Below are 144,179 nucleotides of genomic sequence, written 5' to 3' on the forward strand. Positions count from 1 at the left end.
TATGCGTTTCCAGATATGGCGGATTATGTAATTCCTTTACATTAAATCAAGGGTTTGATAGATTAGGAAGCGGATTGCGTCTTGCCCCGCCTAGACGGAATTGGTCGAGGCAGGGGATCTGTGGGGCCCACCGTGATGTATGGGTTTTATCCACGCGGTTCATTCATTTTTTTTCATATGGAAACTTGTTGGGGCCAAAACAAGTTTTGGATCAAGCTGAGATTTTTGTTTTCATTTCATTCATGTTTTTTGACCTTATGAACGGGTTGGAAGGGAAATAAACATCATGGTCACTTCCTATGGTGTGGTCCACTTGAGTCTAGGATCTGCCTATTTTTGGGCTCACATCCTAAAATGATAGGAAAAAATGGATGAACGGAGCAGATAAAACTAATACATCACGCTGGTCCCACAGAGCCCGTGCCTGGACCAATTTCCCTCCAGGCAGGGTGGGACGCAATCCACTTCCGATAGAGTATGGGTCTGCATTACCGTATCATGCAAATCCAACCATTGGATGGCGCACATGTGCGAGGTCTGATACACAAGGTGAGCATTACACACACACACAATTAATTGGACCATTCAAATTGATTCAACCTTGCTTTGCATTAAATTTCAAGAATATTTTTTTTTATTTATAATGCCCACTCATGAGAGAGTATGTGACATAGTCTTATATGGGTACAACAAAAATATGTGCTAAAGATCAACACCGTTCATCAAATATGATATACTAATTAAATTTTATTTACAAAAAATTAGTAAATAAATCTTATAATTGAATACATACATGAAAATTGAATTTGAACCGCTAGAATGAATTTTTAACAACTTACTTTTCTAGTATAAATATATCATACTATTGATTACAAAAATAATATCTTATGTCATTCACATGCTTACAAAGAACCTTACCTAATTAATGGACTAGATGTTTTACATATGTGGTGCATTAATCAAATACATCACACATGTACTGCTCGTCCCTTCATCCAATTTTCTACTGGAAAAAGTCTATTCCTCTTCTCCAGTTCTCTTCATTTAATGTTATCTCTTCTCTTAATGTCATTTCTACCCCTATACCAGAGGAAGCCAGCCCACTATGACGTTTGTGATAAATCTGTCCCATCCATCAGTTTTTCTAGATAATGATAGGACGTGAGCTCGAAAAGGATCCATATCAAAGGATCAAGTGGACCACACCACATGAGTAGTAGGGATTTATAGTCTACCGTTGAAAACCTGTTGAGGGCCACCAAAGTTTTAGATCAAGCTGATATTTATGTTTTCCCTTCTTACAGGTCTATGTGACCTTGTGAACAGGTTGGATGGCAAATAAACATCGCGGTGGGTCTTAGGAAGTTTTCAACAGTGAGTTCAATTCCCACTACTTCATGTGATGTGGTCCAATTGAGCATCCAACCTACTTTTTTTTTTTCTTTCTTTTGGATCATGGGATAAAATGATCTGTCAAAATAGATGAACGGTGTTGATAAAATATATAGAACACGTTAGGCCCAGAGAGCCTCTGACATGACCATCCGTCTTAGAAAGGTCCGGTGGGGTGAAACCCCATCCGCACCCACTTTTACGCTTCTTTCCAAATGAGAGTGGGCCGTAAAGTTTTAGATAAAGTTGATCTTTTTATTTCTCCTTCATCGAAGTCTATATGACCTTATCAAAAGGTTAGATGGAAAATAAACATTGCAGTGGGCCATAGGTGGTACCTAAGTAGTTTTCTATGGTGAGCATTAAATAAACACAGTTTCTAATGATGTGGTCCACGGACATGCTTAAGTGCCGAGAACAAGTCCTAAAATGACCAATAAAAATTGATGGACAGGGTGGATGTATAACACGTTCATCAAGGTGGGCCCCATGGTCAAGGTAACATCTAATCCACCCCCCTTTGAAAACACTCTTGAAGAGTACCAATGCACCGGACACTCTGCCAAATATTATACCAGATCATGGTAGGACCGGCCACAAAAGTTTTGGAACAGGCTAATATTTTTGTATTTTCAATTAAATCTGCAGTTTTTCCCATTGTGTGGCTACCAGAGTTTTGGATTTGTCTTATTTTTGACCCATGTTGTAACACAATCCAGAAAAACTGATGGAAGGAACAGATTTATCACAAATATCATAGTTGGCCCACTAGCTTCCTATGGCCGGAAGTGGCGGAAGGTAAGAGGCCATTTACGTCCGCCAGCGGCACAGAGGGAGAGAGAGCATTAAATGTGGAGAGAGGAAGGAGGAACATGTTTGTTTTCCAAAAAAAAAAAAAAAAAGAAGAAGAAGAAGATGAGATAACCATGGAAGTTGGGGTGCACACGGTTCGGTTTGATTCGGTTCTGGGTGAGACTAGAGCCGAACCGTTCCTAATGGTTTTAGAAAATTTGGAACTGGAACTGGACCATTGGCACCTTAGAACTGAACCGGAACCGGACCGTTAAAACCGGTTCGGTTCCACGGTTCTGAGCTTTTTATAATCCAGCCCAATTGCAAGCCCATATCCATCCATGTTGTGGTCCATTTGATGAATGGTTTAGATATTGTATAAGGTGTGTAAAAATACATTTACGAAAATAATTGTTCTAGAGAAAATAATTATAAGGTGTGTAAAAATACATCGGTTCGGTTCCACGGTTCGATTCCACTGTTCGGTTCTACGGATCGGATCCACGGTTTGGTTCTACAGATCGGTTCACGGTTCGGTTCAGTTCTACATACCCCCAAACCGAGAACCGAACCGATGTCACCGGTTCTTTGATTTTTGGAACCGGAACCGGTGCACTCTAAAAACGGACCAAACCGAACCGTTTGGTCGGTTCCGGTTCGGTTCCACGGTTCTACCAGTTAAATGTGCACCCCTACATGGAAGGTGTGCATGTGTGATGGGTTTGGATAACGTATCAGATGGGTAAGAAATCCAATCCATTAATCAAATAGAGTTCATGTACACGTATGAAAGGTATAAAATATATATATTTCTTATCAATAGTGCATAATAATTTTATACAAGAAAAGTGGGCAGTTAAAAACCCATTCCAATAATTTAGTTTCAACTTACATGTGTGGATTCAACTATAAAGTTCTTTATAAATTTTTGGCAGATAAAATTTAATTGGTAGGCTATGTTTAATAACCGAGCTAGATCTTTGACACGTATTCCCAACATACCCATGTAACACTTGATGTCGCGTGGCCGTTCATAATTAGGCATTACATATAGATAAAAAGAGATATTTATGTAATTTAACGAACTGCTAGTGACCAATCTGAATGGTCCAACCAGTTGTGTGTGAGCATCTCTCTCTCTCTCTCTCTCTCTCTCTCTATATATATATACACACACACACACACACACACACACACACACACACACACACACACACATGTAAAGGCGTTAGGGGATGGGCGCTCGTTTTTCATTTGACCTAACCATAAAATTTGGCTCATTCTAATTTTTGAAAATTTCTCATCGACTCTTGATAACCAACTCTTCTCGATCAGACGAGTCGCCTCGCCCATCCGCCTTGCCTCTTGCCTTTTGCTCTCTCTCTCTCTCTCTCTCTCTCTCTCTCTCTCTCTCACCCGTTCGGCGTCTCACCTAGTCGCCTCCCCACCTCACCTGTTGCCTCTGGCCTCTCTCTCTCTCTCTCTCTCTCTCTCTCTCTCAATCTCTCTCTTACTCCCGCCCGGTCTGCCTCTGCTAACTATCTGCCTCACATGTCGCCTCTGGCCCTCTGCTCTCAAGTCTTGACTCTCTCAATATCTCTCTCTCAGTCTCTCTTTCTCTCTCTCAATCACTCCCTCTTACTCTCGCCCGTTCGCCTTTGGCCCCCTGCTCAACCTTACGCCTTTGCATATTAGTTGCAACTATCCAGTCCGCCACTGTTTGATCACCTTTTTCAAGCAAAACACGGTAACCCTCTGGTCTACCACTATCCGGTCATTTTAATGAATTAATTAGTATATTTGTGAATTGATTAATGAATTGATTTCAGCTATCTACCTCTAATTTCATACTTGGTCATCCACCTCTGCACATACTTGACCCCCACTGTCTGGTTACCTTTTTCCAAGCAAAACATGGTAAAGCCCACCATTGTCTGATCACCACAATGAATTGATTATTATATTTGTGAATTTATCACTGAGTTGATTAATATATTTGTAAATTTGTGGATTTTATGTACAAGGTCGAAAACTCGAGCTTGAAGTAGGCTCAAAATCTTGAGCTCAAACTCGGCTCGAGCTTGCTAAATCTGTGACCAAACTGAGTCGAACTTAAGCTCAGGTAGTCTATTGGTTAAGCTGAGCCGAGTTGTGTCAAGCTTAATTTGGTTTGGCTTGGTATCTAGCTTTAAGTGGGAATATGAGTGTCAATAGGCCAGGCTTGGGCATGCAAAATCAGAAATTTAATATAGCCTGACCTAACGACCCAGCTTGAAACAGTTCAAAATCCGAGCCAAGACCTACCCCAGGCTCGACCCATTGACAACCCTGGTGGGAAGCCACGTGGGGCCCACAGAGATGCCCAATAAATGATCACGACTTTGATGGATTCCCGGATCCATAGAGTTCATTGGATCCCTAACTTTGGGGTCCATCGTGATGTGTGCGTGCCTTACATTCACGTCGTCTATTCATTTTGACAGCTCATTTTAGGATATGACTCCAAAAATAAAGCATATCCAAGACTAAAGTGGACCATAATGGCACATCCACGATCACGATGGATGTTGGTTAGGATTTTGGGAATCTTGCTGATTGTACATACCATAGATAGTCACTGTACTACATTGTACTACGTAGTACTACACTACCAATTATAGGCTAGTGCACATGTATTTATATTAGACATTTTCAATGGAATAGATATGCGAGTTTGCAATCTATCATGGTATCAAAGCCATAGAGGGATACGACTCCCTTTCCTAATCCTGGGATTAGGATCCGATGCCCTTTCTTTTCCCAAAGATCATATTCTCTCTCTCTTTTGGAAACGTGTGTCCAGCATATCCGCACGAATCGATCGGCGTTGTCCACCTTGATTCTTCTCAAATCCCGGTCACACCAAGAGGACTCTCCTTCTATCTCAACAACCACTGTACACACCAACTCTCTGTGTTGATGTTGCTCATTGTCCTCAGTCCTTCTCCATGGTTGTTTCGTCTACCTTCCCAAATATTGCTTAGTTAGTGAGCATCAAACTAGATTCTGACAATTACCTCCTCTGAAAATCTCAATTTCTTCCTATTCTTAAAAGTAACGGTCTATTCGGCCTTGTTGATGGCTCAGATCCATGTCCTCCTGAGTATATCCTCTCTTCCAAGGATGATTTTACCTCTACCAAAGTACTCAATGCAGATTATATTACTTGGTTCAAGCGAGATCAAGCACTACTCAGTTGGATCAATGTTACATTAACAGAAGGCATCCTAGCTCAAGTTATTGGTTTATCTTCCTCTCAGTCAGTTTAAACCATGCTCGAACAACTTTTCTTGTCTCAGTCTCATGCTTAGGTCATGCACTTTCGTCGGCAACTGCAAACGACAAAAAAAGGCTCTACTCCCACCATCAAATATCTACAAAAATTTAAGACAATTGCAGACAAACTTGCGGTAATAGGTAAACCAGTCGACAACTTTGAACTCATCACCTACATTTTAGAAGGCCTTGGCCCCAAGTATGGGTCATTTGTTACTTCTGTCTCGCATCAGAAACCCCCCATCACCATGATGGAGCTTTATGGCGCTCTCATCACAAAGGAGCTTCGCTTATCAGCCTCTAACACTGACACACCCACAACCTTCGTCGCTACCCGTACCAACAATAAGCCTTCATGCGGCTTTTCCTCTGTTAGAGGAACATTTTCTTGAGGACGCTTTCGTGGGAGAGGACGCCATGCCCAAGGCAGTCCTCCTCGAGGACACTTTCACCCCTCGTCCGCCGACGGTCGTCCGACATGCCAGATTGGCACTAGAGTTGGTCATACTGCTTTGGACTGTTATCATTGTATGAATCATGCCTACCAAGAAAGGGACCCTCCTCACTCTCTCAATGCCCTTCATGCTTATATTTCTGCCCCAACTGATGATGTATGGTACCCGGATACTGGTGCAAACCAACATTTCACCCATGATCTCTCCAATCTCACTACACTGGCCCTGATCGTGTTGTCGTAGGTCATGGTGTTGCCCTCCCCATCTCACATCAAGGTTCTTCCCTTCTTTCTACCCCTACTAACACCTTTCTTCTACGTAATGTTCTTCATGTCCCTGAAATTTCAAAAAATCTTCTCTCTGTCCATCAATTTAACGCTGATCACAATTGTTTTTTTGAATTTCATCCTGATTTCTTCTATGTCAAGGACATGCGCACGGGGAAGATCTTATTTCAAGGCTGGAGTAAAAATGGTCTCTACACCATCCCAATAAATTGGAGTCCCTCTCTCGTCTCATCTCTTCAAGCATTCGTTAGTGAACGTGTCACTCCTACATACTGGCATGCTCGCTTGAGTCATCCCGCCAAACGTACGTTGCAACATCTCCTCTCTGCCAAAGCCCTTCCCTTCAAAGGCTCCTCTTGGCATAATTCGGTCTGCAACTCGTGCCAACTTGGAAAGAGTTCACGTCTGCCCTTCTCTTTATCCCCTTCTTTTTCATCTTTTCCTTAGAACTCTTACACTGTGATGTCTGGGGACCATCCCCGATTGTCTCTAATAATGGATTTTGATACTATCTCTCTATTGTTGATGATTACAGTAAATTCTGCTAGTTTTTTTTCCCCTGTATCTTAAATCCCAGGTATTTGATTCCTTTCTTCATTTCAAACGGCATGTTGAAAATCATCTCAATACTAAGATTAAAGCCATTCAGACCGACGGCGGGGGTGAATTTACAAGTTCTCAATTTATAACCTTGCTATCTCTGCATGACATTTCCCACAGGTTGACGTGTCCTCACACCCTCGAACAAAATGGGGTAGTTGAGCGTAAGCACCAACACATTGTTGAAATGGGTCTTTCTCTGCTTGCTCATGCTCATCTACCACTTACCTTTTGGGATGAGGCATTTCAAACAGCGGTGTTTCTAATTAATCTTCTTCCCCTACGTGTCCTTACTCATATCTTTCCGTAGCAAAAGCTCTTTCATCAGAAGCCTGACTACACCATCCTTCGTACTTTTGGTTGTGCCTGCTACCCTTACTTGCGACCATACAATAAACACAAATTAGAATTTTGCACATCCCAATGCGTCTTCATTGGTTATAGTCAGCAACACAAAGGGTATAAATGCCTTCATATACCCACTGGTCACACTTATATTTCAAGGCATGTTGTCTTTGATGAATCCCTTTTTTCATACAATTCTTACATCCCGCAACCACCATCACCAAATCCGGTTGTTCTTTCTCCATTAACACCATCTCCTCCATCATCTAGCACCTTACATATGCCTACACATGCATCTACCCCCCCACCCACCTTACCACCAACACCCTCATCTCATCTGTCTCATCCCATGGTTACTTGTCTCAAAGCCGGCACCCGCAAAACCAACCCTAAATATGCCCTCATTACTACCACTCTCCCCATTGAATCTTCATCCTTTACTCATGCTTCAAAGGTAGCAGAATGGCGTAATGCAATGGATAGAGAGATTGATGCCTTCATACAAACTAGAACTTGGTCCTTGGTTTCCCCAACAACTGGACAAATTATTGTTGGGTGTCGTTGGGTGCACAAAAGCAAGCAAAAATCCGACGGTTCTATCGAGCGTTATAAAGCTCGCCTCGTCGCAAACGGCTATCATCAGCAACCTGGAATTGATTACACAGACACTTTTAGCCTAGTGGTCAAACCAACTACCATTTGTCTTGTTCTCTCATTGGCAGTTTTATTCCAATGGCATATCCAGCAACTCGATGTCCAAAATGCGTTTCTACATGGGCACCTGCAGGAGGAGGTTTACATGACTCAGCCTCCCAACTTTGTGGATCCTCAACATCCTCACTACGTTTGTCGTTTACATAAAGCCCTCTATGGACTCAAACAAGCGCCACGGGCCTGGTTTCATCGCCTGACGCAATTTTTGACAGACGCTCACTTTGTGTCCTCGTCCGCGGACACCTCTTTATTTATCCGCAAGTGGAATGGTTCCATTACTTTAGTGTTCATTTACGTCGATGACATGATTATCACGGAGAACTGCCCCAAGGACATCTCTAGTCTTATCTCCCAAATGAGCACTCATTTCACTATGAAGGATCTCGGACCCTTGTCCTACTTGGATATTCAAGTCTCCCACTCACAAAATTTCATGGCTCTATGTCAAACCAAGTACATCACCGACCTACTTGTTTGCTCTAACATGCATGAAGCAAAACCAGTGAAAACGCCCATTGCCATTGGTTCCAAACCCTCTAGACATGAGGGTGACCCTTTACCAGACGGCACAGAATTTCGGAGTATTGTTGGTAGCCTACAATATCTTTCCATGACTCGCCCAGATATTGCTTTCTCTGTTAATCAGGTGGCCCAATTTATGCATTCTCCCACCACTGCTCACTAGATGGCCGTCAAAAGGATCCTCAGATATCTGAAAGGCACTTTTCATCATGGCCTTACATTCACTCGGGCCTCCTCCCAAATTAGCCTCCATGCCTACTGTGATGCTAACTGGGCAGGAAATCCCGACGACCACCGCTTTATGATAGGGTATTGTCTATTTATAGGTCCTAATGTTATTTACTGGTCCGCAAAAAAACAACCTACTATTGCACACTCCTCTACGGAGGCAGAGTATAGAGCCCTTACTCACACAACTGCAGAAATCTTATCGGTCCAATCAATTCTTGGGGACATACATGTTTTTTTGGCGACTTCTCCAATTCTGTACTGTGACAACCTTGGTGCACTTTCTCTCGCAGCCAAACCGGTCTTTCATGCTTGCACTCAACACATTGAAGTCGACTATCATTTCATTTGAGAGAAAGTCTTGCGGAATCTTTTTTGGGTTCATTATGTCTCCACCGTCGATAACCCCGTAGACCTATTCACCAAGGGACTATCCTCCAGTCGCTTTCATCTTCTTCTTGCCAAGCTCACCGTTTGTTCCCGCTCGGTCCGCTTGAGGGGGCGTAATGACACATCCACAATCACGATGGATGTTGGTTAGGATTTTGGGAATCATGGTACATACCATAGATAGTCACTTTACTATATTGTACTACATTGTACTACACTATCAATTATAGGCTAGTGTATATGTATTTGTACCAGACATTTTCAATGGAACAGATATGGGAGTTTGCAATCCATCAGGCCATACCACATAAACAATAGTGATTGACCATTAAAAACTTTTTGTGGGTCATAAAAGTTTTAGATCAAGCTGATATTTGTGTGGTCCCCTCATCCAGTTCCTAAGTTGGATGGCAAATAAATCTTTCCGCGGCTCCCAGGAAGTTTTTAACGATGGTTATTCAATCACCATTGTTTCCGGTGTAGTCCACTTGATATATGAATCTGGTTCTTCTTTTGGATCACTCCTTGAAAAGAGCTGTCAAAACGGACCTATGGCGTGGATGTAAGGCACATGCATCACAGTGGGCCCCACAATGAAGGATCCACAGAAGCTGCCTGTCATGTCAATGGACCGCGCTTGGGCCTGAAAAATAAGAATTTTGAATAAGCTCGGCCTGAAGCAGTTCAAATCCGGGGCGAGACCTACCCCAGGCAGCGCCCGTTTACGGCCCTAAATTCTTCACGAGCCTAAGACCAGATACAAAAGTCAGGTGGTCCCAGAGTGAGAAGGGAAACCTCCACCGTTGAAACCATCTAGGAGCCGACCATGATGTTTGTAAGCCATCCAAACTGCTCATAAGGTTATTATCAGCCACATATAACATCCTGATCCAGAACTTATGCGGCCCCATGAAGTTACCAATGGTGAGCGTTCAATACCTGCTGTTTCGTGTGACGTGGTCCATTTGAATATTGGAACTGCAGGATTTTTTTATGGTAATCTTGAGAAGATGATCAACGGACTGGATTTATAATGGTAATCTATGTGGCGCCCACATAGCTTTCAACCACAGGAACTTCCGGTGAGCCCGCACAGGCAACTCGCGTCCGCTGAAAATCAGCTCGTCCACAACCACAACGGCCGCCTTTTTATTTATTTATTTATTAATTTTTTTAATTTTTATAATACCGAAAGTTGGAAAAGCAAGTCATTCTGTCCATGACATGGTGACAAAGGCTTCCACCTGATTAACGGTCCGGATCTTCTACAACCAGGCCTGGCTTACGCATCTGCCGCGAATTGTCCCCCATCAATATCTCCCCGATCCTCAGGCCAGTTGATTATTCGGAGAAAAAGAATAAAATAAAATAAAATCAGGGAATCCGTAGGCTTGTTTGCCTGTTTGAAGCAGAAGGAGAAAACCTGTTTGAAGTAGGAGAAAACCACAGGAGAGAGAGAGAGAGAGAGAGAGAGAGAGAGAGAGAGAGAGAGATGGGAGGAGGGGAGAAGAGCATAGACTCCTCTTCTTCTTCGTCTTGGTTCTCCAGATTCTTATCGTCTGCTCTCAGGTCCAAAACCCTAACCGGTCCTTCCGATTCCCAAACCCGGTCCGCTCCCGGAGAAGGCCTCGTCCGCCGGCTTGGCCAATTCGATCTCATTCTCCTCGGAATCGGCGCTTCCATCGGTGCCGGGATCTTCGTCGTCACCGGAACAGTCGCCCGCGACGCCGGACCTGGTATGCTCCCCCTTCTAAGTGTTCAATCACTTTTCCGTACACAATTCAAAGAGGACCAGTTCGGTACTCCGCCATACCACCCGAAAGCAAAGTCCTCGGCCCCCCTCTCCGTTCGAGTTACTCCCACTCTCCGAATACGAATTGTCATTGTTTTCATTTTTAAGTGCCTGTTTCCTACCATACTGAGACGGAACACATTTTCCTCGTCGACTGGATCTTTGTGCCATGGGCCATCCGTGGAGGGTCCAACAGGATGTTGGGCAACTGAGGGTGGGGCCCCATGTATAGCTGAGGGCCTGCTAACTGCAGTCTAGGGTGGTCTTATGGACTATCGATCTTTTCCTTTTCCTAATTTGTGATTATCTTTGCTTGATTTTTAATGGCAATTTCATTCTCTATCAGGTTTAGTTGGCAAGTTCAAGTTAATGTAATGTTAGTAATTTATAGAGGATTTACATGACAATAATGATGATGAGATCGTACTTTAGAGAATTGTTTAGATGACGATTGTTTCATCATCAAAGACTTGTCCCAACTAGTTGGGGTTGGCTACACGAATCATGTTCTGCCATTCCACTCTATAAGGACTATATTCTCGCTTATTCACTTAAAATATAGGCCATCAAATCTTTTCTTACTGCCTCCCCCATGTCCTTTTGGGCCTTGTGCTTTCCCCTTTAGAGCCTTCAACTTGAACCAACTCACTCCTAACCAGCGCAATTCTTGGTCTGTGTTGCACATTGCCAATCCATCTAAGTCCGGGTTCCCTCATCTTATTACCCATTCTTGCTACTCCTGAGATTACTTGAATGCATTCATTTCCAAGTCTATACTTCCTTGTCTTGCTACTCGTCCATCTCAACATCCTCATTTCAGCTATGCTCATCTTATGAACATGTTGTTCTTTAACTGCCCAACATTCTGCCCCATAAAGCATGGCTGGTTTTATAGCTATCTTATAAAATTTCCCCTTCAATATAATCGTCACGCGGCAATCACATGAAACTCTAGAGGGTCTTCTCTAGTTCTTCCACCTAGCTTGAATTCTACGAGCAACATCCTTCTCAATCTTTCCACTGTCATGAAATCCTGACCAAGATATAAAAATGGTCATTTTTGGGTACTTATTTTGTATAGCCTTAGAATCATAATTTTAGTTTGAATTAATGCCACTATTTATTTAGTCATGCCATATTGCTATGCAGAGATTTTCAACCATTACTTCCGCTTTTCCTTTAATGGGAAGTTCGACTCTTTGAAATGCGTTTTACTTTTCTTTTTCTGTTTTTGGTTACCCTCAAATTTCATGATTTTTTTTTCCAAGAAGTTATCAATTGTTTTAGTGATGTCATTTGTTTGCAATTGCTTCTTATTGAATATAGCCTAGTTCACAATATACCATTGAATAAGAGGGTTCATTGTGTCAAAGTTCTAATTTTTATTTATTTTATTTTTTTATAAATTCTATTTTCAATGTTTGTGGCTGCTGCTGTTTTGGGGTAAACTGTATGATTGTTTTAGGATTTAATGATATTTTGGCCATTTCTAATGTTTTATTGAAATAGATGGTTAAGATTAGGAATAATGAATGGTTAGGATTATATTAAGGTTTTATTTTTGTTTTGACAATAAGCATATAAGCATGTAAAGACTCTTCTCTGGATAGTTGTGATGGTTATTCAAATACCAAAGTTATTTTTCTTGGGTTATAAGGGTGAGTGGTCAATTCCTTCATCATCTCTTAGGAGATGCAGTAAAAGATATTCAGTAAGGAGAGCAAATGGGATTAGATGCCCTAGTGGTCCAGGCCATAAACGATAGATGCTAGACATTGCGCATATCAACTCCATGCAATGTGTAGCTTTAGGTATCCTACCTGGGGAGTATGTTTGCAAGATCACCAATTTCTTCTAGTTGTCGTTAGTATTTCACTTGTTGAAGTTGATCTGAAATCGCCATCACTTGTGGTTGGGAGAACAAATGGGATTAGATACTCCAATAGTTTTGGTCATAAAAGATGGATACTAGACGTTGTGCATATTGACCCATGCAATATTGTAACTAAAGCGCTAGGTACCCCACCTGGGAGTATTCACATGATTGCCAATTTCTTTGGTAGTTGTTGTCGTTATTTTTCCACCCATAGAAGTTGATCTTCAAGAGAGAAGGTATGTTTTTGAATCAAGATTCTCCCTTTTTGTTTTGATTTCATTGCATCATTTTTTCTCTTTTAGATTCCCACTGTTGGACATACAGTGGTTGAGTTTGGATTTGTTTGATGGGTTCATGATTTATGTTTCTCAATATATCATCTGCTTCATTGCAGGTGTAACAATTAGTTTTATTCTTGCCGGAGCTGCATGTGTTCTCAATGGCTTGTGCTATGCCGAGCTTTCGTCACGTTTTCCTGCTGTTGTTGGTGGAGCATACCTGTATTCATATGCTGCATTTAATGAGCTCACTGCCTTTCTTGTTTTCACACAACTGATGCTCGACTACCATATTGGAGCTGCCAGCATTGCACGGAGCTTAGCAAGCTATGTAGTGACAATATTGCAGCTATTTCCCTTCTTCAGGGAAAACATTCCAAGCTGGATAGGACAAGGTGGCCTAGAGCTCTTTGGAGGAGTTGTATCCATCAACATTTTAGCTCCTATTCTCCTGGCATTGTTAACAATAATCCTATGCTGGGGTGTTGGGGAATCGTCCATGGTCAACTCGATTATGACTGCAACAAAGGTGGTGCTTTATAACTTATATTGCTCCTCATGTGCTTCTCTTGTACTAGCTAGTATACCATTTTAAGTTATTTGGTTTTGAGCTACACACACGCACATTGATGGATAATGAAAAGTTCTATTAAAAGAGTAACAAAAGGCCAACCGCCCAAAGAAAAGAGAATACATTAAGTTACGAGGCCAACAATCAACTGTACAAAGGGTCTCAAACTCTTTCCTACACAAGCAAATCTGCAAGATCCCTCTATACCAACAGGATTAAATAGATATTTAAAGTAGAAGCGAGTTCCTTAATTTCATGAAAGCATCTAACCTCAGATTAATTAGAGACCAGATTTATGAGAGTCTTCAAGTCCCCTTCAAGGATATATCCTCACATTGAGAATCCCAGAGAGGCTTTGGAAGCCCTCCCTAAATGCTTTTGCCTTCATTCAATTCAAGTCCTTCCATCATCCAGCTTGTCCATAGAAAACTTTGTTTTTTTTTTTTTTAATGAATGTGCAAATGTATTTCAAAACCCTGTGCAATTCCTTAAGAAAAATGTTCAACTGTATGTGCACATGCCAAAAAAAGAAAAAGAAAAGAAAAAAAATGCATTTGTGTATCTTATGTTCACATCTTTACATTTGTGTATGTTCACGTGTGCATTGACATGATAATGATGATGTTGTGGATCTGTGACGAATTGGCTGTGTAGCATTCGTAATTGCAATCCTCATTTGAGATGAACCTGATCAAGAAACCGATTTATTGCTGGCGGGCTGCAGCTTGATCTTGTTTATTGCTCTTTATGCTAGTTCAGACACCAGCTGTTCTTCCCTTGATACTCCAGTTTTGCCACGACATTACAACCCAGCATTTTGGACCTCATCCTTGACATTTATGAATTTCCAAATTTGTCCATCTTTTTGTCATATATTAAGTCCCTTTAGCTTCTGTTTCATCACAGATTTTTTTTTTTTTTTTTGAATTGTGTTTGTTGCAATCACAGAATTGATGAGTTTTGACGAAGATCTGATTTGTCTGACAGTTTCTTTGCTAAAGCCAGCTTATATTGTTCCACTTGCACCGCAGGTGGTGATTGTCCTTATTGTCATTATCGCTGGTGCTTTTGAAGTTGATGTGTCAAATTGGTCTCCTTTTGCCCCAAACGGTTTTAAAGCGATTGTTACTGGGGCAACTGTAGTATTTTTTGCCTATGTTGGATTTGATGCGGTGGCTAATTCGGCTGAAGAATCTAAAAGACCACAGGTATGTTGATTGGGTTCATGCATTCAGTTTATTCATGTGTTTTAAGTTTGGTCATGTGTTGCTACCACTCACCAGTTGTTGTTATAGCATGCTAATGTGCTATTTCTTTGCATTTTGCATTGTACTCCAAATGATATTACCATTGGATGCTTCTAATCACTTTCTTTATAACTTTTTCAGAGGGATTTACCTATAGGAATCCTGGGGAGCCTTCTTGTTTGCGTGATTCTATATATTGGTGTATGCTTGGTGCTTACCGGAATGGTGCCATATACGTTACTTGGTGAAGATGCTCCTTTGGCTGAAGCTTTTATTGCAAAGGGGATGAAATATGTTTCTATTTTGATCAGCGTAGGTGCTGTCGCAGGCCTTACTACAACTCTACTGGTTGGCCTGTATGTTCAGGTGAATTACCTCATACTTAAACCTCGTTGACAATCCTTGGCATGAGATGTGTGTTTCATACTTAAATGGGGTTGTTTGGTGAGCAGTCACGGTTATATCTTGGTCTTGGAAGGGATGGTTTACTACCTTCGGTATTTGCAAAAGTACACTACACACGTCACACTCCTATCCACTCTCAGATTTGGGTTGGTTTAGTCGCTGGTGTTATGGCAGGACTGCTCAATGTGCATGTACTCTCACACATTCTTTCAGTTGGCTCACTGGTATGGTTTCTCACCTCTCCCCTTACTGCATGTGAATCCTTTCTTTTATGCTTTTTTTTCCTGGTTATACTTGACATTTAGGTAGTTAAATCTTTCTCACTTAGATATGTTGGTTTGGTGGCTGCAGACTGGCTATTCTGTTGTTTCAGCCTGCGTTGTAACCCTTCGCTGGAAGGATAAGGCAGCAAGTCAAGTCTCCGGTAGGTGGATTTCAACATGGCGCGAAGGTGTCATCTGCCTTGTTGGAATTGCCTGTTGTGGATTTGGTGCTGGACTGTGCTATCGTTTCAATGCTTCATTTATCTTTTCACTGGTAGCTTTGTTGATAGCAGTCCTCGCCACTGCTGCTCTTCATTATCGCCAAGTAAGTTCTGTTTTCTGCTGTTCATGTGGACTGAAAATGTGTATTCAATCCCATGAGTTTCTTATCCATTCTCATTCGAACACGGTGGGGGAGCAAGTCAAAATAGAAAAAACTTACATCGGGTTTAGGGATAATCGGGCTCGAACTTTATAACTACAGTGGTTTTATTCTGACCTCACAAAAGAGCTACTTGACAGTTGGAAATTTACTACTGCAACTTTCTCTTTAGAAAAGCTGCATTGTTTACATAACAACTGTGTTCGAAATCAGTCTGATCAGCAGTTGCTATACCTAATGGAAGTTTTTTTTTTTTTCTTTTTCTTTTTCTGTGTGCGCTTGCGCATATGTTTCTTTCTTTTTTTGTCAGCTTGTTAGTACAAACCACTGTCAGTTGACACTTCACTGTTAGCCACCCCCACTAGGGATCGATATTCGATACCAAGACCTCAGCGTTGAAACGAGGTATCTTTCACTCAGTCTACCACTTGAGCTATGGATCAAGGTGTGCGCGTGTGTTTCTTTGAATGGCTTTAGCTGAAGGTTATCTCATTGAGTTCTTTTAAGAATTCCAAAAAGAAAAAGGAAAATGTGTGCATGTGTTTGTGCGTGCTGTGCGTGCATGCATGTGTGTGAGTGCGCTTTTAAGAATTGGAAAAAGAAAACGAAAATAGCTTGCGTGTAAGCTAATGCCTTAAAACGAAGTTATCTGGTCCTGCACCTCTGGACATGTGGTGTCCTAAGGCTTTAAGTACATACAAATGGGGTTCTTGGTCCAGTGATCGATACTGTTGATCTGATTTGCCCCACCCCAAAAATTTTCTAGATTGGAAGGTCCTAACCCTACGATCAGTGGCCTACAAATGGACTGTAAAGGGAAAAAAATACAGCAGTGACCCATGTGCAATGGAAAGATTTTATATATATATATATATATATAGTGAAATGTTCAGCTGGCAACCGGTTCTCATGAGAAATCGTGAGAACGCCCAAAATCTGAACCATCCACGTGATGCAGCATCCCATGAAACCCCCCATGGCCCAACTTTTACCCTGATCCAAAACTTTGGGGGGCCATGGCAAAAGGAAACAGTTTCCTCCCTTGATTTGCAGCTCTCTTTGCTATGGCTCACCAGAGCTTTGGATCATGTTGAAAATTGGGCCCTAGGGATTTCATGGGGTGCCACATCATATGGACCGTTTGGATTTTAGGCCCATGACACGTGTGCGCAGCTGAGCATTCCTCTCTCTCTCTCTCTCTCTCTCTCTCTCTCTCTCTCTCTCTCTCTCTATATATATATATATATATATATATATATATATAATCTTTCCTTTGCACTGGATCACTACTAGAAAGATAAAAACGAAAAAAAAATTTATGGCTAGGATCTTCCAATCTGGAATATTGTTAAGTTTTCCTGTCCATGTTGAGGCCCATCAGAGATCAAGGGTATGGATCATCAACCCTTCTGCCCCACGTGTACATGCTTGGGTGCATTTGGTCCTCAGGGCAATGTAAATGTCCCAAAAAATTTTAGGGGATGCCCCAAAAACTTTTTAGATTGGAAACCCTGACCCCTTGATCAGTGAACTACGGATAGACAGTTAAGAAAGAAATACAGCCGCAATCCATATTCAATGAAAGACCAAATATTGGATGGCTAGGATGCTCCCACTTTGGTGGCTATCTTTTGGGTATTCCTTGATTCCCATCAGGTCAAGGGTCTGGATGATTGATGCATGGGTCCCATGTGTGCAGACTGGATCACTGTAGGTCCCTGGTAAACACTTGGTCACTTCCCCTCTTAAACCTTGCTGCTAAGCTGTAAGAAAGGCAAAAGTTTTTTCAGTGAACTTTGAGCATCAAATGCTTAGTCCCATCTCAATAATCACAGAAGCTATTCCAAGGACTTCCTTGTGAAGGTAATAATTGCATGTCGGTCTGCCCTCTCTGGTTGTTGGGGATTCTTTACCTCTGTGTTTGTGTGTGTGTGTGTGTGTGTGTGTGTGTGTGTATTACTTTGCTTTTTGTGCTTTCTTTCATAAAATTTACTATTAAAAAAAAGGGAAGAAAAAAAAAATCCATTTTCATCTACACTTTCCACATGGATTAGCACTCTGCAGATGAACTGGTGGTTGAACAATGCATAAATTTCATATGTTCTATTTCTTACCTGAATGTTTTACTCCCATCATTCTTTCTTTTTGCAGGTCTATGCAGATCCACCTGGCTTTTCTTGTCCTGGAGTTCCCCTTTTACCGGCTATCTCCATATTTGTCAACATTTTCTTGTTTGCACAGGTTAGCTTCTCAAGGAACCCTGAGACAATAACCTTAACAAAATTCCACAATTAATTGTTGGCTTGGCATGTAGAGAAAAGTAGGAAAGAAATTCATGAAACTTATAGTCTGTTCAAAAAATGTATCAGCAGCTGCCGGATGATTAAAGTGAAATATTGTTATTCACAAGCAAGGTGAGATCACCTATAGCATTTGCATTAGCTGACATGATGCCTCCAATAACTTGGTGGCGATTGTGGATGCATGCGGCCCAAGTAGAACTTGTAGAAATGATTGGTTAGTCTGCATCTTACAATAAAACACAGTCATCATCATCTCAATAGTAACTCAAAAGCCACCTTGGTATGCACATTCTTGCTACTTGGAGTCCTCTTGTGATGTTGTGGCTGCAAGTATGAGGCCCCGTCTTTTAGGGCCCATTTGGGGAGTCTTTTCAAAGAGGAAATTGATTTTCTGCTTTTTTCAAAACCATTTGGTGGATCAGGAAACAAGAATCACGTTATGTGAGTTACTGTCTCCCAGCCTTTTCCACTCAAAAAAATTACATCCATACTGTTGCAAATTTGGGAATGGGCCTACTGTGCATAAAAACCCATAGGAAGGTTATTCATTTTATTACATAAAAAAACTTAAAATGAAGGTCAGTGGAGTGTGCATGTGATTCATGGGTCCACACATGGGGCCTACACATGATCATGAGGGGTCCATTTTGATCCTTTTGTTTATACACTCCTGAGTAAGACCAGCTTGCATCACCTGGATCAGGCTTTGTTTGGCAAGCCTTGGTGAATATACCCTGAGAATTGACAGCCTCAATCCAAATATTTATTCCTCTTAGTCTTGCGTGGGAGGTCCACAAAACTATATGGAGCATGGTTCTAAAACTTGAGTTGACTCAGAAGTCTGTCAAGTCAAATTGAGCAAGTCCGGCAAGTTTTCGAGCCTTGAACACTAGGACTCGGAAATATTACTATTTAAAATTTTATAAATATCTTGGAATGTGGGCACGTTTTTTCAGGTTCTATTGTGTTCTTTTGATTTATTTTTTCTCGTAGCTGGCCGAGTCATTCAAGTCTTGAACAAGTCATGACCTAACAGAGTGTTTTCTGATTACTGATGAAATCCAATTGAGGTAGTTGAGCTGATTCGATGAGTGTCTTTTTGAGTTTACATGCAGAGGTATGGATTGCCTATTTCGGAGCCTGTCAATTCTCCGTTCTCCAGGTGTATTTTACCATGGTTTAAAAGCGGAGCCTAGATTTATTTAGATTTACATCTGTTGCAGCATATTGAACCATCAGCTTCATTTTATATGGAAAATATCCTGTTGACATGTGCGAGTTTGAGATATGCTGCTGAATCGCTGATTGCAGAAATCATGGTTTAACGTCCTGTTAACTTGGGTGAGTTTGAGATTTGCCGCTGATTGCAGAAATCATGGTTTTCTTTTTTGCAGTTGCATGAAGAAGCATGGATGAGATTTGTTGCCCTCAGCGTCATCTCAATTGGAGTTTATGCTTTTTATGGGCAGTATCATGCCGATCCAGAGAATCAACATCAGACTATAATCTATCACAGGACGCCAACGGAAGAAATCCAATAGGTGAGTCCAAATCACATTATAATCTACCATGGGGCGCCAGCTATAGAAATTCAGCACTACAGTATGCTGTTTCGTATTCAAGGTTTGATCTTATTGTCTGACACTGGGGGGTGATACGTGCCAGTGTCGGCCATGAATAATAGGGCTGCATCAGCCCAGTGCAGACCGAGATACATGGGAAATATGAGGCAATACGACTGCGTGTGGGTGGTGAATGATTTGATACGCAGGATCCCATTTGCAAACCATACGATTTTTCAAGTTATGTATGTATCACTAGTACTGTTTGGGCTGGTTATAGCCCCATCAAGTTATGTTGTACTCTCAATTGTAAAAGATCCTATTCCTGTGATACATTTGCAAAGGCGGGCTAACTTGTTGCTGAAATTTGAATTTTATTTGGCAAAACAACCCAAAAGTTCAATCCAGTTACAAGGTGAAGGGGAGATTCCAGATTATGGATTTTATGAGGATTTTTTTTTTTTTTTTAAATTTTTTATTTTTATAATAACAAGCAACTCCAAGCTCCAAACTCTTCTTGAATTAGTCTTATGTGCACCCTCAGACCCGAGTTTCAGTTCGTAACTTGTACACAAAGTGTACAAATTTAATTCATTAATCAGTTTAATCAGAGATGATAATTATATTCAATATAAGATCGATCATAATCTCAATCACACATGCATAATACTTAGCACCAATCAACTAAACATATATAAATCTTGACGACTTTTAAAATAAAATAAACCTTAAAATCATTCATTTATTATACCATTATAATATAATGATATTTATTCCATGCTAACATTATTACAAAGAAATAAATCCAAATAATTGCTTAAAGTTTCAAAATAAATGTCAGTATGCATTATTCGTTAATTAAACTGTGCTAACAAAATAAAACATATAATTAAAAATTTTCTAATGCCGCCACTTCATCCTTGGATATGTATGGCCATGTTTCAGGCAGGTCGTGCAGTAGATCCTTCCGGTTCTTACGTCACATCATCTGCTAATGGCTCCTCTGTACGGTTTTTTCATCAATAAAAATGTAAGCTGGCCAGGCTTAGTGATATAACCCAGCATGGTTCATAATCATAGCAATTAAAATAATACATAAATACATGTACAATGATATGAATGTAAAATGATATATGAATGCATCAGATGGGATGATCGTCCATCTGCTTGGGTTGGAGGTCGTCAACCCGCATCCACCCGTTGGGTAGGCTTCTACCTTTCGGTAGGCTTGGGCATAGCCCGCATCTGGTAACGCTTCACCAGGATCAACATTTCTTCCAGGGAGGGCCCCTAGGATCGACCATGCATTATGCAATGCAATGAATGAGGGATGATATGTAAATGCATATTTTTCATATTTGGCATAGTTGTCTCGATTAAAATATTCACATATAAATTTATCGTATAATTATCATATCAAAATATTCAAACCAGTAAATCAATCAAACAATCACAATGATTTATTTTAATTTTAATGAATTATGAGACAAGTTGGGTTACTCACCTGAGTCTGGTAGTGTAGAATCCAATGTAATTAGGTTGATTTGAATTCCAGGGTCCTATCAATTATATCAACAAATTATTATTCATTTATTTGTATTACATGGTGGGGTCCACCTTTGATTAACATTCTAAGTGGCCAAATCTAAAATAATCAAATAATTAAAATTATATGTTTATGAAAATTTAATTATCAAAATTTAGATTTTCTTTTTAAGATCCTGAAATTGAATGTCAAATAATTAATCGAGGCGGCTCACCGGATGATTGGATCATCCAGATTCTTGAGATATTATCATGTTTTGCCTGTACGTATTAGATGGATGGTGTGGATCTAACCACACATACACCGGTGGCCCATCTCGACCTTCTACGCCAAGTGATACCAATACTTGTGCAAAAATCTAAGATTCATTTATTAAACACTTTTAGATCTAACTAATGTGGACTATCTGATTGTTAGATTGATCTAAAAATTATGGCCCTTATATATTTTGACCTTAAGGATTATATGATCCGTACATATCTATCTTAACACAATCAGATTCCATCCATTTAATTTATTCCTAAAATATTACTAATTAGACTAAAATCATAAAAACATCACTTTATTAAAATTAACTCTACACACCTATACAATGATGGTGTAGATGATCCACGCCATCCATTATATAGATCGAGAAGAAATTAACAACATAATAAAAAGTTTAAAAGATCTAACGATTGGAACTTACCTGATTGAGCCTTCTTAGAATTTTTTCTTCCTTTTACTTTAGGCTTCCTATTTTTAAAGAAAATTCTCATAAGATAGGATGAGCACATCCTCCCTTATCCTGAATTTGAATTTTTTGTGATATTTAATAAAAAAATTATTATTCAATCCAGTTACAAGGTGAAGGGGGAATTCCAGATTATGGATTTTATGAGGATTTTATTTAAAAAAATTTTTTTTTTTTTTAAATTTTTTATTTTTATAATAACAAGCAACTCCAAGCTCCAAACTCTTCTTGAATTAGTCTTATGGGGATTTTGGCATGAGAAGAGGTGATTCAGAGCACACTTTCCTCTGTGGCACACAAGTATGAGATCTAGGCCACTCATCCGCCGGGCTCATTGATGAATCCGCGCACTGGCACAAATCCGGCGGGTGCGCTCATTAGGTGAGCCACGTATCCATTATAGAAAAAGGACTGAAAAAAAGAAGAGAGACCATAATGCACTCGTGAACCACCTGATCCGAACTCTAGGTAAGCTACAGATCAGGCAGGGTCGGGGACTGCCTCCTATTAGTGTCAGGGGCCACACCACACCGTTGATGTGACCACCACCACACTGTTTGGATGATCTAAGCAGTTCGATCAATGGTATGGTCAGTGGTCTGAAGTCAACTAGCACGGTCTTAACACTTGGGAAATTCCGATCACTACTATTTGCGCTACGGCCCATCCATAGGAGGGCCCACAGTTTGGATATACGTGAGGGAAGTATGACACTTCATACGCAGGCACCCAGAAATTTTAAGGCATGCATTGACTTAAAACTAAACTGGCTTTCATGGTCTTTAACGGGTTTGGGTCCCCTTGTTTGGACACTGAAGAAATTGGGTTGGATTTGGTTCTCACATTCTGGACCGGTTTGAATATTGAGTCTGGGTTGGGCCCGTCAACTTGGACCTGATTAAACTTGGGTCCAGTTGGCTCCCAGTCTGGTCCAAACAAAAAGACTGCTTGCTGGCGCCCCCACACACATGCACACACATATAAAGTGAAATGTGTCTATAAGATGCACATTCAAACAACAAAATAGGTTTTCTGAGCTACACTCAAGTAAGAGAGCCCATTGACACACCATGCATGTATTGAAGTGATGATGCATGCGTGTGAGATCTAATCCATCCATCAGCTAGACCTAACCACATAAATGCTCTTATTTTTAAACTATTCAATTCAAAACCTATATCCAAGACCTGATGGGTACAGATGGTACCCAAAGCCCATCAGATCCATGCCTGAGTCTTTAAAAACAAGACTAAAAAAGGACCCGGCGTCCGAGTGCTCAGAAAACGAGACAAAAAAATGACAGGACTCAGCAAGACCCGATCCTGGTAAATGGTGTATGGGTACCATGTGAGCAAGCCCGTTGACAGCCCTACTGACTTGGGGAGCCCACTATCATGCTTACAACCCCAAAATTCAATTGGTTGAGCTCTCCTAAACTCTGATTCCTTTAACACTTCTGCCGTAATAAGACCATGGGATATTTTCCTATTTTAACTCCCCAATTAATGTCTAACCATCCTTGCCAGATAATCAAATAACCATATTTCCTTTTTTCTTTTTACTTTTTCATTATGCATCTAAATTGGGAATTACAAATTGCGCAGTTTAATTTTGAATTAATTATGTGCCACGTATTCAACTTCCATTTATTTCTAAGCGCCTGTGTATCATCCATCACACTCGGCCAGAGCATCAAAGTTTTTCTCATGCATGATAAAAAGCACGCCTTAAAGAGTAGGATTTTCATTTCATATGTCACAAGATATCCACAATGGCTCTTGAAATTCGCCTCTAAGCTTGTCTCCGACTCGAGTCCCCAGCCCCAACGACCCGATGTCAAGCTCCACGCTGCCCGGGTGCCACGCTGGCGTTCCATCCTCGTAAGCATTCCACGTCAGCCTCTTCAGCTCGCTACCGTCCAACCTGGCAACGAAAATCTCTCCATATGGCTGGAATTGATTAGGCATCGAAACCGGCTCTCCTGACACCCCACCCAAATTTGCGGTGAAGACCAGCCACGTGGAGTCAGGGCTGAAGCACACGTGGTTGATCCTCTCCCTATCCACGTCATCAGATCCCTCAGGCCCAGCCACGTAGACGCGGCGCAGCCCCGTCCCGTCCGGACGGATGAGATAGATGCTGAAGGCCTCGACGTTATCCGGGTTATGACGATTGGACGAGAAGGCTATGAATTCACCGTCTGGAGACCAGCTCGGCATCGTGTCGATCCACGGCCCGTCCGTCAGCTGACGGATCCCGCCGTTAAACTCTCCGTTAATGGCGTCAACCACGTAGAGGTTCTTGTGACCGGACCGTCCCGACCGGAAGACCAGAAACTTCCCGTCCGGTGAGCAGGACGGGAATGCGTTGTTGCCTGTATCTTCCCTTGTTAGAATCTTCACATCGGCTCTGATCTCCTCCCGATCGTCCAGATCCGTCGGATCGAAAGAGATGCGCGCGATCTGGACCGTCGATTTCACGGTCTGGAAGACGGGCCCCACGGACGTGTATATGACCCCCTTCTCCGTCGGGCTCCACGCCGTGTGAAACGCCGTCCGGTCTTTCAGAACCGTCCATCGCTTCGAACCGTCCGATCTCACGACCCGCACCCCCGACTTCGAGTCGAAGTCGTGGTTGAATGCGATCAGATCGCCGTTTGGAGAGAACGAAGGGAACCATCCGTTGAGACGGACCATCCTCAGCTCTTTTACCGGAGACGCCACGGGGTCGAGATGCGGAACCGTCGACTCGCCCGATTCCGACTCGCCTCGGAATCGGTGGTAACCCAAGATTCCCGATTCTGGAGAGAAGAAGGGATTGTAATGGTGGAAATTAGGGTTTATAGATTCCGTCACCTTGTAAAACCTCTCTGATTCGAGATCGAAGATTTCGACGTGCCGGAATTCCTTTCCCGGCCGCCGAGTTGCGACCGCGATCCGTTTTCCGTCGTGAGCCGCCGCCGGGGTAAAGGCGTGGAGCCCCGGCGGAGTAATCCGACGAGCTTCGCCAGACCCTTTAAAATTCTTCAGGTTTTCCGGCAGATCTGCCCGGAAAATGCTCCACCACCCGTCGACCGCTTTCCGGTGGAAGAAGATGGAGGAGTCGCCGGACCACGCCGGCCATCCGCCGCGGTTGCAAATGACCGTCCGATTCGCCGGATCGGATTCTGGAAAGACGACGATATCTGTCTGGAGCTCGTTGAAGTCGCCAGCCCATGGCCGGGAACCGTACGAAGCAACGGCGACGTATTTTCCGGTCCGCGAAATGGCCGGGCTGTAATCGACGGCTCCGTGCGGCGTGAGACGGACAACAGTCTTCGTTTGGTCGAGCCGGGTCGAGTACACGGCCAAGGAGCTTTTGAGCGGTTTATCGGCTGGTTCGTGGGCCGATACGAAGTAGAGAAGTCCGTTACGGACGGTCGGGCGATCGTGGAAGAGGCTTTCGGGAATCGAGGGGAGGTGCTCAGGTGTCGGAGTTTTCGTGCGGTTGAGGTAGAGACGAGCGGAGCCGGTACGTTCCGATACGTAGACGAGGGTTTCGTTTTCGTCGACGAATTGGCCGTTATAGTTGACGGATATACCGTCTGTTAAACGGCGTTCCGTGAGCTCCGTTAGGGCGTCGAGTTTTGACGGGAGAGTGACGGAGAATACGTCGAAGCCATAGTGCACGACGCCGACGGTCGTGAAGACGATTGTTCCCTTGGGAGGCATCTTCGTCGGTTCGGAGTGTGGAGGTGTTTGGTGTCTGGAAGCGTGCAGAAGGAGAGTGGACGTATTTATAGGAAACGTGCACGTATTTTGCAGTGTACGTGGGTTCTGTGTCTGATGAGTGGGGTCCACTGTTCTTAATTTGAGCCATTGATATGCTGCCTGCTATCGTGGATGGATTAATGCTTCATAATTCTCGTTGCCGATATTGAAAACACGGACGGTTGAGAAGAGTTGTTACAACCACTGTCCAATTTCAACTGCCAAATGTCCTGATCTTCGTTCATTGATTTTCTAAACTGAGAGATTTTTTCGGGCATGTTCCAGAAGAATCACTAGATCAATTGCTTGGATTTACAAGCTCATGGGACCAGTGGTTAGTCGGTTAGATATGAAATCCGTGTAAAATGCCACGAAGCGATCTTGCGCTATGTTGCTAGAGCGGAAATCGGTTTGGGCCCACCTTGAATGTACGTGGTCTATTCACGCCATCCATCCCATTTTACATCTAATTTAAGGGGTTGAGCTCAAAATTGAAGCATATCCAAAGATATGTAGATTATATTACTCGAAATGGTTAGGATAATGATTTCAACCGTTAAAACATTTATAAGACCTTTAACCTGTTCATTGGATCATTATGAATGAAGGGAAAACACAAATATAAGCTTGATACAAAACTTTTATGCCCCATGAGAATTTTTCAACAGATAAATTTAACTGTTTAACGTGGTGTGGTCTATTTAAATATCGTATATGGATGTTTGGGCTGAGGCCTATAATTTGGTAATCCGCTTCCGGTAGAGTATTTCTTCGCCAACACGACACGTGGCATCCTTATCCGTTGTATGAAAAAGCCAGGCGTCGTTATCCGTTATAAGAAAAAGCACGGCTTGGCTGCGACACAGCCGAAACCAGCGAATGGGTGGGACCTGACCATAGGGCCCACTACGATGTATTTATTGGATATCCACACCGCCCATATGTTTTTTCAGATTATTTTAAGGATACAATAAAGAAATGAAGCAAGTAAAAATTTTAGGTGAACCACATAACTGAAAATAGTGGTCATTGAACGGCCCTTTCGGGGGCGTTTTCCGCATGGGTTCAAATGGGATACGGTGGGAGTGGGTATGATATAATAATGAGAGTGGGTTTTAAGATCCCACGCATCACTGCGATGTCTGTTTGCGACTCAGATAAGGGATGGGCTGTGAAGCCCCGTCATGAAATCAGTGCTGGGGTAATATCTCTGCAATCCAACTTTGGGTTTTGTGCAATTAGTTATTACGTGGACTCTACCATGATGTATATGTCTTATCCATGCCGTCTATTTATTTTGATATATAATTTTAGGACTTAGATTCCAAAAATAGGTAATATAAATCTCAGGTAGACCATGCCATGGGAAAACAGCGGTGATTAAATTACACTATTAAAAACCTTCTAAGGACGATTGTGCAGTCCTCTTGAGATTTGGATCAAACTCATTTTTGGGCTCATACCATAAAATGACATGGAAAAATGGGTGGACAACATGGATGAAACACATACATTATGGTAGGGCCCACAAAGCATTGACTCGGTAGTGGCAAGATGAGTAGTCAATTCATTTCCTAAACATGAAGTGGGATGGCCTCCAAGCCATGGATTAGACCACAATTCCTGACACAGTGTAATCATTACATTTGGTAATTTCATCCCATTTAAGGCCCGTTTGGCCACCTGCATTAGGTAAGATTAAGCTAGATGGAATTGAAAAAGTAGCATTAAATGCATGTGTAAGGTATTGTCTTTGGATTGGGTGTATCCCATGCTTTTTAATGGCATGTTTGGAAGATATGGGAGTAACTTCTATCCAGTAAGACTGGAGCCAAATCCTATTTGAGAAAGAAAAATCATAGGATTGCAAATGTATAAATCATTTATATATATATATATATATATCACCATCGAGGTGGGCTCCATTTGGACAATCCAACCCGCTTACTAAGTAGGTCAGCTCGAGTGAGTCTTATGGATACTAACTTTGACTGGTTTGGATGATCAGGGTCCCCACAGAGAGCTTTGAAAGGTTTCAACAGTAGGAGTTCTTTTCCCTCTGTGTGGCCACTTGAAACTCGAATCTGCCTCATTTTTTAGCCCATGGCCTAAAATGATATACAGAAACCGGTGTACAATGTGGATATATCATATACATCAAGGCGGGGTCACGAGTGGGACACCCCAACCCACCCCACCTCGGCGAGCAATGACATGAGTGGGTCTTACCAACCCACCGTCACCTATAGTGTGGTCCACTGATAGTTGGATCAACTTGATTTTTGGTTCCAGTGATCAAAATAACCTAATTAAAGAGGTGGATGGTGTGGATCTAACAGCTACCTCATTATGGGTCCCACAAGTAGAAACCCACTATAAAATTCTATGTGTGTGAGTGTGAGGTAGGAGTTTTCCGGTCTCTGTGGCCCACCTAAGATGAGGATAGACTTCATTTTTAGGTTTTAAGGATAAAACAGAATGAAAAATTGGATGGACAGCTTGGATGAAACATACACATCAAGTTGGGACCCACAAGTGGAGGCCCCACACTTCCCTTACAACTCGTGGAGGTGGGATTTGGAGAATCAACGAGGGATGGCAAAATCCCACCCATAACCATGTGTTTGGGCACCAAACTCAAAATGATTTTAATCCTCCATTCTAAACATGTCAACGAGATGTATTAAATGAGATTATGAATATCATCCCATCTAATACCACCTAATGCAACTAGCCAAACAGGCCCTTAAACTCATCTAATCCCATGCTCCAAACATCTCCTTATGTTTATTGACCATCCAGCCTATTGATAAGGTCACATAGATGGAGGTTAAACACTGATATCAGCTTCATCCACCTAATACCTAAAATCAATGAGGATTGTGTCCTACCCCCAATGGGCAGTTCTGTGGGTGGGCCCACCATGATGTATCAATGCGGATTGCGTCCTACTCCCGAACGAGCAGTTCTCTGGGCGAGCCCACCATGATGTATCTGTTTATGCAAGTCGTCCATCCCTTTTCACGTATTATTCTCAGGCACGGAAAAAAAAAAAAAAAAAAAAAGACAGATCAATGGCTCAAGTGGACCACACCAAATAATAAGCTTGGTTGCATTAAATGCATAAAGCATTAAAGAAAAATTCCGTTAAATGCAAGAGTAGTCTTTGATGTTGTCCACTTTAGCATTGTATCTGCCTATATTTTTGTTCATGACGTAGAATGATCTGTGAAAAGAAATGGACGGCTTGGATAAACAGATACATCATGGTGGGACCGCCCACAAAATCCACGTCCACCTAAAATATTCAAATACTTGACCTTTTAAAATAAAAATAAAAATTCAGGAGTATCTCACCGAAAAAAGTATGTTAAAATATTATTATAAATTTAAGTATTTTTAAAATTTTAAAATATGGTTTAATGAGTTCACTTTTAACTTTAAGTGGAGGTTTTGCTCAGGGTATTAGATGGAATTAGGTGGGATAGAATTGCATTTGGTTTCATGGAAATTACATTCTGCATTTGGGGGAGGATGAGAAAGGTTAGGATTAGCCGGGATGAAATTGCATTCGGTCCCATACGAGATTTTTGTAGATTTTGAGATCCATTACACGTACGCCTCACATTGATACATGTGTTTATCCATGCTGTCCATACATACATACCACCGTTTGCACGTGACAGTCTGGTTACATATGTACAAGTGAACGACATCCCTTGTGAATGTAGTCCCTCGATTACAACTCCATGGTCCGCGTCAGATTTAGATCTGATTCATTTTCTGCATTACGCACAAAACGGATGGAAGGCATGGATGTACGGAACATACATCAAGGTGTACCCAATAGTCGGATCCACCGAAGGCGCGCCCGTTCAGCAGCAGGTTGGTTCACATCGACTATACGGACTCGGTAGTGACCCCTCCAGTACCTACCTCGTTACTGGTCGGTACTGAAAAAGTTGTGGGCCCCACCATGATGTATCCACGCCATCCATCCTAAAAAAAAAAAAGAAGAAGCTTATTCTAGGACATGAGCCCAAATACAAGGCAGATCAACATCTCAGGTGGACCACACCATATTCTACAATGGTAATTGAATGCTCACTGTTAAAAACTTCCTAGGCCACAAAAGTTTTGGATCAAGCAGATATCAACGAGTCTGTGTGACCTAATCAATAAGCGTCACAGTGGGGCTTAGAAAGTTTTTACAGCGGGATGTTTAATGACCATTGTTTCCTGTGATTTGGTCCACCTGAGATTATGATCGGCCTCATTTTTGGGGTCATGCCTAGAATGAGCTGGCAAAATGGATGGACGGTGGATAAAACACATACCACATGGTGAGTACTGAAGGGGTCACTACCCCATCGATGGATGATTATTTTTTGGGCACTTGTGCCTTCAATCCAAACAGTCGGTTTCTCCGAAGTGATAAGCAGATAATGTCAGTTTTTTTTTTTTTTTTTATAAAGAAAAATCTCAAATTCTAAACAATATAAGAATTATATGTACGTGTGTGTGAAATGTATGTAATGGTGGTGTTTGGGCCATTACAAATAAATACAACAAAAGTAGAGGAATGAGTATTTTTATTTAAACCATTAAAAGGTAAATGATCCATTTTAGATTTGGAGTTCATCACTAGATTGACATGGGTACTGGATTAACAGTGGATAGCCATGTCATTAGAGGAATTTGATCAAATATTGTGTACATGATTGACGCAGAATTGCAGACTTTTAATATAATAAAGTATATAAAAGACAGTTGTGCAATACTATAACTAGTGTATTTTTAAAATTCTAACTCCCTATAAATAAATCATATTTCATAAGAGTGGGCAACAATGAAAGAGCCTTGTATGTCCCCGCCTCCCGGGAGTCGCCTGCTCAGAGAGAGAGAGAGAGAGAGAGAGAGAGAGAGCTCCACCCATGATGTGCTTCATGGATGGGGTCTGCCTTGGATGGCTTTATGCATTGTGCCCTGGCCCTACTCCAGGGCCAGAGACCTCCTGTATTGGAGGATCTGCATTGATAGCTTCTCAGCAGCACTACTCTATGGTGATTTCGTTCTTTGAATTATATTTTTCCATTCTAAAAACTTGACAATATCTAAGCAGACATTCTCAGGGAAAAAATATGAAATCAAGGATTTTAAGAACCTTTTTTTTCCGTGGTCTTTTGAAATCCTAACAAAGACAACAAAATCTATAATTTATTTTTTATTTTTTATTTTTTGAAATGAACCCTTTGTAGTCTGGTCATATAGCCTGTAATAACCATGTCAGTCCCTAGTGGTGCTGATACAGGGCGTATCGGCCGATACAACTTGTTTTTTCATAGGAGACTGATTCACCATTATTTTGCATGAAGAAGTGACTATTTCTTCCGTCTAACGGCCGATATGGCTGTAACATAACCATTTTTTAATACCATGGTTTCTCCAAAAGATCAGCACCATAAATTAGATATAATGCAAAATTGCCAATATGTTTACAGTAGCCTCAATTGATTGCAGGGTATAATAAAGTAGCCACAGTAGCTTTTGCAGACTGTCAGCATTCAGCACCTGAATTCCTCTAACCAGAATACAGCTTCCTTTGATTTGAAAAATCAAATTTGCTTCCCTGTTGTTGGACTAGAAATTTAAAATTTTACAAAAATAATGTGCTCAAAGACAGCATTCAGACTCTAATCAAATGGGCAGAAAACTCGAATACCAGCGCAAAGGAAATTATCCAGATCATTCGCATACAACATCAGAATAAAATGCTATGGTCCTGCGTTGACAGTCCTTCACGTCAAGCAGTTCAACATCGAATACCTCAAATTGTTTTGAACTGAAAAATGTGGAGGGTCCAACCTGTAAAATAGCAGAATTCTTCATTGTCAATGTTTACTTGTCAATAATTACATCAGATCATTGGTCCCACAGTAGCAGATTGCAACTGTTTTTTTTTTTTTTTTTTTTTTTTTCTTTTACCCTACTAGAATGAGATGGCAACTGCATTTACCAGCATGCCATCTATCAAGTGACAAAACTGTCTTAGGCCTGTTCGAGTGCCGCTGGAACTTGCATTAAACTCACTTTTCAGCAAGCGGGGTGACTCTTTTTAACTATTAAAGCCTGTCAGTTGCAAATTGGACAGTCAGAATTATTACTCATCGTGGCCCACCTGAATATGGAATCAGGTTCATTTTGAAGGGCATAGATGTTTTAACCAAGTTTGCATCACTGGAATGGTTTAGATCTTCCAAACCAGTGCCTATTTGGCACATGTGAAGACAGCTGACATTACTTTATGCTGCAAACTGCATTGAAATAAAACATGGGCTACCCGCTGTTTTCCCCAGAAATGGCATAAGAGCTGCAGATTCAAATGAAAATGAAAACGACGTGGCATTCAAACAAGCCCCTAGTTGATGCATGAAAAACACAGGCAAACTGTCCATTGAAGTGGTGAGATTTTATCAATTTGACTTTTGGATAAAATAATAATTCCATCATCCAAGTTTGGAATTTAGCTTAGGGTGCACATGGATGTCCTACAAGAGGTCAGGAAGGTGGGATGGTTTTCCACCCAAATCAACATCTGCAACAGTGCATGTAGGACCAGAAACGTTCTGGATATTGACTTGGAGCGGAAAAGACCAGGGAATCGCATCCTGTGTACAGCAGTTCCAGTTTTCCACGCCACCCAAATGGAAAAAAGGGACGGATAGCCATCATTCCTGACAAAATCTCTTATCTGCTTGTGATTTTGAGTACATCCAAATGCATCATTTTTTAAAAGCAAAAGAAAAAGACAGCATGCGAAGCATCATCAGAAGATAAACATGTCTTACTGGGGGTCCAAGTTCTGGAGGAATGATTATTCTTCGTTTTCCCCCAGGCCTCATGTCTTGTATTCCTTCCTCAAATCCTGCATTCATGTAATATATTGCTTAGGTACTGATTGATAATGTGGAAAGAACAAAAGATGGTGAGATATTGGAACTACATTATCACCTGGAACCAACGCTTTCATTCCTACCCGGATCTTGGCTGGACGGCCTTGTAGGTATGTGCTATCAATACGACGGCCTGATTCATTGTAACCGATATAATGAAATGTCACCTACCATCCAAAAGCATCTGGATTCAGGAGTTGTATTTGATACAATCAGATAAATTCCAGGAATATATTTAAAATTATAATTTATTTAAAAAAAAAAAAAAACATGAATCTCTTTGACCATATGGAACAGCAAACGAAAACAGATACTGCATAGGCCATTAAACATCCAACCCTAATGTCATATTTGAATAGGAATGTTACACCTAACGTTTATAACATCAAGGTCGAAGAAGCACTCGCCCAACTGAAAAAAGGGATAATTGTAAACCTCCCCTCTGGTTTCTGACAATTGTAAACAATTCCTCCCTGGTTTAGATTATTGCAAGAATCTCTCTTTGGTTTATAGATCCGTTGCATATTCCCCCTCATGGTCTACTAGCACTGATATCTTTGAGAAAGTGACTGTTTTACCCCTATTTCATAGGTAACTAGTTGTAGACACATGGGCCTATCGTAGTGTGTGCATGTCATCCAACCCATTGAGTGTGGTCAGGCCATTCTTTTTTTTTTTTCAAAATGTAACACCAGGGATTGAACCCTGGATCACTCACTCACACTACTGTCTCCACCAGCTCATCCAACAAGCGGGAGACAGGTCAGGCCATTATGAAGACGGTAAGCCACAAAAATAGAGCTGCTCCAACAATCAAGTGGCCTACCACGTAAATTTGGATTTTTTTTTTTTTTGGTTGGGTGTGGCTAACCGATGATTGAATTAGCATGATTTGTGGGGGTCCAATATTTATAGTGGAGGGATCCTGCTGGACGGGTTGGATACCAGTTATACATAGTGTTGGGCCCCACACATGGGCAAAATTAACTCCTAAGACAAGGTTATTTTGTGGCATTTGGTGCAGATTCCTGTATCCTTGAATAATCCAAACCAGAGGGTCAGAAACCATAAGAGAGGAACTTTCTATTATATGTATAGCACCTAGAAACATTTGAAATGGTTTTGATTCATGAAAACAAAACCACTCTGACGCACTTGATAAAGGAAAGATCAACTCCCATTTAGTTTAATAATGTTATATTATGTATGAGATGCTGAAAATGCCGGTATGTGCTTATTCCCTTTGTGACATGATGTTCTATCCTCACTGCATATCTAACAGTCCACTACTGCAGTTGGGTTGCTTTCCGTCAGTTTCAATGAAATGGAACTGTAAGAACTCTATAAGGTGGGCCTTATTGATCAATGGTCTGGATTGTCCCATCAGTTGGACTATGTGATTGGGTAATCCAGTGGACCCCACTTCATTGTGATCTGCTGCGCAGTCTATCTGCGCAGGTGTGCATATTAGGGCTGGAATGCTATAGCTATGTTACGCAGACAGCTGTTTGAGTAGTACTAGGATTGTGAAAGTGTGGAGCCGGGTGACGAGAGTTGTGATGGGTTTCAAACTCTCTTCACCACAACTACTATATAACAGACCTGGGTCCCCGATCCTACACCACGGCAGAAATTCGAGTCCCATCTACTGTTTTGCAGAAAGGGTGTGACGGAGAGGAAGATCCTAGCTCTATTTTCTCTGGTGTTCTTATTATCTATCTATGGCGTCTCAGTTAGGTAAGCCATCTGAACCCTCGATCTCCATGTCCTATGCACAGTTCGACCTCAGGTATTTCCGCATCCAGATAATCTAACAGGAACTTCTATCATCGTGCAAAACCTAAGTATTACATCTTCACGCTAATTATCAGTAGAGAGGAAATCTGTTTCTACCAGGAAGACAGTGAAAGTCCCATAATTGTCAGTAAAAGAAAAGGTGGTTTTTAAAGACAATGCAAGAAAAAACCTGCTGACCAGCCTTTGGGCAATCACCTTGACCAACTTGTATATCCAGGTAAATAAGTCCTGAGTCGCACTTTACATACTTGTCAGATGCCACAACCTTGACCTGAAAACCTGATTTATATTCCATTGACTATCATTAATAAGATAATTCTATTGACTACCATTAATAAGATGAATTATGCATTAAGGTTCTGCATTCAAAATGATCAACTGAAGTTCAAAATAATCACAATTAAAAAAAAAAAAAAAAAAATAGCAGCAGGGAATGAAACCAAAGTTTTTAATCGGTGTACAACCCCATATTGCCACTGTATCGGGCTGTTTCGGGCCGATACAGCTGTACCATTCATGGGTGATGCTGGTACATATCGGGCAATATACACCAGTTTCATATAATGCTTTAAACCTTGAATGGAACATCATTTAAATATTGGTCCAAAAGTAAGTCGATTCAGACAAGTTGAGAAAGCATGTAGTTTTGGGTAGTAAAATAAACAAGATTGCAGGAAAAAAAAAATAAAAAAATTGAGAATGAAAAGTTGAGACAAGTGAGAAGTCATTCAAGGGCCACTGCTCATTACTATGTCTGCAAAACATACAATAACAACAACAGAAACAATAACATGATTTACCTTCTCTAATGAACTTTGGGAAGTCTTCAGGTGCATTATTTGCTTCTTGTATCCGCTTATTTTGTTCAAGCAAGCGTTTTTCATCATACGGGTTCTTACCCTTCACCTTTCCAGAGGCAGAGAATGTTGTGAATGAGACTGATGAGGCCAGCGAGAACAAAAAAAAACACCTGCGTCCTCTATTTCCTTCTGAATGCTGTACATATCTGTTCCATTCTTCGTACTTGCTGAAACCGATCGTAACAAAGTTATAATCTACGCAAAATCCATCTATATCTTAGCAATGGAGGACACCTTACTTTTCATCTTTGAAAATGCGACTTGAGCAGCCAACAGGAACTTGCTTCTTTTGAAAACATAGAGTCCCAAGTGTAATATGGAAGGATAGAGTTTTGCCTGTAAACGGAAAAGGGTGCTCAACAGATGTGTTGAATGTAAGCTTTGTAATGGAAATATATCAAGCCAAATAACCTTTGTGTATGTAACAGGTAGTCTGCTCAACTTCCATCCACAACAATTGTTTGAGTCATCCAAACAAGTGCTACTAAAATCTTATGATTCAATTTCCAATCAGAAGGAAATTGATTTGCAACCAGACTTCAATTGCAACTGAAACTAACAGAAAAGCAAGCATGAAATTTTACAAAGTACTAAAAAAATGGAAAGGCAGACAGTTTCATGATAGTCAAATTAACATTTGCCAGACACGCGCATGTACACACGGTTTTTCTCGTGTTTCCGCCTTCATGGGGCTGTTAGCAACGTCCCCAAAGCTTTTTAATGACACGTGGGATGCCCAATATCAACTGGGATGGTTCATTCAATAGTACCATTGGGAGCAAGCACTGTGCAAGAATCACAATGATTTGATGATCCTAACCCTATGAATGAGGCCAATTTGTTCCAACTGTCTATTTTTTACAAGCCATAGATCACATGATTGGAATCATCAAACCAAATTGCTGCTTGGGAATCATAAGCAATAGAAAGTGGGATCTATTGAATAGATGGTTCAAGATGATGATTGGACTCATTTTGTTGCTCCACTCAATCTTGATTGTCCATTTTCCATGCAATTGATAGGATGCTTAGGATCAGCCGATTGGCATGGTTTTCAGACCATGGCTTGTCCCTAATTGCATGAAAGAATGGACATATCAAATTGATGATTGGGCATCCTAAATATCAATTAAAAGCTTTGGGGATGTTAGAATGTAGTTGATTTGCCCCTTCTCCCCATACTATCATGCATTCGTTATTGAGTTTCATAAAATATTGTATAGAAGTTTAAAAAGCATTATCAAATTTCCAGATTTCAATATCTGATTTGGTTACAACTTACAAGCTTGATTATTCTCTAGTCCAAAAACCTGCCATCACATGAGTGTTGATGGGGACATCATGCGCACGCGCACGCCCCCCACCCTACGCACGTACTCAAGGAGGAGGAAGGCCCCATTATCGATCTGGATCGATGACGACATCTATGGAGGACCTCTTAGTTAGGAGGATAGAGCATTAGAGTGGACCCGATCATCATGTGGATTCCACCATTGGATCTCATGATCGTGACCCACTACTCTAGATGATCTAGAATTTTGAGTCTTGATTATTACTGCTATTAGAAACATTATGAACGGTTTTGATTGCGTTAATTAGTTGTTATTTTTGTTACTTCGTCTCTAAGTAATAGTGTGCGCACATGACGTGACTTTTGGGGTTTAGGGTTTTTCTTATAAATAAGCAACCCTATGTAGCTTTTTTTTCATTGAAGTTTATGAATAAAATTTTGCGTTTCTTCTCTATTCCTCGGAGTTGAAGAAGCTAATTGGGTGTGAAACCCTCCCTTCCTTGAAGGGCTAACTATCGTGGTGCGAAGCCACAACTATCTCAAATCATCATCACCTCCTACACCTCACATCCATCATCTCCCACAGCCTTCCTATCTTCAGATTTATCTTTTCTTTGCACCCAAGTTCTCCTCTACAGCAGATTTTCAAATTCTGGCCCATCAGGGGCCCGAAACTTCAGCGGAGCACCACGCGCACACCAGACCGCGGATCGACGTGAAACCTGGCATGAGTGTGGACCTCCCCTGGCTGACCAACCCCTAGCTGGCCGTTTCCAGTTTCGTGGGCCCCACACACGTGCGGACAGGAGCCCACGCACATGCGTCTGGGTTAGGCTGTTGTCCACATGTGTGGACTATCTCAGGTTATTCTCTCTCTCCTATTTCACTTCTCTCTCGCCTTAAATCCCTAACCCTAGCCCTAGATAATCTCAAATTTCAAGTTTTTTCATCTTTTGCAAACCCTAAACTTTCCCCAAATTGAAACATGGTGAATCTCTTGAATTGGGGAGCAATCTTTTGCAAGAGTGGATGAATCTTACACTCCATTGGGCATTGTTTAGTTTATAATTTTATTTGATCCGGCCCTAACCGTATGCAGGCTTGGAACCCCGTAGATTCCCCTTGTTGAATGTTTGATCGTATATGGGACGTGGAATTTTGTGATTGTTTAAAATTGGTATGATCTAAAGCTTGAAATCTTGCATGTCATATTTAATTTCATGTCCTGCATCAAGTGCACATGGCAAAGACCATGCCGTGCACTCAGCAAATGTACACATGGTGTATGTGTAACTCAAATTAAAACATCCAAACTGCGCGACCCACCATCTTTATATAGTTCTGTACACATGCCAAAGACCAGTGTTTTCAGTTATCTGTAAGTGACTCACAGGTGCAATGGTTGTCCCTCCCTCCCTTTTAAGTGACTTACAGCTTACATCCAAACAGGCAACATGTAATTGACTTTCCCCTGAAAGTGACTCTCTGGTGAAGTTCACTTATACAACTTAAAAACTTACAGGCAACCAAACGACCCCTAATTATGCAGTTGTGAAAATTCAATGGTTCCCATGCTTCGTCAACAGAACTATATGAGAATCCTGATGGGAAGTGCGGGTAATTACCAAACATGCCTGAAAACCAGGACGATCAAAACAAGTAATCAACACCACACTGATGTTTTCTCAATATTAACATAAATTTTTTTTTTAGTACCCATTTCGATTTCAACCGAGAATGTTAAAAGAAATTGAAAAATTGGGAAGACCCATCATCACCCAATAAATAAATGAATAAACAATATACAACGGCAATGGAAATTGAAGTAAGAAAAGGAGATGTAGGAAATCTAGAAAACGGGAGATGGATTTACACGGAAATGCAGGTATGAAGGAGGTCGAGATTATCTGCATGGCTTTTATATTGCTTTCCAAGCTTCTTCTAACATCTGGTAGAGTTCTTATTTTGAGTGAGATGATGCTGAAGAAGAGAAGCTGTTTTATCTTCAGCGAAGGGTTATGTGGACATATTTCTGAGTAACTCAGTACGGCAAGCGTACTGAGTAAACTCCGTGGGCCCCTGTGTCATTCATGCATTATATCCACTCCGTCCATCTCTTTTAACACATAATTTTACGGCTTTATCCCAAAAATGGAATATATCCAAACCTTAAATGGACCACACCACCAGAAACTGTGTGAATTGAACATCTACCATTGAAAAAATTCTTGGGGACAACAGACGTTTTAGATCAAGCTGATATTTGTGTTTTCCCTTCATCCATGACCTTCTGATCTTATAAACAGGTTGGATGACAAATAAACATCACTGGGGGCCTTAGAAAAGTTTCAACGGTTAAAATCAATAGTTCCACTTTTTCCAGTGGTATGGCCCACTTGAGCTTTGTATATGCATCAATTTTGGTTTGAACCCATTAAATGATCTGGAAAAACGAATGGACGGCGTGGATAAACCACATGCATTCGCGGTGGGCCCAACTGAGTTTACTCAGTACGATAAGAGCGTACTGAGTAACTCAGTACACAATCCGATTTCCATATTTCTACTTTCTGTTTCCTTTATTGACATATACATCCAATTGGAACTCTCGTGTAGATGTGTGCGGGCGTGGAACGCGTGTGGAGAATCATGTCCGTTGAACCGGTGGGTCCTTTGATGGACATATACCTTGACGGGAGCCCATACATCTGACATGGGCACAAAAGCACTCTTCCACTGGGCCAGACCATTGTTACATCTTACCTTCTGCAATAGCATATGGTGGTACTATCTGGCAACCCAATCCATCTGATTGGTGGCCATTAAGGTGACGGTGGAAAATAAAACCAGTTTAATGGTCAAATATGGAGTGAGATAAACGGTGGAGAAAGTAATGGGTGGGATGTTTTTTATGGATTTTATTTTTAAAACATAAGCCATCCATTTGGGTGTCCGTACAAGAGTGGACCCGATTAATACATCACCCTACCATATGAGTCCTATGGAGAGATCTCTGCCAAGATCACAGAACCCTCTATCTAAGAAGGTGCTGAGTATAAATATGTAATATACACTCAGATGTAGAATTAGCCGTAAAAAATAAAAAAATTTACTGCATTTATTGATGATTTTGCCCTTTTCACTGCAGGTTGAGAAAAAAAAAAAACCGCTGGCCCAATCATCTGGCCTGGTGGGCCACAAGAGAACTGAAAAGTCAAAAATAAAGAAGCGATCAACAGCCCATATTCACTGGGACACTCGATTTAAAATATTGGCAGGAAACTCGATTTTCCGATCTCCAACGTTGTAGAATATGCTTTTTTGACAGCACTGCGCACATCATGCTTGGGCCCATCATATGAAGAGGCCCAATTTGCACATCACACTGCGACATGTACCGCTTCTATCAATTCCGACCTACTCAAAGGAACGACTACTTTCTAGGGATTTTATTTTTTAATTTTCTTCTCATACTACACACATGCACACGAGTGTGTAGAAGCGTATGTAACCCATTTTTCGTCCATGTGTACGTACAAGCACCATTGCATGACCTGATCATGGTGTAGAAAGCCAACATTTTACTAATTGCGTGGGTTTTTTTTTTTTTTTTTTTTTGAATTGTCTATGGTCTGGACTCTAGAGCAATTTCCAGGCCGACCTTTTTATTTTTCCACAATGGTATAAACATACATCTAACGGTGGCCGATAACTCTGCTCCACCTCCTAGGTGGGTTGTTGGCCCCTGATGCTTAATGGATCTTAGTTTTATTTATTAAATTTAAAAATAAAATAAAATAAATAAATAAATAAGAAGGGAAATATTCCAACCAGATTATAAATTATAGCTGAATTTAAATGCTCAATGGGTTGTGTTATCATTTCGTTTACATCATTGATCTTAAGGGGTACAACATAGCGGAATTTTTGTATGCTAATTAGGCAATTTGGCGTCAAGCACCATTATTAAATTCTGCATCCTAGATTTAGAACAACCGGCCAATGCTCCATTCATACAATTCAACGGTACAGATCTTTTTTCTCGCATCAAGTTGGAAATCTATCTGCAAACAGTGATACAATTTGATCCATCATAATTCCTACACCAATGTTTTGGAACAGGCGCATGTGAATCCCAACCCAATTTCATCCTTTACAAAGCAACCGTAGCCCAGTCTGATACTGCCCCAACATGGACTAAGGGATTGCCGACAGATGTAAAAGTTCGGTTTTTCTGCATTTATCAAACTCAGATCTTTTGTAAGCTCACATGCAGCCACATGGATCAATCTAGGATGCGGCCACAGGCAAACATGGGACATCCAATCCATCACCATATAGATGGCCTTGGCCCATGTGACAGGGCGCTCGTAAAAAATATATAAAAAGAATAAATTAGATATTTTACCAGTTTAAAAGAAAATGTTGCCAACCAGCATACATATTTAGCCCACCCAAGAGTGGTCCATTCTATTCTTGGACTTGATCATCACACAGTGGGGCTCAGTCGTGCTTATAAAGATCGGACTTCATCAGAACATAGCAAGCAGATTCTTTCGAAAATTTGGGAATTTGGGAATTTGCAGACATTTCATCACCCCTGGCTGCAGCTACACTGCGACGGGGGCTGATTTCTGATTTTTCTGGCCGAACAAATTCTCAAACAGTTTTGGGGCCATAGGGGGAAGATTCATAGGCTCCGGAGCCATGAAATGCTCTATCTCTTTGTGCTTATGGTACCTGCAAAATCAATGAAAGACACCAACTAATAGCCCGAGAACTTGCAAACCCAGGCATTTTATAATTGCAACAACCCGCCAATGGGAAGGGAGTGTTACCTTATCTTGCGGCCCTTGGATGCACGCCGATCAACTACCTTCCGTTTCTTGGTTTGCACCTTTTTTAGTGCATAAAAAGCCATCTCTGTGAACAATCAAACACCAAAAGTTAGGCAATGTAGAGATTGGATTGGATACAAGCAGCAATGTAGAGATTGTGAATACAACTCAAAATGCAAAGTGTCTTATCCAACATGCTGATAGACAAGTGAAAGAACGTCTTCACCTTTAGGATTTTAGCAAACTGTCATTCAGATATAGTATGATACACAGGTGATCTCATAATAATATGCTAGGAAATTCAAACTGCAATTCGTAAGTGTACTGTATTTAAGAGCAATGGCCACCTATAACTCAGTACACGTGAATTTCACATGCAGAACAGCACGTGCCACATGTAGGACATCCAACCCATGCATCAGGTGGGGCCCAACTTCATGAAGCCAGTCCACTCATCAGGTGGACTACATGTGTAAGTTGAAGCAAGCAGTTAGCAGCTCCGATTTAAACCATCCATTGTTTTCATGCAGGGTGGTCCCCTGATGATTGATGTAGAAATAGGAAAAAGAAGAGAGAATATCTATTTTCTCCTTTAAAATCATTTACTTATAATCCCCTGATTGAAAAGATAATCTTCTGTTTATAAAGAAATAATTACCAAAACAAATTGAATAAGCAAAAGATATCTAAAAGATAAAGGATGATAACTGAGAGATATATATCAATATAGTGTTCATCAGGAACACGCAAGACCACATACACCATCAATATGGTGCTCTGCATGTACACACAGAGCAGTGTACTCTAACAATTGGCCAGAGATCTTCATGCTGGATACCACCTTATGTGCGACTTGATGTCCTAAACATGACATGGTTTGCTGGGTTGCATGACAACTTCACGTGCAATGGGGTTGTAGGTGATCACTCTTTATTTAAACATAATGGATACAGTATTGTGGGACACAGCCATAGGCAATACCCATGTCCAGTCACACCAGACAATGCAGTATCTGGGCATACAGGACAAATTTCCAGGTCACAATGACAGTTGCAGTGGGGAGGAAATTGCAGGAAACTTTACCAGATGATGTTGGATCACACGACTCGAAGAATTCCTTGAGAAGTTGCTGGTAGAACTCTGAGTCATCCAGAAGTTCAGGATCTCCATCCACAATCATATCCTACACAGGAGTTAAAAAGTTGAATAAACACATTATCACAAAATGAATAAATGTCTTGTCCATCAAAGAACACAAGATGATCTTAGATCTTCAACGTTTATCAGAGGATTACTGGGGCAAGCTCAAACATAGTAAAGCTGGAAATAAACTTGAAAACGAAGTAATGGTCCAAGTAGCACATAATTGCAATGTGTTATATGTATTACATCAACCAATCCAAAAGGTTGGCCCAGCCCAACCATAAAGATCTCCTAGTGCAAAATTCAGGCAGATTCCCTATCAGGTGGGCCACATATGTACTTTGTAGAAGTCTGCGTCAGTCTATTGTTTTCTATGCTGTGGTTCACATGATGAGTGGATCAGCCCAATTTTTTCATCAGGTTTTCTTCGTGAGGGAGACCAATTGTCCCACTAGTTGCTCCTAAGACCTCTTCACATATGTGGATATGGATGTTTGTATGTATGCTGTATGCACATGCGTACACATACATATGCATCTTAGCCTTCTCTGAGCAATTTGAGGTTGGCTTTTAAATGGTAGATTGGCAAGAGTTTCACACACAGCTACAAACCAGACATCAAACTTCCTCTTTTAATCAGGTTCTTGGAAGCAGCCATGGAAGAGGCTTGCAACAGCGCCACTCAGTGACATTCACATGCAACAAGGTCCCACCCAGTACTGATCCCCAGCCCAACTATTATTACATTCACACGCCAGAGGGCAAGCAGGCAAAGTAGGATCACAGAGGTGCAGTTGGAAATGACAATGCGCATGCCTGATCTGAAATTAGGATCTTTCATTCATCTCAACATGTCTTGGGGAATAGGGGTATTTCTGATACTCATTTCTAATTATATTCCTTTTCTTAATTAATATTCCTCATTGAACTAAAACCAGCTGTTCATTGCTCTACTACTATCTTCATTTCCTCAAATTCAAGTTTATTTCCAACTTTTAATGTTTTTATCCTTTAGTATCTTGGCTTTCCATTTCTAACAGAAATCATATGACATGGCCAAATGTGAGTCTCCCAAGTCATGTTAAGTAACAGTTTAATCAACTCAAATGGATGCCTTGATAGACAATTAGACAAAGGATCAACTGAAGACCTCTTCCTTTATGCTGCCAGCCACTGCAGGAACCTGAAAAGAATCCAAACAAGTACTTAGTACACCCAAAAGAAAATGTTGAGTTTTTTTTTTGGCACATATTCACATGTGATGAAACTTCTTCTCTTGCTCAAATACTGATTCTCAAGTGAAAATTAGTAAACTTACTTCCCCAAAAATACTAACAGTGGACCTCCTCAATTGCATCCTCTTAATCATTCTACTCGGGTCCCTCATATATTGAGCTACTTGTTCACTGATGTTCTGCACACAAATATGAAAAAGTAAAAAGATGTGACCGGAAACTCAAAGACTAACTTTTTACAGATAATGGATGTCATTCCAGGCATAGGTCCTTACCTGATTAAAAGCATGTAATTTGCCTTTGAGAGCAGCTGCACCCGTTGTCACTTGGGTCTTTCTTTGCCATTTATCTATTGAGCTGTCTCTGAATGGAGCTACTCTGCAAGTTACATATGAGCAGTAAGAAGCCAATTGAGCTCAAATGGACCCATGCCATGGAAACCTGAGCATGTCAACAAATACTATGGTATGCCTAGAATTAGAATCCTGCCAGAATTTTTTTAAATTTTTTGCAAGGTAAAAAGTTTATTTAGAAAAAAAAAACAACTACACGTCAATTAATTGTTTTGAAAGGAAAAAAAAAAAAAGAAAAAAAAAGAATAATGAGCACGGATTAACTGATCTGAAACCACAGAACTATGCAATGAGTGAAATTTCATCGGGGACAGTGAATTGTATCACAGACTAGTACAGAGCACTTCATCAAAGCGTAGAAATATAAAGATGAGAGCTGTCAATCCTGAAGCTAAACCATAATATGCATTTCATCATAGTCATCATCCTCATCTAAGCCTCATCCCAACTAATGGGGTAAACAGTAGGCTGAAATGCACAAACATGATGTACGTTTAATGCATGATGAATGTATTTTGTTGGAGGGTTGACGCCTTTTCTTTTCTTTTTTGAAAGATGACAAACTTCTATTTAAAAAACAAAAACAACAGCAACAAAGAGAAAACAAAAGCTACAACAAGAAGGAAGCGCAGAGGGAGTGACCAAACTACAACCCAAGGAAATCCAAATTACATCCCTTCAAACTTAGAAACAGAAGAGGCCCATTCTATGATCAACGATCCAGCCCTTTGGGAGATACCTTCCACCAACTTCATGGCATTCTTGAAACACCTAGCATTTCTTTCTTCCCAAACCACCCACCAGATAGTGAGCAAGGCCATTCTCCCAAGTACGACATTTGTTTCCCTAGGCCCACCCCATGCCAAGCAAACAAAAGACGATCTACTGATTCCAGAGTAGCCCACACCATATGAAAGCAACCCAAATCGGACCCAAAAAAGAGCAATGCACGAAAAGATGGTAAATTGTCTCCTCATCTTGCACGCACGTGATGCAGATATTTGGAATCACCATAGCTCTGTTCTGCAACTTATCGATGGTAAGAACCTTCTTCCTTCCAACCAACCATTTGAAGGCCAATATCTTGGGAGGGACGTTGCAGGACCAAATGAGCTTAGTGCAGCCTGCCTCTCTTTGATGATCACCACCGCACACGAGAGAGCAAAACAATTTAAACAAGAACAGACCCGACTTGTCGGCTTTCCACATCAACTTGTCTGATTCCAAAGAGACCAGGGCAAAGAGGTGGATACGCTCGAGGAGAGCCACATAATATTCAACTTACTCATCCCAAAGAAGACACCTACAAAGGGGCGCCTACACTACCGCTCCTATACGGGAGTGGCACTCCATCATAATGGAAGGATCGGGGGCCAAGCAGAAAAATAGAGGGAAGTTCATCTTTTAACGAAGAGGAGCCCACCCACACAAAGAGGAGGCTGACTCCTGAATTAGTAGGCTGAAATGCATAAACAGTAATATGCATTTCGGCCTACTAATACAGGAGTCAGCCCTCCAACATAAGTACATTCATCATGTTCAAAAAGTAAATCCACATTACATAATTGGGCACTGTATACATGTCCAGTAGGGGTGCACATTGAACTGGTAGAACCGTGGAACCGGACTGGAACCGACCAAACGGTCCAGTTTGATCCAATTCTAGAGTGCACCGGTTCCGATTCCAATTCCAAAAATCAAAGAACCGATTACATCAGTTCGGTTCTTGGTTTGGGGTATGTAGAACCGAACCGAACCGTGAACCGATCCGTAGATCCGAACTATTTAAAACACCAAAAAAAAATAAAAAATCTAAGTCCCTGCTCTCTCAATTGGGTTGGATTATAAAAGGCCCAAAACTGTAGAACCGATCCGATTTTAACAGTCTAGTTCCGGTTCAGTTCTACGGTGCTAACGGTCCGGTTCCAGTTCCGAAAATCATAGAACCGTTAAAAACGGTTCTGTTCCAGTTTCACCCTAGAACCGGACCGAACCGACCCGTGTGCACCCCTAATGTCCAAGATTAGATTTTGCTTGTAAATGCCATTGCCCATGACACATCCATGCCATGTCCATTGACATACCTATAAAAAGCCAAATTGAGGGGGGAAAACAAAAGCCACAGAATGAATCCACTGAACCATCTTCCATTGGTTAAGAAATGAATCAGTTAACCTTTGAGACTTGGTTTTATTTTCTATTAACTAATGGACCTCTTGAAGTTGAGCACTTTGTTTTACATCATTTCCATGGTTGCTAATGGTGTTGGTGCTATCACTCCAGCCAAAGAGGGGGCTCAAAGCGTCACGCATTGTATTGGGAACTTGTTCCAACTTTCAACGTAATTTTATTTTCTTTGCACAATAATTTCCATCCTCATATAAAAGAAATCACAGAATTAAGTTCCCAGTACAAAGGAAAGATCGAGAGCTCCACTCTCAGCTAGAAAGCTGCCAATGATCTGATGCCCTAAGAGAGATGGTAAAAATCCTAATAATATCAGTAGAGAGCCCTTCATCTAATGACTAATATATCAGTAGAGAGCCCTTCCTCTAATAATACTATTAAGTTAAAGAAAGGAATCCACTTCAAGAAAAGTTTAGAAGTCATGTAGTTAATAAAAATAAATTCCATGTGTCAAGGCCCATGCTGCTATTTCTGAAATGAAGCTCTAATCAAGTCAAAATGAAATATTTAATCTTCCAGCCTGCTGAGTCAAATGTGCTTCCCAAAAGTTAGAAGATTATAAAGCTTGATTATTGTTTAGACAAGCATACAAATAAATATGGGTACCATTTGCAATTGGTGTCTGATCAAGATACCTGCTGTGCATTCTGTGTATCTGTAACCATGCCTCATCACTCTCTCCATCGAAATTGTTGGATGCATCTTCACCCTTGTGAGATTCTGTATCAGTTCCTTAATAAGAGAAAGAATATGAGCATAAGCATGTAACATCAGTCACGATAGAAATCCATCCATCCATAGAGGCAGAAAGAAACATACGTTTTAATAATCGGGTGAACAGAGAGCCAATAAAATTTAGATAGTTCAAAAAAAGACTACTTTGTACAAAGGAGAAAGGGCCCAAAGGGATGTTACAGATTGTAATGACAATGATTACTGAGCGGTAATGAAAACTCCGTCTGCATTAGGAAAGGAACATAGTAACAAAGCAGAAGAGGAAAAGAAAGCACCAAAGCTGACAGATGAAAAATAACTGAGTAAATTTTAAAATAATTGAATTTAATTAACTACAGATTTACAACATTTTTTATCGATAACTAAGATTCACATCATGAAGTACTGATAGAAACATGTTTGATTTTTGAAACACTAGATTCTACCATAGCATTGCCAGGGCCAGGGCCAAAAACAATAAAATAGTAAGCTTAGTTGAAGATGGCAAAAGGATCGAAGGGAAGGAGCAGTGCAGCATAGTTGTAGTGAGATTCTTTAGGGACCTATCGCTGGAAGAGGATCCCCCGTCCCTTGCTCGACAACCTCCCCTTCAATCAGATTTGCCCCATGGAGTCGGACATGCTCGAGAAACCGATTCGATGAGGAGGAAATCAAAGCAGACTTGAATTCTTTAGGCTGAGATAAAGCGTCAGATCCAGAGGGATTCCCTATTGCTTTCTTTCAGTTCTTTTGGAGATGGGTGAAAAGGGATGTCGTTAACTTCATTTTTTAGTTCTTCAAGAGGGGGAGACTGTCTTTGGAATAGGGGGCATCATTTATTGGCCTCATTCCAAAAAATGAAGGAGAAACAAGTCTGAAGGATTTCAGGCCCATTAGCTTAATTGGGAAACCCCTACAGAATCTTGGCCAAAGTTCCAGCTACCAGGTTACATGCCCCTCTTTCTAGCGTCATCTCTGAAGGTCGAGGAGCATTCGTGGCGGACAAACAAATTTTGGCTAGTGCTCTTCTGGCCCATAAGTACTTCGATTCAAGGCACAAGGGAAGAAGGGTGTGGCGTGTAAGCTGGATATAGAAAAGGCTTACAATCACATTGATTGGAAGTTCCTTGATTACATGCTGCTGAGGTTGGGGTTTGGGAGGAAATGGCAAGCGTGGATGCAAGAATGCGTTCGGTCGGCATCTTTCTCCATGTTTGTCAACGGATCTCCCAAAGGCTTTTTCAAGGCATCTCATAGCCTTAGACATGGTGACCCCCCTCTCTGTTTTTTATTATTTGTGATAATTGAGGTTCTCAACAAGATGTTAACAAAGGTCAAGAGGTGGGCCTCTTCTAGGGCTTTAAGGTGGCAAACATGGGTGCTCAAATCTCCCACCTCCAATTCGCAGATGACACTGTCATCTTTTGCGATGCAGAAGTTGAGGCGGTGGATAAATTGCTCAAGATCGTTTGGTGCTTCAAAGTGGTCTCGGGCCTGAAGGTGAATGCATCCAAATGTGACATGTTTGTTATCCATTTGTCAGGGGATGAGAGATCTAATTTAGCCGACGTATTTAGGTGTAGAGCAATATCTTTCCCATGATCCCATCCCCTTATCTGAGCCTTCCTTTGTGCATGGGAAGACTGGCAGATCAGCTTTGGTATAAGGTGATAGAAAGGGTGGAGAAAAAGTTGTTAAGATGGAAGAGCTGCCACTTATCCTTGGATGGAAGAATCACTCTCATCAAAGCCGCACTCTCCAATTTGACCATCTACTTCATGTCTCTTTACCATTGTCCGAAATCTATCTTGAGAAGATTGGAGAAATTTTATCAGGATATTTTGTGGAATGGTGTGGATGAGAAGCATAAATTCCACCTGAACAAGGAAGAGGTTTGCACGCCTTTCTTAGAGGGAGGAGCGAGTATAAAAAGTCTTGATAGCATGAACCTAGCCCTTTTAGACAAGTGGGTGTGGAGGTTTGGGATGGAAGAAGGTAAGCCTTGGAGGGAGACAATCGCTAGAAAGTATAGGTTGCAAGAGGGAGGGTGTCACGCTTCTGGCCTATGGAAAGCGGTCTCTAAGGTGAGGCTAAAGGTCAAGGAAGGTGTCTCTTTCTTGTTGTTGGGTGACGGAAACCAAATTCGATTTTGGGAGGACACTTGGTGTGGCAACAAAACCCCTCTCAGAAGCATTTTTGCACTTGGCCCATCTCTCTCTGGATTCAAATATTGTAGCAGCTCACTGTAAGTCAGGAGGAGGTGACGAGGCGGTATGGACTCCTCTGAGCCGTAGGGCTCTAATGGATGGAGGATCTCATTAAACTTTCGGACATCTTGAAGCACTTCCATCCTGCTCCGGGATCTAAAGACTCGTTGTTGTGGCATGTTGAAAAGTCAGGCTGTTTTCTATTCGATCTCTTTTGAAGCTTCTAAACCCACTCCTACCATTTTTGGTTCTATGGTGCTCCCCCTAATAAGGCGGCTTTCGCTTGGCTAGTGGGAAGAATGATGCTAACCATCAACAACCTTCAAAAGCAGTATATGTTGCTCACAAATATATGCACGATGTGCATGCAAGATGCAGAATCAATTAACCATCTCTTCATCCACTGTGAATTGAAAAGTCAGGGCCGGTTTTCTATTCAATCTCTTTTGAAGCTTCTAAGCCCACTCCTACCATTTTTTGGTTCTATGGTGCTCCCCCCAAGAAGACAACTTTCACTTGTTTAGTGAGAAGAAAAATGGTGCTAACCATCGACAACCTTCAAAAGCAATATATGATGCTCACAAATATATGCATGATGTGCATGCAAGATGCAAAATCAATTAACCATCTCTTCATCCACTGAGTTTGCTCAAGAGGTGGACCAGCATTTTTTGCCGCTTCAACATCACTTGGGTTATGCCGGAATCCACCACTGACCTTCTCTTTGCTTGGCATGAGGGAGGGAGAGGAAAGAGGGGAGTTTGGCATAGAATTTAACTCTTTTGGCGGTGTTTTGGGCAATTTAGGGAGAAATAAACAACTGTTGCTTTTGCAATGGAAACATTCCAATCAATGTAATCATAAGGAAAGTTAAGGTTGATATTGTGAGTTGGACATATGCATAAAAAATGTAGATGCTAGCACCTTGCTAGCCTTGATCATGTTGTAATTTCCCACCCTAGCTCCTTGCTAGGCTGGTTTCGTCGTTTTTAATAAAAGCTTCATTATCTTTCAGAGAAAAAAAAAAAAATTTTAAAAATCATGAACATTAATTTTATTTTATTCTTTTTTTAAAGGAAAAGAAAGAAGAAAGAAAAGAATGACTGCAAAGAATCAAATGTTTAAGTCTGTTGTTATTGTTCTATTTTTGGTGGGTAAGCAAGGATTGAACAAATCAGACTGGTCACAAACACCACATGAAGAAAATAACTTTCAACATTTTCATGTCTGAAAGTGACAGAACTCATGATGTCAGTGACTTAAAACCCAGCACAGCCACTGGCATTTCCTACAAATATTTAAAAATTCTGCAGAGAGTAAAGTGCATCGACATCATTCTTAGTAGTGTGGACCTACTAGAGCAGTTCATCAGATATATCACATGATAAACAATTATCAACTTATTCATGGATTTTTTGCCATACCATTTCTGACTTGAGTTATGGAAGGGTTCTTCTCAAGCAAAGCCTGTCAAATAAAAACAGGATACAATGTAAATGCACCAAAGATGGGAACAACCTGACAATGAAATGGAAATAAGCACGGAGCATTGGATCAAGTACTTAGTGACTTAGAGAACCTATCCAAAGTTTCCATTAAACATACCTCCTGTAGTTCCAATAAGCAATTAAGTGTCTGCTCGGATGAGGTTATCAGGTCTGAATACACTTGACGAACTGCTTTGTCTGAGCTGCAGAATGAGGATTTCAATGGTTCCTGCAATCAATTCAGAATAAAAGGTCGAAGCAATTTCAACAATGACCATAGAAGATAATATAAATCAGAAACAACACATTTACTCAAAACTGAATCATTTCGGGGGCGAGGATAGTATCAGAAGTTTACCTGTGGTAATTTATTTGAACTTGAGAATGCTTTCTGCAGTAGGAACCTCAACTCAAGCGTCTTGTCCCAGAGAGCCTTCAGGAAACAACAGACAGAAAGCTTGTGAATGACACACGAGCATATATACTGCTCCTATTGTAACTACAAAACCTGACAATGAGAATGAAATATAAAAAAATGAAATGGTGCAAAAATAGTGCTCCTCAGGTAGCTAAATCAGCTTCAATAGGAAATATCTTTGAAGATCAAACCATCCACCTAGGTGTTCACCAGACACAGCTCAATGTCAGAGGACCTTCACAACAAACATGACTAGCCCCAAATGCATGTTCAATTATGTGTACACACTGTTCTATGAAAAAAAATCCATTCACAAAATTAAGAAGAGTAACCAAAACTAGTAGTAAGGGATAAACCTTTAAAAAATTAAGAGAAATGTTAACAGAAGGAAATGATCAAATGGTCTACATATTAATCACATCTACATCATTCTAGCTGGTAAAGTACATGTTAAATTGGTAGCCAACCGATGCTCCAGAAAATAACACCAACATAGGCTAAGACTCCTACGTTAGTTTTGCACCATCTAAAACATTGTGGTGACTCTTCAAATGTACATATGGCATAGTTATATGGGAATCTAGACTGTCCAAATCATTGACCCAACTGCAGATGGCGCAAAACAAAATTTTGCATCAAGAAGAAAATAATAACCGACCAATTTTTCCCATTGAATTTAGATCACTCACTATTTTACTTTTACCCATCCATTTGATAGCCATTAATTGGATGGTTAGGATTGCTTTATCAAAGTGATTTTAGATATATGCTCCATCCACAATAGAACCCACGATTTGGATGGTTAGGATATCAGTTAGGCGCCACACAGGCAGGGGTTGGGACATAAGGACCAGCAAATGGAATTGGAGGATCAGGAGCCTGCAATCTCCTTTGCACCAACTACCAGGGCTCAAATCTATTTCAATACTATTTACAACTCTTGGAAGTGGGAAATGTTTCCGCAAACCCTCAACTAATTCTTCCTCTTTTGTTTCTCTTTCCTGTGGATCAATCCCTTGCTGTACATCAGTGCCACTGTGAGGAGGATCAGCGACCACCATTTTTTAAATGGTGCAAAGCTAACATATGAGTCTAGCCCCAACAACATAGTATTGATTTCTACAATTTCATCTTATTACTTTACAAAATTCAAAGTTAGGGACAAGCATGCTATATGAGCTAATTAACATGTAGGCAACAAGGATATGGTATAAGTGTAAAAACATGAAGTGTTAAGAAAATCTCAATGTAAAACAATACATCAACCTTTTACTGTTTCAATATTTCAAATGCTGGCCCAAGAGCATCCATGCGAAATATATCCAAATAGCCAACTTGCCTAACTTGGGTATCCAACGTATTCATGCCAAAAGGTTGCAAGCTGCAGTTTTTTTTTTTTTTTTTTTTTTTGGGGGTGTCTTTTCTTTTCTTTTCTTTTTCCAATAAATAAAGTCATATGTTACTCTAGCATAAAGGAAAACACAGAGGAGGAACCCAGCAATCAATGGAAAAGCCCAGGACCAGACCAAGACTTAAAGATCAGACCAAGGCTTAAAGATCACCTGCATGCATGACTACCAGATAATCAGTTCTTGTGTATCAAACCTTTTGGTTCTTCACTGCTTGACCTTTTAGAATATCTTCATCCTTGTGTCTCTTCAAATTCTTTAAGAGATCCCTGAATTAGAAAAAAAAAAAATGGAGAGAGTAAAACAATATTAAATATAGAACTTATTCGACTACTGATGTGCTATGATATAGACATATTGGTATACCTTGGATGTCCCTGTCCCGCACCCCCAGTGTCCATGACCCATGAACTTGTCTCATTTGGATGAGTGAAATGATTATTCGAGAAGAACATGGAAAACATTTTTATTTGGATGCAAGGTAGGTTATCTCCCTACACTCTACTTGGGATTACCTTTATGTATTGGAAAACCCCCTCTAGTTTTGTGAGATAAAATTATAGAAAGAATGGAGAGGAAACTCTTCTTGGAAACTAAATGTGTTGTCCTTGGGGGTAGACTTAATCTGATCAAGGCTTCTCTTTCGAATCTGCCAATATACTATTTGTCTCTATTTCAATGCCCGAAATCTATTATTTCACAAATCAAAAATTTGCGAAGGAAGTTTTTATGGCAGGGGAGCAGGAAATTCCCCCTTTTAAATAGGAAGGAGGTATGCATCCCCTACAACAAAGGAGGAGCGGACATAAAGAACCTTGAAATTGTTAATAAAGCTCTCCTTGGTAAATGGATTTGGAGGTTTGGAATAGAGATGAACAACCTATGGTGCCAGATTATAGCTGCAAAATATGCCACTTCTCCCATGGGCTGGTGGACAAATGAGTCTTCCTTGTATCAAGCTTCTTTTATTTGGAAAGGCGTTGCTAAGGTAGCCCCAACCGTCCCCGACAAGGTGTCCTACTCCCTTGGGAATGGTCGCAGAATTAGGTTTTGGATGGATTTTCAGTGTGGTCCATCCACGCTGGCTGAATCCTTCCCGAGTCTCTTTGCTATTACCCTAAATCCTAATATTGTTGTGGGAGATTGTTTTGCAGAAATTGAAATTGGACAAATTCGGATCCCCCTTTCAAAACAAATTTGCCAAACTTTGAGATGCAGGAGCTTATTCTGCTTCTCTCTCGTTTGCAAGACTCCTCTCCTTCTCCTTTTCAGGAGGACTCTATACGTTCTTTGTTGTCTAGTTCGGGGTTCTTTTCAGTCAGATCCTTCTAAAGACACCTTGTTGCCTCGGTAAACTCAGCAGCTTGTTGCCACACAAGGGTGTTGTGGTTTTATGGAGTGCCCCTGAAAGTAGTGGCTTTCGGATGGCTCGTCGGAAGGAACGGAATTCTAACTATTGACAACTTGATAACTTCTAAAGACACCTTGTTGCCTCGGTAAACTCAGCAGCTTGTTGCCACACAAGGGTGTTGTGGTTTTATGGAGTGCCCCTGAAAGTAGTGGCTTTCGGATGGCTCATCGGAAGGAACGGAATTCTAACTATTGACAACTTGAGAAATAGAGGGATGGTCCTCCCAAATGTGTGCCTCGTATGTCTAAGGGTGGAGGAAATTGTGGACCACCTCTTCATCCATTGCCAATTCTCTTCAAATCTTTGGTGGAGTGTCCTTAGTTTGGTGGGACGGGAGTGTCGTGGACAATGCCAACCTCTATAGACCAACTCTTCTGTAACTGGCATGAGAGCTTGGAGCTCTTGGAAAGAGAAAATGGAGAATCCTGCCATTAGCTATCTTCTGGGTGGTGTGGGCGGAAAGAAATAATCAATATTGTAGGAATCAGAGCGTTTCCTCAGCTGTTGTGTTCTCAAGGGTACTAGATTTGTTCCAGGATTGAGCTCCTTAACTCGGACTTTGGAGGTTTATTGCTAGACTAGGGGCTGGCTGTTGTATATCTTTTTAGTTTTAGGCGTCTTCCCTGCATAGGTTTTCTTTCGTTTTTTTCCTTTTCTTTTTCTTTTCTTTTCTTCTTCTTTGTAGTGGCTGTTTCTGTGTTTTGTAGTTCCCTTTCTTTAATAATGTTCCCATCTTTCAAAAGACAAAATAAAATAACATAAGAGTAGCGACAGGTGCCTATTGCTCATCATGATGCAAATATGCAATAGCCTTTGCAGCAGGGCAATGTGACTGTAGCCACACCGTGATCAAATATATAAATCTCTTCTTCAGTAGTAAGGATTTCTATGTTGCCTACTCAAAGACCCTTCTTCAGAAAGGAAAACATTAAGCCAGTATGCATCAATGCCACCTTAAGTTACACGCGCACTGTTCCATACCAATGACGCCTAGTAATAGAAACTGTCAAGAGATGAGGATAACTTACTGCTCCTGGTGACGCAGATTTGAATACTCTTTCTCTAACTCTTCCAACTCGGCATCTTTCTGTCCCTCACTTTGGTCGACATCATTTTCTTCTGACTCCTACATCATGAGCTTTCATATAAGATATCACAGATACAAATGCAAAAAAAAAAAAAAAAAGATCTGTTTGATTTGGTAGTTGGTACCAAAACAAGTTCATAAATTAATTATTTCCTGAACCTTAAAAATGTGCAAGATCTTTCAATCTGGGCCAGTGAAGACCAGCATGCAATCTAACATAACATTACATGCTGTGGATTTCGGCAGTGGTGTATTCATACCGGCATGTGTAGTAAAATTTTAATCTTGAATAAGACCAGGAATATGGCGATAATTCACCGCCTTTTTTAAGTCGTGGAGTAGACATGGCATATGTGCACTTCAATCCAGACCATCCAAATTGCAATGTCCAATGTGGATGGAGGATATCTCCAAACAGCCAATCAGACTGATCTAATCACCATAACCATTCAATTGGTCACTATCAACTTGATGGTTAAAAGAATAAAATGGTCAGATGCTTAAATCCAATGAGCAAAATCAGATGATCAATGCTGCTCAAATCAGTGCAACTTTCGGGTCCCCAAGATTCGAACGGTCCGTGTAGTCCTAAATGCATGCCATGATGCATATGGTGGAGAAGACATCGGATAGCGCTTAATAGTTACCATTTCACTGTCTACATCGCTCCCATCTTCTGAAAAAGGGTCGCTGCTCTCCTCCAAAACAGAGTCGCTGTTGTCTGGTTGTCTCGATTGCTTCGAACCTGACCCCATTCTCCAACTTCGGAACTTAAAAACGAAACAAAAATAAATAAATAAATAAATAAATTGTAAAACTAAAAAGCAAAAAATTCCTTACTGAAAAAACTTGTAAAAAGAAGAAAATAGAAGAATTCAAATGAAAAATCATGAAAACTGGTGCAATCAAGCGTAACCTAAAAGTTACTACTTTTCCATAGTTAGGTGCGCAAGATGGGGATTTTTATGGAAAATGAACGTTTCATCGATTACCTTTCGCGAAATGAAACTGGGAGAGAGAGTCGATTACACAGCGATTTTCCGACTGGTCGAACTTTCCCGGGCAAACGGTTTTAGAGGGTGGGGCTTTTAGGGTATAGGATGTGGAAGAAAGACGGTTTTACCCTTTCGCTCTGGTGAATTGACCGTTTTATGCGGAGAGCTTTGCCGTGCATGCTGCCCGGACCCTTCTTTGCGCGCGTATTCCGTCTTGGGTACGTCGCGATTAAGCATTCGTAACATGTGTCGCCCCGTTGGGCCCACATGTGGAGTTTTTCCGGTGATTTTAGCCGTCTATTTTCTTAATGAAAACGCAAATGAGCTATGGTCCAATATTCAAGGATGAACCTGAGTTAGGATTTTTTGAATTGAATGATAGCCACTGAAATTTTTTCAAGCTGTGCATACATCTACGAGTTCCAAGTTCTAAGTTCTAAGTTTATTACGCGGCCAATAAAACGCCACATCCAGGATATGGACGGCTCCGATCATGACATTGCCCACGTGGCCTCAGAGGAGCAACACATACCGGAGAACCTAAGTAGCTACGTAAGTGAAACAAACTCGGGGAGCAAGACGAGGGACGCGGTTCCTGCGCAGGGATGCTGGGTGGAGCCCACGGAGATGTTTGTTATAAATCCACTCCGTTCATCTGCTTTGAGATCTCATTTTAGATATATTCCGAAAAATTATGTGTATTCAAAACTTAAATGAGACACACGAGAGGAAATAGTGGGGATTCAGTGTGAATCGTTAAAATATTCTTGGGGCTATAAAATTTGTGTCAGGTAATTTTTTTTTTGATATTTTCACTTCATCCCAGTAGTAATGACCTTATAAATGGTTTGGATGGCAGATAAACATCAAGTTCTCCAATTTTCCCTCTCATGTGACCCACACTCAAAACGGATGGACGGGGCTCCGTGCGCCCCACCCAGCATCCTTGGGCAGTGCGAGAGGCTTTGGCAGGAAATCAGCGTCCCAAAACGAGTTAGTCCTAAGGTGTGGGGGGACTCAATAGGACGGCTTGTGGCGAGGCCAAGCTCAAGCACTCTTCAACCTGCGTTCAAACCTACCCAAGCCCATAGCGAACAACAAAAAAAAATAAAATTGACCCGAGCCCTAGTGCTTGCACACAGCCCAGCCCAATCAAGCAACTCTAAAATATTATAAGAAACGAATGATCAATAACTAAGAAAACGTGAAAACATGTTTGGTGGCGAATGTAGAGTGGGCCGCGCTGCTGCCATGTAGGTTAGTCGGTTGGAGCACCGCGGGGAAGATACAGGAGGCGTGGGTTGGAAGTGAGAGAGGTGGGAGGAGATGAGCTGGGTTGGAACGTGCCTCTGACTATATTTCTTAACGAGAAGCTGGTCTATATGTGCGATAAAGGAGTTGTTTGCTTGGGTGGGTACCACCGTGAAAACCACCTTAGTCACCGGGTGCATCACCCCATTAGTACATAGCCTACAAATTAGGATAAATCATGATTCAAGTGGACCACTTGATCAAAATTATTGTACAGGGTGTTGGCTGAACTCAATCAGACATGAGGCCATGTGTGTAACCAATGGCCAGTATTTAGATTTTGTGTGCTGTTAAAATATGCGAGCCTTATGACTATGTTTGATTGAATGTTGGTGCCTGCATTGAGTCATGTTGATTAGAGTCTGGCCGTGGAATCCAACTATTCTCTCAACCATGAGTTGTAATCACCAATTAGGTGATTTATGAAAAGATAGGAGTTGGTCTTTTCTCATGTATTTTTTTTCGCTGTGTATGAGGACTTGTTATTTCACCAACAAAAATAATAAATTATTCAGAAGAATGGAGTTGAACAAATAAATAAACAAATAAGACCGAACAATATCAATTTCATTAGTTATACAATTTCATTAATTAAATATATAACGTATTACAATTGACTGACTCTTGAAAATAACACACACACACACACACACACACACACACATATCGAGAAATAAATATTCAATCTGTCTATAATAATAGATAATTTATTCGATCCGTCTATAAGAATAGATGATCGAGACAATGGTCAACAGGACGTGACTGAATAGGTGTTATCACTTGAGTAAGAACTCAAATGATCAGAATTTAGTAACTTAGAGTTGTTCATATTTAATCTAATCCTATGGTATTATAGTGGTAGATGTTAGACAGTGGCGATCTAGGCCGGTGTATGCTAGATAAGAGTGAGATAAATGAAAGATAAATTGTAAAAGCAAATTAGTGTGTTTGGCATGGGGCGTCAAGCTCTTCTTCACGTGCATCTTTTATACATTGTCAAGGTGGCTAAATACTCACTAAGATTCCTCACGTGCATTTTGAATATAGAGGTCTTTAGGTAGATTCGTAATTGCCGACTTTTTGGATTTCCTTCTCGTAGTTGATCCATTTATAGAAGATCTTCATTGCCCACTAATCAAGTTTGGGATCAATTGAAAGTACCGCTGATGATTTATAATGGTAAAGGGATTGAATGGATTGGATCTACTCGATATTGATATGTTATCAAACGAGTTGTATCAGATATTTCATCAAACTCTCTTATTCTTTTAATTTTGATCATTATACAACTCAGGACTCAACATGCCCAATGTTCCCTCTCTCCTTGTTTTAAGCTAGAATCCTCTACAACACTTATTTTACCCTGCACTTTAAAAGCTAAGCTCCGTAGGACTTGTTATATTATTGTTTATACCCATTTGTGTACAACCTCCTGAATCCATGAAATGCCACTATGTGTCGGTACTACATGCCAAATAATCACATAATCATATTTGTGTCTGAGGATATCTTTTGCCATTATTCGTCTACAACAATTATGGTGGCATGGAATCATACACACACCTATAGATAAAATGAAGTGATGAACAACATACAACAATAATCTATGTGGCACATGACAAAGGCAGCATTCTTAGTATGTTTATAAAAGACTTGCCAAGGCAAGGATCCTATCACACAGTTGGATATGCCCGATAAGTCATCTCTCATGATCATTCTAAAATAAGAGATTCCCAAAGATGTTTGTAGCTCTCAAGACAATTATGAAGATTCGAAGATCGAACCAATATTCGAGTGGATGGGGATTGATGGATTGAGTCTCGATCTGCATTTAGTGAGACTAGTTCCATTAGTGCTCCCACTAGTGCGACAGGTCTTCATGGTCATAATAAGGGGGTCTAAAGCAATTTGTAATTCAAATAGTATTTAGCGAGACCGAATCTTAAAGGCCCACGGATTTTTGCAACCACACCAGCAAAAGATCTGAAAACAATTTCAGATTTACGGATATCTTTTGCGAAAAGAGTATATAAAATGTTATGGCTATGAAAAATCCTAAACTAGCAAGGAAACGTAACAAAGGTTTTGCCACCTTTATAAGATATAAAAGGATAGTATGATGAAGAGCTTGAGGCCCCACACCAAACACAATACGTCTTTATAATATTTGTCTTTTATCTTAGCTCATCTTAACTTTATTCTCGTATACTTTTGTCCAGCTATACTATAGAACGTTTGAGGTTCAGATTAGATCGTTAATGTCCAATGCCACTATCGTGATACCATAGGGGTATGATAAATATCCATTACATTCCATTGTTGGATTTCAATCAGTCGAGTCTATACTTGGAAGATCAAACATCTTGGTCATATCCTATTGACCATTTGCTTAGGTTGTCTCTTCATATGGGCGATTCAGATATTTATCTCGTGTTTATTTTGTTATCTACTTTATTTATTACTCTAGTTATTATAATGAACATCATTTATTAATTGATAAAATTAGCATTATTTTAACCTACCCATTTTTGTTCCATTGAGAAATACATTAGGTTATTGGTCAAAGAACAAGTCTTTAAGATATAGGCAAAAAGATTTTGTCAAGAATGACTAATCCTTACCTTATATAAATAGCACAATCACTATTACAACCGGTGGTTGAGAGGGCGTACCTTATGTAAATAGCACAATCACTATTACGACCGGTGGTTGAGAGGGTGTTTAAGTCCTAAAAATCTCAAAGGGTCCAATTCATGTAGACACACCAATATTCAATCAAACATAGAATCCAATATAGTTAACATAGTGCTGATGCACAAATGTTCAATCAAACATAGGGTCTAATATGACTCTGGCACACCCCCACTTTCCAAATGCAATCCATCACTAACACACGTGGCCTCATGTTTAATTAAATTGTGTGAAAAATCTACTCCACTACCACATTCTATTAGGGTTGTACACGAACCAAGGTTGCTCAGTTAGCTCGCTCGACTTGGCTTGAAAAAGCTCGGTTTGACTTGGTTCGAAACTAAGTTTTGAGCCTAGTCGAACTGATTTTTTGAGCTCAAAAAAATTTCGAACAAGTTCGAGCTTGTTCGAGCTCGACTTGACTCAAATCTAACTCCAACTTGAATCAAACTTGGATCAAACCAATTTGGGTGACTCGGTTACTTCGATATTGATGTTGCTCACCAAGTGTTTAATGAAATGACTCAACGAAGTGTCAAATGGTGGCAAGGAATGTATGTACATGGAATAAATATAATTATTATTTTTAATTTTAAATTTTAATATTGCTTGCAAGGTGTTTGATGAAATACTTATAAAATTACTACTGCTGTTTTACATATAGTGAGACTTCAAAGGTGTAGTCCACTTGTTTTTTAAAATGTTGCACAGGTAAACTTGGTTCAATCTTGGCTCAAACTACTTGGCTGCTGACTAAACTGAGCCGAGCTGGCCAGTCAACTTTGAAGACCGAGCCAAGCCATGTATGAGGTGGGGTCAGCTAGTGGCCGAGCCAAATTGAATTGTGCCAAGCTCGGTTAGACTATGTACACCTCTAGTTCCATCCTCAATTCTATACTCGTGTACACTATAGTTCTATCCTTAATTCTATTTCACATGGAAAAAATAACCCGATCAAGGGCTCAGGTGACTCTACTACTTAAAAAAATAAAAATAAAAATAAAAATATGTTTAACACACGCACGCACACCACCAGACACTCACGCTGGTGGAATTTCACCACCAATGGGTACTCGAACCCTTGACCAAGAGTTGAAACTCCAGGGTATACCACCCGGGCAAGAGTAAGGACCAAGGTGACATTAGTACATGTAATAATGGAAATGGACGCCAACCATAGGTTTGTGCGTGGGGCCAACAATGTGCCTCTTTCATCAAACCCGATAATTACGTGTCACTCAGCGAGATGAATCTAAGATGCAAAAATCACTGATCCAAAACTCAGGCTGGCCACACCGTTGAAGCTCAAGATTTTTAATGAGCAATTTTATCATGTTCCCATTGTCTTGGCCCATACAAGTTTTTAATCGGCCAGGTATTCTGGATGAACAGTTTTAATAAGGGTTCCACCTGCCGGACGCAGTGGACTTCCATACACAACATAGTGGGCCCCACAAAGTCTGGGTTCTTTACGTGCCGCGTATAACAATGGTTGTTGTCTATTCGGGTCACATGAAGATCCTGTGGTCATAAGCTATTTGGGGCCAGAGAGATTCCCGTGATAAATCCGCCCCGTCCATTAATTTTTCAACCTTACAATAATACAGTGTTCCAAAAAACGGGTGGATTCAAAACTCTTTTGGGCCACACAACAGGGAAACAGTGAGAATGGAAATGTTAAGCGTTGAAAACTCCCTGGAGCCCACCGTGATGCTAATATTCCATCCAAACCGTTCATAATTTTATTAACACTGGGATCAACAGTAGGAGAAAATATCATCCTGATTCAAAACTTCTATGGACCCTACAACGTTTTCAATGTTTTCGATGGAAGGCGTTCAATCCACACAATTTCGTATCCTTTGTCCCACATGAGTTTTGAATCTGCTTGATTTTTGGATTGCTGTCCTACTGTGAGCTTGAGAAACTAATGGACGGAGTGGATTCCTCACGGGCGTCTCTGTGGGCCACACAGCTTCCGACCACAGGGGCCAGGGCACAGATAATCCGCGACTCCGCGTCCCCAAGTTCTTTTCCCCCCTGAAGATATACTGCACGCGCGCCAGCCCTGCAAGCTCCTCAAAACGATGCGGTGAACCTCCTTCCAATTAATCGCAGGAGATTTTAAATTTCACTGCAAAGGGTAGCAGTGGAAATCTCCTTTTGCCGGGGAGATCCAAGTACCAGCACAAAACTGCCTTATCTTCAATCAGGAAAAGGTCACGGGCTATATAAAACGCTGAGTCGGGATCCTCTGTTATCAGGTCAACAGAGAAATCCTGATACCCTAATTCTTATTGGTCTACATCACCACTCACTAAAACAATAAAAAAAATAAAAAATAGCTTTGGACTCCAGTAACAGGAATTCTCTGTTGACCTGATAGTAGAGGATCTCGACTCTAGCGTTTTAGAGTCGGGATCCTCTGTTATCAGGTCAACAGAGAATTCCTATTACCCTAATGGTTTGAAGTCCGAAGCTATTTTTTATTATTTTTATTTTTTTAGTGAGTGGTGACGTGGACCAATGAGAATTGGGGTATCAAGATTTCTCTGTTGACCTGATAACAGAGGATCCGAACTCAAAACGCTAACATTCACTGAGGTGTGTAGTATACCATTCTCTTTAGTTCCCTTTTCTTTTCTTTTTTAATTTATTCGTGACCTGTTTTTGGCCATCTATATATCACATTCACTGCGGTGCGTAGTATACCGTTCCCTTTAATCCCTCCCCTTTTTTATTTTTTTTAATAAATTCGTGTTCTGTTTTTGGCCATCTATATATATATATATATATATATATATGGAAAAGGTATTATGCGCTCGAACTTACGATAAGCTCTCGTGAGGTTGAACTGTGTGGGCCCCACCGTGATGCGTGTCGACCATCAACACCGTGTATTTGATGGGTCCCCTCTAAATTATGGGATATCCCAAAAATCAGCTGTATAGGGAACTCAGGTGGGCCATACCATCTAAAATCATGTGAAGACACCGTTAAAACATATAAAAGCACTTGGCGGGGCCCACCTGAGTTTTGAATGCTGCTGAAACTTGGTCTGAACCCTCATCCAAGTGGGACACACATAATGGATGGGCTGGATTTGCAAACCACATCTCGATTGGCCCAAAAAGTGATTATGAATGTTTTAATGGTGCACGGCCCCTCCCCACTTCTGTATATGGTGTGGCCCAATAAGTCACGGATTGACTTTATTTTTGAGACCTAGGCTCACGATGGAATGGTGCATCTGACTGATGGGGTAGATGTTCGAAACGCATCACGGTGGGGCCCACACAGCTCGACCTCATGGGACGGTCTTGTCTCATGATAGGTTGGAGGTATAAACATCTACAGACTGACCCAAGTCATTGTTATTATTATTATTATTTTTAATTTGAAAGTTTGGGGAAATTGGGTGGAATCAAGAAATGCTACCCGGGTGGAGCAGAGCAGTTTCCAATCTCTCCAAGCTCGGTTTACAGAAGAGAATGGAATCTCCAAAAGATATTTACCTCATCTACCGGAACTATTCCAGGGTCGCTGCAGCAGCAGCGACTGCAACTATGGCTGATTCCGCTCCAAAAGGGGTCTCCGGCAAATCAGAGGTATGAACGAACACTTCTCACTTCCGATTTTACATTAAATACTGCCGCCCAGATCGAGGCTCTAATTTACCAGTATTTTGAACTGGGTTTGTACTGGATTGTGCATATTGGCTACTATAGATTGACAGCCGATGTTTCTGGTTTTTCTTTTAATTGGTTTTGCTGAATTGCTGTTGTCAGATGTTGCTTTTAGGACCTGGCAATATGTTAGGTAGATGAAGAATGCCCACTTCTAGCTTATGATAATATTGCTGTAGATGATTTGGTAATGTTCACGTGATGGGGGACATTTGAATGAGCATCCGTATTACAAACCTGCCTCTACCATAAAATTCCCCAAACAGTTTTTGGTGTTATTAACAATGCATTGAATTTGGTTTTGCTTTGGATCACACATAGCAGTTAAGAATGCTACTTGCAGGTGGCTGTCTGCAAATGCCATATGCAATCCCTTCAAATGCGCAAGTGTGGAACATGCAATGTTTGAAGTATTAGTATCGCTATAAGTTTCACCGGCTGAGGATACGGAAACAATATTGATATCGCCGATAACTGGAAATGCAAGGAAACATTAGGGAGACATGGGGAAAGTGGTTGAATTTTTCAATGAAACTTCAAGGGATGCTAAAATACACATATTTACATATTTAGGACTTAAAAATTGCAAGAATAATGCATGCATGATAAGTTTCTATTTAATGGGGGCTTAAAAGCATGTGCTATCACAAGAAACCAGTCCAACCATCCCATCCATCATAACTATCCATCCAACCATCCAACCTTCCAACCTTCCATCTAAACTTCTATCGATATTTCAAAATATTGACAACACATGATATTTCACTGAGAAATTGTCGACAACTGGAAAGGAAACTAAAGACTGTGGTCTCGATATAACCCTTGTTGCGTTAACGATAATATCGCCATATGATCATTATTATTGTCGACAATTTGAACATTTCATACAACCATGTGCCCATAAAAAAAGTTGAAATGGATTTTTTTTTTTTTAAATAAACAATTTTTTAATAATTTTGATACATTGACAATATTATCAAATTGCCGATACACTGGTGATACAAGTGACACTTGGAATTTACACATTCAAAAATATTGGAATACATTGGCGATACTAGCGATACATGTTTAGTTGTGGGGTTTGCTTGGCTAGTGGGCAAGAACAGAGTGCTCACGGTGGATAACTTGAGGAAAAGAGGGATGATCATCACTAATGTATGCTTGTGTTGTGTGACTAATGAGGAATCAGTGAATCACCTATTTATCCATTGCCCCTCTATCAGTCATATTTGGACAGATATTCTCTCTCGTTTTGAAATGGCTTGGTTCGCCTCTAATTCGACAGGAAGTCTTTTAAAGGCTTGGCATGGTACATCGTTGGGAAAGAGAGAATGAAGCTATGGAGAATGGCCCTTCTTGCTGTCTGGTGGGCAGTATGGGAAGAAAGAAATGGCAGATGTTTTAACGGGACCTCAAAATCAGCGGAATATGTAGCTTCTAGAGCTAGAATGTTAGTTGTTGAGTGGCCAGTTAATGTCGATAAATTAAAGGGATGTAATTTGCTGTTCCTAGGTGTGTAGTAGGCTGTGTAGCTCCCTCGGCAGTGCAGCCTCGTTTCTTATGTTTTTCTCTCTTTTATTAATATAATCTGTGACTTTTCAAAAAAAAGAAAGAATTAATGTAGATTGAAGCTCAGATATTGATTTGTCTAGAAATTTAGGAGTAGTGACATTGCTTCTTGTTTTTTTGTTTTTTTTTTTTTTAAATTTTTTTAATAAAGATTTGCAGAGTTTTCATCATTAATTTTCTGTGAGACAGGGTTTGTCGCATTGACTCGTAGATTAAAAAAATCTTTTAAAAAAAATAATCTGTAAAGACACGGCTTCTGGTTTTTTTTTTTTTCTCCTGGACGATGATGCATTTATTAAAGAGAAACCAAAAGCTACAGGCAGCCAAAGCAAAAAAGTAAAGAAGAAAGATAGAAGCAAGACCTATATAGACCTGAAACAAAAGAAGGAAAAAAAAAGGAGAAAAACCTAGAACTACAAAGGAAGACACAACAGTTAGCAACAGAAATATCTAGAATTGGGTAGAGATTAGCAAGGTCAGGATAGGACTTCCAAAGGGGAGAGTTGCCACACCAAACGTTGTCCTAGAACCTAACCCTAGATCCATCCCCGATAGCAAATCCCGAACCATCAAATAGGGCTGGGGCCACCCGAGCTGCCGATTTTTGAAGGAAAGAAGCCCTGTACAGAGATAAAGACCACTCGCTTCCAACGTGTATCCTGACTATCATCGCTATGATATGTGTGCTAGCCTGCTTCCAACCTTTATGCTGGCTATCACCGCTTTTGTGTGCACGTGCGTGCACGCTTTGAATGTTGATGCTGAGTTGCTGACTATTATTGCTTGTATGTGCATGTGTTTGTGTGTGTGCATGTGTGTGGTTGTGTGCTGTGCGCAGGCTGGTGCATGCCAGGTGTGTGTGTGGAGGTTTTATCAGTCTATGTTGAGCTGGGATATCAGTGGATTATGCATGTGTGGAAGTTTTATCTGTCTATGTTGATATGGGCTACCAATGGATTATGTTTGTCAGTTATACATCGATCTGTCAGACTAGGTGTAGTGAAATCACTTCTTAGGTTATCATATTTTTATTTTCCCAAGAGATCTTTTCTGGTTCTGTTCATTTTTCTTAAGTTTCGGTGTAATTTTAGTTCTTGTAACTGTATATAGTGCATTATGTTTCTTTTAAAATTTTTTGCTCAAGCTGTTTGCAAGCAAATGTAAGCAGTTTAAATATGTTCACATCCGTTTGCTGGTATGATATCATGCAAGTGGCAGGTGGACAGTTTATTTATAGCATCACTCTATTTCATGCGTTAACCCGGTGATGCTTGCAGTTTGCTAGAAATCTGTAAGGTGCTTCTGATTACCTGATGCCAAAGTCGTTATGTTTCAACAGGTGAGTTTAAATGCTATGTTTTGGTCAAAGCCCTGTTCTCTGGCTTTGGCTTCTGACTCTCCTCTGAGAGTAGAAGAGCCTAAATATGATGGCATTCGATATATCATGCTCAAGTTATTGCTGTTTTATAGTAAACAGAGCAAATCAATTAGAGGGGCAAATGTGGTATATCGACGCATCATTTCACAAGTTGACAGACCTGCAATTTATGATGGTGAGCCTATTTTATAATATTCAGTTGAAAGAGAAGAATGTATCCCTTGCTTTGCTTATTCTGGCATTCATGTTGCTGAGATTTATGCATTCTATTTGTTTCACTCTGTATAAGGCAGGTGCAATTCACAGACAGGAAACTATAAGTTACTAAGTTTCCATAGGTCCAGTTTACTGAATTCAGAAGTAAGCCATGTTGAAACCAAATGTCTTTAAGGGCATGTTTGGATTAGGAGTAGATTGGGGGAAGGCAAGGGAAAGCAAAATTGTGACATAAGGGGATGGTGAATTGACATCAACGCTAGGGGTAGGAAACCCATTGTACTTGTTTGCTTTGCAATAAAGAAGTCCTGAAAATGTTTTTCTTTAGCATTTGGAAGTGTTTGAGTTGCAATTTTCGAAGGAAAACCCTATATCCCTCGAAATTTTTCATTTAAAACGTCACATCAAAGAGAAATATTGATGCAGGACATGAAATTTAAATATGATATACAAGATTTCAGGCTTAAATCATACTGATTCAGAACAATCACATAATAATTCCACATCCCACAAAAAAACTCAAACATTCAAGTAAAGGGGAATCTGCACGGGTCCAGGCCTACACAGGCTGGGACTGGATCAATAAAATTATGGACTAAACGATGCTCAAAGGAAAATAGAAATCAGCCACACATACATAATAATCAGTCCTTAATCCAAGGGATTCCCCAATTTCAATTCAAGGAACCTTAAGGTGAGAAATGGGCAAATAAATTAGGGATAATACAATCTAGGGCTAGGGTTTATGAAAACTGGTATAAAAGAGAGAAAATAAGAAGGAAAACCTGAATCAACAAACGTCCACGCGTGCGGACAACAGCAGAGCCTGACGCACGTGCGCACGAGCCTAGATGCACGTGCGAGAGGGGCCCGTTTCTCAAAACAGACTCCTAGGCCTTAGTCGGCCAGGGGAGGTCTCTAAACCCTCCAAGTTTTGTGGCGATCCAACGTACGATCGAGGTGTAGTGCTCCGTCGAAGTTTCGGCCCTCCTGCAAGGTTAGATTATGGAAACTAATTATAAAGAGACGAACAACTGCAAAACAAGTGGATTTGAGGCGATGATGGTCGTGGAATGGATGAAATAAGATGGAGGGGCGTATTGGGATAAACGTGGCTTCGCACTACGGTAGTTAGCCCTTTGAAAAGGGAGGGCCTCTCATCCATTTGAATTTAGCCTTTCGAAAAGGGAGGGCTTCGCACCCACTTAAAATTTTCCACGACTCAGAAACTGAGAGAGTAGACAAATATGCAAGAATTTTTATTCAACTTCAATGAAAAAAAGAACTATAAGGGGTGCCTATTTATAGGAAAACCCTATACCTCACAACTCGCGCCATGTGCGCAACCTGTTACTTGGCAATGAAGTAATTTAAAATAAAAATTAATCAAAGAAATCTAAAGCGTTCATGATATTCTAAATAATATAAATGAGCAAAACCTAAAATATGAACTTAATCCGACTAGTGGGTCACGATTATGAGATCCCATGATGAGTTTTTCTTGACTATCGGGCCCAAACTTCGTCTTCTAACTAGGAGACCCTCCTTGGATGTCGTCATCAAGCCAGATTGACAGTGGAGCCCTCCTTCGTATGTACGTGCGTAGGGGGGGTGGCGTGTGTGCGCATGTGCGCATGATCATCAATTCTCCCCAGCTGCGAAGATTTCGCTATTGGCGAAATAAAACTCCTGAACCGCTTCAGGATGTCAGGATCAAGTCTTTAAAGCTCCTCCTTAGTGAGCCACGTGTTATTGGAAGCTGGGCGTGACTTTTATTTAACTAGGTACTTCTGAAACCCGCCGTTCGACATTGAAATTATCTGATGGTCAAGGATATCCTCTATTTCCTTTATGGGTGTGCGAAGGGTAGGTATGAAAGGTAGATGCTTGGAAGAAAGGTCTGGAAGAGGCCATGGTTAATGGGATAAATTTGGAGAATCAGGATGAGTGGGTGAAGGGCCGGACAAAGTATCAGTGGTCCCTTGAAAAGTAACTACATCCTCCACGTTGAATGTGGAACTAATTCCCATGAAAGGTGGAAGATCTACCTCATATGCATTGAGACCGTTTCGTTTTATAATTTTGAAGGGTCTAGCGCTACGCGCGTGTAACTTATGAATGGCCCCTGGAGGGTACCGCTCGGACTTGATGCGGACTATTACAGAGTCCCCAATATTGAATTCTTTGAAACGTCTATGTTGGTCTGCAGAAAATTTGTAATGTTCATTACTAATAGTGATCTTTTGCCTGATTTCTTGATGTAATGAATGTATGTGATGCGCAAAAGACTCTGCAGTCTTTGATGGCCTATGAGACAATGACATAGGGACAAGATCAATAGGCTTCCAGGCTTGTAACCAGTAACGACTTTAAAAGGATTTAGACCTATGGACCTATTGACAGAACTATTGAATGCAAACTCGGTTATGGGTAGTACGGTGTCCCATGTCCTGGTATGATCCCCTACTAAATATTGAAGTAAACTCCCTAGGCTCCTATTAATCACCTCAGTTTGGCCATCGGTCTGAGGGTGGTAAGCAGAAGAAAATTGGAGCATAGTATTCATTATGTGCCATGGTGTCTTCCAAAAGTAACTCATGAATAGTACGTTACGGTCAGACATTATGGTTCTTGGTAACCCATGCAGTTTGACGACCTCACTAAAGAACAACTTGGCAACATGAGATGCGTCGGAGGTATTAGAATAAAGAATGAAGTGGGCCATCTTAGAGAAACGGTCCATGACAACAAATATGAAATCATGTTTACGGGTAGTCTTGGAAAGTCCAAGCATGAAGTCCATACTGATGTCTTGCCAAGGGATGAATGGAACTGGCAAATGAGTATATAATCCTGTATTTTGTTTCTTTTGCTTTGCCAGTTGATAAGTACAACGCTGCCTTATAATTTTGGCCACGTCTCGCTTGAGGCTTGGCCAATGAAACCTATCCTCCACTAGGGCAATGGTCTTGTCTCTACCAAAATGACCCGCAACCCCTCCTGAATGTAACTCCCAGATAAGAAAATCGTGGAGGGAGGTGCGTGGTATGCACAAGCGGTCACTCCTAAACAAATATCTGTCTAAAATCAAGTACTCACTACTGGCTCCTGATGGACTCTCTAACAACGACGCATACACAACTCCGAAGTATGGACACTCTGAATACTTGTCTTTGATGCGCTTGAGGCCCGTAGCTTCAATGCTTATGGAGTTGAGTAATGCAACTCGACGACTCAACGCGTCGACAGACTTATTCTCTACACCGGCCTTGTGCTTAAGCACAAAAGTGTACTCTTGAAGGAATTGAACCCACTTGGCATGCCTAGGGTTCAATTTCTTCTGAGAGTTCAGATATTTCAAGACCTCATGATCTGAGAATAAGACGAATCCTTGCGGTAATAGATAATGACGCCAATGACGTAGTGATTGCACTACCGCATAAAATTCTTTGTCATATGTGGAATATCTTAGTTTCGCTTCATTCAATTTCTCACTAAAAAAGGCGACATGGTGCCCTTCCTGACTAAGTACTCCTCCTATGCTGACTCCTGACGCGTCACATGCAACTTCAAAAGCTTTTGAGAAATTAGGAAACCGCGTGCCTGGAGCTTCGGTCATCTTGACCTTTATCTCCTTGAAGGCCTTTGAGGCTGCCTTCGTCCATTGAAACTCTCATTTTTTATGCAGTCCGTGATGAGAGCTATAATGGAACTGAAACCTCGAATGAGTCGCCTATAAAAGGTAGCTAAGCCGTGAAAGCTGCGCACCTCATGAATATTGCGGGGTTCGGGCCAATTGACGATGGCCTTAACCTTCTCGGGATTCGTCGATACGCCCTCAGCTGACACAATAAAACCTAAGAAGATCACACTACTAGAAAAAAACGCGCACTTCTTTAGGTTGACGTACAACTTCTCGACCCTAAGGATCCCATAAACCTGCCTCAATGGTCGAGGTGTTGCTCCTTGGTTATGCTATAAATTAAGATATCATTAAAGTATACGACTAGGAACTTTCCCATGAAGGGCCTCAATACTTGGGTCATCACAAGCATAAAAGTGCTTGGGGCGTTAGTTAGCCCAAAAGACATAACTAGCCACTCGTATAGGCCATCCTTTGTTTTGAACGCCGTCTTCCACTCATCACTAGGGCGTACACGGATTTGGTGATAACCACTTTTGAGGTCAATTTTTTGAGAAGATAGTAGCATTGGCCATCATGTCTAACATATCATCAAGACGCGGTATGGGAAACTGATACTTGACTGTTATTTTGTTGATGACTCTACTATTAACACACATTCTTCATGTGCTATCCTTCTTAGGTGTAAGAAGGGCAGGCACGGCACACGGGCTCATGCTCTCTCGACTGAAACCTTTCTCTACGAGCTCATCAATCTGCTTCTTCAACTCATCGTGCTCCTTTGGGTTCATTCTGTAATGCGGGAGGTTTGGTAGAGTCGCCTCAGGGATTAAATCAATGGCATGCTGTATATCCCTCATAGGGGGAAGCTCATTCGGTAGATCATTAGGGAAGACATCACGAAACTCATGCACTACCTGAATGGCTTCAGTGGGTAACTCTACATTAGCCTCTAGTACACTCTCCCTAGCCACAAGGGCGTATACCATCTAGTCCGCCTCCGTTTCTCGTTCAAAGTCTTTGGCATTTAGGATATGGAGAGGTTTGGACTTGGACTTCGACTCTTTTACTTCTTTTGAGCCGTTTACACCACTCTGTATGGTGGAATCTTTTCCAGTCGTATTCTTGGGTGGCAGAGGATTTAGCTTGACCTTCTTACCCTCAAATCAGAATGTACACACATTTGAACGACCAAATATGGTGACATCCTTGTCATAGAGCCATGGTCTGCCCAGAATGATATGGCCAACATCCATAGGAACAATATCGCACCACAATATGTCTTTGTATGATCCAAACTGAATAGGAATAAGACAACGACGTGAGACTGGAATGGAAGTTTCGTTAACCCAGGAGACTTTATATGAGGGAACTATGCAGTGTTATTAAAATCCAGCAATATAGTTGACAAAATAAGGGACTGTGGACTCCTAAAAGCTGCATGTGATGGATTGGATGCATGAAGGACTCAACAAACTAACCCTAAATAAGTAATGTATTCCCCTATAAGAACCTTAAGCTTTGATACCAAATTTGATGCAGGACATGAAATTTAAATATGATATGCAAGATTTCAAGCTTAGATCATACTAATTCAGAACAATCACATAATAATTCCACATCCCACAAAAAAAGCTCAAACATTCAAGTAAAGGAGAATCTGCATGGGTCCAGGCCTACACAGGATAGGACTGAATCAGTAAAATTATGGACCGAATGATGTTCAAAGGGAAATATAAATCAGCCACACATGCATAATAATCAGTTCCTAATCCAAGGGATTCCCCAATTTCAATTCAAAGAACCCTAAGGTGAGAAAATGGGCAAATAAATTAGGGATAATGCAATTTAGGGCTAAGGTTTATGAAAACTGGTATAAAAGAGAGAAAATAAGAAGGAAAACTTGAATCAGCAAACGTCGACGCGTGCGGACAGCAGCAGAGCCTGGCGCACGTGAGCACGAGCTTGGCCACACGTGCAAGCGGGGCCCGTTTTCCAAAACAGACTCCTAGGCCTTGGTCTCCAAACCCTCCAAGTTTTGTGGCAATCCGACGTACGATCGAGGTGTAGTGCTCTGTCAAAGTTTCGGCCCTCTTGCAGGGCCAGATTCTGGAAACTGGTCGTAGAGAGACGAACAACTGCAAAACAAGCGGATTTGAGGCGAGGATGGTCGTGGAATGGATGAAATAAGATGGAGGGGCGGATTGTGATAAATGTGGCTTTGCACCACGGTAGTTAGCCCTTCGAAAAGGGAGGGCTTTGCACCCACTTGAATTTAGCCCTTTGAAAAGGGAGGGCTTCGCACCCACTTGAAAATTTTCACAACTCAGAAACTCAGAGAGCAGAAAAACACGCAGGAATTTTTATTCAACTTCAATGAAAAAAAAAGAACTATGAGGGGTGCCTACTTATAGGAAAACCCTATACCCCACAACTCGCGACATGTGTGCAACCTATTACTTGACAATGAAGTAAACTAAAATAAAAACCAATAAAAGAAATCTAAAATGTTCATGATGTTCTAAATAATATAAATAAGCAAAACCTAAAATATGAACTTAATCCGATTAGTAGGCCACGATCATGAGATCCCATGACGGGTTTTTCTTGACTATCGGGCATATTCTTTTGAATCAAACTTCGTCTTTTAACTAGGAGGCCCTCCTTGGACGTCCTCATCGAGCCAGATCGACGGTGGGGCCCTCCTTCTTCGTACGTATGTGCGTAGGGGGGGCGGCGTGCGTGCGCGTGTGCGTATGATGTCCCCATCAAATATCTTTTTCCACCAACTGACTTTTTGGAAAAAGGTTTTACTCTGTTGACGGAAAGAAATCGATTACCTTCTCCTTTTATGTTTCTCAAACAGAAGAAATGTTACATAAAGGAGAACTGTTTGCTTTCTAAACAGGCGCTAAGAGCAAAAGACTAGTAGTCTAATGGTCACTACCATTTCTCTCCCATGTCAAGAAAACTCAACTTCACTTGTGCTTTTCTAAATGAAGATAACAATTTCGCTTGGGATGAATTGGCAGTAAAAAAATTGAAAGAAACTCTTACACATGGCTATCCTGTTCATCCACATATATGTATATATTCTAGATTTCTTTATCGTGGAAGTTCAAGTGGTTTCTCCTAGTTTTTGAGTATTGGGGTGATCTTTGTCATCCACATTTAGTTACAGCCACCTTAGATCAGCAGTTCCTCTCTTTTCCTGTTAATTGGCCAAGTACAAAGTAACAAAGCTGAGCCGCTGAGGTAGCGGCCCAGCTACACCCAAGTAAAAGGAGATTACAACCCTTAAGCTTATCGATAGTGGGGGCCCACTTGATAATTAACAACCTTGCCCTTTGAGATATAATCTCCACCGATTTGCTCTCATTACGAAAGCATCTACCATTTCTTTCTTCCCACACGAACCACCAAACATCAAATTAATATGCATTTCACTTATCTGGGGGTCCTTATTGTAGGGAAAGAGGAGATGAATCCTCTCAATGGTCTCCACAATCCCCATAACCAATTACACAAACCAGAACGAGAGATCAATTATAAGAGGAAGAACTCAAAAAATAACAAAATAAAAGTATTAAAAATAATCAACATATAATGTTCAAATTCGTTTTCTCCCCAAGGCCATATCTTGAACTACCTAAATAACTGTAGAACTCTACAATCTAACACTGAAACACTCCTTACCCAAGTTACTATCATGTTAGGACCTTCTAAAGCCTATTACTTCCAAAAATAGACTTAAATTGGGGTGATACTTGCCTATAGTGGAACTTCACTATAACTATTCCAATTGAAATTTGAAGAAATCAAAATAATCTTTGACCCATAAAACTAACTAATTAAGGACTTTAACTAGGTAGCTTGCTAGCCAAGCTGACTTAGAAACTGATTTTACTTGACCAAGCAACTAACCCAACCATGGTTAATTTCTAACTCTATGACCCAACATGGAAAACTTCTTGAATTCGTAAGTCTATGATGTGATGACAACTAAATAATAGGACTACCATGTGATTATAGGGACTGCATTTTAAGTTGTGTGGCACTAGGCTAGGAGAAAGAACTCAAGAGTCATTTGCTTCCTAGAATTTTAAAAGGTGGAGATAAAAGTGGTTCCAGGAAATCGATTATCCAAGAAAGAGATTATGCCTAATGTGTTACGGTGGGAAAGCCATTCTGATGAATTTAGAAACTCTATTTGGGTATTGGGAAAGAGTTGTTACGAACTTGGCTTGCCTTTATAATGTTAAAAAAGTGTGACCATTGGAGGCAAATTAATTCCCCGAGAATATGCTCCCCAACTTTATGAAGGATTCATAAACAGCTTTTTACATGAAACGAATTCCCACAATAATCCATTTCCTACCATTTCCTAGCATCCAAACAAGAGAATACTAATGGATTCCGTTTCCATAGAGGCTACTTTCCAGGCAGTCAAATGAACCCTTAAAATTTGAGAATTCTGAATATACTATAGTAAATTCGTAACCTCCTTGGGACGGATCCTAATTTGCAAGCACCTAACTTAAGAACTCTTTTAAGTCCAAAACACTCTGAACTCAACTTATCACCATACGAGGACTTTCCAAAACATATGACATCCCTAAAGTTTTAGCTTTGCATAGAACTTGCCTACCAAAAGAAATCATCAATACTTTCCTAAAATCAACTCCTATTTAGAACCAACTAAAAATAAACATAGAGATTTATCTTGGGAAACAAGTCTCACAAGCTTTGACTTGACCCAATAGCTAATCCAACTATGGTTAGGTTCCAATTCTACATCCCAACTGAGATCAAACTACTCTTTCTGACTGCTTGTGGGGATCGCCATGGGGATCTGGTTGATAATGGAAACTGATTCAAACCATTGACATGCCAGTATGCCACTATAACTTGTAGTCAACCCAAGTCAGTTCCAACTTTGGTCTGCAAGTCCCTTTCCCATGATGACTTAATAGGAAACCATGTCAATGTGAGAGGTCTCGTCTCAAAAATCTTAGCACTACTTGTGGGGAAATGACTATTTTTATCAGGTGTAAGGAAAATTCCAGTGCTGAAGCATAAGAAGATTTCAGTCTTCCCCTCATAAGAGGATTTCAGTCTTCCCCTACCAGTAATGAAACTTGTGCCTTGGTTTTTCTTTCTTTCTCAAGCAAGAAATCGGCATAAAATAGACGCCCAAACATATTGTTTCATGTGTAGCTACCATGTTCATCTGTAGAGCTAGCAGAAGATGTTATGATAATTTGCTCTCTATATTTATTTGTGTTTCATATGAAAACAAGCATCAAAAGACAAATTTAGTGAAGTATGAGATGTTGTCTTTTCATGCCTTTGAATTTCAACATTCAACCATTTTTAAGGGCTTATCTTGCCTCCTGATATGCTTACTCTATCATGGCTGCATTATATTTACTGAACTCATATTAACGCTCAAATTATTGATTTTTGTTTCTTTCTCTGTGCAGTATTTCAATTGGAAAAAACCTTCAAAACATCATTTTCTTTGCTTGTACTTCATATGTGGCTTTGTTTACGGCGTTTGAAAGACGAGGGAAAGGAAGGTGTTGAGTTCGGACAATACCTATACGAGATTTATAATCATGATTTGGAGCTGAGAGTGTCTAAAGCTGGGGTGAGAACAGCTTCTTCAATTGATCCTAAATGCAAGTTAGCTTAGTTAATTAATTATTTTTATTTTATTTTATTTCATGCGAGTGAACTTTATCACATCATTAGTTGAAAGTCAACTAGAGTAATTTTCTTGCTTAAAAAAGAATGTGGAATTTGAATTAGCATTTTGGAAGCCATATAGCAGCAGATCGGCTATCACTTATCTTTTTAGCAATAAAAGATTCCTCAAAATGGAGAGAAATGCAGTGCTAATGAATATCAAATAACCCAGACCCCAGACATGATTGGTCTGAGTTAGGGGCTATAGGCTACTCGGCTAGGAAGTGAACATTGAGGGACTCACCCTTGTTCACCAAAACTCTGGAATACAGTCAATGTACAAATCTCGAAGGCTTCACTTACAAGATAAGCTTTGGTTGCAGCAGTGTGTTGTGAGTATGGGCATCTTTCGCCTCTAACATTTAAATGGCACTAGTACATAACTAGCACAATTGACAATTTTGGGTAGAGGGATCTGTCAAGCTATGTTGAGCAGACACGGATACATACATTGATGCGAGCTGGTCCTACTTGCAAGTGTATAAACGCAGGAACGAAGTGGGCCCCACATGATCATGTGGACCCATGAGTCACATACCCCTACGACCTTTGCTTCAAGTCCCTCCCTTTTTTTGGAATAAGTTGACTAAAATACGCTTGCTAATGCCTTTTGTGAAATTTCCATAAGCAACCAGTGTGAGGGTTTGACTTTTTCAGGAGCAACTAGTGTGTGTGTGTGTGTGTGTGTGTGTGTGTGTGTGTGGATCTCTAGTAACCAACTAGATGGGTTCATCCATGGAGCAACCTTTTCTTATCTCCCATCTTCTCTTCATTCTTTTTCTTATCTTTTCATCAGTCCCCCAAAACCCTAACCTTCAAAACCCAGCAACTACCCCTTTTAGCCCCAACATCCTAGCCACCACACCATCAAAACCAATCCTTACATCTCCTATTATGGCTGTCCATTTCTTCCCACCCTGAGACCTCTATATTTGATTTTTCCCCAAAAGCCCTTTAAACCAAATTAACCCTGGCTATGTGTCCATCCACAACCCTAGAACCCAAACCCAAAATATAGCCCTTCCCATCAACCCAATCTCGATCTTGCACTTTCCCAACTATAATCTAAAACATTAACTCCCAAACCAACCTTTAGCTTGTGATTGATTTTCATCCATCTTTAGATCCACTCCATACAAATCTAAATCGACCTATATTACCAACCATTCAACCTCTGATGTCTTTATTCGTGCAGTCAAGCACCGATGGTGCAAGAAACTGTTCAAATCTGCATCTTAGATCAACGATTGGATCTATTTAGATCTACATCTTTGGGCCATTGTGTCTCAGTGCTCCCTATCTCAGATCTATGGTCCGATCTATTTAGAGTTGCATCTTTGGTCTGCTGTATCTCAGCAGCCCATCTCTTAGATATTTACGATCAGATATCTTCAGACCGGCAGCTTTGGCCTTCTGTGTCTCAAAACCTAATCTCTAAGATTTATGTTCAGATCTCTTCAGATCTGCATCTTTTACTCACTGTGTGTCAGTGCCTCTTCTCGTAGATCTACGATTGGATCTATTTAGGTCTACATCTTTGGCCTGCTTGTCTCAACACCCCAACTCTTAGATCTATAATCAGATTTGTTCATACCTACATCTCTGGCCTGATGTCAGCACCCCATCTCTTAGATCTACAATCAGATCTGTTCGGATCACCATCTTTGGCCTGTTTTAGCTCATAATTCCTCCTCCTAGATCTTTGGTCTGATGTGTCTTACAGCTCCTCATTTTGTATCTATGATCAGATCTATTCACATCTCCAGCTTTGGACTGTTGTGTCGATGCTCCATGTTCACGATCCTTTTATTATCTGAGATCAGTGTTCAGTCCACACCTGATCTTTAAGTTAGATTTGCTGATCCCTGAACACATCAATGGTCAGTTATGCCTGAAATTTGAGATTAATATTCCATGTGATCTACCACTTGAATAGTGATATGGGTTTGCGATCTATGTTCGGATCTGCCTGTTCATGAGCTGGACTTGTCTATAACATGAAATGGCATAGGAAATTGTGAATAATTTTTGAGGACCTTTATAACAAAGGATGGATATTGCGATCAAACAAATTAGTGTCATGAACAAGAGTTTCACCACTTGGTTGAATGCTTTAGCAGGCTGGGACCATGATAAAGTTAGTAGGAGGCACAACTATGACCTTTGATCATCCAGCAACAACTCTTGGATGAATATGAAAACAAAGGATGGTCACCCCAGGCATATGACTGACAAAGCCTACAACTAGGGTTGGCAATGGGCGGTGCCTGCTTCACACAAAATCAATATTTTGAATAGGCACGGGCCGGTTGGCGCAGCCCAGTTGTCCCGGCCTGATCAATTCAAAATTTGGGCCTGAACAAGCTGCAGGCCTGCTCACTGGCAAGGCTAACAACAATCACGAACTTGAAATAAACTTGGGATTCCAACAACCTCGCTACTGCAAAAGATTCCGAGGGCAATTGTTCTCCCTTTGATGCAGGACATGGAAAATTAAATATGATATGCAAGATTTCAAGCTTAGATCCTACCAATTCAGAAACAATCACACAAATTCCACGTCCCACATGAAAATCCAAACATTCAATTAAAAACGGGAATCTATGCGGGTCCAAGCCGACACAGGCTAAGACTAGACCAATAAAAATTATAAATCAAACGATGTCAAAGGGAAATAAAATCAACTACTCATGCATAAAAATCAGTCCCTAATCCAAGGGATTCCCTAATTTCAATTCAAGGAACCCTAAGGTGATAAAAATGGGCAAATCAATTAAGGATCATGTAATCTAGGGTTAGGATTTATAAAAAAGCGGGTATGAGAGGATAAAAACCTGAGCCAAAAGATGATCCCGCGTGTGGACAACAACAATGGCCCAAACGGACATGCGTGTGATCCCGGCTGCACGTGTGTGGGGCCCACTATTCAGAAAAAGGCCACCTTGGCCCTGGTTGGCCAGGGATGGACTCCAAAACCCTCAAATTTCAGCTCGATCCAATGTACGGTTTGTGCGTGGTGCTCTGCCAAAGTTTCAGCTCGCCTGCGGGCCGAAATTTGGAAACCTGCTGTAATGAAGAAATCTGATGCAACAAAAGGATAAATTCGAAGTATGGATGGTGGGGGAAGATGGAAAAAAAGATGATGGAAGATGGGGGTGAATTGGGATTGATGTGGCTTTGCACTACGGTAGTTAGCCCTTCGAAAAGGGAGGGCTTCGCACCCACTTTTGAATTCTTCCACAACTCACGAAGAGATGAGAAAAATAAAGCAGGAATTTTTTTTATTAACTTCAATGAATGAAAAGAACTACAAGGGGTGCCTATTTATAGGGAGAACCCTATACCCAAAAACTTGTACCATGTGCGACACCTATTACTTGGCGATGAAGTAAACTAAAATAAAAACCAAACAAGGAAATCTAAAGCGTTCACGATGTTCTAAATAATAACAATAAGCGTTCACGATGTGCTAAATATACAACGAATCCGACGAGTGGGCCACGATCATGAGATCCCATGGTGGGCTTTTCTTGACTATCGGGCCACCTTTCTGAACCAAAACTTGACTTCTAGCTAGGAGGCCCTCCCTGGACGTTGTCATCGAGCCAGATTGATGGTGGGGTCCTCCTTATACGTACGTACGTGCGTAGGGGTGGCGGCGTGAGTGCGCGTGATGTCCCCATCAATTCTCCGGTTGTAAAGATTTCGCTACTGGCGAAATAAAACTCCTGAACCGCTCCAGGATGTCGGGATCAAGTCTTTGAAGCTCCTCCTCAGTGAGCCACGTGCTGTCTGAAGCTGGGCGTGACTTCCATTTAACCACGTACTTTTGAAACCCGCCATCCGACGTTAAAACTATCTGATGGTCCAGGATATCCTCTATTTCCTTTTTCGGTGTGTGAAGGTTCGGTATGAGAGATAGAGGCTGAGAAAATGAGTCGGGAAGGATAAGTATGGGAGGTAGAGGCTAGAAAAATGAGTCGGGATGGGTAGGTATGGGAGGTAGAGGCTGGGAACATGGGTTGGGACGGGTATGTATGGGACGTAGAGGCTGGAAAAATGGGTTGGGAAGGGTAGATATGGGAGGTAGAGGTTGGAAAAATGGGTCGAGACGGGTAGGTATAGGACGTAGAGGCTGGAAGGGTCGGGAAGGGTAGGTATGGGAGGTAGAGGCTGGGAAGAAAGGTTAGGAAAAGTAGATATGGGAGGTAGAGGCTGGGAAAATAGGTTGGGAAGGGGCCATGGTTCAAGGGATAAATATGAGGAATCAGGATGAGTGGGTGAAGGGCCGGACAAAGTATCAGTGGTCCCCTGAAAAGTAACTAAATCCTCCACATCGGATGTGAAACTAATTCCCATGGAAGGTGGAAGATCTACCTCATACACATTGAGACCGTTTCATTTTATAATTTTGACGGGTCCAGTGCTACACGCGTGTAACTTACGAACGGCCCTCGAAGGATACCGCTCGGCCCTGATGCAGACCATCACAGAGTCCCCAATATTGAATCCTTTGAAACATTTATATTGGTTTGTAGAAAATGTGCAATGTTCATTATTAGTCATGATCTTCTGCCTGATTTCTTGATGCCATGAATGAATGTGATGCGCAAAAGACTCTGCAGACTCTGACGGCCTATGGGACAGTGACATAGGGACAAGATCAATAAGTTTCCTAGGTTTATAATCAGTAACGACTTCACGAGGACTTAGACCTGTGGACCTATCGACAAAATTATTCAACGTAAACTCGGTTGTAGGTATTACGGTGTCCCATGTTCTGGTGTGCTCTATATCCCTCCTAGTGGACTCATCCGGTAGATCATCAGGACAAACATCACGAAACTCATCCACTATCGGAATGACCTCAGTGGGTAACTCTACACTAACATCTGGTGCACTCTCTCCAGTCACAAGGCTGCACATGTTGTACCCCTCAAAATAGTGGTCTTGATGTCCCTCATGGGGTGGGTACACGGGTGCACCCCCATAACTAATTCCTTGGCCAACTCCATTCATTGGTCTATCCTTTAGGTCACCTGCCTGAGATTGGACATCTACCCTAATGGTGGGGTTTGTCCTGTCGATGGTCTTTAGTCGGGCATTGCGTTCATCAAGCTGTTCAAAGCATTGGTCTATTTCTAAGCGCTTAATCATAAACTCCAACTTCTGGGACAACTTGTTTAGTGACTCTTGCAATTGTTTTATGTTTAGTGTAGGGTGCCAACCAAAATTTAGCAATATAATTGTCAAAATATAAGAGTTTTTTTTAAAAAAAAGAATCGACCTAGTTTCTAAAAAACGAAAAAGGAAAGTTTCTAAAGAAACAAATTAGGAAAGCTTAAAAAAAAAAAACAAATTAGAAAAGTTTCTAAAAAAAAACAACCTAGTTTCTAAAGAAAAAGAAAAAAGGAAAGTTGCTAAAAATAGAAAGTAAGTTAGTTTCTAAAATAGAAAAAGGAAAGTAAATTAGTTTCTAAAAAAGAAAAAGGAAAGGAAATTAGTTTCTAAAAACAGACAAAGAAAGTTTCTAAAAAATTAGTTTATAAAAAAACAGAAAAGGAAAGTTTCTAAACCTAGAAATAGAAAACTAAGTTAATTTCTAAAATAATTCAAATAAGAGGATAACAGAAAATTTCAGCAACTTATTTCAGGGTTTATGGACCTCTAAACAGCCATATATGATGAGAATTGATGCGTAATGGACATAAACAACCAAACCCTAAACATGTAATGAATTCCCCTACAAGAACCCTAGGCTTTGATATCAAATTTGATGCAGGATATGAAAAATTAAATATGATATGCAAGATTTCAGGCTTAGATCCTACCAATTCAGAAACAATCACACAAATTCCACGTCCCACATGAAAATCCAAACATTCAATTAAAAAGGGGAATCTATGCGGGTCCAAGCCGACACAGGCTAGGACTGGACCAATAAAAATTATAAACCAAACGATGTCAAAGGGAAATAAAATCAACCACTCATGCATAAAAATCAGTTCCTAATCCAAGGGATTCCCTAATTTCAATTCAAGGAACCCTAAGGTGATAAAAAGGGGCAAATCAATTAGGGATCATGTAATCTAGGGTTAGGATTTATAAAAAAACGGTTATGAGAGGATAAAAGAGGATAAAAACCTGAGCCAAAAGATGATCCCGCGTGTGGACAGCAACAATGGCCCAGACGGACGTGCGTGTGATCCCGGCCGCACGTGTGTGGGGCCCACTATTTTAAAAAAGGCAACCTTGGCGCTGGTCGGCCAGGGATGGACTCTAAAATCCTCAAATCTCAGCTCGATCCGATGTACGGTTTGTGCGTGGTGCTCTGCTGAAGTTTCAGCTCGCCTGCGGGCCGAAATCTGGAAACCTGCTGTAATGAAGAAATCTGATTCAACAAAAGGACAAATTTGAAGTATGAATGGTGGAGGAAGATGAAAAGAAAAGATGATGGAAGATGGGGATAAATGGGATCGATGTGGCTTCGCACCACGGTAGTTAACCCTTCGAAAAGGGAGGGCTTCGCACCCACTTTTAAATTCTTCCACAACTCACGAAGAGAGGAGAAAAATAAAGCAGAAATTTTTTTATTAACTTCAATGAATGAAAAGAACTACAAGGGGTGCCTATTTATAGGGAGAACCCTATACCCAAAAACTTGCACCACGTGCGACACCTATTACTTGGCGATGATGTAAACTAAAATAAAAACCAAACAAGGAAATCTAAAGCATTCACGATGTTCTAAATAATAACAATAAGCAAAACCTAAAATATAAAACCAATCTGACGAGTGGGCCACGATCATGAGATCCCATGGTGGGCTTTTCTTGACTATCGGGCCATTTTTCTGAACAAAAACTTGACTTCTAGCTAGGAGGCCCTCCCTGGACGTCGTCATCGAGCCAGATCGATGGTGAGGTCTTCCTTCTACGTACGTACGTGCGTAGGGGTGGCGGCGTGAGTGCGCGTGATATCCCCATCACCCTTGACAGGATTTTTCAAATTATCTTAAGAAAGGATGAAAGTTCCACAACAAGGACCCCACCAGGCATGAAGATTGAGATCTCATATTACAACGGTAATCTGGACTCAAGATTTTCAGTGACTGGCTGGAGCGCATGGAAAGATTTTCTGATGGCACGAAGTGGGCTGCACTTTGCAGCTTTGAAATTTAAGGGTGCAGGGAAAAATTTATGATACACTGTGGAAGAAGACTGGTAATGTTGTGGCCATTCTCCAGAGGGTAACATGAAGGTGGGGTTGAAGCAAAGATTTTTGCCGCTGGACTCTTTTTAGAAGATTTTCAGTTGTGATATGAAAAGCACAATGAATTGATGAAGTGAAAAGCATTTGAGCTTCCAGTCAAACTAATAAGCAAGGTGATGCATTGAGAACTAGTCTCAGATTTATGGATAATTAGAAATTAATTCTATGCAAAAGCTTATGCATAGTCATCTTCGTTGGAAACAGAAGTAAAATCCTGGAAAGTGGGTTGCAGGTTGATCTTAGCCTGCCATTTGCATTATTTTTGTAATAGTTGAGTTTCCTCTCTATTTGACATGCTGGCATTTTTATTTATGGTCCAAATTCTTAACTAGGTTACAAATTTTAGGAAATGGAAGTGGACTCAATTAGAATCATGCTTGTAGACAGTAAATAAAATTATTCAGAATGGAGAATCATTCAAAGCAGCAAATGTGTATTGTTTATGGAAGTTTATAACTTCTGTATTCATGACATCTCTGGCAAAAGGAAAAAAAAGAAGATGTACTGATGACATGCAAATCTCTCCCCATGGAGTTTATAGAAATTATTGGCCAGCAAAACTGCTGACTGATTTTGGCTGTGTAGTTTAATTGAGAGTAAATCACAACCATGAATGATGCTTCCTAATATTCTTAATAAAGAAGACACCCTCTAATTGCAGCTACATTTCTTTCAAGTCCAAAGTATGTAATTGCAATTTGGAGAGCAGAGCCCCAATACGAATGCCAAGGAAATTACAATTTGCTTATTTCCACTAATAAAAATTGCACTGGATGGTACATCCAAGTGCAACCTTAAGCTGCTCAATGACTTATGGACTCGTTGAGAAGTTCGTTCCGATATGTAAATTTATTCAATGTTTTGTCCTTTTCTGCGGTTGGGTGACAGGTGAACTTGCTATTGAGTAAATGGATGAAGGATCTGGAGAAGATATTCTATGGAAACATTGTTGCGTATGATGCTGCCATGCTTCCTGAAGCTAAAAAGGATGAGCTTTCAAATGTGATTTGGAGGTAAGGTTTCCATCAAAGCTAGGTCAAGTACTTGAACAACATAAATATTTCATTTCAGAGTTTGGACTGGATCACTGATGGACTTTATTGTAGAAATCTGGAATTGCATTTTTCACCTTATTTTAATAGTTAATTAAGCGTGAACTATCCAAAGGGAGATTTCTGCATAGAAGGAATCATAATGAGGGCTTTAAGTTGGTAGAAATGATCAAGGAGTACTTCCCCACGATTCTGATCTAGAGTATTCTCTTATCCATGGATTAAAGAAATGACTATCGGGAACAACGTAATCCTTTATTTTTTATTTTTACCACCAGGATCTTGTCTTCCCTTGCTTGGGCTACCCAGCTCTCGAAGAAGACTATAGTCTCGTCCACGAATTGGAGGTTAGAAAGAGGAAGCATAGAATGGGCCATGAAAACACTATCCATTTCCCATCTATTACAACCTTTGATGAGGCTTCTACCTAATTATACCATAATTATGAGGAGTTAGGGGAGATGGGATCACCTTGACATAAGCCTCTCGAGCTCTTAAAGTAGCCACGAACCATTGAGAAGGATTGAGAAAGTCGTTGTTTTGGTCATGCATCCTTCATCTAGCTAATCCATTTATGGGAGAAGCCAAACCTCTCAGATCTTGTTACATAGGTAGCAATGCTTTCACAAGATTGATTTTCTATTAGCTTATTTCTCTCTCATCTCATTCTGTCATTTTTAGTTATGTTATTAGATTCACAATCTCTACCTTGTTGGCAATACTTTCTGTCAGGACACTGGGAAGTTGATATAAATTAGTGCTCTTTACTTTTCTTCTTCTTCCCTTTTTTCCCCCATTCAAATGTGTGCTTTTCATGTGAATTGCTATGTCGACTCTTGAAAATAAAGTTAAATCGATGTTGGGGATGATGTCTGCATGCTTTAACAATCTGTAATGATACCATTGCAGGAATATTTTCTCTGATGATGGTTCCGAGATGCCAAATACTGCTGCTCTCAGTGCAGTCCAGGCATGTTCTTTTCTTCCTCTTTAACTCTTCACTTAAATAAGGCCATGCATTCAACTCATGGTTTGATGGTTTTTGTGGCATCTTATGCATGTTAAATATACCAAATGAAGACCATTCGTCTGTGATAATTCCTCCTCAATATAACCGACCATGTAGACTAGCATGCCTCTAATAAGAAGCTTGGGCTTTTCTTCTTCTTCTTCTTCCTCTCTTCTTCTTTTTTCATTTCCTGACCATAGCAGCTTCTAATGAATCCACGTATAGAAACTACAGTACTCAGATGCTTGTGTTGGATCAAACTATCTATGCCAAGTTGCCAACACAATTTGATACTGATATCGGATGCAGTGAAGTTCATCCTTAGCCACGTCTTACATATTCCATGGCCATTGCCAGTGGTCCCCTTTGTGCCTCTAATGCATTCTTAGATAGCTATTATGTCAGACTGGGAGCTTGTGCATGTATCTGTAAGTGGGTTTCTGGAAAATACGGACTCGTATACCAGATAGCCATTATGTCAGACAGGGTTTGTGCATTTATCTGTAACTAGGTTTCTGGAAAATACAAGACTCACATCCTTGTCTGCATGCACTTGTGCATTTTAGCTAACAAATCACACCTGTGTTGGTTCATGCAAAGGACTGAACAGGCAAGGACAAAACATAGCAATGACTGTGAAAATACTACTTTGATGTAGTTAATGTCTTGAAAAGAATGTACCACATGATAGTTGCATTTTCTGTGGAGGAAGAGGAACAGAAAGCATATGAAGTTTGATCAGTTCAGATGGCAAACATTTAAAACTGAAATTACCTCATATCTGTAGCTTTCTATGGATCGTCTATAAATGACCATAAACTCAGTGAACCTGGCTGAGCAAATTGGCTTCTTGGTCAATGTCTCTGAATACCAATTCCAAGCTGTCTTAAAATGAAATTGTCCAACTCAGATGATTTTTATAAATTTGGTTGAGATGCTCAGTGACTCAGCATTGTTATTGGTGATAAGAACTCGAAATAATTTCATAGTATTATCACAAGTGCATGTGCAGGAATCAACAAAATCGGGTGCATTGTTATTGGTGAAGAGAGATTCGAAGGAAAAGATAGTCTCTCAACAGAAATTTCCTGGTTCTATGAAAATCTGTTGGCTTCTGATAACTGGGTAAGGCCAAAGCTGGATAACTTAGAGTTCAACCGCTTTTCTGAGGCCCAAGCAGCCTCGCTTGAGGCCCCCTTCATGTTGGAAGAAATCAAAATGGCTATTGATTCGCTTGGTAAAGACAAAGCGCCAGGTCCAGACGGTTTCCCGATGAATTTTTTTTCATTCTTTCTGGGAAGTTCTAAAGGGAGATGTCATGAACTTCATGGGTGAGTTTTACCTCAGGGGGTGCTTGTCGTCTGAGCTTGGTGTCCTCAATAGCCATCATCCCGAAGGTTTCCAGGACGGAATCTTTAAGAGATCTTCGTCCAATAAGTCTTATAGGAGGGCCCTAGAAGATTCTAGCTAAGGTCTTGGCGAATCGGCTGCGGAATATTATTGGCAGCATCATCTCAGATAATCAAAGCGCATTTATTCTGGGTTGGCAGATCTTAGGCAGTGCTTTAGTTGCCCATGAACGCTTGATTCAAGACACAAATCAGGTGCAAAAGGAGTTATTTGCAAGTTAGACATTGAGAAAGCCTATGACCCTGTCAATTAGACTTTTCTCCATTACATGATGGCCAGAGTGGGATGTGGGATGAAATGGAGAAGCTGGATTTGGGAATGTGTCAGTTCGGCACGTTTTTCGGTCCTTGTTAATGGCTCCCCAAAGGGATTTTCCAAAGGTTCTCGAGGCCTTCGTCAAGGGGACCTTTTGTCTCCTTCTCTCTTCTTGTTCATGGCAAAAGCGTTGGGCAGAATGCTTATTAAGGGTCAAGATGAAGGCCTCTTCCACTGATTGTCTATTGAAAGAATGTCTAGTCCTATCTCTCACTTACAGTAAGCAGATGACACTTATATTTTGTGATGCGTCTCCAGACATGGTAGAAAAGTTGAGTACTATCATCAAATGCTTCGAGGTTGTTTCGGGTCTTAAAGTAAATCTGTCCAAGAGCAAGATGTTTGGGGTTTGGATGGAGCCTAATGAAGTGCGGGTTTTGGCCGACATTTTTGGTTGTGCGGCAGCTTCGTTCCCGGCTTCATTTGTGGGTCTCCTGCTTTGCATGGGCAAAGCGTCTTTGGGACAAGGTGGTGGAAAAGATTTCAACAGATGTTGGCTCGGTGGAAAGCCCACTATCTTTCAATTGGTGGTCGGAATACCTCGATCAAAGTAGCGTTATCCATTCTTCCTTTATATTTCATGTCGCTTTTCAGGTGCCCGACGTCCATGTTGGCCAAATTTGACAAGCTTAGGCGGAACTTTCTGTGGCAAGGCATTGATGAAAAGAAAAGGTTTCTCCATCTTATTTGGCAAGAAGTTTGTAAAGCATACAACGATGGAAGGGGCAGGGATAAAGGATCTTAAAATTGTAAATAGGGCGTTACTGGGTAAATGGCTTTGGCGTCTTCAATAGGAGGTTGGGGGGCTAGAGAGTCGTCTACTTACAAAGCCTGTGTGTTATGAAAAGGGGTATGCTCCATGAAGGTGGCGTTCTGGCAAGGTGTGGGGTTCTCCTTGGGTAATGGTGAAAAAGTCAGGTTTTGGGAGGACATTTGGGTGGTGATGCAGCACTTAAAGAACTGTATCTTTCCATTTATAGCCTAGAGCTGGATCCTTCCGTCTGTGTAGCGAATTGCTTCTCCTGTGTTGGAGCGGTTGTGTGGGAGCCTCCTTGTAGTTGCTTGCTTCGGGACGAGGAGGTTCAGGAGTATGTCAATCTCTTGGAATGCATTTATCTTCCGGTCCTAGTTGAGTTTGAATCGGATAAGATGACTTGGAAAGTTAACAACTCCAGCCATTTCTCGGTCAAATCTTTTTGTTCTCTTTTGCGGTGCTGATCAGCGAAGAGCTGCATCGAGCACACGCTTCATGTGGTCCTATCCTGTTCCCCCTGAGATGGCAGCTTTTGGGTGGCTTGTTGGTAGGAAGAAAATGCTCACTGTGCATAATTTGCAGAAAAGAGGCACGACGATCCCAACTGTCTGTATTGTGCATGCAAAATGGAGAGTCGGTGAATAATCTCTTCTTGCATTGCCCATTTTTGGGGCCAATTTCGGCAGATATTATGGGTCGTTTCAGAATCTCATGGAGTCTCCCATGCTCGGTCAATCTTTGCTTGCTTGATTGGCAGGATCTTTGCTTGTTGCACGACGTGGGTCTCGGTCTCCCTTGTAAGATGCTTTGGAGGATGGCTCTTCTTGCTATTTGGTGGGCATTATGGGAAGAATGGAACGTGAGGGGCTTCAACAACTCCAAGAGATCTGTGGAAGCCCTGTCTCATAGAATTCTATCCTTCATCATCGAATGGGCTTCGGTTGTGTCCAAGTCAAGGGACTGTAGTTTGGAATTTCTTGGGTTGTAATTGAGTTGCTGTCTCAGGGGCTCTCTTTGCTGTTTGTTGTTTGTTCTTCGTTTTCTTTTTGTGCAGCCTTTGTTTTGCTGTGCCTTTAATAAAATTCGTCATCTTTCAAAAAAAAATAAAAAATCTCAGTGACTCAGCCGGGTTGAATGAAATAGAAAGAGTGAGAGACTGATTTCAAGTCCAAGTTCTTTTTATATTGCTGCTATAAAATGTTTGTGCAACTCATTTACTTGGAAGAACCATCCAAATTAACTAGTTCATCATATGTTTATGAATTCATGAGCGTCGCATTATCTGTGTCAGCTGAATAGAAAACCTACTAAAATACAACTGTTTTCTTTTTAGTCATTGTAGTTTTGGTGATTGATCCTCCCGCTGAGAAATTAATCTACCCTTGCTATTTCTTGTTACATTTCAGGCCATGTCGAGGTATGCTCGCCGGGAGTCTACTTGCTTGTCATTAACAGGTGACCTGCATTCTTTTCCCATTTTCACATCTTATTCACATTGTTGTCTTTTTGGATGGAGTTACCATGCGATCTCCTTTGTTAGCGTTTCTTGATAATTTTGTGCGTTCTTTTAAGCTTCATTTTGGATGGGATTCACAGATAGTTCTTCTCAGGGAACATGTGGGGTCCACAACCACCATATCATTTTTTATTATTTTTTTTAATGTCATTTTCTGGGACGCTTTCTGCAAGACAAAAATAATGGGAGAAGCAGCAAGACTGTTCTTGTGGGAACTGTTTCCTGAGAATAATTATTCTCAAATCACTGTCCAAATGAACCTTAGGGCCTGTTTGGGTGCAACTTAAAAATGAATTCATCTCATTTTAGTTAATCGTAATTATGTATTTGAGATTAATCTTGATAACCAACAATCATGATCTCTAAAACATTATTAGGATTTACTAAAATGAGATGAACTCAATTCTTAAGTGGCACCCAAAGAGGCCTTTAGAAATTGCAAGTAGAATCCTTCAACAGTTGGGTCTCATTCGCAACTTGTTTCTTGACGAAGTTTTGGATTTTCCTTTGGATGGACAGACAAGGAAGCTATATTGTCTGGTAACTTCATGTTCACCTTGCTGGGAAACCAATCAACAGAACCAGCTAATATACCAAAATGAAACCAAGGGCTGTGGAAGGTAATCGCATGATGCTGTGGATTTAAATAGAATCTTATTTTTTTATTTTTTTTTGAAAGATAAATAGAATCGCAATATGCATCCCCATTACTTTAAGAAAACAATTGTAAAGCTTCATAAATCACCGTAAATATATTTTTTGGGTGATAATGATGTAGCAGATGAATGTGCTCTTTGGTATGGATTCATACAACTTGGAAGAAAATTTGGCTCTGTTGCTCAACTGGAATGCATCTTTTTGGGTTTTTTCAACTCAGTAGAGTTTAAGAGATCATTGATTTTCTGGGTCAATGGAATATCATGAAGTGATGGTGAAATGAATGATTAGAAAGTGGAGAGGGAAAATTTTAGACTTGGGGGCGGAAGGTTGTGAAAGGAATAATTAAGAAAGTATTAGAAGAAACTAAATACGAACTGATCGGGTGGGATCATGATTACACCCACCTTGCTTGATTTGCCTGCACCCATTTTCCAGTCTGTGAATTGAAAGGTACCCAAATCAATTGGGGTAGGTGTAGACATTGATTTCTAAAACAAGAAGAAGCATTGGTCCATCATAAATTTGCCAGAGAAACATTTAGCTATGTTTGGATGCACGGATATTGGATTGCATACACTTTTCAGGATGAAAAAAGAAACAAGAAAAAAAATCTTTTCTTTTTTTCCAGCCGAAGTACCCTCAATTGTGGCTGTTCGTTGTTCCTTTCATGTCCAACCGGAAAGTAATGTAATAGTTATTTGGAACCCTTACCCTCAATATGAATTCTAAAAAATTAGAACCTGCTATTTGCGCAATCTTCAAGAGTACATCCAAACGCACGGGTTGTGTTCTGAAGACTCGGTACCTTAGTCCAGCTAGAGTGAGCAAATCTGATTGGGCCCTAAGTTTTAAACTTCTTGCTGCAACAATATCAGATGGCAGGTAATATATTATGTTCCTGCTAGCTGAAAGTCTGTGGAGGCATCAGCCATCTGGAGTGTTTGTAAGGGTAACCCGCAGGTAGATTAGTGTCTAGGTATATGTGGAGAGTGCAATGTGGCTTATCCGTACAGTTTAGTAAACTACAACAATAGCCGAGGTTGGGCTTGAATGTTGTGGTGGACCTGGTGGTTGGGCTGACCCTTGTGCTGGTCAGGATCGTATTCTGGCATGCTTTCGTCACAGGGCTGTTATCTTGGACTCCTTTTAAATGTCTGGTTTTCCAATTTATAGGATTGCTATTACAGGTAATTAGATTATCGATGTCCTTACCGTGCATTTTTTCTCATTCTGATCTGAAAAAATCGAAATGGCAATGATGAAAAAGATAGGGTCCAAACGCATCATGTTTGGCAATAAGAACACGTTATAATCATATATGGGAAATGATCACATGCATTCTTATGTATGCTAATTACCATGCTTTTGAGGTCAATCCAAACGTGTGCGGTGTGCCTTGGTGTGGGGCCCACTCATGATGTGTATCTAGAATTCAAACTGTGCATCTGGTGCACCACCTAATGGTCCCATCCATGCCAAGCAAGAATCATCCCTGTCAAAAATTCATTTGTGACATGCCACGGACCAATGTACAATCTAGCCTAAAACCTGTATTTCTTCTGTTGTCGCTCACTGAATTTTGGACCGGCTTGAATTTTTTATGTGCACCTTCATCCTGGCGGGGCGCACCTGATTACTGGGTTTGATGACAGATAAACAACACAGTGGGCCTCGCATTTCAACTTGAAGTTTCTACATCAAGCTGCCTCCTGCCTGATGTCCCTTATTGTTTCCTTTGGTGTGGTCTACCTGAGTTATAGATTGGGCTGGATTTTGGGACGTGGTCCTGTTATTGGGAACTGTATATGGCAGAAGCGTTGGATGGCACACGCATCACAGTGGGTCCCACGCACTTTGAACGCATGGTAATCAAACTAGACGCATGCAATCATTCCCCTAAGGAGTGATTTGGTTTCACATGAACGAAATCTTACAGACGGTGGAATTTTTGGCTATCTCTTTGATTGGGTAGTTTACAAGTCATATCAGTTAGATGTTCTTTACCTATCTAATCAAGTGGCTGGAGCACAAGGCCGTGCCATGGGCCCTAGCTCACACGAAATTGGTTGGGCAAACAGTCCATCAACAGCCATAGAATTCCAAATTACTTGCGGTGAAGGAAACGAAGATCCAATGAACAGTTGAGATGAAAAATATTCAATGGTCTGATAGTTTTGAGCGATGAATCCCTATTAATCAGTGGCAAGGATTGTCCAACATCTCTGATTTTAGGATTATAACTTATCTAGAATGAGTCCTAAGATTTGGATGGCTTAATTCGAGTTACGAGTATGGGGGAGTCTGATTGCTGAGGACATGAGCATGAACCATTACACTCTGCCAGAGTTTCAAATAAATTCCTATCCAAGATTGTGCTTTTAAAATAGACATATATTCAACATCTGACTTTTGAGACAGACTAATGTTAGATCATTAGTGTGGGGTTAGTTGTGTTGGTTAGACTAATAACATGAAGATGAGCTATAATTGCTATTAGTCTTGTCTGTATTGATTACATGCCCATGGCCTTCTACGAACCAAATCAAAATGCTTAAGTAGTCAAGAAAGAGAGATCCACCATACTCAGATCTGCTAAACACAATCACAGCACATGATGGGCAATCTGAACAAAATGACCAATGTACCCTTCCCTTCCAATGTCTGAATCAGGTGCCCACCCAAAAAAGATTTCAATGTTCTTGACATTGAGCTTCCCACTGGAAACAGGAAGATTGCAGAAAAAAGGAATTCTATGATGATGCGTGGTCCGCACGCAGCGTCTTTGCACATCATATGTGGGTCTGGCGGGGCACTGGTCTTTTGGGTCCCAGCCATTGGTAGATGGGACAGTTTTATATCTTTCCATTTGTGGCCTGCAGATCAGAGGGTTGAGAAGAGATGTAGCAATGGTCCACACACAATCAAAAGTCCCTAGATTGGTCTTTGCAATCTTCCATTGCTAGAAGCATGGCCCATCTGCGGTCGGATCTCAATTACCGTACCATGGGCCCCACTTATCAAAATTGAAAACCTGTGTTTTTTGTGCATTTACCTGGGCTGCATATAGCATAATTCATCATGATTAAAAATAGTGTGTAATCATGGCTTCTTTGGTGATTAAGAAATTTTCAACATTACTGGTAAAATTAGAATTCATGCTAGCTAACCATTTCCTCATTGCACTTCCCACACTGAACATCATCTCCAAGTAATCCCTGAGAATTCCCCATCAGAAACTTGGGTTATTTTCTGATTATATTGGATTCTTCTCTCCCTGTAAAGATATCAAAGTAGGCCCACTCGAATCAATGGCACTGAAGCACCACGTCCTCCATTGCCCAAATCCACATTCTTCTGCTGATTTATATGAAAAGAGAAGCCGCTCAACTCTGTCATCCGTAAATGAGGCTTAAACGGCAAACATTATCCACTGCCCAGACTCATTATAGGCAATGTAGTGGTGGTGGATGTCATTGTAACTGATGGGGAAGAAGAACCATCCATCATCATCAATCATCATCGCTTCCACTACTACCACTTTATCAATATCACCACTTCTGCCAAATCCAAAATCTTCATTGTCCGATTTCTTCAAGCTTTCTGACAATTTGCTTGGTATTCGGTCTCAAAGACGGCGAAGGAGAACAACAGCTCATTGCCAAATGAAAATACATGAGCAAACCTTTTTCAGCAATCCAATCTTGACTGTTACTTGGGCTTAAAAGCTGAGGATTGAACATTTCTGTGACTCTATGATCGAGGATCGCATTTCTCATGTAGTTTGGTAGATGATCCAAAGGTGACGATGAATGATCATTAATGGGTTCTTTCCTGGTTAACATTTCGAGTAAAATGACTCCTAAGCTGTAGATGTCGCTCTCTTTGCTTGCTTCCTTCATCTTGATCAGCTCCGGTGCTTTGTACCCTTGATCTGCTGAAGCTTCAAGCATTTCTTGCCCTGCGGTTGGGTTCAAGAGAAGATGTAGGCCGAAATCTGATAAGTAAGACTGGTAATTTGAGTCAAGTAATACATTTTTTGACATGAGATTTCCATGGATTATGGGCTTCTGCAATCCTGTATGAAGATGATCCAGTCCTTCGGCAATACCAAGTGAGATCCTATAAATGATGGGCCATCTGTGTGACTCGCTGCTTCCATCTGTCAAGAAAAACGCCACGCCCCAAGTCAGATGGGTCCCATGACAAACAGGTAGTTAAATAGAGCTGTAAACTAGAGACTGGAATCAAGCTTGGTATGAGCTGTTCTGTAAGTTCAAGAAATTAAACGAATGAGAAACATAAACGCAATTACCAAATTTCTTATTCATTTGTAAGAACATACAGAACAAGGTATGATGATGAAAGAAGATAATTTCAATTGTACATGATGTAGGAATATGAAAAAAATAAAAAATAAAAAATCAGCAGAGACCTTGAATTAAAAGAGGAAAATACACAACCAGAAAAGGAAACGGGTCAATGGCCAGGATCAGATATGAAATACAAAATCAAGATCCAAGTTGAACTAGGGAGACATCTACAAGCTTGAACAAAATAAACTGACAGGGTTAGAATTGAATACAATAACAAGTGTAATAAAATCACTAAATTCATGACCAAAAGCTTGAAAATTTAAATCCCAATTCATAATTTTCTGTTTTAATCTTCAATCTGAAGCACGACCCAAATAACAATTCAAACAGAAGAAAATTCAATGAAGCCTAGAACAAGGAAAGAAGCAACAATCTCCAACACTCTGAATCTAAACATAGAAGATGAAATAACATCATACTCTGAATCATTCTTCCGAGGCGACTGCAGAACAGAATCTAGATCGCAGTTCTATAACAACCTTCAATCTCAGAAAGCATGTTGGAAATATCCAGGAATGCTGTTCTACCAAAATAAAATTCTGTTGGTTTCAAGTAGTACTTGAAAAGCAATAAACCAACCCCTCATGTTTGGTATTTTCATGCCACCTGAAAAACTCCGGTGCGAATGCTAGTCATCGAACAACAGATGGGCCAAAATTTCACTTGGGGTACTTCCAATCTGGTTTTAGATGATCATTTCCCACTTTATGTGGTTTCTCTTCGATGTTAACATCCAAACGAACCATTGGAATGAACTCCATTTTCATTGATCTAAAGACGGTCTTATGGCGAATATTTTCCCAGACCCATTTACCAGAAACATCAAACGGCCTAAGAAATCAAATGCGAAAAGCGAAGTAATGAAAATACCTTGTAGGAACTGGAACAGATTGCCAAAGCCAAAGAATGGATGAACGAAAAGCTTCTCCCCTCTGGGTCCTGCATAAAATGCCAGCAGCGAGACCAAATTCGGGTGCCTGATAAGCCCCAACATCTGAATCGACGGTAAGATTTCGTTCGTCTGTCCAGCGCAAGATGGCCGTAGGAACCGGAGAAACACCAGCGAATTGCTCCTCTGCAACCCGGCCTTATACAGCGTCCCATGACTTGAGTTCCCCACAACTTCTCCCGGTGCTTCCAGAATGTCGTGAATTGTAAGATTCTCGCCACCGCCGGGGAAGCCAATCAAGTCCTCTGTTTCTAATTCTTCTGAGTACTGAAATCTCCGGAACTCTGAAGATTTCTTTCTTGCAGACTTCCTACAGCGAGAAAAACACACGATGAAAAAGAGAAGAAGCAGAAGGAATGCGGAAGCGGCGCCGAGAGCGATTTTGATTCTTTGGGGTCTTTCCATATCCAATTTGGAGTTGGTTCTGATTCTGATCAAAGAGAGGAAATGCTACCACATTGGTTTTCTGATGTGGTCGATTCTCTCTGAAAATGCTACCACACTGATTTTCTGATGTGGTCGATTCTCTCTAACTGGTTTGTGATGGAAAGAATCTTGAAATTGGATGGGAGGAGAATGATTTCTCAATTTGCAGGAATTGGATTTTGAAAGAATTTGATGGAATTGCAGTGAATTTTATTAGATTCTACAACGGTAAGTTGTATGACATAAGTGCCGGCATGTTTGCACAGTATACACTTGCTTTCAATTCTGATAAGCAGAGCCCATGGATTGGTAATCCAGACCATTGATCTGTTATGTCGCACCGTGGATGGACTATGGATGAAAAATATCCTGGAAATAGAAAAGTTGGATTCTGGATTGCTGGTGCCAATTTGTAGACAGACAACGGTCCACATTCAACCGAGAGACGTTGTAATATTGGTGTCTGGGATGTACTGATCTGAGAGATTTTTTGGATGTGATTTATCCATGGTGGAAGAGAACAATTGAATGGTCTGGATTACTAGTACATGGGCCCCACTTGTCAGAAATCTGTGCATAGATGCGGGCCATGTATCATCTAGTTCCTTTCTAGATTTTGGAACAGGTCGAGGGATGGTGAAATGTGGCATCTGCTTTTTGCAGGTAAAAGAACGTTGGAGTTGGTTGATGCGCTATCAGAGCATGATTATCCATACGCGTGCACGGTTAAACATATATATGTGTGACATATATGCTTGAATCCAAATTGTTAAAATGGTGGGGAACACATCAGATGGGATATAATTTAAATATTATATTAAATGGATGATATTTACTTCCTAATAAATGGCCATCAAATGGATGGTTGAAATGAGAAGAACATATGATCCAGTTTCAACAATAAATGTGAATTAATCTTAGATAAATATTATTTATGAAATCCAAAAATTGGAATTTTGTACCATATAAAGAGCGCCCATGATTTGGACGGTTCAATTTGAGATACATGTTTGACACGTAGGCAGCTACTGTGTGCATAAGCACGCCTATTCGTTCTCCACCGATCTATCGTTCTTTTTTTGAAAGGGAATCAGTTGAGGGAAAAGACAACTTACACGTGGCGAGATCGGAATGATGGGATATGGGAATGAGGAATTTTCTGATCGATTAGTGGGGAGCGCACACGGGTTAAGACTCTTATATCAGTTTTGCACCGTTTAAAAACTGGTGGTGACTCATCCTCCTAACATTTGGCACCATTTATAACTATCCAGACCATCCAATTTATGAGCCCTATTTCTTATAGAGCAAATCTCTAAAATGAAATTGATCAAGAAAATCTATCCATCCAATTAATGTCCGTAAAATCGATGGTTGAAAGTAAAATAGTGAGCGGTCAGAAATGGAAAGGAAAAATCAGATGGTTAATATTATCTCTTCGACGGTCTGGATTTCTATACAGCCATGCCAGGTCCACGATTGAAGAGTCACCACCATTTTTTTAAATGCAGAGGAACTCACATCGTAAAATTCCTTGCGCACGTAAACGAAAATCGTTTTTATACGTTGAAAACTTTGGTACACCAGGCGAGTTTGTATGATGATACACAGTCACTTAGAATTAATTATGAATTGCATACGTGGCATGGATTAAGTCCCATAGAAATTTCTGAATTATACCAGTAAATATGTTTTACGAATAGAAAATTATGTGAATTGTTTGTTAATATATATTGATTTTTAATAATAAAATAATATGTAATATATAAAAAAAATGTTTGCAAAATACCTTTTTCACGGGTTTTGAGAATAATCTCACATTGGAAAAGGAAAAGAAAATTTTTTGGTTTAAATGAAAACAGTGAAGTATTATAATTTTCACCCACGCGCGCATGCTTACGCTCGGGCTTGATGCGAGGGCATGGGCATGTGAGGCAGTGTGGCTGTAGATGTGGTGCGACTAAGACGCTAAGGCGAATGACTGGAAGACTAGAGGGCTAAATGAAGTCTCTTAGTATATATAGAGCTAGGAAAAGAGCTGTTGCAAGGAGGTGTAATTGCTCATGCACTTGATTGCTGACCATGCAGAAACTACTAACCTAGTAGCTAAAAACAGCTAGTAAGTGTCTCACAACAATCAGAAATAGTCAGCATGCAACAATTGTTATAACACATGTAGATCACACCAGTAGTGTAATCTAGAATGGTTCGTCTGAACCATTAGCTGAAGAACAAACCAGTACAGTGGTCTAATTCAAACCTTTTTTTCTTCTTTCTTTACTGGGATTTTTCTTTTTATTTTTTGCCAGATATTGTGTAATTGAGTTCCATTAGTGGGTTTTCGTGTATGCTGAATGCTGACTCACACCAGGCTCATCATATCCTAGAAGCAATTTGCCTGTAACCTTTTTAGCATACTCAATTTACTTGAGTAGGGACAAATAATGCTTTAAAGATAGCATTCTAAACGTGCTTTAGCCTACCCTTATTTTAGATCATTTTGATTTTTTGATTTTCATATTTTACAGAAAATATTATTTATGTATTTTTCTCAACATTGTTCACCCCATGATTGTCTTTCCTCCTTTCCTCGTGAGGAATAATAAAAAAAAGTTACGTGTAATATGTATGGATCCGTATAATATATTTGAAAATATATAAAATATGTAGAGGAGATTTCTTAATAAAAACAACTGGAGTGTATCAAATGGTGCCGTGTCATTGTTTGAGCGACCGATGAAGAAGTAATCGTGGAAGTAGTTACTGGACGGACAAGAAACACAGGAAGTCAAGTAGTAGTGAGCGGTTGTGGTAACCATTAGAACATGATAATGATTCAAATGGTTAAATCAAAGCTATAAATAGCAAATTAATTTAGTAAGAAAGAATGTCTCATAGCAACGCAATCAAACCAAAAATATCTTTCAATTATTAGTTAATTTACATTCCATGACGTAACCATTTACTTCATTTATCAAGTAAATTACATTTCTTAGTATAATCCTTTACTTTCAGCTCATTGTTTATATCCTGTAGTATAATCTGTAGCGTTAATCAAGTACTTGGTAATTTTAGCTGTAATTTGAGTTTACGATCGCAAGTTGGATTCAATACTCCACTCGGAAAAATATTTTACACCTGTTCCTTACAATCGACTATAAGAATCCATTTTTCATTTTGTTTTATCTGTATTAAAAAATCCTTTCGTACAGAGAGAAAAGTTGTAACCCATCATTAGATGATGAACCCCACTATCGCTTGATCCTATTTATACATTGAGTGAGTAATTGAATAGGTGACCGATCTCATCAAATCTCGATCATACATTACGTGTTTGCCCATCTTAATGCTTGGGGCTATTGTTGTTTAGTTTGAATTGAACCCACAATTTCAATTCTAACATATGCCCGCACACATACAATCGAAAACAACAGCAGCACGTATTTGATGAATCGAAAATATATTAGTGGACATTTATTTGATGGTTAAAAATGAAAAATATCACATAGCCCATTTTCAACAATTAAGGGTCAACGAATTAGTGGTTAGGATTGTTTCAACCAATCTTATTTTGGAAATGCGACTTAGAAAAGGTGGATTCCAAATTTCAGTAAGTTGAACTTGCGTAAATATATGCCACGTGTAAAATTTGGACTGTCCGAGTAGGGCGTCAATGGCTGTCCGAGTATCATATGGCTCTCTAAGATGGTGACATAAAATCGTTTATTGCTAGTGGACGGACGCGGATTGAGTACTACAACACCAGGACGTAGTTAGAGACAGATGTTCCTCTCAAGAGCTTTGTGGGGCCCTTGGTGATGTATATTTTATTGATGTTGTCCATGTATTTTGAAATATCATTTTCTGTCTTTAACCTAAAAACAAGACGGATCGAAGGCTCAAGTCGACTACACTATAGGAGAGTGGAGTTTGAAAGCTGACGGTTGAAAAGTTGTAGGGGCCACAGAAGTTTTGGGTTAACTTTATATTTATATTTTCTTTTATCCAGATTTATCTGACCTTATGAACAGGTTGGCTGAAAAATAAACATAAACGTGAGCCATAGGAAGTTTTAAACGGTAGGAGTTCAATCCACACTACTTTCTGTTGTGTGACCGATTAAAGTCTTTGATCAGCCTAATTTTTTGAATAATTCTCTAGATTAATTTTTCAAATAGATGGACGGAGTGGATAAAATATATTCATCTCCGTGGCCCTTCTTAGCCCCTGACGGAACTGTCCGTCTCTAGCCAGGTCCCGTTGGGGATCCGCCTCCGCCGCGGACGTGTCCCTTGATGGGATATCCCCGTCTAAAGCGGAAACGGATTGGCTACTCCCCCTGACACCAGCCCCGGAGCTCGCGGTCGGTGCTCTGTGGGCCCATCATGATGTATATGTTTCATCGATTCCGTTCATCTATTTTTCTAGATCAATTTATGTTAACATATAAATAAATGAGGTATATCCCAGTCTCAAGTGGACCACATTACACGAAACAGTGTTGAATGAACTTTGACTGTTAAAAACTTTTTGGGGGCCATAAAAGTATTGGATCAAGTTGATATTTGTTTTCTCCCTTCATCTGGGTCTTTATGACCTAATAAACGGATTGGATGTCAAATAAACAGTACAACGAGCCTTAGGAGGATTTAAATGATGGATATCCAATCACTATTGTTTTCCTGTGGTGTGATCCACTTGAGATTTATATCCCTCCCATTTTTAAGATAGAGACATAAAATGATATTTAAAAATGGATGAAAGAAATGGATGAAACACATACATCATGGTGCGGCCCACAGAGCACCGACCATCAGCTCCGGGGCTGGTGTCAGGGGGAGTAGCCAATCCGTTTCCGTGTAAAGAGGGGAGCGGATTGGTGAGGCCTGGCCTCACCCACGATGGTGCAGCCCCTACCGTTAGGCCCACTTGATGTATGTATTTTATATCTATATCGTCCATCCATTTTTTAATATCATTCTAGTGCATGATCCCAAAAATGAAACAGATCCAAATGCCAGGTAGACCGTACGATAAGAAACGGTGGTGATTGAACGTTCCACCATTAAAAATTTAAAAACTTCCTAAGACCCATTGTAATGTTTCCCTAATTTTTATTTGCCATCCAACCTCTTGATAAGCTTAAAAAACTTAGATGGTGTAAAAATCATATATCAGTTTGATCCAAAACATTTGTGGCCCACAATAAGCGTTTAATGGTCAATTGCCACTTTTTCCTACGGTATGGTCGACTTGAGATTTGGATCTGCTTCATTTTTCGGTTCATTCCCTAAATGATATGGGAAAATAGATGGACGGTGTGGATATAGAATACATACATCAAGGTGGGCCCCACGGCAAGGGCCGCACCTAATCCGCTCTCTATGAAGCAACGGTTAGAAGAATGCTGTTTTACTGCCGTTGGATGGAAATCGGATGGAGGGAAGTGATTCAGTGATACCTGGATCATCCATCAACCCTTTTTATTGATACATAAAAACAAATGAGCCGTCGATTTCAGTGCTTGATGTACCAGTTATAGCTGTCGCCAGTCCCCAATGGAAGCTGAATGATATGATATACCTGTGCCGGGGTCCGTGTGGGGTCCATATAGATGTACGTGAAAAATTCATTGTACTGTGATTTTGTCAAACAGATGGACGGATAGGATTTGTCACCGACGTCTCTATTATCTATGCCCGGGTCGCAGGCAATCCGCTTCCTTTCCCCGGTGGATTGGGAAGTGGATTGTGCATGAAGGAGAGGTGTACATGAGTCGAGTTTGGCACAGTCCAACTTGGCTCGGCCCCTTGCTGATCCCAACTTGAATTCTGCTTGGCTCAGTCCTTGGACATGACAGGCCAGCTCAAGTCAAGATTGGGCCAAGTTCACCCGATACAGCATTTTCACAAATATATGATATGGACCTTCAAAGTCTTATTGTATAAAAAACAGCAATAACAGTTTTACAGGTATTTTATCAAACACTTTGTAAGCAAATAAAAATTAAGAAAAAAAAATATTTATTTCATATACACACCCTCCTTGCCACCGCCAATCTAAGTCAAGTCGAAGTTAGGCAAGCTCAAACTTGAATAGAAATTTTTTCAAGCTTAAAAAATCAGCTCAACTCAATTTGAACTCAGTTTCAAACTGAGACGATTCGAGCTTTTTCGAGTTCAGCCAATCAGCTACCAAGCTAACTTTGCTCAGGTATGCTTCTAGTAGTAACTCATTATAATATGGGTACTTTGTAAACTCAGTAGGATTCACCGTGATATATATATTTTATCCACTCATTCTATCTTTTCTATCTTATAATTTTAGGGACTGAACACAAAAATAAAATATATCTAAATTTCAAATAGACTACGCTATGAAAATAGTGTGAATTGAACATCTACCGTTGAAAAGTTTTTGAGGGCCATAGAAGTTTTGGATCAAAGTTACATTTGTGTTTTGCCTTTCAGCTTATGTTTTTGTGATCTGATAAATGAGTTGGATGACAAATAAACAGCAGTGTGGGCCTAGCAAGGTTTCAACTGTGGAAATCATATGCAGCATATGCTTAAATTTTGGGCTCAACTCTTTAAATTAGCTGCTCTATTCTTTAAATTAGCTGAAAAAACGGACGAACTACGTGGATAATCCCTTACATTCAAGGTGGGCCCAACAGAGTTTACTCTCTGCGATAAGAGTGTACTGAGTAACTCAGTAAGTCTGATTTCATAGATTGGGAGTCCGCTAAGCGAATCAGGCCGTCCAACCGTGGGCCCTGGTGCGTAAGCCCCGTGTTATCAAAACTGTTAGGATTAATTTAAAATGTTATTTTATTAATAGATATTTTCCTTTCAGATCTCGACCATTTCACCTTACCATTAGTCTGTCCATCTGAAGGTCACAAATCAACGGCTACGGTTTTTTTTTCTTCTTTTTTTTCCTACCATGAGGCAGGACGCGGCTTCGGTGGATCCCTGACTGTGGGGCCCACCTTGATTTATCTGCCTTATATCCACGCTGTCCATCTATTTTGTCATATCATTTTAATGCATTCTTCCAAAAATGAAGAAGATCAAAGCCTCAGGTGGACCACACCACAAGAAACAGTGGTGATTGACCATCACAAACTTACTGTGGCTCACAAAAATTTTGGATCAAGCTGATACTTGTGTGGACCCTTCATCCAGGCCTTTGTGACCTTATCAACAGGTTGGATGGGAAATAAATATTCCAGTGACTCTGAAGAAGTTTTTAATGGTGGGTATTCAATCACCGCTCTTTCCGTCAGTGTGGTCCCCTTGAAATGTGGACATGCCTATTTTTGGGATCACATCCTAAAATGAGCTATCAAAACAGATAGACGGCGTGGATGTAACGCTGGGTCCCACAGGGATCGACCGACCTTGGTGCATCCCAAGCTCGTCTAATGAGGCATACAAGTAGGGCCCACCAACCATCAACGCTTTAACCGGATTATGGTTGAACCCCATTGCCACAACATACGTGGTAAGTGTAGCATGAATCAGGACCGTAAGTATAATGGACCCCACCATGGATGGCCACTTTAACCACATTGGATAATAGCATCAGGAGCAATCACTTAGCCCAGTACTTACCGTTCAACCATATCCGTTTTCTATCACAAGTTAAAAGTCCATGGATTGGATGGATAGAATCGTCCGATTAGTGGAAAACGGCGGGTTCATATTAACCAATTGTACGGTGGAGATGAGACAGTACCATATTCCGGTTCGACCATCTTTTACCATATTATTTCCGTGACGAATGTGCGACCATGTGAAACCGCTGGAATCTGATGGCCACCGAAATCGACCGACCCACATCTCATCACCGTCCAACCTTGATCAGGCAACGAGATCCACGTGAAGTTCATCTGGAAAGTGCTGTGGCTACCCACGTGTGTACTAACACTACCATGCACGGAGAGGCTTGCTAGCCACACGATCACCTTTACGGGAGGCACACGTGTCGGCTTTGCACGTGTGCGGGACATCGGAGCCATGAACGCAGATTGCCTGCTGCCAGTTCGCTACTGGACGGTGCCCTGTAGGCCCCACTACGATGCATGTGTTTTTTTTTTGGGGGAAATGATTTTTTTTTTTTGGAAAACACATGATGTAATGTATGCGTTCTATCCACGCCGTCCATCCATTTTCCCTTATCATTTTATGGCATAAGCCCAAAAATGAGATAGATCCAGATCTCCGGTAGATCACACCACAGGAAACAATGGTGATTAAACATCCACCATTAAAGACTTGCTGGGGGCCACCAAAGTGTGGGATCAAGCTGATATTTGTGTTTTCCCTTCATCCAGGTCTGTTTGACCTTATCAAAAGATCAAAATAAATATTATAGTAGGCCTTAGGAAGTTTTTAATGATGAGCGTTCAATCACCACTGTTATGTTGTGGTGGGGTCCACCTTTGATTTGAATTTGCCTCATTTTTGGGCTCATGGCACCGTCAATAGGCAATCTCCGTCCATAAGGTATCAATATTACCCGGGAAAAGGCAGGTGTAGGGGGGCTACACGTTTACGATAGTATGTGTACAATTGAAAAGCTTTTATTTTTTTACCTGAACCATTCAATGTGAACCATCCAATGTTTTCGTGCAGTTGTGGTAGAGTGGATCCCACTTTATTCACGGCTTAGATATCCCACACGTATGCCTGATTAGCACGTGTGCCTTGTGTAGAGGATTGCATTTTCTTGGAGCACTGTTTCAGTATTGGGCCCATGGTTGCAAATCAACTAAGGCAACATACGGCATATGTGCGGTACTGGATCCGTCCATAGTTAGCCACATGAGATCATGGTCAGATGATCCATCGGACGCCAGTCTGGATCAGATCCAACAAAAATCTCTGTGGGGCCCACTAATGATGTCTGCTTGACGTCTACTCCGATCATCAGTTGTGCCAGCTTATGTTCGGAAAAAATACAGCACCTAAGACTCAAGTGGGCCACACCAAATGAAACAGGGCATTAGACCGTATTTCTTATATATGCCATTCATCGGTGGCCCTTACCGTGGGGCCATCTTGATTTATGTATTCTATATCCAAGCCGTCCATCTGTTTTGCGATATCATTTTAAAGCATGAGCCCAAAAATTAAGCAGATTCAATTCTCAGGTGGACCATACCATAGGAGACAGTGGTGGTTGAATGCCATACCATTAAAAATTTCCTAGGTCCACTGCAATGTTTAAATAATATGTATTTTGCATCCAACCTATTGATAAGGTCACATAAACATGGATGATGGGAAAAAACAAACACTAACTTGATCCAAAACTTTTGTGATCCATTAATGATCAATCTACACTATTTCCTGTCGTATGGCCCACCTGAGAATTGGATCTTCTTAATCTTTGGACTCATGCTATAAAATGATCTTGAAAAACGGATGAATGGCTTGGATATAGAATAAATAAATCAAGATGGGCCCTGTACCAACTTGGGTGAGGCCGGGCCGATTGGTATCTAATCCATTACCGAAAAAACCCAAACATCAACTTGATCCAAAAACCCTGGGTGGGTCCTAAAATTAAAATAATTATAAAATCCCACCATTTGTGGGAAATGATGCTCACACCAACTCTTAGTGCCAGACACTCATTTCGTGCAATGCTACATATAATAACGGATTATCCTTAAAGCTTTTATGTTAAATATTAATAGAAGATAAGCAAACTTAATTTCTAAGTCTTAATACAATTAATATGTAATCAATTATTATTTTTACCTTTTGATAAGTTTTTATTTTTAATTTAATTCTAAAGTATATTTAGAAAGAGAGAGTAGAAAGTATAGCATTTGAGTAAGCAATAAAGTCTCTGTATGTGTATTATCATTCATATTGTATACAAAAACATGTGGTGTGAAAGTAAGTATTTTTTTTTTTTTTTAATTGTATAAATAGCTTGATGATTAAAATTACTATAGTATTTGTAGAAGTGGAATTTTTGTACAATCCTCTATCATCAGTGGGACCAATCAGGTGGACGGTTTGGATCACCGGGCTGAGGACCAGATCATCTGCATGTTGGGTGCGGAAATGGAGGACCAAAGCCCATGATTGAAAGATCCTGGCGGTTGAATGTGGCTGTTTCTACTTCTTTTCTTAACCGTTAAGTGTAAGCTGGAAATCAACGATCAGGATTGTCCTATTGAGTATGGCAAATCCAGGGAGGGGACCAACCGTGGGTCCCACCTGTACAAACTGACAACCCGAGTATGAGATTCCCACATCCCGAATTTACCCTGCACATAGGCCCCATGTGGGACTTGACCCAATCACCTTACAGCTGGTTTGTGTGGTTTTCCTGGGTGCGCACATGCGCTTGGTGTGTTTTTCTTGCGTGCGCACATGCGCTTGGTGTGTTTTTCTTGGGTGCGCACATGCGCTTAGTATTTGAAAATCAATATGCTACCTACTGTATTCTACCAAGTCAAAGGACGTGTGTCCAACGTTACTTAGATATCAAGCAATCAATCAACCTACGTGCATGTAGCACACGTGTGAGAGGTGTGAATCATTCAATTATAGGATGCTACCATGGATGGACCACACATAGAAACAGTGGTTGAATGATGATTGTTGCCAATTGTAGGAGTTTTGGCCATTCTCAACTTCTTGCATTTTTAACCGTCCAGTGAATAGTCATGAATCCAGGAAATGTCAGGGCCAACAGATGAACATTCAAGATGTGTGCCACGTGTATGGAGATTCGAGTGATCAGTCCAAGAAAGAGAGTGCCTGCTAGATCATGATTCCTAGCAATGTTGGATCTCCTGCTTATCTTCTGACAAGTATGATTTTCGTATGTGGGGGCCACATTTCTATGATGCAATGTTTTCGTACGGTGGGCCACACAACGGATGGAGGTTTCATAGGAATCTCATGAGATTCGAAAATCGCAAAACTTTGACTCCCGCCTACAAATATACACGGTTGAGATTATGTCTGTCAGTGGACCTGGCAGGCCCACTTTGGATGGCGCATGCGCTCATCTATCCATCTCGAGGGATAGGTTCGGGCCTGAAAAATCATGCGTGTTTCTTAATCAGACCGGGCTCAGCCTCACCTTGTGGCCCACCAGGCCATACTTCGCCTTCATTATTAGAGAGTTGGGCATTAGAGTCGACAAAATAATTTCATACTCTCGCATAATCTCCCTCTCAAGCCTCCTGCTTTTCTATTTTTCTGGGTTGTTTCTAAAAAGTTGTTTAGGTCTATTGTGCAATAACAGTCTTAGAGCTAGGCCTGAATTATCTTAGAGGTGGACCCGTGTCCATTATTCAGACTACACGTTTGTCTCTTCTTCTTCTTTTTCTTTAACAAACATAACACCAGTTCGATGCGGGCAGCTAATCCTGTCATCAAAGCATCCAATGTTTCAATGGAGCAAATCTTGGAGTTGCTAGAAACTTCATTGCATAGACCAAACACGCCAAAATGAAGCTGTTTCACACTTGAAAGAGCTTTTTATTTTAAATCTTTAGAGGGTGGAGCGGATACTTTGACTTTATTCAACTTGTGCTGACTGAGAACAAGATAATTGTACAATTACAAACTGGTATAGAAGTGTGATTATTGCGAGCAATGAAATTCAGCCCATCAAGCAATATAATACATGGGATTTGGAAGCTTAAATGAGCGGTTGCTCACAAAGGAACCCAGTAAGTCACTCCATTGGTCTCCAGAGTTCCCAAGAATCCTATATCCCTCTTTCGCCATCTCTTCTCGCCTCTCTGATTTGTACAGAATCGCGGGTTTCCTGTGGTCACCATCGCCCCTGTGTATGTAGGAAACACAAAGCAATGAGTATCTTGACTAGAATCTGCAACAAGCACGAATATGAACATATCTTGAATCATCAACCGAGGCCATGGCAAATTCAAGATTGAAGAACAAAAGGAACTAAATAAGACTGAACTTATTAAGAGAAGATGAAATATATTAGGGCCTGTTTGGACACAGGCGGTTCTGGTCTAATTGACTAGGACTGCCTCTGTCTGTTTTACTTTTAGTGGAAAATAATGCCTTTTCCTCCACTTCGGAGCACTTTTTGAAGAATCCAGAATGCAGATCCTAACAAAAATCTGAAAAAGTAGGGTTCTTCCCCCAGCACAGGCAGGCACTTTCTGTTGGATGGAACGTGCCATATCATCATCATCATCTAAGCCTTATCCCAACTAATTAGGGTTGGTTACACAAACCCTCTTCACCATTCTACTCTCTCACAGACCATGTCCTTAGTTAAACCATAGGTCGTCAAATCTTGTTGTATAAAGAAATTTAAATGTTGAGGCTTATTTAAATGCATTGGTGATGCAAATAGGCACATTTGTATTTAAATGATGAAGCTCTGATATATAGTGTGAACTAGCGATACTTCCATACTGAAAATAGTGTGTGGTCATCCTCGTGAAACTAACCTGATTTTTTTAAAAAAGGCCGAATTTAAATAATTATTAAAAAGGAAATCATGGATAACAAAAAATAAAAAATAAAAATACTACCAAAAGGTTATACTGGAATGCATTGATGCAGAGCATACAAGACAGATCACAAGCTATTATGTAGAACTAGAACTCAGTGATGGAGATTACAACGTCTAGAAATTAATCAAAGCAACCCATCAATATAAACAAATTTTTTAACAGTATGCCTGGATATAAAACATGGATATGAAACAAAACAGCCATACCATAACTAAAACATAGTAGGAAACGATAGAAATCACTATAAATGGAAAGCAAGCAAACCCAGACTGTGATTGACAATATACAGAAAAAGCAAATGCTATGGACTTGAATTTCTGTTGAGATGAGATTCACAAAATCCTACAACTCTAGCACTACTTTCCACATCTATTTTGTCATATTAATACAGTTCCAATCAAACTCGATTGGTAGAAGTGAAGAAGTGTAAAATGGCGAATGATCAGTTAATAGAATAGTGAAATTCATGCAATAATCATTTAAAGAATTGTAGCTTGTCTGAACACTGCAATGAAACCAACATAAGAACGAGGAAAAAGGAAAAAACAATACTTATGTATCTCAGCAACATGGGTCATGCTGCCTATAATACAAAATCAGAATAAAACTTAAAGAGCATGAGAGCTAGCCCTTAGAAGTAGTTTCTTCAACACCAAGACAGTGGAGGCATGCTTGAGGGTGAGGAGTGAGGCCGCTTCAGCTTGACCAAAAGATATAAAATAAGACACTATTTTATAGAAAAATTGATTTATTATTATTATTAGTATTAGTATTATTATTATTATTATTATTATTTTAATGCAAAGAGAACTTTCTTGAGTTATATGTATGCGGCACCTTTTTTCCTGAATCATGAAAATCTATTGAAACCAAGAAAATTGCAAAAGAGATAATGAATGACCAATGGTGGGTGAACATCTCGCCGCTCACTCAAAAGTTTCTGGCTCCCTCATTAGCTCCTATGGGGATGACAGAAAGCACAAGGTACCTTTCAACAACATCACTCAAACACTCTGCCGACACAAATTTTGAAGAGTCATGCTGGGGAGTATCCAAGTGTCCCCAAGCTTAGTTGCAGGATTCTTCTAAGAAGGTGCCACTCCCGCTTCAAATCGCGCTTCAGACCAGCATATTCAATAATAGTAACGGCGGCCATAATGTCCAGCTTTATGAGTAACGGTCATAGAAAATTTTACACACCCATTATTAGCCCTATATTGCATAATGGCTCCAACTAACCATTACAAAATAGACGTTACAGACATTACTTGACCCTTTTTGAATACCATGTTTCAGACTCCCACTCCTGCTTTCTAGTCTTTTATGCATTGACTTTGATACGTTCTTGACATAGATGCTTCCCTGTTCCTACACCCGAATTTGTTTCCACTTTGCTTCATGCTTCATGCAACTATATCCCCAAGTACAGGCAGAGTCTGGCACCACACATAGAAGTGTCCAGATGACAGATAAATTTGTTAATGGGGATATGCCTAAATTAGTTAACAGTGATGTTTGATGTTGACCAAGCCACATAAGATCGGGTTGCAAGCATAAAACTTCACAAACGCAGAACATTAAGTTTCAGTATGATTAAGGATAAAACCAGTTGAAACTCTGTGAAATTAAAGGTAAACTGATTGAAGAAACTTTATTTAGAATTTTTTTAAAAGATATCCACGCATGTACCAGTGTGGAGTGGAAGTAACAAATGGCCATGAAGTCCCTCACTTCAATCAAACCAAACTAGAAAAATCATTTTAAAAAAATACAGTTTATTTCCTCTTTTCCATTCAGATCAGCTTCGAAACCTCAGATGGAACAATATCGTATGGAAGCAAATTTCAAGAAATCAGCCATGAATCTTACCACAGGCGTTAGGGGTACAGGCATACGGCCTACCATAAAAACACTAGGGTTCCAAACTATGGTATTATGGACAAAACTAAAAATGAAATTGCATGCTAATCTAAATATGAAAGGAAGACAAATGCAAATATGACACTCATTCCATGGAGACACGTAGGATATATGTATCGCACATCTGGAGCACTCATCTGGCAGCTCTATCATGGATTCCTCACAGCCCCAAAAACACACTGATCAGATGAAAATAAACCATTCAATTGTAGGAGTTTCGATGGAGAGGCTAAGAAACAGATGACCAAAAGTTCACATTTAATGGACAAAAGTCTTTCATTCAAGTGGTCATGATTATCCAGCTGGTACAGTTTTTAGACAATGCCCATCCATGGTTGAAACCACCAGATGAGCATTCTCAATTTCCACGTCCGCTGCGTGTTCCCTAGAGGCGCATGTGATATTTTGCCTGTGACATTAGCATTCAAATAAAAGAAACAACCACTCAGTAACTCGCCTCATTAATTTACAGTTATGTTCGGATTTACTTTTCCTAGGGACATGAAATCTGGCTATTTATTCACCACTGTTACAAATATAAACTCCTGCTGTGTTGTCTTACAGCATTGTCTTTATTATTTTGTCCTACATTTGGGTAGTGGAGGGAATATGATTTGTATCCATGTAAAGGCGCTCATGTATTCTAGCCTATGTGAGTGTTTTTTTTTTTGAAAGATAACTGGAACTTTCGTTGAAAAGCGCTGAGATAGTGCCAAAACAGGAACAAAACAAAGGTGAAAAGCAAGGAAACAAAGAAACAAAACAACAAAAGAGATTACATGTTCCCCATCCAACCCTTTTCCCACCGCCCACTCCACTACAATATCCCACACATAGCTAGCAACCCATAGAGCGTTTCTGGAAGTGTTGCGGAAGCATCTGCCATTCCTCTCACTCCACATAGCCCACAAACCAGCAAGGAGGCAAAGTCTCCAAACCACACAAGTCCTCTTGCGGAGGGTCACCCCTTGCCAAGCCAGCTGAAAATCGCCGATATCTAGAGGCATGGACCATGCCACGCTGAATCTGGCAAGAATAGAAGCCCAAACTTGGCTAGCAAAAGCAAAATGAATGAGAAGATGGTCAACCGACTCTGCATTGGACATACTGAGAAGACAAAAATTCAGGATGGTCATGGATTGCTTTTGGAGATTGCCGATGGTCAAGAATCTATTTCTTCCTGCAAGCCACCCAAAAGCCCCGATCTTTGGAGAAGCTCCGTAGTGCCAAATGTAAGAAGTCTTCTGGTAACTCTCCCCTATATTCCGCACCAAAAAATAGAATGATTTAACCGTGACGTGCCCAGTCTTGCCTTTTGTCCAGATCATACATTTGCCATTGCCAATCGACAGTCTACAAGGATGAAGCCACTCCAAAAGAGCAACATACTCTTCCACCTCATCATCCCTAAGAGATCGGTGGCAAGGAGGGCAAATAACCGTATCGCCACAAATCTCAAAGCAACTATCAATCATAATGTTTTGGTTTGGGGCCAGACTAGCAATAACCAGGAAACGAATCTTTAGAGGCAAATTGCCCTACCATACGTCTTCCCAGAAACAAATCCACATCCCCATTCCCCCAAAGAGAAAACTGCATCTTCCAAGAACTTAGGCTTCATGCTAAGAATACATTTCCATGTCAAGGAAGCTCTATATGCGGAGGAGTCCTTTGTCCACCATCCTCCATATGAACATTCATACTTGGTAGCAATCACCTCTCTCCAAAGAGCGAATATTAGCACCCCCTTCATCGTAGGGTTTGCACATTTCCTCCCACTCCAAAAGATGAAACCTTTTCTTCTTCGCTGAGTCTCCCCAAAGATAGTCTTGCCTAAGCTTTTCAAGGTGGTCCGAAACCGATTTCGGACATCTAAAAAGCGACATGAAGTAGATGAGAAGATTGGATAAAACCGCTTTAAAAAGAGTGATACAACCACGGACAAACAAAAACCACCCTTGCCAACCCATCAATTTCCTCTTGAATCTTTCCAACACTTTGTCTCATCGATGCTTTATTGGTTTTCCTATACCGAGGGGGAGACCCAAATATGACAAAGGGAAAGAACCTGTCTTGCATCCAAAGAGGCTTGCAAAATAGCCAACTTCCTCCTAATCCAAGTGGATTCCTAGCATTTCACATTTTGCCAGATTAACCTTTTGCCCAGACACCACATCAAAGCATCGGAGAATCATGCTTAGATTGTCAACCTTAGCTTCATCTGTAAACAAAGCAAAAACAATAAAGGCTTTGAGGAAAATGATTCTCCTTTGCTTTTCTGTATTTGAGACAACCCTAAAGGGTTGAATTTATAGAGTTCTACAATGACTATACAAGGTAAAATGATAAATACAAAATCTTCTATTTATACATTGTCTATCTATAGAATCGGCTATACAAGGCAAGACATGTGGCCTATCTAACATCCCCCCTCAAACCAATGCGGGTCATCGACAAGTAATAGTTTGCTAACTAAAAATGAGTGGCGTGCAGAAGTGAAGGACTTCGTGAGAATGTCGGCAATCTGATCATGGGAAGCGACATGTGGTAGCAAAATGAGCCGAGACTGAAACTTCTCGCGGATGAAGTGATAGTCAACTTCAATATGCTTTGCCCGTTCATGGAAAACCAGATTAGAGACAATCTGAATGACACTCAGATTATCTACATGGAGTGGAGTAGGATATTGTAGATGAACGCCCAAGTCAGAAAGAAGTCCACGTAACCAGATAATCTCCTTACAAGCTGCTGACATTGCTTTATACTCAGCCTTTGTGCTTGATTTGGAAACAGTAGCCTGCTTCTTATACTTCCAAGAGATGAGAGAAGTGCTAAGAAAAACACAGTAGCCAGTAGTAGATCTGCGGGTAAGAGTACAACTGGCCCAGTCAGCATCTGAATAAGCACAAAGATCCAGATATCGATCCAGAGTTCCATGTAGGTACCGTAAGATGCGCAATACTGCAGTCATATGAAGAGTTCGAGGAGCAAAAACAAATTGGCTGACAACTTGGACCGCGTAGGCAATATTAGGATGAGTCATTGTTAAATAAACCAGACTCTCAACCAAACGGCGGCATAATGTGGGATGTACAAGGAGTTCACCATCGTCACGGCCATATTGAACATTAAGTTCCAAGAGAGTCTGAATTGTCTTCTGATCCGTTAAGAAGGCAAAGGCAAGAAGATCCTTGGTATATTTATACTGGCTGATCAGGATTCCACGTATAGAACGCGAAAATTCAAGTCCAAGAAAGTATGTTAAATGACCCAGGTCCTTCATCTTGAAGGATGACTTCAGAATGTCCTTTAATACCGAGATGCCAGTATCATCGCTACCAGTTAGAAGTAGGTCATCAACACAAACGAGAACAATGACGATTTCATGCTCAGAGGTGCGTAAGAATAAGGATGGATCATGACCACTTTGAGTAAAGCCAGCTCCTATAACAACATCATGAAAACGTTGGAACCATGCCCGAGGGGCCTGTTTGAGACCGTATAGAGCTTTCTTCAAGCGACAGACTTTATCGACAGAGATTAAAGAACCAGGAGGAGGTTTTAAATATACTGTTTCTTGTAGGTCTCCATGAAGAAAAGCATTTTTCACGTCCATCTGTGTGTGACCAAGAGCGAACTGATGATACTACCAGAAGAGTGCGAACAATTTCATCTTGGCCACAGGAGCAAATGTCTCATCATAATCAATTCCATGTTCCTGTTTGTATCCCTGGGCGACAAGCCGAGCTTTGTATCGATCCAATGATCCGTCAGACTTGAGCTTCACAGAATAAATCCATTTACTGCCAATTAATTGGTGGTCAGAAAGTCGAGTAACAATTTTCCAAGTATGGTTATCATCCAATGCTGTAAGTTCTTCTGCCATAACCTTCTTTCAACAATCATGACTAGCTATCTGATGGTATGAAGTAGGAATAGATACGGTATCCAGGGTAGTATTCATGGCAGACAGAGTATATCAAGCGATCAGGCTGTCAATGTTCACGAGTGGAATGACGTACCAAGATAGGATCTAGATTGGTTACAAGTACAGTAGGGAGAGTAGTAGGTGATGGATCTATACGTGGTCGTCGTGAATAAACCTACAATGGATAAGGAGGTGGACTTGACGCAATCGGAATGTTAGAAAAAATAGTAAGACCAGGAGAGTCTGGCGTGAGCGAAGGAGGACCAGATGAATGGAAGGCAATATGCTCAAGAAAAACAACATGTCGTGATACCCGTACACAACGAGAGACCTAGTCATATCAACGAAAACCCTTTTGAGTTTCTCCAAATCCCAAGTACATACATTTTACTGATTTTGAAAAAAGTTTGTTATGTTCACGTGATGCCAAATGAACATAACATACACAACCAAAAACACAAAATGTGGAATATGTAGGAAGAGAACCGGTGAGAACAAAGTAGGGAGATTTACTATTCAGAACTGTGGTTGGCAACCGATTAATCAAGTAGACTGAATGCATCATAGCTTCCGCCCAGAAGGAACGAGGAACACTCATAGCTGTCATTAAGGTATTGACAGTTTCAACAATATGGCGATTTTTGCGTTCAACCACCCCATTCTGTTGTGGAGTATCAGAACAAGTGGTCTGATGAGTAATCCCATGACCCTGAAGAAATGTACAAAAATTTGTGGAGAGATACTCTCCCCTTGAGTCAAAGCGAAGAGTTTGAATTTTTACTCGAAATTGAGTGTCTACCATAGAATGAAATATTTTGAATTTTTTAAACACCTGTGACTTAGAGTGCAAAAAGTAAATCTACGTGTAACGGGTGAAATCATCAATGAATAAAACATAATATCATAGTCCAGAGAGAGACATAATTGGGGAAGGACCCCAGACATCCGTATGCACCAGTTCAAACATAGTTGATGATTTTGTAGTATTAGAGGAAAGGGAATACACTTACTTTTTGAAAGGCAACAGGAAGAATAAGAATAATCCAAATCACTTTTAGTAAGATAAATATTCTCTAACATGCCAGAAGAAAAGAGCTGAATCAAACGATCAGAATGCGGATAACCCAAGCGAAAGTGCCAAAGTTTCCACATTTTATTTGCCGAACAAATATCCGAGGAAGGAGACAAGAAACAACGAGCTGGAGTAATGGATGGGTGAAAGTCCAACACGTACAAACATCCATGCCGCCTACCCTTCCCCAGTACTTTTCCCGTTGCCAGATTTTACACAAAACAACAATTTGGAAGAAAGATGACCAAACAGTTATTGGATGTAAGTTGACCAACAGAAATTAAATTTGAGGAGAGTTTAGGGACATGAAAACATCACGAAGGGTAAACTTGCGATGGTCAGAATGAGAGAAAGTTAAGGAACCAACGGACTGTATGGGTAGTTTAGTGTCATCTGCAGTAGAAATAGCCTGATTGCTAGTGTAGGGACGAGTATTGTGGAGATGTGATACATCACCAGTCATATGATTTGAAGCACCAGAATCGAAGAACCATGGAGAAGATGAGGTGATATCTGACATACCGGCCACGGAAAGGGCCTGGACGATCTGCTGGAGCATCGGAGGAGTCAAAGGTGAGGAAAGACCTTCAACAGAACCAGTGGATGCAGTATCACTAACAGAAGGCTCGGAAGAAGCAGTCGCAGAAGTAGCAGAAAGAGCACGACCACGGCCACGACCTCGACCACTACGTCCATGGCCGAATGAGGATGCGTAGGCATGTGAACGACAGTCCTGATTACCATGACCAGTCCTTCGACAATATGTGCACCAATCTTTGCATTGAGCGACGACATGTCCTACTTTGTTACAGTCGCGACAAGTTAAAGTAGTGGAACCACGGTTTGGTGCAGAGGTAGATACATTAAGTGTCAGGTCAGATGGTCCCTGAGATGTCCCCTGAGAGAGGACCTGCAGTCGTTGTTCCTCAGCTAATAAATCATTAATAACCGAATTCATTGAAGGAGTTGGGCTACAGTTTAGAAGAGCAGCCCTGTGTTGAGGGTCAAATATTGCATATCAGACCCCATTTATTACCTGATTTTATGAACATGATATCGTTTAACGCTCTATTTTAATCGTGTTTGTGCTGCAAGGTGAATTTCGGAGCTTGGACTGAAAAGGGGTGCTAAATGCATGGATTTGATGCTCTAGAATAACTAAGGCAAAGGATGGACCTCAAGGGACCAAGATCGACGGATTTACACGGCAGAGATCCGAGATAATCGATAACTGAAGCTCAAGTGGCCCGAAATTGGTCCAGAATGCAAGATCACAGGGTTCCAACCATCCGTTCGGATCGAAACTTCATACAGGGTCTGAAGACCATATATGAACGGTACACGTCGAAATTCGTCTGTTGGATACTTGTGGAAGTATCCCAACGGACAGATCATCCCATAAATTAGTGATTTGGGGCCCACCTGATCTCTGGATACGCTTAAATTTTGGACTCAACATCTTAAATTGGATGGGGAAAAGGATGGACGGTACGGATTTTTCGCGAACATCACAGTGGACCGCACCTACACTTGAGTGTGCACAGTGCGTACGTGCACTGGACGCGCACCGGGCGGTCAGCCCGGTCAAAGACGGACTAACCCGTCTTCTTCTTGCGAAGGAACAGCGAACGGACGTTGTCCGTCCGTTTTTCAGTAATAGGGCCCACTCATCATCTAAATGGATGATCCAGACCGTCCATTGAATCTCTGGGGTAGGCGTGACCCTCGCCTAGGTGCCTTTTTGGTCCCATTCATATGTACAGATGTATATTGATGAAAAACGTAAGATGAACGGTGAAGTGAGTTGATAAAATGAACCGCACCAAAATTCGACCAAAACTACCCCTTCCCATTGGATTTTCACCAGGAATTCAATAGACGGTGTGGATTTCCCAACTGATTTTAATCATGGGCCCCACCAGCAGCACATCGGAAGAAATCCGCTTTTCTCTGTTTACGCAAGAACAGAGCCTGCGGAGGAATCTTATGGGCCACCACCATGCTTCATCGGTCGGATCTGGACCGTCCATAAGAAGCCCACGCTCCCTATCATCCTAGCCTAGATGATGAAATTTCAAGAAACAACGAAGATCGGTTTTCAACCGTCTAAACGGAGGACGAATGGTGCAACAAAAAGTTATGTAGGCCACACCAAAACAGAAGAAAAACGGTCATGTCCAACCGGCTTTTCGTGCTGATCTTAGTGAACGGAGTGGATTTTCTATCAGAACTCGTCTGTGGGGGCCGCCAAACATCAGCGTAAAAGCTATACGCAAGGCAACTGCGTAAGTGGCCTATCGCCTCTCCCAACGCTGACTCCAGCACGAACTCTACACCACTCAGGCTGTCTATAAAAAGGAGACGTGCGGGAGCCGGAGCATTCAATTTTGATCCAAGCTGGGACGTCAGTGGAGAGAGAGTTGGAGGCAGCTGTGGAGCAGACGGAGAGAGAGAGTAGTATTTAATTTTTATTTGTTTTATTTCTACTATTTCTTTCAGGATGTTTAGCCTAATCATGTTGCTGGGCTAAACCTCTTAGCTAGGGCTAAGAGGTGAAGCTTGTAGCGTGATGGGAGGACTTTTAGCTTATGCCTTTTCTTTATACTGAATTTGATATTAGTTTGATTATTAAGGGAATGTTTTTAGTTTTTAATGGTCTGTTGTGACTAAAATTACAATGGGTCTGCGATAGCTTAAGCATGTTCCTTTCCTTTTTATGTTTATGATGTCAGGAAGCCCTATTGTTCACCATCGTCTCCTGGGCATGGTTGGATGACGGTACCCTTCCTAACCTTCATACATTGTTGATTGGTTAGTAATTAGTTTAATTTTGTTGTTTACTTTGTCTCATGGGCATGGTTTAGTGATGGAATCCATTCTAATTCATATACCTTTCATTTCTTAAAAACTATACCAAAGGAAGTTCAGTCTTCATTTTCATGAAGATGGGACTCTTAAGTCCAGTTGAGTTCTTGAAACAGGCATAAGATCTCCCTGATCTCTACAAGTGGATCCTCTGAACCCCTAGTTCCTTTCCCTGAATTGTTTAAGTTTTAGATAATTATTTCATCATTATCCCTCAAATTACACTCAATTTAGATTTCATCTCATTCTAGTTCTAGTTCTAGTTCTAGTTAGTTTCAGATTACGTACAAGTTTCAGTCCCTTGGGATTCGACCTCGGTCTCACTGAGTTTATTACTACATCACAACCCTATACTTGGGGAGTGAACGAGTTTTTGGCCTGCAATGCTCAAATTCTGGATGCAGTTTCATAAGAAACTGTCTAACTTGCGCACTCTCGCGCATTGTGTGGAATATTTTAAAGTCATTTAGGAATTTTGGATCCATCATAGTCATCTCTGTCCAAATTGTAACCATTATAAAGTAGAAAGTTTGAATACTTTTGTCACCCTGAGTAAGGTGAACTAGATCTTGTTCTAAACGGTATAACCGAGCCGCATTACTCTGTTAATATATTGTCTGAAGATGATCCCACATGGCTTTAGCAGTGCGATGTGGCGTGAGGCCAACAACTATTGATCGATCAACCGAATCAAGAATCCAGATAGCAATCCGTCCACTTTTCAGTTTCCAATCAGCTATTTTGTCGGCATCGGTGGAAGCGGGGATGGTAACAGATCCATCAATTAGTCCCCACAAACCTCGACCCTTGAGAAAACTTTGAAAGTGGATGGCCCAAGGACGTGTGCAGCCTGGGGATGATCGGACGAGCCTGGGGTGCGATCGGACGGGCCTGGGGATGGTCGGACGGAGCTGTTGACGCAGCAGGAGCGTACGCAGGGACGTGTAGTAGGTGCATGCGCAGGGGACGTGCAGCAGGGGCGTGCAGACAGGCCTGGGACGATCGGACAGAGCTTGGTGCGGACAGAGCTTGGGACGATCGGACGATCTTCGTGAGTGCCGGATTTGACAGAGGAGGAGCCGGATCTGACAAGGGAGTGCCGGATCTAACAAACGATGGTGCCGGTGATGAAGAAGATGCCGGATTAGGTTCGGTATTGCTTTGATACCATGTAAACAAAGCAAAAATAATGAAGGCTCGGAGGAAAATGATTCTCCTTTGCTTTTCTGTATTTGAGACAACTCTGAAGGGTTGAATTTATAGAGTTCTACAACGACTATACGAGGTAAAATGATAAATATAAAATCTTCTATTTATACATTGTCTATCTATAGAATTGGCTATACAAGGCAAGGCATGTGGCCTGTCTAACATCATCAGCCTCACAAAAAAGAATTGTACCATCCGCAAATTGAATATGAGAAATCAGGGGAAGCTCCTGACTCACCCAGAATCCTTTGAAAAGACCAACCTCCTGCCCTTTTGACAACATCCTGCTTAAAGCTTCAGCGATAACAACGAGTAGGAATGGGAAGCTCTAATCTAGATAGCCTATGTGAGGTTTGTGTAAGTAATTGAGCACCTTGTGCACTGAGGAGCTCCAATCTAGTAAGAATGCCACAGTCCTTTTACTATAAATATTCAGTGTTTCTCGATCTTTTTATTTTTGTTTTTTGTTAACAACCACTACCATTCAGCCAAAAACTGTAACATACATCAAATTCTTAGGATGTTAGGAAATCAACAGATACATCATTTGGGATTCCTCATGCAGTGTTCACAGCTGAATTTTCTAAATGTTCTAATTGCTAGTATACATGTTTTACATACCAAAACTATGCTCCATGTCAGTGTAGCTTTTTCAAAAGAATTACAAGTACAGCTACTGAATTTTCTTGCATAACCGAGATATAAATGCAATAATTTTCTAAGCTTCACAAAGTCCAGAAAGAATCCGTAAATTGAGTTCTTCCGCCATTTGACAACAAGCTTTTATAACATATATTCCAAATGTGATTCTGTAAAGCAAAAACAAGTAATGCGCAATCTACCAATACAGAAATGAAGTCTAATCACAGATAGTTAATCAATCAAAGAGAGGATGAACACAAGAATCCTAGTTTCACTCATCAAGGTACAGTTTAGCTGTGTACCTCAATATAAGCTTGTCCCAGTTCTGAAATCCGGCGTTCCTTAGATTATCAACAGTAACACTCCTCTGCAATTCGCTTCTTCCAGTCAACAAGAAAACCTTGAACCCCAATGCAACAACCTCATTGTACAGCTTCAAACTGGACTCTATCACAGGGGCCATTGCCTTGCCCACCCATATATCAAACTGGTGCCCATCAAAAACTTCCAAACTGCACATTCCCACCAAACCCAAAAAAGAAAAGTAAAATCCTAAATTACATATCAATTTCCAGATTTAAAAAAACAAAAAAAAACAAAGAAATAAAGAATTGAGTAGTCATTTTCCAACCAAATCTATCAGTTTTAAGGGCCCGAAAGAATAACCCAAAAGTAAACTTAATCAAAACCCAATTACAATCAGATCAAAGAACATAACGATGCTCAGAAATGAATCCGTAAAAAAACCCATTGCAATCAAAAGAAAATAATTTTAAAAAATACCCGAATCCATGATCAACATAGTACGGGAGATTCGAGAGCAGCGTCTCATCCACATCAAAAATCCAAACATCCTTCCCGTCATCTCCCAACTCGACACTCCTCGCATAGTCCACAGCCTCCTTCGCCACCATTTCCAAATCAAAACCATAGCCCCTGTTCATCATATAATCCTTCACGTAGCCTGCGCATTCTGGCGGGATTGTCTTCCACGGCTTCAGGTTGTTGGCCTCAACCGCAATCCGCCAGCTCGTGCACCGCATCCGGGCCTCCTCTTCATCTCCTCCTCCGTCTGCATGGGCCTTTTCGGGGTATTCGACAATCAAGGGTCTTGGTAGAGGGTGGGATTCGTGGGCGAAAGCGACAATCGAAGAGAGACTCAAGAAGAAAAGTGATTGGAGGAGAAGATTCATGTTAGAAAGAAGAGTAGTTTGAGAAAGAGAGAGAGAGAGAATTTAAAGAGGGATTGGAAGGGTACTATTGTGCTTTTCTTGCATGTAAGTCAATCCAAAACAGGGGTTTGGAGGTCTTATTGAGATGGGCGTTGCGTAAGAGGAAAGAAATTGACAGAGAGAGGGTCGCAAATCCAACCGTCTTTTTAAATACTTCACCAGCAGAGGGAGAAGTAGGAATTGCATGTCTTCCATCTCCCTGCCCTGACAAGGAATTGTAGGATCCTTGAAAAGTGGGGCCTATGATTTTGTAATCCCGACCGTTGGTTATATCGAGATTCCTCCGTAAATGGAGAATGGTCCGAATATTTCCTATATTGTGAGATCCAGTGACCCATCATCAGTCGTTTCAGTTGAATGTTGCTGTTGTATATCTTCTCGACTGTCTATCTGTAGGACACAGATGGAGTGGTTGAGATTATCTTGATGAGGATATTTTTGGGAAACAGGCCATCCATTGTTGGACGCAATTTTCCAACGGTCTGGATTACCATAACATGGGTCTCAATTGTCAGAATATAAAGCGATGTATGCTGTGTAAAAACACGCGCCGGGATGCGCCATTTCTCTGAAAATGACCCACAGTTTGGTGAGAGCTAACGGCCGCAACAATGGATGGACATAAAGAAACCTAAGACGGTCGGAGCTGAGATGGTAACTCCTTGTTCTTGATTGAGTGATCCAAGCCGTTCATCAAAAAGGAACAACCGTAGATGGACCATAGAACAAAAGATTGAACCGATGGAACTATCATAGTCATGCCATCTGTGGGCAGTAAAAAGGAACGCTTAAAACGTTACGGACGCGGATAGGGTGGTGACGAGACGTGGGGACATGCTGGTGGTGCCGTACGATGTCAGAGGTAGCCCGGCCTTTTTTTGGTTTTCCGGCCGAGTACGTACCCGGCCCATCTCTCTCTGACAGCGTATTCCCACCAATCACGTCTCGCCACGTCTCCTTGCCACCGTTCTGGTTGGTGATGGCCTCGACGTTGCGGAATCAGAAAACCTTTCGTACTCTACCAGATTATGATTTTCCAAACACAGTCACTTGTAAACTGTATCTTCAGCACATTTCTAACTCAATCTAAACCGTCCAAATCATGGGTAGTCTCACTGTAGATGGGTCAAAAACCAAATATGAGACCTAACCATTGTTTCATCTGACAGCTAGTAAAATAGATATGTGCCAATAATCGACGGTTAAAACATAAAATAGCCAATAAAACTGTGAGAAAATGACCACCGTAGACAAAATCTTTTATCCAGCGGTTCTCATGAAGGAATACAAACTTAACTTAACAACATCGACTAGCACGTGCGGACAGCGACTTTGACGACGAAACTACGCCTCCTTTTCACTGCGAAGACGAGCGCTGACGCTCCTCCAACTGAGAGTTGTACGAACGGCCTAAAAGAGATCAAAGTTACATGGCCACACAGCTATGTATTTATTATATCCACAGCGTTCATCCATATTTCGAGATCATTTCGGAGCATTATCCTTAAAAAAAAAAAAAAAAAAAAAAACATATCCAAAGATCAACTGGACCACACCACAAAGAGTAGCGGGGAAATTGATTTTCACCGTTAAAAATTTTGTAGGACCCACCATAACATTCATTTTCCATCCAATCTATTCCATAAGGTCACAAAGAGCTGGATGAAGAGGAAAAATAAATTTCATAACGATCCAAAACTTCTATAACCCTTAAAAGGGTTTCAATGGTAGACGTTCAATTCCTCACTGCCTTTTACAGTGCAGTCCACTTGATAGTTAGATCTATCTTATTTTTCGTCTCAAGCCTCAATATAAGCTCGCCAAATAGATGGACGGTTTGGATATAACACAGACCTCGTGATGGGACCCACAAAAGTAACGAAAACTCTACAACAAAAAAGAAGGGATACGACTATAGGTATGGTTATAATCCGTAGCCATAGGCCTTTTGTTTCAACCAACAATGAATCACGGATTCTGCGATTCCACCGCAGCTCACTGTAAGATTTGGGGATGGATCACGGAATCCGCAATTCATCGCCGAGTCAAACAAAAAGACCTATGGCTACGGATTATAACCGTAGCTATAGCCGTATCCTGTGCACTTTAAAAAAAAATAAAAAAATTTACATGGAGAATTTTATTCTACCTACATTTTTCTCTAACATATATTTATATAAATGTGTATATATAAGCACACAAAAAAAAGTTTCTCTCCTTTTTTCTGTTCTTTCTTTATTCATATAATAAGAATATCTGCTAAACCAAAATTAGTTACTTGACGTACAATATATGATTTAAGGGCTGAAAGTTGGGCCTATGGCTACGGATTATAACCGTAACATAACTGTAATACTACACACTTTTTTCTCTTTTTATTTTTATTTTTTATATGGAGAACTTTGTTCTACTTACATTTTTCTCTAATACATATTTATATAAATATGTATATATATGCATATAAAAAAAATTTCTCTCTCTCTTTTTTTTTTCATTTCTTTCTTTATTCATTTAACAAGAATATCTCTAAACTAAAATTAGTTACTTGACGTACCACATATGATTTTAGGGTAGGAGAAGCTACTTTAGCCAACCAACCTAGTTATTTTCTAAGATTCCATCAAGTTGATGGTCGAAAATACATTTCATTCACTTCGCGGTCAATTTCAATCACTTCGCGGTCAAACTAGAAATTGAGTGGGGCAAACATGAAATTGAGTGGGAAAATTAAAAATTGAGCAAGGTAAGGTAAGAATTGAGCGAGGCAACCTAGAAATTGAGCAATGCAATGTAGAAAATGAGTGAGGGGAACCTAGAAATTGAGCGAGGGAACCTACGATTTGAGTTAGGCAACCTAGGAATTGAGCGAGGGAAGTTAAAAATTGAGCGAGGGAAGCTAGAATTTGAGCGAGGGAACCTAGAAATTCAACGAGGCAACCTAGGATTTGAGTAAGGGAGCTACAAATTGTGCGAGGGAACCTAGATGTCACGCTCCAAACTCGAAAAATTAGCTCACAAAATTTCTGATCACTGAATTTGGCACCGACAGCCTCCGTAGTGCACCATTGTCGAATCCCGGCACTCACGTGCCCAATTCTGATCCTGGGATCCTACAAGGAGGATTTTCAGTATAAAGTTTTTTTGTAATGGAGCATAACCACAAGCATAACCAAGTCACAAAATAACATTATCACATATCCACTATATCAAAACTTTAAGTATAATGTGGAAAGGAAAATACATGATGATCAAAAACTCCAAAATGATCTGATGTGCGCCCCTACCTCAGCGCTGCTGCGATCCAAGGCCACCTGCACGCAGTGGTTGTCCATAAGCTTACAAAAGCTTAGAGGGTGGTGTAAGTGTGTGCGCAAGGCAAGCGCTAAGTATACAATATCAGAGCAATGCAAAAATGTGTTGTAAGTCCATGAATGCTATCAGTTGTACCAAAGCTATGTGATGCAAGGCATGAATGCTATCGTCTATACCAAGGCCATACGATGCGAGGCCTATGTAGTCAGATGTCATATGCAAGATGTAAAACAAGCATGTCAGTACTCATCGAGTACACATATCAATAGAGTTTCTCTCTGAGATATCACCGGGGTCTAGTACACTCCACACTGACTGCCGCCTCCCCAGCCGCACAGCCCAGCGAGCGGAATAGACCTCACTATTCGCCTGACCAATAGTCTGCTAATACCTATCCGGCTCATCGATAGCGGACTCATTTGTGAGCTGGTCAAACTCAGCCTAGCTTATAGCCCCCTCACTTGGGCGGATAAGGTCACACCCCCTTCCAACTGACCACGACACAGTAGGAGACGCAGCCTACTGGTATTCGATACTCGGGCGCTTGTAATTCGACTCGGTCTAGACGTTGGAGCATCTCCTGGTACCCAAAAAGTTCTGAAATTTTCACCCATAATGTACCTGTAGAGCCACGGCCCTGATATCAGTATGGTGTACAATGATCAAGTCATACATATGCGAGATGCATGAGTCACACCGTACAATTATGCAGCAATCTCGCGTGTACCATGCGCTCATGTGGGTAACTCCTATCAATGAGTCCTATAAGTAATCTGCCCAACGACATATGTTATGATCAGTCACTACTCATATCAAGCATACATATAATGCGTATGGCATGAGGCATGAAATTATACTAAGCATGTTATAAAGTGATGAACTATCCTCACGACGAAGATGGGCTTAGACAGTCTACACGTAACAAGTTTGAGCCTATCAATGGGCCCTAGGGAGAGTGACAATGAGGACATTTAACCAACATTAATCTTACAATGTGGACGTCAAACCAATATTGCTCCCAAGGCATGGCCCGCCATAAAACATCATTACACAAACCGTGGAGGAATCACACATTGCAATGGACCCTAAGGACATCCCATTGGGCCTCGACCCATGGACCTTAGATACATCAAATGGGCCGCATCACATGGGCCTTATATTGATAAAGTGGGACGCATCAATGGGCCGTACCAATGGGCCTCATGTACATTGAAATGGGCTATAACCCATGGGCCTTGAATTCATCACAATGTGCCCTCATATGGCAAGTAGGCCACATCACATGGGCCATATACATATCAAATGGGCTACACCAATGGGCCCCAAGAGTACATCAAATGGGTCACACCCAAATATAAGTGGCGATAATGATTTCCACCATTAAAGTTCCTAAGGCCCACCATAACATATGTTTCCCATCCAACCTGTTCATAAATTAACATAGTGATAGATGAAGTGGAAACAAATATCAACTTAATAGGAAACTATTATGGCCCTTAGAAATTTTGAACGGTAGATGTCATTGTCCACTACTTTAAATGATGGGGTCCACTTGAACTTTAGATCTGCTTATTTTTAGTCTCAAGCCTGTTAAGATGATCTTGCCAAATGGTTGGACGGTTTGGATACAACACATGCATCAAGGGTGGGGTTCACTGACCGTCCAGCAACCCAACCAAAGTGGCTGGACGACATTCATAAAACACATACGTCATTGTGGGTTCCACCGTCCACCCGGATGGTGTGAATAAAACACATACATTATTATGGGTTTCACGTGGGGCCCATCATAACGTTTGTTTTCCATCCAATCTGTTGATAAGGTCTCACGGACTGGATGAAAAGGAAAAACAAATTTCATATGATCCAAAACTTCTGTAACCACAAAAAGAAGGTTTCAATGGCAGCCGTTTAATTCCATTGTTCCCTATAATGTGGGCCACCTGAGCTTCGTATATGGCTGATTTTTGGGAAGGGCCCACTACCCTAAGGGGCCTATCATATGCATGGTGCTGATGTTCACACATAGCACGGTGGCGCCCACTGCTGGGACTCAGGTCCCAGCCCATCCGTCTGTCAATGCAGCAGGCGCTGCCTACGCGCCTCTAGCAGCAGCAGCGACCTGCTGCATATGTTATTATTATTATTTTTTTGGAAAAAATGGGTTTTTTGAGGTTTTTCTCAGGTGGGGCCCGCATCGTGAGGATCCACCCCACTCACTGGATTTCATGGCCCGATACCGTCCAAAGGAGCCCAATATCCAGTATGTTTTAGTGTACCGAAACATCAGGGTGAGTTTTAACGATAAAAACCACCATTTGCTATGCTATGGCCCGTAAGAACCTCGGCTTGGCTCCATTTTTCGATTTAACGCCTAAAATGAGGTAGGTAAGGGGATGGACGGCTTGGATTAAAAATATATATATCAAGGTGGGCCTTGCATGAGCGGCCCACCTAAAATCCTTTTTTTTTAACGTTAGTACACCCACTGTCAGCTCACACTTTACTGAGTTGCAACGTCCAGCGTCCCTGGACGCTGGACGGTTGCATAAGACATATATTTAAGGTGGGCCCCACCTACGAACATGCTGTCCAGGTGGGCCATCCAATGGTTGGATGGTGTGGGTAATACACACATCAAAGTAGGATCCATCCAAGTGGGCCACATGGCCACCTATCACAAGAAAAATGAAAAGAGAGTGAGAGAGAGAATGAGACACGTGATGATGGAGGGACCCTGGCACTATGGGCCCTCCGTTTCCACGTATTTAATCATACATCAAGTGGGTCCCAATACGTGTGGGCCCACCAAATCAAAAATCAACGGTGAAGATTACTTCTCCACCAAGATGGAAGGTCTAGATGGCCTCTTTGCAAGCTAGAAAGTAAACATCATGAAGGGGGTCCATAGAGAATGGCTCCATCATGGAATGATAATGCGAATCAAGGTGGGCCATCAGCCATATCTTAAGGTCCAAAGTGAGATCCATACCATCGATCGGTAGGCCTCACTTGACCCATCATAAAAACATGAAAACTAGCCTATAGAAGCACCCACCGTTCGATCTTCTTGGTCCGATGGAATGCCGATCTCCTTGTGCTTCACTTTGATGGAGGGTGATGAGGTTTGAATGACTAGGATGATGGTTTTTGGGGTGGGAAGTGGGCCACACAACTCACTCTTTTCTCGCTTGAAATGGCTTAGACGTGCACTCTCTTTCCTTGCTTGGAAAGTGTGTTGAGAAATGAGAGAGAGAGAGAGGGTTGCAAGGAGAGAGAGTGAGAGATGGGTGATGGATGTGAGTGATGGGTGAGGTGATGGTGTACTTGACATGTATGGTTGTGTAAGAGATAGGGTGAGAGGGAGTTGACTTGGTAGTTGCTTGACTTGGGGAGAAAGAAAGCATTGATTGATTGATTGATTTGAGTGATTGATTGATGAGATATTTTATAAAGATTCTCTTGGGATTGCAAACACACGGTGTTTTTCCTCGAACTGAACGCGAGCCCACATCTCTCGGCCAGGGTATCAGATCGGTATGCAAGACGCGGCGTCGGAACCGCGGCGACAATGCGGTTGGAATGGTACAAGTCTCAGATTAAGCTGACTCAAATCTACGGGATTCGACTTATGGTGGCACGCAAACGTCGATTATCGGTTGTAGGTTTCCAGAATTCAATGGGAAGGATTGCGGGAGTCTACGGAACAGTACGGACTAAGATACGGGTCTTACAGCTCTCCTCACCTAATAAAAATTTCATCTTTGAAATTTATACTACCATCGCACTAAGCATAACTCATAAGGGAATATAGAACATAACATCATATATAATCAAAACACAACATATCATCAAACACCTAATAGATGAGGATAACGCCCACGAATCTCAAGCTCTAACTCCCAAGATGCATCATTCATGAGAAATCTAGCAAGACGATATAGGGGCCAAGTCACACGAATTGTCGACAACTGCTCCTGATGACTAAGGGTCTTGCTGGGTGGCATAAAATCTGCTTTGGGCCTGCTGGGGAGGTGTAGGTCCCCTCTGAAGTCTTTGCTGCTGCAGAGGAGGTCCCGGAGGCTAGTGCTGCGGTCGTTGCTTCTGCTGTGGGGGCTGTCGCGGAGGTGGATGTGGTGCCCTCGGCTCCTACTGCTGCGGATGGGGATACTCTTAAACACGATGTCCTGTCTTACCACATCTAAAGTAAGTACCTGTGAACGGTCCAGAAGGTGGTGCTGGGGGTGTTACTGGTGCTCGGAATGCTGGGCGGGTCATGCGCCACTGCTGTGTATGATGCTTCTGCGGCTGGAGCTACTGGAGGGCTCCTTCCTCTTCGGTTCTCCCCTCAGGTCATGGGCTCTCTGCAAACTGGCCCAATCTGTCTCATAGATCTGAGCCCTCTCCACAATCTGCTCAAATATCGGAAGCATGTGTCCGATCACATAATTCCTAAGGGCAGGACGTAAACCATTTTCAAAATGGCGAGCCTTTCGTCCCTCATCATCAACAAGACACGTCGCAAATTTCGATAGTGCGACGAAACGTGCCTCATACTGGGACACAGTCATGTTCCCCTGGACCAGAGTTTCAAACTCTAATGCGCGCTACTGCTGCACATGATCAGGAAAGAACTTCTGATCGAACTGGTTTACAAAGTCCTCTCAGGTCCACACAAAATCAGCTGCTACCGATTGGGCGACAGATGCCCACCAATGCTGAGCCTTACCCTGGAGAAGAAATACGGCTAATGAGACTCGCTATTCGGTAGTATATCTCATGGTGTGGAATATCTTCTCCACCTCGGAGCACCATATCTCTGTTGCAGTAGGGTCTAGCTCGCTTTGGAAACGTGGGGGATCGTGCTGTCGGAAGTCCTTGAGAAGGGTGCTCGCACGCTCCTGCTCAGCCTCAGCTGGTGTCACAGTGGGACGCCTGCTCTACCCCTGAAGAATAGCAGTCATCGCCTGCAGTATTTGCTGAAGCTGGGTTGCACTCACAGGTACGGTTGGATCCACACCTGTCTCAGGTAGAGGAGTGGCATCCCCAGGCTAGAAAGTAGGAATATCCGGTGGTGGAGTGAGAATCGCAGGTAGTAGAGCGGGAGTCGCAGGTGGTGGAGCGGGATTCGATTAGGTCGCTCTTCTAGGCATAATGTCTTATAGGAAGGAACAACGGCCTATCAACCTTGAGAATTCTCGAAGGCATAAACGTTAAAGGTCTATGTCAGAAAATCGCTAAATCATTCGGATTCGAAACCTATTAATTCTAAATTCATAGTAAATATGTGATGTGATCCTCAGGTATTCCCAAGTTATGCTCTGATACCAACTTCTGTCACACCCCAAACTCGGAAAACGAGCTCAAAAATTCTCGATCGCCAAATCTGGTGCCAACAGCCTCCGTAATGCCCCATTCTTGGAACCCAGCACTCATGTGCCCGATTCCAATCTTGGGATCCTACAAGGAGGATTTTTAGTATAAATTTTTTTCTTTTTGTAATGGAGCATAACCACAAGCATAACCAAGTCACAAAACAACATCACCACATATCCACTATATCAAAACTTTAAGTATAATGCGGAAAGGAAAATACAAGGTGATCAATATGAAATTTAGCAAGGCAAACATTAAATTCAGCGAGGTAAGACGAAACTGAGCGAGGCAACCTAAAAAATTGAACGAGGCAAGGTGAAAATGAGCAGAAAACCTAGAAATTAAGCGAGGCAACCAAGAAATTCAACAACGGAACCGAGACAATGAGTGAGGGAATCTAAAAATTCAGCGAGGCAACCTAGGAATTGAGTGAGGAAAGCACGAAATTGACCGAGGGAACCTAGAATTTGAGCAAGGCAACCTATCAATTGAGCGAGGCAACCTAGGAATTAAGCGAGGGAAGCTAGAAATTGAGCGAGGGAACCTAGAAATTGAGCGAGGTAACCTGGGAATTGAGCGAGGGAAGGTAGAAATTGAGTGAGGGAAGCTAGAAATTGAGCGAGGCAACGTAAGAATTCAGCGAGGTGACCTAGGAATTGAGCGAGGGAACCTAGAAATTGAGCGAGGCAACATAAGAATTCAGCGAGGTAACCTAAGAATTAAGCTAGGGAAGGTAGAAATCGAGCGAGGAAGCTAGAAATTGAGTGAGGAAAGCTAGAAATTGAGTAAGGCAACCTAGGAATTGAGCAAGGCAACCTAGGGATTCAGCGAGGTAACCTAGGAATTGAGCGATGGAACTTAGAAATTAGCGAGGAAAGCTAGAAATGTTGGAATTCAGCGAGGTAACCTAGGAATTGAGCAAGGGAAGGTAGAAATTAAGTGAGGGAAGCTAGAAATTGAGCAAGGCAACTTAGGATTTGAGTGAAGAAAGCTAGAAATTGAGTGAGGCAACCTAGGAATTGAGAAATTGAGAGAGGCAACCTAGGAATTGAGGGAGGCAACATAAGAATTCAGCGAAGTAACCTAGGAATTGAGCGAGGGAACCTAGAAATTGAGCGAGGAAAGCTAAAAATTGAGCGAGATAATCTAGAAATTGAGTGAGAGAAGGTAGAAATTGAGCGAGAGAAGCTAGAAATTAAGCAAGGCAACCTAGGATTTGAGCGAGGAAAGCTAGAAATTGAGTAAAGGAAACTAGAAATTGAGCGAGGCAACCTAGGAATTCAGCGAAGTAACCTAGGAATTGAACGAGGGAAGGAAGAAATTGCTAACCTAGGAATTGAGCGAGGGAAGGTAGAAATTGAGTGAGGGATGGTAGAAATTGAGCAAGGCAACCCAGGAATTGAGCGAGGGAACCTAGAAATTGAGTGAGGCAACGTAGGAATTTAGCGAGGTAACCTAGGAATTGAGCGAGGGAAGGTAGGAATTGAGCGAGGGAAGCTAGAAATTGAGCGAGGTAATGTAGGAATTCAGCGAGGTAACCTAGGAATTGAGGGAACCTATAAATTCAGCGAGGGAACCTAGAAATTCAGCGAGGCAACCTAGGATTTGAGCAAGGGAAGCTACAAATTGAGCGAGGGAACCTAGAAATTGAATGAGGCAATCTAGGATTTGAACGAGGCAACCTAGGAATCAAGCGAGGGAACCTAGGAATTGAGCGAGACAACCTATCAATTGAGCGAGGCAACCTAAGAATTGAGCGAGGGAAGCTAGAAATTGAGCGAGGGAATGTAGGAATTGAGCAAAGCAACGTAAAAATTCAACGAGGCAACCGAGAAATTGAGCAAGGGAAACATGAATTTGAGCGAGGCAAGCTTAAAATTGGGTGAGGCTAACATGAATTGGAATGAACTTTAAATGTAATTGACCTAGCCTAACAATTTGCTCTTTGGTGAATTTGACCGAGCAGTTAATGAAATTGACCGAGATTTACATGAAATTCTCTTCGGTGAATTTGACCGAGCAATTAATGAAATTGACCGAGTCGGTTGATAAAATTTTCCGTTACATTACATGAATCCGTGGAAGTTCCCCATTATATTTTTATGATATCTCCGTCAAATTTATGAATTGCTTAAGGATTTTCACCAATCATGAACCGAGAAGTAGGTCAAATGGACCAATACCTCTTGCAATTTGGATTTATAGTTTGCTCAGTATGCACTTATAATGCTGAGTTAACTGAGTTGGGCACACCCAGATCCATAGCTCAATTGGCAGACTGAGTGGAGATACCTCGTGTCAACACTTGAGGTCTCGATATCGATCCCTAGTGGGGGTGGCTAACATGGAGTGTGTGTACTGACATGGGTGTGTACTAATAAGCTAACCCAAACCCCAAAAAAAAAAAAAAGAAGTAAAAAATAAAATAAAAAATAAATAAATAAAACTGAGTTGGGCCCGCCTTGAATGTACGTGGACTATCCACAACGTTCATCCGTTTTTCCATCTAAAGTAAGCGTATCAGCCCAAAATGGTGGCATATCGAAATATCAAGTGGATCACACCACCGAAAACAGTGGTTCCACTGTAGAAAGCTTGTTATGCCCCCACAATGATGTTTTACTTGTAATCCATCATGTTCATAGGATGATTTTTGCATGGATGAACCGAAAACTAAGATGCGAACTTCATCCAACAGTTCAATGGCCCACAAAAAATTTACACTGTTTAGGTAAATGTACTACATTATACCTATAGTGATTACTTTCTCCCATGGAGGGACCATTTTCAGAAAAACGCCTAATGCTGATGAATAGAGAGGGTGAGATCCAGCTAGAGCGTGGTGTGATCCAAGCAATAGATGTCGTGGTGGAGTTTTCGTCTTCTATTTTTTACTTTCCAAAATGGAGCGAGGGAAGGGAGGGAGAGGAAACGACGCAGCAGTGAAAAGGATGGGTAATTTCGTCCTCAAATTTGCTGTCCACACGTGCTGGTCTAAGTTGGTAACATAAGCTTGTAATCCTTCGTAAAAACCGCTGGATAAAAAGTTTTGTCTACACGAGTCATTTTCCCAACTTCAGCACATATCTGACTACATATTCAGCGCGTATGATGGCCAATCAAACCTTTCGTACTCTGCCACATAAAAGTGTATCTTCAGCACATGTCTAACTCAATCTGAATTGATTTGATTGGATTTGGCCTCTGACTCCCAATCGACGGTTAAAACATAATATAGCCAGTAATCTGAAGTCAGAGGTTTGGATATGACATCTGATCGTGCGAAGACGAGCACCGACGCTCCACGAGCTCCTAGTTGTACGAACGGTTATAAGGAGATCAAAGTTACGTGCCCTCACAATGATGCATTTATTATAGCATTTATTATATCCATACCGTTGATCCATTTTTTGAGATCATTTTAAAGCATTATACTAAAATTAATCATGCCCAAAGCTCAAATGTACCACACCAAAATTAGCAGTGATAATAATGATTTTCATGGTCAAAATATTCGTAGGGCCCGTCATAATGTTTATTTTTCATTCAATCGGTTAATAAGGTCACAAATACATAGAAGTAGGAAAAAAGAATTGATCCGAAACTTCTGTGACCTCCAATAGGATACAAATAATAGACATTCAATCTCCTGCTGCTTTTTGTAGTGCGGTCCAATTGATCTTTAAAATTGTCGTATTTATCGGCTCGAACCTGAAGGGAAGATTAACAAATGGATGGGCAGTTTGGACATAACACATAACTTATTATAAGACCGACTGACCTTGCTAACGTCAATACATCAGCTGGTGCGTGGCACACCAGCGTTGTTATGGGGTCAGATGTCCCAACATCTTCTGGACCGCAAGATCATAAATTCATAGCCAACCAGCCATGTGCTTATTCTTCTTGACCATTGTGTTCTTTTTGTCTTAGTCATCTATTCGCGGGTCACTTGTTAAATGCTCAGAACTTTCCAATTGAGATTTTTCCAGATCACCCTTCCAGAAATGGGGCCCATCAGATCAACAGCCTCGATCATGGATCCGTGCGCCCCACTTGCATGGACTGACGCATCACAATGTGATTATCGTCCGGCCGCATCAGGATCCTGTATTTGCCCAAAACTGCATGGGCTTTCTTTAAAAATTCCATTGATTTAACGGCTAGGATCTTCTGATCATACGGTGGAGATTTATACTTGTAAGAATTTGATGGACCCAGTAGTCAATGGACCACGTGGGTCGGTCTTCCCCTCTCTCCATCGTACACAGTCACCGAATGGTGATCAGATCTGCTGACCAAAGAGATGAAAAGTCAAATCAAACCAAGAACCGTAATACTGGACTTCACAATTAAATCTGAACCGTTCTTTTTTTTTAACAATCCAAGCAAGCTCCTTGACGAACTGTTAGGATTGTCCAATTACGAACATTTTTTAGCCATGGGACATCCGGAGTGGGTCCAGCTGAATGAATTGTTCTGATGTGCACTGGCGACATGCAGAGCGAAAGATACTGCAAGACGTGCTGAGATAATGGCCCAACAACTGATAAACTTGGAAGTTGGAAATGATTTCATAGAAAATCTTTTGATATAGATGGACCATGCCCTTGCAGGGATAAACTGTCATAACTGGCCGCGTCAGCTAGGATCGGGCAGGAGATTTGAGTGGACACTATGATGTATGGGTCTTATCCACACCGTCCATTCATTTTTTTCCTATCATTTTATGATATAATCACAAAAATGAGGTAGATCCAAGGCTCAAGTGGACTAGACAATGGGGATTAAACTCTTACCGTTGAAAACTTCCTGGAGGCCACAGAAGTTTTGGATGGAGCTGATATATATATATTTTTTCATCCAGGTCCATGCAACTTCATGAATATGTTGGATGGAAAATAAACATCACGGTGGGTCCTAGAAAAGTTTCAACAGTGAGAATCACTATCACTGCTGCTTCCTGTGGTGTGGTCCATTTAGCCGTGGATCCATATTAGTTTTAGGATTGCGTACTAAAATGATAGTAAATAATGGATGGACAGTGTGGATAAGACTCATAAATCACGGTAGCCACTCAAAGCTCCTCTCCGTTCCCAGCTGGAGACGGCGGAGGCGGTACGCAATCCGCGTCCCTGCAAGACCGGCGCGTACTGGATGCTACCTGCATCAGGACGTAGCTAGAGACGGACGGTCCAGTGAGTGGGGGCTTTGTTAGGCCCACCGAGATATATTAGTTTTGTCTGCACTGTCTATATATTTTGAAAATTCATTTTACGTGAAGAGCCCAAAAACGAGGAAGATCGAATGTGCAGCACCGACACAACAGAAAACAGTGGTGACAATGACTCTACTATTGAAACCATCTTAGGGCCCACCAGTGATGTTTATTTGCCATTCAACCTGTTAACAAGTTTACATACACCTGAATGAGGGGAAAACATAAATATAAGCTTGATCCAAAACTCCCGTAGCTACTAAGAGGATTTCAGCCGTAGGCATTTAATCCCCACTGTTTCCTATGATGTGGTACATTGAGTATTCAATATACCTTATTTTTTGTCTCATTATATAAAATGATTTTTCAAAATGGATGGATGGCATGGATAAGACATTAATCATGGCAGGCCCCAAGGAGCCTCTGAAAGGACCGTCCTCTCTAGCTAGTTCACGGTGGTATTAGTACCCAACCCGCGTTGCTGTAATACGGGCTGACTAGTGGTCCAAAACTACTAAACCCATAAATGATTCCTTATAACCGAGTTTTTATCGCCCTTTCAGAGAGATTTTTGCGGACTTTTGCCAGAGACATTCTTTTGCCGCTGTTGCTGAAAGCTGTATGGACCACAAAGATGCCATTACTCGTACCTAGATTCAAAACTCGTGTGAGTAATGACACGTGAAAGAGTAGGTATTGAACGCCCACCATTGGAAACTTTGTAGAACACGTGACCTGAACTTTTCAATTTCCAAAGCTTCAAAGAAAGAATACTGCACAGACCGAGTGAAAATACCTCCTTTCAACGTTGTTGCCTTGGTATCGATTACCCAAATTCTTCTTCTATCACTTTCGACGGGGGCAAAAGAACACACCCGCAATCTTCTTCCATCACTTTTGACGGCTGCAGAATCTTATCTGTTCTGTTGGTAGTTGGAAACAAAGGGTTTTTTCCTTTTTCTTTTTCTTTTTGAACGGTGAAATACTCCCACTCAATTAGTTGAACGTTCAACTAAGTATGCTTGTCGAGCCCACCATCGTCTTTCTATGACATCTCCCCTGTACAACAAGGACGTTCCACCGTAAAAATGGAACGCTCCAAATATTTAAGTGTGGTCCACTTAAGATTTGGGACAACTTCATTTTTGGGATCCTAAAATGAGCTTTCAGAATGATTGGACGGTGTGGATTTAAGACACGTATATCACTGTGAGCCCCACAGGGATCTCACCCACCTGGGTGGATCCGGGTCTCACCTAATCCGCCTCGTGGGCAATAATAGGTTTGTTGGTATGGGGCCATTATATCTTTATCTTTCATCAGAACCGTTCATTATGTGTGATTCACACATCTGAGGTTTTTTTTTTTCACCTGTCTCAATAATATTTTACGGCCCTAAAGAGCTTCTTCATTTCACTTGCTATGCAAAACAGGTGTTGCACAAGCGATTCTAGTCCCACCCCATATACCGTCGTGATTCAACGGCATAAGGTCCAATCAGTTCTTATCAAAGATTAATTCGGTCCGTTTAAATGAGTGGTCCAATTCTAAATTAAATCAAACCATTGGTTGTCCACTAAATCCAAAATTTTGCCCATTGATGATATTACTAGCCTGATTTTGTACACCATGGGTCCTCCTGCTTCCATGGTACAGATGATCCTACCGTCTGATTGCACAAGAAGTTATCATACAACGGTAGGATGAGCTATCTACTCAATGACCACGTGCATTGAACAATTGGAGTTTATTCAAATATTACTTATGGGAATATGCTTCTGACTATTCCACATTCCTTACAAAATTAATTTCAGCAACTCGCCAAACCTGGAGATAATATATTTTATTACATTTTATTAGACGGCTAGCATTCAACGAGAAAAGAACGGTTTTCTTAAATGGTTAGGTTAACTCCAACAAATCAAGTTTTACTAGCATCCAATCAGTGGCAGATACAACCGAACGAGTGGTTCAGATTGCTGAACACGTGTCCCATGTCTGGCAGGATGTGGAGGCACGAAAATTCCATGCCTGTCCATTGGTCGGTGACTTTCGGTGAGCGGGTGGAGCACGTGTCAGGGATATGGTTGGACGGCACATGTGTCAGAGACCTGATCACCGTTCATCAGGTGAGCTCACCGTGCAAGTTCCAGCGATCCGTTGAATTTGCAGCAGACATTTTTCTTTTGTTCGACCGCCCAGCTTACTCATGTAAGTCTGACATTCCTGATCAGCCGACAAACATTATTTTTAGGCATCACACTCTCAAGGTAGCGTACCTGTGGAATGGAAGCGGATTAGGTGCGGCCCTTACAGTGGGCCCCACCTTGATGCATCTATTCGATCTATATGCAGGCCGTCCATACGTTTTTCCGGATCATTTTAGAATATCCACGACCAACCCTATTGCATATATTTTATATCCAATGGTCCCAAAAATGAAGTAGATCCAATAATCAGATGGTAGGAATCGGTAGAGTTTTGGATCAAGCTATTTTTTTTTTCTTTTTATTTTTAAACACACCACAATGGGCAGTCGGGCCATAAAGGGACTCAATCAAGCTTATATTTGTTTTTATCTTTCATCCGCATGAGCCTGTCCAGTGGATAGATACCAAATAAACTTCCTGGAATCATTAAGCTATGACAGGTTGAGTAGCGAGAGCCGCTGTCACTGAGTTATGTGGGCTCAACCGTGATGTATTTTTTATATCCACATTGTCCATCCACTTAGAGAGATCATACTTAGGGCATGATACAAAGAATGAGTCAGATCCAAAGCTCAAGAGGATCCTTCCACAGAAAACAGTGGGGAGAGTGATGCCCACCCTTAAAAAGTGTCAAGGGCCATAAAAGATTTCTATCGTAATAATATTTGTGTTTTCCCTTCTTTCATGTCTGTGTTAACACATGTACAGGTTGGATCTCCAATAAACATTATGGCGGACCTTTGGAAGGTTTCAATGGTGGGCGTCACTCCCCCACTTTTTTCTGTGGTGAGGTCCACCCCAGCCTTAGATCTGCATCACTCTTTGGACCATGACCTAAAATGATCTCTCCGAATGTATAAGTGGTGTGGATACAACACATACATTAAAGTAGGGCCCACATAACTTGGAGACGTCACTTCAGTAGCCACTCTAGCTACTCATCCTTTAAGTATCCAATCCGGAAGTGGATTGGCTGGTGTACCACAAACCAGCTATATAGCTGCCGTAGGTCCGTGTCGTGCGAAGATGAGCACTGATCCTCCTCGAGCTCCGAGTTATGCGAACAATTTTAGGGAGATCAAAGTTACATGGGACTCACAGGGTTCATCAATTTTTAGAGATAATTTTAAAGCATTATTCAAAAAATGAATTATATCCAAAGATTATCTGGATCACACCACAAATAGCAGCGAAGATAATGATTTTCTTCGTTGAACAATTCATAGGGTCCACCATGACATTTATTTTCCATCCAATCTGTTCATAAGGTAACAAAAACTTGAATGAAGAGGAAACACAAATTTCATATTGATCCTAAACTTCTCGACCCCAAAAAGGGTTTCAATGGTAGACGTTCCATCCCCCGCTCCTTTTTCTAGTGTGGTCCACTTGATAGTTATATCTGTCTTATTTTACATCTCAAGCCTTAAGACGAGCTCACCAAATGAATGGACAGTTTGGATATAACACATACCTCATGGTCAGACCCACCGAACTTGCTGACGTAAATGCAGCAGCTATATAGCCTCCACCTCCCGTTAACCTAAAAGGTTTTTAATGATAGGGTGGTCAATCATTACTGTTATCAATGGTAGGGTAAATGATAATTGGATCTACTTATATATATATATATATATATTTAGAGAGAGAGAGAGAGAGTGATGGTCTCCTGCGAACCATTCTCTATATAATCAGTCTTGCTACTCAACCTTTCCAGTACTCGGGTGTTACTATACAACCAAATAATCCAATCATCTGATCAGGATGATAACCGTCAAATTCTTCTAGAACTTACTAAGAACCCTATGAATCATCAATGATCAAATTTAGAAGTGATCTGACCGTCAAATCTTCAAAAATCATAAAATAACTATCTGGTTTTGGACGACGACAACTCGCGACACAAATCATAGGATTTAAGATCGATCTGTCCATTTAACTACCACCACGTGACTAAATTTACCAAGTACTTAAATAAATAAATAAATAAATAAAATCCTATTTTAGAATCTTAATCATGATGATGTTCCAAAATATACCCACTTAGTACAATTAAAACGTATAAAGTAAATTAGGGATAACGGTCACAAAATCCACCGTTCGTTAGGTTACAATGCCTCGTTGGATAATCCATCCCTCGGAAACGCAAACTGGATCACCTACCCCCATATTTAACTAATAGATCACACCTAATCACTTCATAGAATTCCTAGGACAATTAATAACCATTGAATTATTTGGATCATGAGGATGTTGAAAGTAATAAGTGGACGTTCACTTGGTGTGGCTCATTTAACAATTAAAATTAGTCAAAGGATAAGGTACACAACTCGAAGCGATCTACTCACCTGGAGGAGTAATTCTAACTAGAGGTAGGCCCTACAAATTTAAATTTATAATAATAATAATAATAATAATAAATGATAGTGAAAATAATAATAATAATGGTAATAATATTAATTATTATTATTATAATAGTAAATAATATTATTAAATGTAGTATAACATAATATTTAAGTGTTATAAAATTTGAACAGGCCATATATCTATAATCTGACCATTGAGTCTTAGCTTAAATAGTCCCTTGTACCCTTTTGAACCGTTGACGTTCAATTTTGGGCTGATCCGACTAACAAATCAGCGGAAAATTCATAAACAAGACGTGAATCAAGTTATGGGGCCCACCTGGGCCTCACATGTGCCCCAAACGGGGATAGGGCCCCTATATAGGGACCCCTAAACAAATGAACGGCATAGATTTATCACAAACATCACATCAGATCCTATACAAGGTGCGAGTACACCTTGGGCTATTGTGCACAATGTGCACCGGACCTAGGGGAGCGGTCAGCTAATTGTTGACTGAACCAATTTGCAAACTGAAAAACACACTCCCGCCATTTCTAAAACATTTGAAGATGGAGACCTTCGAACTCCTAAGTGCGCCACCCTGGCCACTTTCCGGGCAATCCGGACCGTCCATTTTGTCAGTGGGGTCCACCCAAACAAAACTGTATAAGTACGGAGCTCCCCGAAAATGAGCAAAGGAAATCAATATTAACCGTCCATTTTATCTTAAACAACGGGATCCGTAGAGGACGATTGGACCGCGGGCTTAATAGGGAGAATCGCGTCGGTTTACCTAGAGGGCCGCAGGCATCCTCACACCAGCTAGGGAGGTCCCTCTCTTTCAAACCAAAATCAATCCCAGCCATTGGATCTCCACCTCCTTGCCTGTAAAAGGGGGCGTCAGTGCACTCAGGATCCCACACAAAAGAGAGGTAGGAAGGCAAGGAAGGGAGAGAAATAAGAGGAGGTAAGTGAGCCTGGCACCCACTGTCCCAACTCAGTCCGCGAGAAACAGACCGAGCCGAGTCAGTGTGAGCCCCCAGCCACACCACCTGAGTGAGAGAGAGAGAGAGAGAGAGAGAGAGAGAGAGAGAGAGAAGAGAAGAAGTAGGTGAGGGTGGTGTTGCAAAAATATTGATTTTTATAAAATATATTTTAATAATAAAAAATAATATACGATATATAAAAAAGTTATTTTTGAAAAAACACCGTTTTGTGGGTTTTTAGGAATAGTCCCACATGGGAAAGGGAAGAGAAGAAAAAATGGTTTAAATGAAAACAGTGGAGTATTATAATATTTACTCACCTAGTCCAAGGACTATGGACAACACCTGCGCTCGCGCTCGACCACGGGCTCGAGCTAGGTGCAAGGGCGTGGGCATGTGAGGCAGTGTGGTTGTAGAGGCGCTAGTGGCGCACTTTGCACTTCGTACGTCCGTATCGTGTCGCAGAGGGTTGCTCTTTCGCGACCTTGAGCGAACCGGAGCGAGACGTGTGTGAGTCGCGGTGCGACTAAAGCGGATGGCTGGATGAAGGGGAGACTAAAGGACTGAATGAGAGTCCTCCAGAATATATAAAGGGCTAGAGAATAGAGCTGTTGTAGCAGATCTATAACAGCTATGCAGTTAGTGTAGGGTCCAGCTGTAACTGCTGCATGGCTAGCCCAACAGCTAGAAAATGGCTAACTGCTATCTCACAACAGTCAACATGCAGTAGCTTAATGGGCCATGCACAACAGTTAGAAAATGGCCATAAAATGGCTAGTTTTCTCCAACAGCTAGAAAACAATCATGGGATTTAATTCCCTGGACCATAACCCCCAGCCATCATAGCCTATAAAAGGAGGGTCTGGATGGGTTTCCAAACCATCTCTCAACCCACTCCAGTAGACCCATACGAATTGAGACACAGCTCACTACTTCTCTCCAATACTCCAGTGGTTCCAGCAAGACAGCAAGGGTTGAACCTTTGCTAGAAGAACAGACCAACGGTGTGGTCTAGAACGGTTCATCTGAACCAGTGGCTGAAGTACTGACCAGTGTAGTGTTCTAAATCAAAAGAAATTTCTTCCATTTCTTTCTATTTTGGAATTTTTTATATATTGTAATTCTGTCAGATAGAGTGTATAAGAGTTCCATTTGGTGGGCCTTCGTGTTTGCTGAACGCAGACCCACACAAGGCTCGTCGTATCCTAGAAGCGGTTTGCCTGTAACCTATCAGCATACTCAATTCACTTGAGTAGGGGCAAATAACGCTTTAAGGACAGCGTTTCAGACATGGTTTAGCCTGTCCTGATTTCAAATTATTTTACAATTTTTCAATTTCCACATTATACAGAAATATATTAATCTGTATAAGATACAACAATCTTAAAGCGTTATTTTGTAATAGAAGCCGACAGTGTTTCATCCATCAAGTTGATGAATTAGGACTTGATACGTCGTGATCAGTTCGATGGAACCAATTTTACAAGATGGTAAGACAAGCTGAAATTTCTCTTGACGGCGTTGAAGATCTATTATATATTAGATCCAATTCTATAAGCGTTACCTCAAGCATCCGATAAAGACACACCTGAACAAGTGGCTGCCCGCACCAAACGAGCCGAAGATGAACTCTTGTGTTGAGGACACATTCTGAACGCTCTCTCCGACCGCCTGTATGATCTGTACCAACAGACATCATCAGCAAAGGAGATCTGGGCCGCTTTGGAATTCAAATACAAGGCTGAAGAAAAATGTACCAATAAGTTTCTTATCGCCAGGTATTTTGACTTCAGCATGGTAGATAATAAACTGCTGCTGCCTCAAATCCAAGAACTGCAGCTAATAGTAAACAAAATCAAAGCGATAAAAATCGATCTTCCTGAATCATTCTAAGTCGGGGCTATAATCGTCAAATTGCCACCGATGTGGAAAGACTATAGAAAGAAGTTACTGCATAAAACTGAGGACTACACACTAGAACAAATCCAGGAACACCTCAGAATTGAGGAAGAATCCCGTAACCGCGACAGAAAGAATGATAACGGGAATGCCTCGTCCAAGGTACATGCGGTAAAGAATACTAATAACAAACATCCTGAGAAGGACGATTCCCTAAAACCCAATAAAGGGAAATTCAAGAAAAACACCCAAAAGAAGAACGGAAAGTTCAAAGGCCCATGCCATGTCTGTGGAAAAATCGGGCACTATGCTCGAGTATGCTGATATCGCAAATCTAAAAAAAAGGCAAGTGCAGTAGAAAAAGGCGATATCGTAGCTATGATCACTGAGGTGAATACCATCCAAGGCAAAGTTACAGGGTGATAGTATGATATTGCCGCTACTGTACATGTGTGCTACGACAAATCAGCCTTCAAAACCTATGAGGAATTGACCGATGGTCAAGAAGTCCAAATGGGTAATGAAGTCCGATCGAAGGTCGTCGGCAAAGGAACTGTCGAACTGATATTCACCTCTGGAAAGAAAGTGATTCTGACTAATGTACTGCACATCCCAGACATGAGATGAAACTTAGTTTCTGGGGATCTTTTGGGAAAACCAGGCATACGGGTAGTGTACGAGTCAGGTAAACTGATTCTGTCCAATGAAAAATTTGTCGGAAAGGGATATGTTTGTAATGGGATGGTTAAGTTTTCTCTGAATGAAAGTAACACTTTTGCTTATATGGTTAAATCTGCTGGACTGTGGCATGATAGGCTAGCCCATATAGGGTATAGTACCTTCAAGTTCATGGCTAAGAATGGTTTAATCTCATACATAGATAATGAAACCGATAAATGTGAAGTGTGCATAAGATCCAAAATGACGAAAAAACCTTTTCCAAGTGTTGAAAGATCGTCTCAAGTATTGGATCTTATGCACAGTGATATCTGTGAGTTAAACGGCATTCTTACTCGTGGAAGTAAACGGTACTTCATAACCTTTATAGATAATTGCTCTAGATATGTATATGTTTATCTGTTAAAGGGTAAAGATCAAGCATTAAATATGTTTAAAATATATAAAGCAGAAGTAGAGAATCAACTAAATAAGAAGATAAAAGTTCTCCGTAGCGATAGAGGAGGAGAATACTTCTCCAATGAATTCAATAACTTCTGTGAAGAACATGAAATGATACATCAATGTACAGTGCCATACACACCTCAACAAAAATGAATAGCTGAAAGAAAAAATAGAACATTAATAGAAATGATCAACTC

General features: G+C 41.0%; 7 protein-coding genes and 1 long non-coding RNA gene across 13 annotated transcripts; 2 read left to right on the forward strand and 6 right to left on the reverse strand.

Moving 5' to 3' along the window:
• The first annotated feature begins 10,250 nt into the window (after positions 1 to 10,250).
• LOC131232247 (cationic amino acid transporter 9, chloroplastic) lies at positions 10,251 to 20,139 on the forward strand. Of its 2 annotated transcripts, XM_058228460.1 has the most exons (9): positions 10,251 to 10,776; positions 13,103 to 13,515; positions 14,589 to 14,765; positions 14,946 to 15,170; positions 15,257 to 15,433; positions 15,561 to 15,797; positions 18,006 to 18,095; positions 19,552 to 19,698; positions 19,823 to 20,139. In XM_058228460.1, the coding sequence occupies exons 1-8, from the start codon at positions 10,533 to 10,535 to the stop codon at positions 19,696 to 19,698; spliced, it is 1,710 nt and encodes a 569-aa protein (XP_058084443.1). In that variant the 5' UTR covers positions 10,251 to 10,532; the 3' UTR covers positions 19,823 to 20,139. The 2 variants fall into 2 exon arrangements, with proteins under 2 accessions (XP_058084443.1, XP_058084444.1); XM_058228461.1 differs by lacking the exon at positions 15,561 to 15,797 and having other exon boundaries at positions 19,552 to 20,139.
• Positions 20,140 to 23,711: 3,572 nt separating this feature from the next.
• On the reverse strand, positions 23,712 to 25,919 carry LOC131234023 (uncharacterized). The gene has a single exon (XM_058230980.1). The coding sequence runs from the start codon at positions 25,706 to 25,708 to the stop codon at positions 23,747 to 23,749; it is 1,962 nt and encodes a 653-aa protein (XP_058086963.1). The 5' UTR covers positions 25,709 to 25,919; the 3' UTR covers positions 23,712 to 23,746.
• Positions 25,920 to 31,323: 5,404 nt separating this feature from the next.
• On the reverse strand, positions 31,324 to 38,676 carry LOC131233305 (peptidyl-prolyl cis-trans isomerase FKBP20-2, chloroplastic). Its single transcript, XM_058229963.1, has 7 exons — positions 38,522 to 38,676; positions 35,597 to 35,693; positions 35,298 to 35,524; positions 34,667 to 34,776; positions 32,759 to 32,867; positions 32,596 to 32,672; positions 31,324 to 31,612 (listed from the first exon to the last, which is right to left on the reverse strand). Exons 1-7 carry the CDS (start codon positions 38,559 to 38,561, stop codon positions 31,493 to 31,495), a joined length of 780 nt encoding a protein of 259 aa, XP_058085946.1. The 5' UTR covers positions 38,562 to 38,676; the 3' UTR covers positions 31,324 to 31,492.
• Positions 38,677 to 39,210: 534 nt separating this feature from the next.
• LOC131232534 (uncharacterized) lies at positions 39,211 to 41,214 on the reverse strand. Its single transcript, XR_009164879.1, has 3 exons — positions 41,090 to 41,214; positions 40,480 to 40,708; positions 39,211 to 40,202 (listed from the first exon to the last, which is right to left on the reverse strand). It is a non-coding gene; the product is annotated as an uncharacterized LOC131232534 (long non-coding RNA).
• A 5-nt stretch (positions 41,215 to 41,219) lies between these two features.
• LOC131232533 (uncharacterized) lies at positions 41,220 to 56,282 on the reverse strand. 5 transcript variants are annotated; one of them, XM_058228836.1, is made up of 14 exons: positions 56,130 to 56,282; positions 55,785 to 55,907; positions 55,079 to 55,176; positions 52,836 to 52,908; positions 51,171 to 51,245; positions 50,931 to 51,041; positions 50,750 to 50,792; positions 47,040 to 47,124; positions 44,140 to 44,242; positions 43,948 to 44,043; positions 43,780 to 43,812; positions 42,570 to 42,669; positions 41,487 to 41,571; positions 41,220 to 41,388 (listed from the first exon to the last, which is right to left on the reverse strand). In XM_058228836.1, exons 2-14 carry the CDS (start codon positions 55,890 to 55,892, stop codon positions 41,259 to 41,261), a joined length of 1,140 nt encoding a protein of 379 aa, XP_058084819.1. In that variant the 5' UTR covers positions 55,893 to 55,907; positions 56,130 to 56,282; the 3' UTR covers positions 41,220 to 41,258. The 5 variants fall into 5 exon arrangements, with proteins under 5 accessions (XP_058084819.1, XP_058084820.1, XP_058084817.1 ...); XM_058228837.1 differs by having other exon boundaries at positions 43,966 to 44,043; positions 47,040 to 47,136; XM_058228834.1 differs by having other exon boundaries at positions 47,040 to 47,136.
• A 6,435-nt stretch (positions 56,283 to 62,717) lies between these two features.
• Positions 62,718 to 90,545, forward strand: LOC131232911 (uncharacterized). The gene is made up of 8 exons (XM_058229437.1): positions 62,718 to 62,738; positions 63,564 to 63,742; positions 66,729 to 66,942; positions 76,110 to 76,276; positions 84,535 to 84,659; positions 85,608 to 85,668; positions 89,593 to 89,641; positions 90,222 to 90,545. Exons 2-8 carry the CDS (start codon positions 63,566 to 63,568, stop codon positions 90,302 to 90,304), a joined length of 876 nt encoding a protein of 291 aa, XP_058085420.1. The 5' UTR covers positions 62,718 to 62,738; positions 63,564 to 63,565; the 3' UTR covers positions 90,305 to 90,545.
• A 2,906-nt stretch (positions 90,546 to 93,451) lies between these two features.
• On the reverse strand, positions 93,452 to 96,313 carry LOC131233575 (putative kinase-like protein TMKL1). Its single transcript, XM_058230344.1, has 2 exons — positions 95,606 to 96,313; positions 93,452 to 94,521 (listed from the first exon to the last, which is right to left on the reverse strand). The coding sequence occupies exons 1-2, from the start codon at positions 96,087 to 96,089 to the stop codon at positions 93,938 to 93,940; spliced, it is 1,068 nt and encodes a 355-aa protein (XP_058086327.1). The 5' UTR covers positions 96,090 to 96,313; the 3' UTR covers positions 93,452 to 93,937.
• An 11,383-nt stretch (positions 96,314 to 107,696) lies between these two features.
• Positions 107,697 to 121,587, reverse strand: LOC131233168 (acid phosphatase 1). Its single transcript, XM_058229782.1, has 3 exons — positions 121,062 to 121,587; positions 120,581 to 120,790; positions 107,697 to 107,933 (listed from the first exon to the last, which is right to left on the reverse strand). The coding sequence occupies exons 1-3, from the start codon at positions 121,469 to 121,471 to the stop codon at positions 107,756 to 107,758; spliced, it is 798 nt and encodes a 265-aa protein (XP_058085765.1). The 5' UTR covers positions 121,472 to 121,587; the 3' UTR covers positions 107,697 to 107,755.
• Between the last annotated feature and the right edge of the window lie 22,592 nt (positions 121,588 to 144,179).

Source organism: Magnolia sinica, chromosome 18, assembly GCF_029962835.1.
Source record: "Magnolia sinica isolate HGM2019 chromosome 18, MsV1, whole genome shotgun sequence".
Classification (NCBI taxonomy): Eukaryota; Viridiplantae; Streptophyta; class Magnoliopsida; order Magnoliales; family Magnoliaceae; genus Magnolia; species Magnolia sinica.

Excerpts from the sequence above, each read along its gene's own strand:
- LOC131232911 (XM_058229437.1), top strand. The coding sequence starts at position 63,566 with ATGCTACCCGGGTGGAGCAGAGCAGTTTCCAATCTCTCCAAGCTCGGT. Across the intron at positions 63,743-66,728 it reads GGGTCTCCGGCAAATCAGAG|GTGAGTTTAAATGCTATGTT; the intron begins GTATGAACGAAC and ends ATGTTTCAACAG. Across the intron at positions 66,943-76,109 it reads CAGACCTGCAATTTATGATG|TATTTCAATTGGAAAAAACC; the intron begins GTGAGCCTATTT and ends TTCTCTGTGCAG.
- LOC131234023 (XM_058230980.1), bottom strand. The coding sequence starts at position 25,708 with ATGCCTCCCAAGGGAACAATCGTCTTCACGACCGTCGGCGTCGTGCAC.
- LOC131233305 (XM_058229963.1), bottom strand. The coding sequence starts at position 38,561 with ATGCAGATAATCTCGACCTCCTTCATACCTGCATTTCCGT. Across the intron at positions 32,868-34,666 it reads GCCCAAAGGCTGGTCAGCAG|GTGACATTTCATTATATCGG; the intron begins GTTTTTTCTTGC and ends TTTGGATGGTAG. Across the intron at positions 32,673-32,758 it reads AATGAAAGCGTTGGTTCCAG|GATTTGAGGAAGGAATACAA; the intron begins GTGATAATGTAG and ends ACATGAATGCAG.
- LOC131232247 (XM_058228460.1), top strand. The coding sequence starts at position 10,533 with ATGGGAGGAGGGGAGAAGAGCATAGACTCCTCTTCTTCTTCGTCTTGG. Across the intron at positions 13,516-14,588 it reads CGATTATGACTGCAACAAAG|GTGGTGATTGTCCTTATTGT; the intron begins GTGGTGCTTTAT and ends CTTGCACCGCAG. Across the intron at positions 14,766-14,945 it reads AAGAATCTAAAAGACCACAG|AGGGATTTACCTATAGGAAT; the intron begins GTATGTTGATTG and ends TAACTTTTTCAG.
- LOC131232533 (XM_058228834.1), bottom strand. The coding sequence starts at position 55,892 with ATGGGGTCAGGTTCGAAGCAATCGAGACAACCAGACAACAGCGACTCT. Across the intron at positions 52,909-55,078 it reads AATCTGCGTCACCAGGAGCA|GGATCTCTTAAAGAATTTGA; the intron begins GTAAGTTATCCT and ends TTTCTAATTCAG. Across the intron at positions 51,246-52,835 it reads AAGCAGTGAAGAACCAAAAG|GCTCTCTGGGACAAGACGCT; the intron begins GTTTGATACACA and ends TGTTTCCTGAAG.
- LOC131233168 (XM_058229782.1), bottom strand. The coding sequence starts at position 121,471 with ATGAATCTTCTCCTCCAATCACTTTTCTTCTTGAGTCTCTCTTCGATT. Across the intron at positions 120,791-121,061 it reads TATGTTGATCATGGATTCGG|TTTGGAAGTTTTTGATGGGC; the intron begins GTATTTTTTAAA and ends GGGAATGTGCAG. Across the intron at positions 107,934-120,580 it reads TGGGACAAGCTTATATTGAG|GGGCGATGGTGACCACAGGA; the intron begins GTACACAGCTAA and ends CTACATACACAG.
- LOC131233575 (XM_058230344.1), bottom strand. The coding sequence starts at position 96,089 with ATGGAAAGACCCCAAAGAATCAAAATCGCTCTCGGCGCCGCTTCCGCA. Across the intron at positions 94,522-95,605 it reads TCTGTTCCAGTTCCTACAAG|ATGGAAGCAGCGAGTCACAC; the intron begins GTATTTTCATTA and ends TTTTCTTGACAG.